This window comes from Anabas testudineus, chromosome 7 (assembly GCF_900324465.2).
Source record: "Anabas testudineus chromosome 7, fAnaTes1.2, whole genome shotgun sequence".
NCBI lineage: Eukaryota > Metazoa > Chordata > Actinopteri > Anabantiformes > Anabantidae > Anabas > Anabas testudineus.
Window position 1 is genome coordinate 8,044,590 of NC_046616.1, and position 125,954 is coordinate 8,170,543.

General features: G+C 39.3%; 4 protein-coding genes across 10 annotated transcripts in view; 3 read left to right on the top strand and 1 right to left on the bottom strand.

The window, feature by feature from the left end:
- The window catches only part of rhoab (ras homolog gene family, member Ab), an 11,995-nt gene extending 5,416 nt beyond the window's left edge, over window positions 1-6,579 (top strand). The window contains exons 2-5 of one of the 2 annotated variants that reach the window (XM_026369004.1): window positions 944-1,101; window positions 2,353-2,473; window positions 3,417-3,547; window positions 3,830-6,579. In XM_026369004.1, the coding sequence (XP_026224789.1) occupies window positions 946-1,101; window positions 2,353-2,473; window positions 3,417-3,547; window positions 3,830-4,003 (582 nt within the window). In that variant the 5' untranslated portion in view covers window positions 944-945 and the 3' untranslated portion in view covers window positions 4,004-6,579. Of the gene's footprint in view, window positions 1-930; window positions 1,102-2,352; window positions 2,474-3,416; window positions 3,548-3,829 lie in introns of those variants that run through there. The other variant, XM_026369003.1, reaches the window with a different exon arrangement.
- A 6,385-nt stretch (window positions 6,580-12,964) lies between these two features.
- sema3h (sema domain, immunoglobulin domain (Ig), short basic domain, secreted, (semaphorin) 3H) lies at window positions 12,965-66,747 on the top strand. 5 transcript variants are annotated; one of them, XM_026367123.1, is made up of 21 exons: window positions 12,965-13,120; window positions 14,118-14,276; window positions 15,098-15,212; window positions 16,253-16,953; window positions 36,673-36,827; window positions 40,472-40,534; window positions 40,824-40,943; window positions 42,032-42,125; window positions 42,775-42,894; window positions 43,390-43,535; window positions 44,404-44,518; window positions 55,326-55,395; window positions 58,200-58,344; window positions 58,688-58,777; window positions 58,978-59,107; window positions 59,236-59,324; window positions 60,383-60,424; window positions 60,874-61,031; window positions 61,613-61,674; window positions 61,943-62,085; window positions 62,309-62,767. In XM_026367123.1, exons 4-21 carry the CDS (start codon window positions 16,854-16,856, stop codon window positions 62,765-62,767), a joined length of 2,301 nt encoding a protein of 766 aa, XP_026222908.1. In that variant the 5' UTR covers window positions 12,965-13,120; window positions 14,118-14,276; window positions 15,098-15,212; window positions 16,253-16,853. The 5 variants fall into 5 exon arrangements, with proteins under 5 accessions (XP_026222908.1, XP_026222907.1, XP_026222910.1 ...); XM_026367122.1 differs by having other exon boundaries at window positions 15,119-15,212; XM_026367125.1 differs by having other exon boundaries at window positions 12,970-13,120; window positions 15,119-15,212; window positions 60,877-61,031; window positions 62,309-66,747.
- A 4,628-nt stretch (window positions 66,748-71,375) lies between these two features.
- borcs6 (BLOC-1 related complex subunit 6) lies at window positions 71,376-80,209 on the top strand. Of its 2 annotated transcripts, XM_026368437.2 has the most exons (7): window positions 71,376-71,435; window positions 72,654-73,264; window positions 73,596-73,782; window positions 73,992-74,165; window positions 76,387-76,550; window positions 76,738-76,821; window positions 77,454-80,209. In XM_026368437.2, the coding sequence occupies exons 2-7, from the start codon at window positions 72,665-72,667 to the stop codon at window positions 77,577-77,579; spliced, it is 1,335 nt and encodes a 444-aa protein (XP_026224222.1). In that variant the 5' UTR covers window positions 71,376-71,435; window positions 72,654-72,664; the 3' UTR covers window positions 77,580-80,209. The 2 variants fall into 2 exon arrangements, with proteins under 2 accessions (XP_026224222.1, XP_026224223.1); XM_026368438.1 differs by lacking the exon at window positions 73,992-74,165 and having other exon boundaries at window positions 77,454-77,585.
- Window positions 80,210-81,058: 849 nt separating this feature from the next.
- On the bottom strand, window positions 81,059-85,628 carry si:dkey-72l14.3 (Glyco_hydro_56 domain-containing protein). The gene is made up of 6 exons (XM_026367581.1): window positions 85,044-85,628; window positions 84,212-84,460; window positions 83,560-83,703; window positions 83,153-83,239; window positions 82,294-82,476; window positions 81,059-81,457 (listed from the first exon to the last, which is right to left on the bottom strand). Exons 1-6 carry the CDS (start codon window positions 85,626-85,628, stop codon window positions 81,059-81,061), a joined length of 1,647 nt encoding a protein of 548 aa, XP_026223366.1.
- Between the last annotated feature and the right edge of the window lie 40,326 nt (window positions 85,629-125,954).

Genomic DNA, 125,954 nt, shown 5'->3' on the forward strand with positions numbered 1-125,954 from the left:
ATGTCATTTCCCAATATGGAGTGATCCAAGCTGTTCTGAGCCAGTCACGCAGGACTACATGCCACTCATTTGCCCCAACTTCCCTCAACTCTGTTTGGCAAGCTCATTCTCTCACACCCACACTGGGACTTTTACTGTCAAGAAGCGCTTATTTTACTTCTTGGTAGCTCACATATTTTTCCACTGATGTCTAATGATGTCTTGATGCTGATGCGCCCAGCTTTGATCATGTTGACATATGGTGTTGTGTAATCAGGGCAGCAACCCACAGTGCAGGGATATGGACAGACATTTTGGGGGTAATCCTAACACTGTACTCTTTCACAGTTTCTTATAAAGCTGATTACTCTTTATTTATTATTGCACAACAGGTTTTTAATGAAGTTTTCACTGAGAATGGTTACCTTGATGTAGGATACAGCTTGCTGGATTTTCATGATTCAGGTTAAGCTTTTTTGCTCCTGTCAGGTCACTTTTACTAAGTAGAATTCAAGGTTTGCATATAGCCTTCCAAATATCAAGGAAAAACCATTACTCACAAATACAGAAACGATTACATATCAATCATGGAAATTCTTTTGGATTCCATTAGTCATCTTGCAGCCCCCGAGACACTGTGAACTTCAGGCTGAGAACTGCTCCTTTCTGCATATGTGGTTAAATGTGACAGGTGTAGTGTTAAATGATGTGCACCTGCACTATGCATCACTGAACACTCGTGCACTCATGCAACAGCTCATCCACATTTCCTTTGCTTAGATATGTCCTGACAAAAACTAATTTTATTTGTCACATATGTTCCCCATCTATCACAAAATATGTACTTTGCAAACTTAAACACTCTGTTACAATAGTGTCACTTTCTACTCTGTCTCGTGCTTTTCTTGTGGCTGCTTGATTACAACCTTTACCATAACCTTTACCTCCTCCATGTCTTCTTTAGGGATGGCAGCCATTCGTAAGAAACTGGTGATAGTTGGAGATGGAGCTTGTGGGAAAACCTGTCTTCTGATTGTCTTCAGCAAGGACCAGTTCCCTGAAGTATACGTCCCCACTGTGTTTGAGAACTATGTTGCAGACATAGAAGTGGACGGAAAACAGGTAAGACATTTCTGGCAACTCTTTGTCACCACTACCCACTTTCCCATGTCACAGAGGTGCATCAAGGTAAATGAACTGATCTAAGCCAGAGTCACCTTCAGAACTGTTGATAAATTACTGTTTTGCTTGGTGACTTAATGCTCTTAACTGAATATGTTAATCACAGAGAGTCTGCACCTTTTTTTGACTCTATTCCCAACCTACTTCTTACTTGTTTCTGCCTCTTTTATTCTCAGTGATGGATTTTGTGCTGGTATAGGAGCTAATTTTGTTCCCTGGTTGCTTAATCATCCTCAACGCTTTAATTCTACCTTCAGGGCCAAGTGAGCAAGTGTTGATAAAACTGTACTGTTTCATTTTCGCATCTCCCCTCACATTGCAGCAGTCAAGTATAATGTGTTCCTGCAGGTGGCATTGGTTGAGCTTAGTCACAGGCCTTCAAATTAATTGTCCAAATCTTTCTAGATCTTCCTTTAGGCATATAGTCTGTGCTCTAAAATTTAAAATGCAATCAGTTGCATCACCAGTACAATGCAAACACATAGTGCAAAGTAATGCAGACTGATGGACACATTGATGTTATTGTTCATGTGTTATTAAATATCTGCACATCGCAGAGTTACGGCTGTCTTTAGTAAGTTAGAAACGAGCATATGTACTCTTCTATAGTTAAACCCCTTGTGTCTTCTGGTTTTGTAATACTTGTGTGTGCATGTGTGTGTGTTGCTCTGGATAACTGCGGCACCGGCCCAACAGATCAGTCACAAACCCACACGTCCTGACCTCATTCTGTGTTAATGGGATTCTGGGATGTTGCGTCTTTATTGGCTCATTGATTTCAAACCCTTGTTGCTGCTGAGGACGACTCTTGCTTCTTCTTGTCAAGTGTCACACTTTTCCAAATGTCTTGATCTGGTTTCTTTTCCATATTTAGCTATGCCGTCTGTTCAGAGACATTTTTATGTCGGTCACATATTATACTGTCGCAGAGCCCACAAGCATTTTTACAAATAGGAATTATTTAAATAATCTTATTAGCAAAGAACAAAGATGTTTACTTGCAGTTAATATTAACATTTTTTTCAAACATGACAGATTATCTTGGCATCTATTTTGTAAAAATCTTATTTAGCTTTTTATTTAAATTAACTTCTTTATGTGGAAGATATTTATTTCCTGGCTTTAACATGACTAAACACTATTTCCCCTTCTGCCCCTTCCCTGCCCCGTCTGCTGTCATTGTGTTTGTAGGTGGAGCTGGCTCTGTGGGACACAGCAGGTCAAGAGGACTATGATAGGCTGAGACCTCTCTCCTATCCAGACACTGACGTCATCCTCATGTGCTTCTCCATAGACAGCCCGGACAGCTTGGGTGAGCACAAACCACAGACCTACACTTTCATGCATGACATAAATGTCTCTGTCCTTCTTATGTGCTGCCCCTGCGTTCTGTTTTTAGAGAACTGATTTCTGGGGCCTGTAGATTATATGTTCATCTTGTTGAGACCACTTGTAGAGGAATTGTTTGCATTTGCCCATGTCCACCAGTACACAAATCATTTGTTGTGTACTGGCTCACAGTTATGCTATAAAACTAGAGCGTGTTCCTTTTTTCCTATAATGATTATAAACAGCTCTGCCCTGATCATATGGAAATGGTTTTACATAACCTCAAAAAAAGCTGCAGACAAAGTGTGCCACAATTAAATAGAATGAAATGAGGGGAAGTTACTCATTTTAATTATAATAAAACAAAGGCTTATTGTGCAAACGCGTTCGTTTTATGCGACCATTCTTCAGACGTTACATTTCTATTTAAGCATTTTTGCTGACCATGTCAGACTTTTTTCTTTTATCACTTGATGCTCAGTGAAGATAGTGTAGACTCTTCTTGTTTTTCTTCTTGTTTTTATCTTTGCCATTCTTGGAGTTAACCAATTTAGATAAGTGTAATTGCTGTGCCATCAATTTCCTTTGATGCAACGGTTCCAGTTTCTGTGGTTTTTCAATCATAGCATGACATTTTGGTATCGTTTCCTTTTTTGTTTCTGGTTTTATTTACTTTTTTCTAAGCAAAATGTACATGGACAGGCAGAAAAACTAAATAAACCTTCCCACTGTCACAGATCAGGAAAAGGGTTTAGTGCGGTACACAAAGCACTGAAAAAATATGTAAATACTGTTTATTTCTTTTATTGCCTGTGAATTTTAATCTGACAAGTGGAAATTTAATCTGACATATGCATAAACGCACAAATTTAGATGTAGGTGTATATGTGACTATTTTTGTTGATTTGTTTTTTTTTTCACCACAGAAAACATCCCAGAGAAGTGGACCCCAGAGGTCAAACATTTCTGTCCCAATGTTCCCATCATCCTGGTAGGAAACAAGAAAGACCTGCGTAATGATGAGCACACACGCAGAGAACTGGCCAAGATGAAGCAGGTGCCTGAATTCTTCTATTGCTAAGATAAAAGTGTCTTTATCTAATAGCACTATTATGTAGTAGTTCTTAAAATATACAATATCTTTGTAAGATAAAACAACTGCATGATTGAGTTTCTCATGCACAGGATTTGTATAAAATACTACCATTACAGTATTACAGTTCAAGTATTGATTACTGCTTACCACTATATTTATAGTAGTGGTCAGTATCAATCAGTTTTGGGAGTTTGAATGATTGTCTTCCTAAATCAATTTCTTGGGTTTGTTTTTACTGAACAGGAGCCAGTGAAGTCAGAGGAAGGTCGGGACATGGCTGGACGGATTGCAGCATTTGGTTACATGGAGTGCTCTGCTAAGACCAAGGAAGGCGTGCGGGAGGTGTTTGAGATGGCCACCAGGGCGGCACTGCAGGCTCGTCGTGGAAAGAAGAGCAATAAATGTGTACTGCTGTAAAATAGTCGACATATTTGGACTGTTTTCGCCAGGGGCTACTGTACCAGGGGCTAGGGCTCGGGAGGGACAGAGGGATTACTAGATGGGAGAGGGAGGGAGGGGACGAAAAGAGTGCAGTAAATGACTACCGCTGTAAAATGGCTGTTTGTTGGACTGAATTTACCCCGGGACTTGGGTTTGGGAAGCATTGGTGGAGAGGGATGGGTGGATGAATGGATAGGGGAGGAGGGAGCACAGTAAATGACTACAGCTGTAAACCATCGGGCTCTTTACCTGTGGGTTTACCATTAAGGTGGGAAATTTACACCAGCCACCAGCCTAACGCTGGTACGTTTTGTCTTGTCAACAAGCCACTTACACTGATAAATATTAGGAGATCCTGGTCCTAAAATTTAGCTGACTGGTAAAACCGATAAGGATTCTGGTGAATTATGGGACGTTCCACTGTTTGGTGTGGACAAACAAAACAAAGTTTAGTTTCATGTCAGATGGGTGGGGGCTTTCAGACAGCACAGTAAATGAGTACCACTGTAAATGGCCACCAGTGGACTGTGTATCCCCGGGTGTTCAAACCTGGAATTAGGTATAGGGCTGTATGGAGTTGGACAGATGAAGGGGTTGGAAGAATGAAGCACAGTACGTGGTGTGACCATGATACTACACACTCCACACAAGAGTTTGGTTTTTTTTTTTTTTTTGCACATTAAGCTTACTTGTTATATGCTGTAGTCACATGGGCAGGTTATTTCAACAGCTCCAACAGTAGACAAATCACCAGTAAACTGTACTACATGCTGTCAGGTGCTCTGCTCTTGTGTGTTATGTTATCAGTGAGGCATGAGCTACATACTCACATGTGAAGCTTGGTGCCATTTAGTCTCTCACTGTGGCTAATCCTGTGCTTACAGACTCCCAGTGACAAATACATTGAGCCCTACTCTCACTGAGATGATCTGTTAGCATCACATAATAGTGAATACAGCCTTCAGTGCTGGAATAAATTTGAAACTACTTGCTGTGCAGCATCACCTGGCTCTAAATACCCACATGTATTCCAGTTACTGCTTTAAATCTCAGACATCTTACCATAACAGTGTTGTAGAGGGCAGGACAAAGTTAACTTACCACCAGAGGAGCAGCAGCGTGATGCCCTCATTGTCAGGGCTGGACGTTAAACTGTCCACATGCTGGGGAATCGTCACTGCATTTGATTTTTCTACTCATTTGTGTTCCTTGAACTGAATCAGTGGAGGTGCCAGGTGAATTACGGTCCCACTGGATGACAAAGATAGTAGCTTCCTGCCCTGCATAGTACAACCCGAGCAAACTGTGTGTGTGGCTCAGCTCCAATCCCTTCCTGTTCCACATAGCTGACTGCTGGTGCTCATCTTCCCCTGGTTTTAGACCAGGACGAAGAACAAGGAGAGGAGAATATTGTTTACATGCACACCACTGATCTCCTTATTTGGGATGAACGACTTTTAATATTATTTTGTCTGTAAGCATGTATGAAGGTCAAATGTACAATAACCAAAACTAGTCAATGTTTAAGAAAAAGTAAGATGACGAGGTTATACCACATTATCCACCATATAAATGTCTTTTACTGGTTTAACTGTTGGTACCTGACATCTGCTGTAACAGTTAAATGTAAAAAGACATGCATAAAATGACCTTTGTGTCCACAATACTGTGCGTGGAAATGCCAGAATAGTCAGGTTGGGCAGCCAGATAGATTTTTGGTGTAACTCTACATCACTGACAAGCAGAGTGAGACTTAACCACCTGCTGTATGTTGGAAAACTGATTGATTTTATGTTTTATTTTGTAAATGTTAAAGGTGGCCAGTCATATTTGGGATTTACCAGCCACCAGCCTTTCCTGAGTTTTCTGCGTGTTTCACTGCCAGTTCAGGCTCTCTCAACAGTGTTGTACCCTCCTGTTCTTCTTCCTGGCCTACAGGAAAGAGCCTGTTCCAGAAACCTAGTCTGGTGGTGTTGTTTTTATACTTTGTTTCCTGCTTTTGAAAAAAAAAACAAAAAAAAAAGTCCTAAATATGTTGTCTCAGTATTTAAAAATAGGAGGTGGAAAACTAGGGGACTGCTTATGTGTCGTCGCTTTAGTTAATTCTTCTTTTGTGCTTTACCTGAGTTTTTATGATGATTTAAAACTGGTTGTAACGACCTGTCAATCATCCCTGCCAAATGCTATTGTTAGGCAGTCAGGAGAAAGGCTGGCCTCTCGGCTGCCTGTCTAGAGCATCGCTAGGACCACATGTGCTGGCTCTTTTTCTGTTTGTTTGTTTTGAGCACAAACTTGGCTGAAAATGGGGAAAAGAAAAACACCAGTCTCATTATGTACAAAAAAAAGTTTTATTTCTAGTTTTATTGTATTTTTAAATCCTAATTTTGGATGCTGAAGCAGTGATGTAAACAAAGGAACAGGAAAATCAAGCTGTATGCAAAGTCTGTAAATATGAAATGTGGGTTTGTTCATACTAGACTATACACATGCACAGGACTGGAAACTGTATTTGTAAACTAGCTTTGGTTTGTGTAATAAATTACTTTCTATAACACCCCGCTTCTATTCATTGTGGTCTCTGGGGGGATGAAGACGCTCTGAAATTCAATCAATACACATGTAATATGAATGGAGTGATGGATGAGTGGCTTTATGAACTGCTGGATTACTATCTCTCCCCTGATGATTGGTCGACCAGGACACAATGTGTGAAGTAACAAAGGAAAGAGAAAGGCTTGAGAAACGGAGGGATTACATGTCAACAGGAACAACACATTTAATGGAATCAATTCTTGATTTGATCACAGGCACGTTATTAATTTGTTTAAATAACAACTGATATCTCTTGCATGTAAGGTGCTTTTTCTCTTCAGATACAAGCATTAGCTAAAAGCTGAGTCACATTCTTAATCAGATTGTTAATAAAAAGACTGAGTCGTGTGTAAGTGCAGTCTTACAGAAACAGTTTTCATCTAACTCATAAAGTTGAAGAAAATTCAGGTACAGTAGAGTTTGAAGAGCAGGACGTAACAACACACCGCTCAGATATGTGCCAGCAGCCTCACTTTAAGTATGTAGGATGTTGAGGTGAGGCCATTCCTGCATGTGTGGGATGATACTGGATGTTGTGGAGTGATATCAAGAAGCTGCAAGTGTGTGTGGAGCTGCTCTGTAACCAACAACAAAAGACAGCGGGTGTGCGAGGCAGCGTGGAGGAGTGAACATCCAAGAATATAAAGGATAGATTTATGAGCAGGAGGGTGCTCACTGGTACTATGCATCTACAGTGACTTTATGAGGGTAAAGATCTGTTCGTGGCACAGCAGGCACTTTAATAAAAAGCGAAGTAATCATTTTGAAGTGCGGCTGGCAATAAATGACCAGAGTTGGCACGAAGGACAAGAGGATGCAGAAATAGGAATGAAGTAAAACAGCATTTGATTAAAATCACAGATGCAAATGATGTTTGTAAAATGTGTATTGAACCACTTGTCAGCACGTTTTCCTGTTTGTCCCATGTTATTCCCTCTGTAGCCGACTGTTCAGATCCCACGTTAAGTTGTAGTTTCCATCCTTAGGAACACCTTTAGCAGCTTCTATAGGAAACCTGTGTGGTAAGGTAGGAAGGTGGAGGGACAAATAGGAAGAGGAGGCCTCCAATTATGGATTACAAGAGGTGTAGTGGGTGGATGTGAGAGGAAACAAGAAGTCAGCTTGTGCCTCTGTGTAAATGAGAAGAGGCCACTATTTAGCCTGACACTTAAAAAGTGGACCACCAGCTAGAACACAGGCCCACCTTTGTTGCATGCGTGTTTCTCTGTGGCTCAATCAATAAAAGCTAAACTGTTCCAGAAATAATCCGCAGAAAGGATCCTCCTGAATCACGGCATCATCTACAGTAAAGACAAAGGAGTGCAGTACTGCTCAGTGTTAACGATTAATGCTACACCGACTGAGAAATGATGAGTACGGCCGTTGGTTCTCACTGGTTTGATTTAGGAACTGCTCAGAAAACAAACAGTCCATCTAATTTTCCAATCAAAAGTACCAAAATATGGTTACACCAGACCATAAGGTCACTCTGCTCCCAAGTGTCTGTCCTCACATGTTGGTTTTTATATTATTATAGTTGTTTCTAGATTTCTTAATGCAAATGAGGCTTTTCAGTGTTTGAATCACTCGCATGTCAATATCCACACTTACACCAAAACTGAGTCAAAAAAAGGTAATAAACAGATGTTATATGGTTTTCTACAGCTAATGGCACAAAACCTGCAACTCAATTCAGTTATGTGAAGGTATTTTGGCCATAAACACATTATGAGAAGGTCATTAGTTTGGTCGTAGCTCTGAACCAGAATGAATATTTAGTGTGTGTGTTCATTTTTACTGGAAGCTTTATTATTCTCCATTTTTGCTGAATTGTTTGTTTCTAGAGACATTTCACATTTTGCATGTGAATAAAAGTCTCAGAGTTGTGCTACATAAGCATTTAATGGAAGTTATTAATAATTACATGTATCGAATGACTTGGTGGTGGTGGAAGGTAACTAAGTACAGTTCAGAGGTAAAACTATCCAGCTGTATGTAAAGTCATCTAAAGTCCTGGGCCCCCACCCATCCTATAAAGAGCCCCCAGACTGTAAGACATACAAAACAACTACCATCACCATTTCTTTTAGTAATGTTGTGGTGGCTTTTGTCTTTTTTTGGTCTGGTTTTGTCTCTCAGGGATCACTTTGCATGTCTTTTGGTCCTTTGCATCTCTTCTTGTTCATTTTTGTGGTCATCCGTTGTCTATTTATGGACGTCACGTCTTTCTGAGGATTCATTTCTGTCTCTTCATGACCATTATGCACTTTTAACTGAGCTCTGTGCCTTTCATACAGGAAATATCAACGCCTTATGTCAGCCTCTGCGCCACAATTCATATGTACAGCGTAGTTAAAAATAAAAATTAATAATCATAATCCAGTAATGTCACAGTTGTGAAATGAACCTTTCTCTAGATACTTTATTCTTTTGGGTCTGTCAACCTATAATAAAACTATTAATACTGTGTTATACTAGCTCATACTGTACTTTTTACATTTGCCTTTTATCTTAGGAGAGGATTATGAATAAATAGGACTTTCACAGCTCTAGAGAATGAGACTGCAGCCAACAGAGCAGGTCTAGTAGCTGCTTCTGAGGGAAATGACTGCAGCTCGCATCGAAACCAAAGAGTCTAAAAGGAAGGAAGGAAGCTCGTCACTGCCTACTCCACCCTAACCGGTGGCCGAGCATGTAAGACACAGCTCTGCCTCTGGTGCAGCACTTGCAGAGGCTGCAGTGGGTGACGAGCCTGCTCCCCGTCTCTCTCCGTCTCTCCCCGTCTCTCTCCCTCCTGCTCCCACCGCCGCACGCTGGAGGACTGGAGCGCGACGCAGCCGAACCGCCCGCTTTATATACCGCTCTATTTTTAGCCCCTAGCGAGCCCAACTATTTTTAACCAATATGAGCTCATCACCCTCCCGACTTGTCCAATGAAATGAGAGGGACAAGAAGGGAGCTGTCCAATCAGAAAGCGGGAGCCGGGCGAGGGGGCGGGTTACACAAGAGCCTATTATCTGCAGGGAAAGCGGCAGCGAGTGGGATGAGCGGGAAGACGTCTCACTCTGTCGCTTTTCCAAACGACCAGAAACTTTTTAGCGAAGAGAGGCGGCATCTCAGGAGTGAGAATCTGATTTTTTCGGCATCGTTAATCAATCAAAACACAGATAATAAAAATAAAATTACAATACAAAAACACTTTTCCATTTGAATAAATACAGTGGCATAAAAAGTATGTGAACCTTTTAGAATTTCATGGGTTTCTGCCTTTATATGTTATAAAACATATACTTTTTATATATAAGTATGTATATATATGTATATATATAAGTAGTATGTGCAATATATAGGCTACAACATATGATATAATGTGCCTAAAATAATAACATAAAAAATTCTGATCTTTCATGTCGTTATTGAGAACAACTATAAAAACCTCATTATCAACCTGAACCTGAAGATCAGATCATGTTTAAGACAAATTAATGCAGAAAACCACAACACTTCTTTATTGAGAACAAAAACCTCACAGTGCTGGAAAAACTATGTGAACCCCTACAATTAATTACTGGTTGACCTTTACCTTATATATGTGTTTGTTGTGCTCTTCGGGTCCTTTTGACTGGCCGCCCACTTCTTGGTAGAGTAGCCACAGTCCCAGAGTGTCTCCATTTGTAGATTATTTGTCTAACTGTAGCCTGATGGATTTGACATCACTTTGTAACCCTTTCCAGCTTTATGTAAATCAACAATTCTTGATTGTAGATCCTCTGAAAATGTCTTTTGGTGAGGTATCGCTCACATAAAAGTGTTCTTCCTGTGCAGAGCCAACTCAAAAAGTTTTAGTCAAAGGTTCACATACTTTTTCTTGCCACTGTAAACAGTAATTTATCAGGATACAAAAATTTCTATATTTTGCCAAAGCCTAGAGAAGCATATAAAGCCTGACTAGCTAAACATTAGTTTAACTGTGAAAAATACAGTATTAAGAAAAGCTGGGTTAGGATCCCAGTACATACACACCAATAATTCAAGCCACTGTTTACACTATAGCTAACTCACACATCCTGTGGGTGATGAGTCTGTTAACTCCAAAGGCTTTAAAAATGCAGAGATGTTTTGGTTTGTTTGACAAAACTGTGTGTGATCATACCAAAGATGAACAGACAGATCCAAAGCCTCAGTTGACTAACCTTTTATGTGAAGTGAGAGCACTGATGCATTCACTTGCTGTCACGTAAAGTTATTAATAATTCCTTTATCTACTTAACTTTCATTTTGCTTAACCTCTGGTCACAGAATAAGATTTGTTTGTGGAATGCACATTTCAGGCAGCATCTTTATTTTTGTGCTTGTAATTTCACACACTATTTCTAGTACTGGCTGTCTAACCACTGTATGGAAGTATGTTTTCTCCGGGTAATTATGGTCTGAAAGGGGAAACAGTCCTCAGTCTTTTTACCCCGTCTTTTTTCAGTCCTTTTACATGTTCAGAATGTCAGTTATTATGTGTGTATGTGTCAGATAAACACATGGTTGAACAATTTGGCTGCACTAGTGTTGGACCGGATCATGACCCAGCACACAACAGTACCTGATTAATGTAGCACATATAAACTGTGTTGTAGTAAATGACATGGCACATATCTGAGCTTGTTTACTAACAAACTAGCTGCGTCTACGTGGGGCAAGACCCTATAGAGTAAAATGTTTCAGTTTTAACATTAAACTGAAGCATGTTTGATAAATAGTTTCTGAGAATCTCAGTGAATCCCTGAACGTAGCAATAGGCTGACGCCTTTAAACTACAGTGCTCTCCATCTTTCCAATAGACGATCTCCGGTGATGTCTTTGGACTGGTAGGACTGGCTGCTCGGTCTCTGTCTGGGGTGTATTTTTTTTTTGTTATGACTGGATGAAGGCTGTGACACGGATTGCCCCATGATAGTGAGTCATCCGCACACCCACCTATTCTGCTCTTTCCCAAAGTTTTATTTTTAGACCGTGAGCACCGAAACACAACGCCCAGTGTCCCATGTGTTGCTGTTTCTCCGGTGGGACAAGAGTTTATCTTCACATTTCTGTTAAGAATAAAAGGAGGAGAAAAACTTGGAGCGTGTGTGTTTTCCACAGTTTAACATAATCCCTTAATATTTCTAAATGTAAATCTTAATGAGATTGCTCCAGCAGATTGGTATTGTTCTTATTTTTACTGTAGACCCTCTACTACTACTAGAACCAAGCGCGCTCCCGCCACCCTCGTCCCCAAACAAAAGGTTCCATCACATCACAACGGGAGCGCGCAAGACGGTCAAACCCAAACCCACTCCACCCTGTCATAAAGTCCAACACATCTGTTAAACACTTCAAACTCAAACGATTCTCTAGGATTAAAATGGACGAGTTAGTTTGAGAAACGTGTGGCTGTTACTGGAAATTACTCTGATTAAATATAACAGCAAATAATCCAGTTATATTTAAATAGCTGATGAAAATGTGACTACATTATATTAAAGGCTAAAATGAAAATAAGTATACCTACCTATATAATAATTTAGGATTAACTACAAAAACTGTCTTCAGTCATTACCGGTTTGGGTGGTTAAATGTTAAATTTCCACTGGATATATTTCTTGCAGTGGGTGTATTCTTCTCTAATATATATATAAAAAGAAATCTGATAATGGAATAACTCATTCTGACTTAGTGTCCTGTCCCTTTGGGGATTATTTGTATGTATAAAATTTGACTAAATATTAGAAATTCTACAGTAGACTTTAATAATTAGTAATTGAATATAACATAATGACAATATACTATACTTCAAATCCACGCTGCATGCTGACATTTAGATTCATATGCTTTAGAATATGTTTTCAGACAAACTGACAGTAAGTGCATATGTATATATTAATATGAAATGTACAGTACATTGAACTGCAGTTCCCTTCCCTATATTTTTGTTTTTAAATTTCCTTTAGTTGTATTTATGGTGCAGTCTGATTCATACTTCTCTTCTGAATATACACAATATAACACTGATCTCTAGTGGTACAAATATGTCATCACATAACTGGCATGTTAAATTCATTTAGAGGAGTGTGGTCATTTGAATTCTTCTTTTCGTTTTTGATGTTGCAACGCTTTTACTTTAGGCGTGGAGACGAATGTCTAATTTAAGTTTAAAGGACAAATGTACGTTACAAATGTGTATGTATTGTTTTGTACGGTCTTCCGTCGTATTCTCGCAGAGTATCGCGTGGTTTCCGAACCGCGAGATTCCAATTGGTGATTGTTGTGGAGAAACGTAAGATGGCAGCAGCGTCCCACCTGTGGGATTCACTGGAGGACCTTTAAATATGGCAAGAGTTTGATTTGTCGTCTCGTTGTGTTAGATTTAGACATTTTTCAGTAACTTAAATATCTGCATTCACATCTCTGTTACTGAAGTAACAGTGAAATGTGCCACAGTTAAACCCCTCTACCAGCTAACGGCTCACGGTAGGTATGCTAACCTAGCTCATAGCCGGACTGGCCAAGATTGACTATTTTATTATTATTGTTATCTTTTAGGGCAAATATGTTAATAAATAAACAGGTATTGTGCCAAGTAGAACTTTATTAAACAGAGCTTTTAAAAAATATTGGAAAATAAAACTTCAGCTGGCTGTTAATTAAGCTAACATTACTGTATTAACAGGATTTTATTTTATTTATTTTTTTATTTTACAGTTGTAAAAAATAATCTTCTGAATTTCCCCCTAATGTCTTGAAAGAATGTGGAGATATTTTTACAACATCTTGCTTAACATTAAACTATGAAGACATACTGCTTATTATAAAAGTAATGCCCCTCCTAAACTACTACTGCTACTATTGCTAATTATTGGGCAAAGTCATGAATTCATTTAATTTAAATAATAGAACAAATTTTGAATTATTACAAAAACACTTTAAATTCAGTTATTTGTGAAATGTTCAAAGGTGTTTATCAGAGAAGCTCATGCCAAATAATGTAAAATTTGCATAGTCGTTTTTTTTTTTTAAGCTGAGATCTGTGATTTATTTATTTTATGTTGGATCTTTTAACATTTTTAACTGGCCCTCATTAGGTGGGGAGGGTCAAGTTAATCACCATTTGTGCAACATCTGTGTTAAAGTAGTTTGTTAATAAAAAATCTGTGGCTTAAATGTCTCCAATCCAGGACCTCTACAGAAACAGCCACCAGTGAACACAACATTTAATGTGTGATGTGAGAAAGACCTTAATCGATGCTTCAGTCTTCATATCACTTACATCAATTTGTAAAGCATTATGATCATATAAACTGGGAATTAGTGACATTAGGGATCTTTTGAGTCTGAAAAGGGGGCCAAAACCTCACGAAACAAAACAAAGAACAACAAGATGACAATTAGTGCTCATTAACTGATGCATTCTCGCTCAACTCATGAGACAGGGAATGAGTTTGTGGATGTGTGTCTGGGTGGTTTGTAGAGAATAGCAGCGGTAGGATCTGAGACCAGTAATGATCCCAGGAGCCGGCGCACACACGCTATTTGAACAATTGGCGTCGCTTGTCAAAGTGATTTCAAAAGCTTTGTGTTCGAGCCAGCTGGAAGGCCATTAGTCGTAACTAATACACAAAATGATCAGGTAAGATTGACGACAAGCTTGTAATTATCCTGTCTTAATGAACTAAAACTTTAGGAGGTCCTAATAGGACAGTTTTATGGTTCAAGCTTAAAGTGGTGGAAGGTGGAATTTGTATTTTGTAAACTGACTACAGGCTGCTTGAACTCTATCTGTTCAGTGTTCCTTTCTTTTCTGTCTGGGGGTACTTTAGATTCAAACTCCCAAAGAACTAACACCAGAAGTAGTACTTCCTGTTTTTGTGTTTTTTATGGGGATTGGCTCAGGGGTTGCAGACTGGTCAGATGAGTCTTACACAACTGAAATTTTTGCTCGCCATATGACTATTTTGATATGAAGGCAACAAGTTGTGACTCATCTACCCACATGTTAAAATGATGACTGCCATGTCCAGTGCTTCCTGAGTTGCTATTCCAGTGGTACTGTTGCAAAATGTCAAACCTAACTTTTAGGCCTTTAACCTTTACTGTTTACAGTCGGTTTTGTGTAATTTGTAGAATGATTTAAGATTTAAACAGAACACTTTTAAAAACATATACATCTTACAACTACTACTACTTTTGATGTGTTTTACCAACAAGTTATAAAACATACAGGTACTTTATCCTCTTTACTCACAATGTGTTGACATCTGCAGTTTTAAACACACAATATAAGGGTTTTGGGAAGTTTCCTTATCTGATTTAAGGAGCTAAGAACAGAGGGTGTTATATGCTGTAGATATTGAGGAAATGTTATGATTTGTTGTATTGGATTATATTAATACATTTGACTTGACTTATCAATATGAGATTTTTTTTTACATTTTGATTCTGATTTTTCAGATGAATTCCTATGTTTCACAGGACTAATGCAGTAAATTCAAATCAACAAAGTGGCAGTACTACCTGCACAGGTAAACCTGGGTTGATCTCAGCAGATATGCCACAGCAGTGATAGGTAAGCATTAAAGTGACCACTGCTAGTAGTATTATTGCTGCTATCTGTCTGTAACCTCTCTGTGACTTCTTGCGTTTAATAATTAGATAACTCAATTAGGCGTGTAGGTTTGACCTGATTTGGCCTCAACCAATTTGAAACTGTGTGAGGTTGTGTAAACAACAGGTTAGAGGACATCAAATAACATAATTAAACTGCTGGGTCATATTAAAATGAAGCACCATTAGCAATGGAATAACAAACAAGTGTGGAGAATAAATGATTTACAAATCAGAAATCCTTGGTGGGAGGACAGTAGATACTTTTCATTTGCTTGCAACCTAAATTCATTATTTATCTCAGAGAATGAATAAATTGTCCCTGCTAGCCTTCAATTGAACTTGAGCTGGTGAAAAATTCAGCCTGTGTTGCTGTACCCCAGTGAGCTGCTATCTACTGAACATAACAGCGACAAAGACGGCGCAGGGTTTAATGATTGCATTTGGGTTGAGAGTGGAAACAGAAAATAATGAGAAGGAGGATAGGGACTAAAGAAGAGTTTGGTACAGAAGGAATGAGAAGGTGGATGTTTGTTTAAGAATCAAGTGTGAAATCTTGCTCGTTAATTTTAATCCATGTCATGGCTTGATCCTAGATTATATCTCTTGAATTACTCTCCCCTTATCAATTTCCACACATGGCAAACATAAGTAAAATGGTTACCAAACATTTGGTGTTCATCTTTATCATATTTCAATCAGCTTCAGGAAATTCATGTTCTTGAAAAAAAGAGTAAATTATCATTTAATTTCTCTGACTAAACCTATGTGTGTGCATGTAAGTCTGCACATACTAAATACAGTTGATATTGTTTTTTTATTTTTTTTGTAATTATTGTTTTTATTTATTTTAGTTTGGCACATTTACTCTTCACTTTACTTGATCAAATTGTGGGAAAAGAAAAAGTAGGGAAGCAGGAGTGTGAGGAAATGACAGTGAGAGAGATCAGAGTAAAAATGAAAGCTTATTTGTCTTCTGCTATAACTATGCTTTCCTTCCAGTGAATAGGCGTGTGTACAGGGTGAATAGGCGTGTGTACTGGGTGACCACAATGATGTGGGATCGCGTTCCCTCCGCCTCCCAGAGAGAGAGAGTGAGAGAGAGAGCAGTCACATGCAGAGAGGAGCTGGGACGAGAGACAGAACAGAAGAGAGCTGTCAAGCTGCGAGGAGGCAGCAGAGAGACGACTTTTTTTTTTACATTTTCCCTGCCATCTCTGAAGCACACATACACACACAGACACAAAGATATAAACTAGCAAACACACAGATGGTGAAGTGTGTGAGTTCTGCTGTTACCTCCTTACAAGGAGTGGTGAATTATTTTAAGGATCTGGACTTACTCAAGCCTGACACACTTGGACTGTAAGACTGTTTGGATTCAGCATCTTTCTGACTTTAGCTTGCACTCTAATTAGATTTGAGTGTTTTAACAGTACAGCACTTTGCACTAAGTGTTTATCCATGGGTGTGTGTGAGTGTGTGCTGGCATTCACTTGAATCAAACGCTGATATTTGCCTGAAACTGCTTTGGAACTTGTTAGTTTCCTGGATTTGTAAGAGTGGACTCACACCTGGACTTTGTGTTTGTCTGAGAAGGAGGATGTGTTGGCCGGCGATAGTGGTTATTCTAGCCCACCTTGGGGCAACGCTAACAGGAGCGTGGAGAGCATCTCAACCAAGACTTCAGTTCACACATTCAGGTAAGAGACAACATTTCTTTTATTTAAGTCTGTCTTTTCTATGTCTAATACATCTGTCACTCTCTTACTCTCAACACACCCACATATGCAGGTAAGGGGTATCACAGCGCCTAATTTTTCATTTTTCTTTCTTTCCTTTTCTATTAATGCCCACACACGGTTACGATATGTGGTGCACAAATTACACCTTTGCCTCTCTGACCCCCCTGCACCAACTCCCACCCTTCCAACCTGTCTTTGTCTGCCTTTTAAATTCTTTCAAACGCTGTCACACTACCTCCACCTCTGTAATCACCTGTATTGTGTTAATCTTCCAGTTGTCTAGTTTGGGTGTGAAAGCCTTGTATTTAGTCTCTGCCCACCTTTATGGTTTCCCCTCTTAATACAGAATTGGCATAATTGAAATGCTCATTTTGACACTCTGAGTTTTATTCCTAAATTAATTTTTATTTTGCATTTAAGCAGCAGGTTGTACATGAGACAAAGGTTTTACCCAGATTCCTGTATCTAAACCAGTTTATTTTTTTTTAACTAATTGCAAAATTTCATTAATAATAATAATCTCTTATTGCACATTTGCCTGTACAGAAAGTACAGTAGGTCAGTTGAACCAGTGAACCACGTGGTCTGTTATTTACAGTATGTTTTTCTCTTCTAAACAATTTTAGCTAGCATGAGATTTTATATAAGAAGTGTCTGGTTGTTTGACCACATGTGTTTTTCCTTGTTGAAGCCAAACGTTTAACATCACCTTTGAAACAATTTGATAATTAAATCTCATACTGTACCCGAAGACAACCTCCCTGTCAGAAACAGGCTTCTTGACAGCAAAAACATGCCCCTCAGCATTTGGAATCAAGTGTCTGTGTTTGTTAGTTTCAGATATGGCTAACAAAGAAATAATTATCTCATGGCAGAAATCCCAGATCCTGAACACCACCAAAATTAATTATTTCTTGGCCACAGACTGATCTGTCCACCACAGTGAAATCCACACAGAGGTTGCTGAAAAGAAAACTGCTGACAGACAAAACAGAAAAAACTCTTTAAAAGGAAAAAGGAAAATAAAAACTAATTTGAACTAAAATCCTAGCTATTTATTTAGCAATTATGTAGTGGTGAATCCTGCATTTGCTGTGCTGGTGTATTTCATCCTTAATGTCTTTTTTTCTGATGCACTTCTGCCAATGCGCAGCACATTTCATAAACACATATTGTTTTATTGAATCAACATGCCAGTGTTAAAGGTTCTGCAGCTGTTAGTAGGTTGATGGATGCTTGAATTGATGGCAGTGGTTCCTCTTGAAGGGTGTGGTGGAGTTGCACAAGCTTCTACCACCAACTCTACACAGAATATGTAGCGTGAGCAACACATTAGCAGGGCATCAGCAGCTCTAGTGTTTCGTGTGTGTCAACATAGAAGGCATTCGGCACAGAAGTGAGTGTGGGTCACTGATGTTTTGAAAGCTCTTAGAGTCCAATACACAGTCACAGTGGTTGCGTGCATAAAATACAGGGTAATAGACCTGAAGTATAAAAAAAATACTTGGGATGCTTATTCAGAAGCGATATGCTCCTGCATGTTGGGTGTTTTGTTGTTTGGATATAATTTTGACAGTCAAAAATAATGAGAAGGCACAGAACTGCATCTTCTAATTAAATAGGATTTCGGATTGATTGGGATTTGATCTTTTGCTCTCTCAGCTCTATTTGTGGTGAAACCCCTTCCAATTTAAAGTCTTTTAAGGAGTCCTGGCCTTTAGTTACGGTGAGATAAACTCAACTCCCTTTAATCATGTTTACCAGAGACACTGTAGAGTAATAAACCAACTGATTACACGTTCTTACATAAGCCGCAGCACAAAGACTCTGTGAAGTAGTTGTGATAAGACTGAAGTCGACCAATCGTGACCTAGAAAGTACAGCGAGAGGGAGAAGGGAAACCTTGTCGGATTCTCCCAGGTGGGAATTTAGGTCTAATGAAATCTGAATGTGAAAATATGAAGAGCTGCTAAAGTAGTTTGTGTCTGTGTGAGCACACATGAACTGTGTACCTGCGTGTCCTTGGCAGTGTGTGTGGTCTCATGTGCAAGAAAATGTGTGTGTTGCTGTTGCTGTTAAAGATATGAGCTTATGTGTGTGCATGTAAATAGAGCTGTTTCAGTTGCAGGATGTCTGCTTACCTCATGCTTTGTTGTCTATTGTGCTCCGACAAATCCTCATGTCTCTGACTAGCAGAGGTTTGTGTGTGTGTATCACTGTGGGTGTTTTATATCTAAAGTAGCCAGTCATGCATTTCTTTGGATGGAGAACAAAAAGAATTTGTGATGGTGCGTGTAGGAATTGTGATGAGCTCCATGTACACCATTATGCCTGTGTGTACGTTTGTATGTGTGTGCTCCTTCTCTCTCTCTGTGGGAGCTCCATGCTGTGGTCACTTCCCTTCTCATCACCACAGAGAGTTTTCTCAGACAAGCAGAAGAGATTTTTGTTGTAAAATTGCTGTAATTACATCAGCCCTGTTTAAACAAACTTTGCCTTTTAGGTTGTTCTTTAAGTAGTTCTGAGACCATACATTTAATTTTCCTACATCTGTGCAACTCATAGCTGTCAACTAATTGAAAAAACAGTAAAGTCTGACATTTAAGAGAAGTATCTCCCTCCATGATTGAAGAAAATCAGCTAGTATAAAAAGCTGTGAAACTGAAATCCAACACATCCCACAGATTTAACCGGTGTGGCAGCAGTAAAATAATGATTAAATAATGAGTAAGGCAAGAAAAATAGATGACTATGAGAGGATGACTAAAGAAAAAGAAAGAACGAAAACAATAATAAAATCTACTAACCTGCATCGAATACATATAGTTTGCGATCAGTAATTCAGTACATCTCTTAATATACCACATTATGTATAACAGTTGATAGATGAAAAGCGTAATATGAAGAAAAACAAAGTGTGAAAGTGCAGATAAATGACCTGTTGATGTTTTAATGAAGTCAACAATTTACCAAACCAGGGGAGTTAATTTGACACAAAACTGTAATAATGCATTTCTAAAGTCTAACAAATATTCTGTAAGCAAATATGAACAAATAATTTAAAAACATTCTGTATTTGTTATTAATTACCACAGAATCCAGAGATGAAAGAACATCATTCAACATGCTTCATTGCTGGAAAAATGTGAAAGAAAAAGAAGTGATGATAAATATAAATTTAGAACGCAAAAGCAAGTATTGAATCTTTAGAAAAGCATTAGCCTTTTCACCACTTTTAAATGTCAGTCAGTTTAAGAGTCAGTGGGAGTTGATTCAGTCCCTGAAAACACTTGTATAATGACTTCTCTGGCTTAAGAGGACCTTTGTCAAGCCTGAGAAAACACTCAAGTGACATAACCAATCTTAGCTTATTCTTCATGACATATGAAACTGTGCTTGGAGCTACTAAACCACTTGAGTACCTCTTTCAGTACACACCCTAAACTGAACCAGCACATTTCAACCAGGTTACTATTAGAAAACACACTGTTAGCAGAGGATGGTTTCACTCCAACGACCTCTGGGTTGAGGCCACTAGGGCTTCACTATGGATATGTGGACTGCTGCTGCTGCATACTGATTTCCACCACACTGTAAAACACTGTACCACAACAATATCCACTGAAGCTCAGAGATTCCCTCTTTAATACTAAAGGGGCAGATATCTTCAGAATCCCACCTACGCCTTTCTGAATTTAGATAAGGAATGTTTGTGTCCAACCATTTATGTAATTTTCTGAAGCAGATGACCTGATTATCCAGCTCTAATAGGATTTTATGACTGTAGGACAGAACCTTTCCATTACCCGAACCCCCAACTCTGCAGGTCCCTGGAACTTTAGTACTAACTTCTGATGAGTGCTGAAATTTAGCTCCCAGAACTTCGCCAGAGCAGATGGAGGGCAGTGGAAACAAAAACAGTACTGCATAGCTGAGGATGGTTTTAGTCCAGGGACGTCTGGGTTATATAACCCTTAGCCCATATCGCATTTACACCAAACATATTGATAATATACCTGTCAATATACAGTGATTTCCACAACAAATAAACACTACCAGAATGACTTTTGACAAAATAGATAATGAAAGACAAAATATAGAACTATGAAATGGGGCTCGACCTCTTCTGTGTTTGTGACCCCCACACTGGTGTTAAAATCAACAATGTGTTAGTCTATAGAGAGTTACATGACTTATTCTGATAATTTAATTGGATAAATTAATTAGTCAAATCTTTTAGCGATTTATTCTTTTTCAGATTTTGATTATTTCTGGTCTTAGAGATTTTTTATCCATCCATCCTGTCTGATTTGTTCTGATTGGTGAAGTCTAATCTTAGTGACCAGACAGCTACAGAAACAGCTTTAAATACTTAAATACATGCCTGGTTACCTCCTAACTCCTCATCTCTCTCCTAATGACTAAATTATCCTAGTTATTCACTTAAACTTTATGTTGCCCATATGCAGAAGTGAGTTTACACGTACACACACACAGACAGAGCAATGTAATGAGTGCATTATTACAGTCATTCAGTGAATGGCAGTGTGATTTACGTGATGATAGATGGCAGTTAGAGATACAATCTCTGTACCACACACACGCTGAGGAGACATTTTCTTCCCAAGTATTAGGTGAAATATGTATAATGTCCCACTGCACGGAGACCTGATGAACTAATCACATTTGATACTGCACACACATAACTATAGAATACCTGGACTTAATTACAGAATGCAGAAATAGTTAAAAGACTGAGCTTAGACACACACATTGGTAACATATGGATATTTTTGCATACAGTTACAACATATTTATGTTATAAACTTATACATAACCATTGTCATTGTCAACACAAAATCCCTGTTACTGCCATCACAGCACTATCAGCACGCAAACTCATCTAACTGTCAAATGAGAATATGAAGATTTATTGTTACAATTACTGAATAAAACTCTATAATCGTCTCAGTGGAGGTTTAGATGGTTTATTAAGTCTGTGCAAATCTGTTTCCTCACATCGACTCTGAGGCATGTTTTATTCATACACCTTTCACTGAATTGGCTTGTCATAGACGTTTAATGGTCATCGTTCACTGGAGAATATTTGAATTTAATCATATGGAGTTTGTTTGGTATAAATAGAGACTTTGGTTTTGACATTTGACTTCTATACTGCTGATTTTAATGCACTCATTCTGCTGTGTATTGCTGGACAAATGCCCAAACTGTAATGTAAATGTAAATGAGACCTTTTCCCATTCATGTTATTAGCATGCAAATTACTTGGTTATATTACACAGGAGATTAGTTAATCAGTGTCCAGATGTATGTTTGCTCGTGTGCATATTTGTAAAAGTCAGTTTATTAAGATAAAAACTGCATTACACTTATTGTAGATGCAGTTATGAAATGTCCTCACATATTTACATTCTTATCTCTTAGTTGTGATTTTTATCATTAGGTCTTGCCAAATGATGTGTAGCAACAAAATATTGAGGAAATTTCACTGTCCAACAACAGCCCCTTCCAAACAAAACCCAGACTAGCTAGCTGTTTTTAATGAAGATGCAATTGCGTAGCTGTGCTGTCTGAGAGACAAACAATCCTACAGATACAGCAACCAGTAGCTATCAGCTGATTTATTGACTGATTTGAGTTAATGGGGATCAATTAAATAGTAATACATAAATGTGGTCTACTTTAAAGATATCTTGTAAATCAGCTGTTAAAAGTCTTCCTTAATCCCACTCTCACTTCCTCGACTCCATGTGAATTTCATTTGAATTTGTACACATACAAAACACATCTTACTCCTTACTATTGAGGAAACTACACACTTTTGAGGGGTAGTGAATAAGCAGTGATTTCAGATACAGCCTTAGTATATTATTACAAATCCAGCTCAGACAAACATGGATGACAAATACAATATACTGTATATACAGTACATTGTACATATAGACAGTAAAGTGAACTGTCTTAACATAGCAAGTTAGTAAGTTTGTATTCCAGCAGGGGCTAAAGCTAAACTTAAATGCAATGAGAAGCTGCATAGGCATGTCAAAGTAAGTGATCCTCTCTGTTGCACACAGGCATTTCACATCTTGTGAAATGAGAAAGTCCAGACCTTGCTCTTCTGCTTCAGGTGAAATATTTATTGTTCACCATACACAAAATCTTCAACCTTTTTGGGTGGAAGAATTCATAACAAGAATTCATAATTTATCCACATATCTAGTAAATAGACACAGCATAACATCATGTGGCGTGCATGGAGATACAGATACATGCTCACAGCTGCTACCTTAGCGAAGGTTTCTGTTTTAATCCCAGCGCAAACGTGACACCCACTGGACCCAACAGTGACTCGCACACAATGAACCCTTATATTATCAAAATTACTTTTACAGTAATGTATTGTTGAAGGTAAACATGTATTTTATTGATTTATTTCCTCCATTATAGGCATAAAGAAGAATTTTTTAGACTGATTTATTAAGTTTATATCTGTAATATTTTCATTGTCTAAGAATGCTGCTCTTAGATGAAACTATAATCTTAGGTTAAATTCTTAACAGATGAACATCCATATATTCCAGGATGTCTGAATTAAGGCCCACTTTGGTCTTTGGTATTTGTTTATGTTTATCCATTTTTTTGCAGTGTTTCAGTTGCAAGTAAAGAAGTAGTTCTTCAGCCTCACCTTTCTCTTCCCTCTGTGTACTAATAAAGGACAAAAGCCTTCAGAGCAGTATTAAAAATCAAGGGATATTTCATTATTCATTTATTCTTTCAGATCCGTTTCTATCTAGGCCAGCGCTTTCCAGGCTCAGGGTTGGGGATGCTGCTGAGATGTGGAATTCACTGGCACAGATCAGGATATTCTTCTCTATTATTAATTTTAATGGAGACCATTCCTAATGGTGCTATGATTGCTTGTCACGATTAACGTCAAACGGCAGCTGTTTGCTCATCCACACTTCATAAAGAACTCATGCAACACAGTTGTTTTTCTTTCAGACCTGTTTTTCAGGGTATTTATGTAGTCATTTGTCATAACATAAAGTAACCCAGTTTCGTGAAAAGACTTCACCTTCCTCTGTTGTTTAAAATTACTTTTCCAGAATAGTTGGGAGACCTGAGCAAATGCTCTTGCAAAGTTTAGGTCCTTATTAAGACATAAAATTACTGATTAAGGGGACTGATGCTTAAGGGTTTTCCCTCTCTCTGGACACAGACAGTGAAAAGAGTCTAATTGCACTCTTGCTTTGGCAACAACAGTGCTTGACAACAGTGGACATGTTGTAAATTTACCCTTGAGAGGTTCTTGGTGTTGATATCACAGACTATCTTTAGTCTGAAATCTGTAATTAAGCAAAATAAAAACAACAACAACAACAAAACACAAGCGTCATATTTCTTCCATTTCCCCTAAGTATACATTTGGTCCAATCTGCCCTGCTGTCAACAATTTAGAGCTTTTCACCTCTTCTGCTATATAACATTTAACAGACACAAGAAAAGTCCTATTAGTTAGGTAACTAGGGCATTCTACTTTAATGTACTGTTCAGTACATTAGTACTGACCAAACTATAATGTGTGATCTAGAACAATTCAATACTTGTGAAATGCTTCAATAAAAATACTAATGCCGAAAAAGTAGCTAAAAGTTGTAAAATGAGCTAAGGCAAAATATATTTATCATATATTTAAAATGTTTTGTTGACATCTTGCACTGTTTTATTTGTATATAACAGTATTTCTTTCACTTCATAGTGATAGTGGATAAAGTATGTGAACCCTTTAAATAATGACTTCAAAAAAGCTAATTGGAGTCAGGTGTTAGCATAAGTTAAGAAAATTAATTTTGGAGACAATTTACAAAGAAGTGGGCAGCCAGTCAAAATGACCCCAAGAGCGCAATAAACACTTATTAATGAGGTAAAGAAACAAGCCAGAGTGACAACCAAAGATATGTAGGCATCATTGGAACTGGTTAACATCTGTGTTCATGAGTCTACAGTAGGTAAAACATTGAACTAGCAGGGTGTGTATGGCAGGACACCACGAAGGAAGTTACTGCTTACTAAAAAGAGCATTGCTGCATGCCCGAAGTTCCAAAGCCAAAAGTACATTGACACTCCACAGTAGTATTGGCAAAATGTTTTGTGGACTGATGACACTATTTTGAACTATTTGGAAAGAACACTACAGCACTACATTTGGCGTGAAAAGGGCACAGCATATCATTATTAGAACATTATCCCAATCATAAAGTATGGTGGAGGAAACATCATGATTTGGGCCTGCATCAGGGCCTGGCCAGCTTGCAGTGATTGGGGCTACAGGACAATGTCCAAAAACACCAAAGCAATTCCACAACAGAATGGATTCAGAAAAACAAAATTCGTTTTGGAGTGGCCAAGTCAGAGCCCAGACCTCAACCCAATAGAGATGCTACGGAACGACTTGAAGAGAGCCACACACGAGACGTCCAAAGAATATGACAGAGCTAAAGCAGTTCTGCCTTGAAGAATGGGCTAAAATCCCTTCTTAACAATGTGCAGGTCTGATTCACAGCTACAGGAAGCGCCTGGTTGAGGGTATTCCAATTCACATACTCTTTCCACTATCACTATGAGGTTTTTATGGTTGTTCTCAATAATTGTTTTTGTAGCACTCATGCAGGTGGAAGTCTGTAGAAAGAAGCAGTATCAGATAGTGAAGCATCTGTCAAGGAGTCAGCATCTTACTCAGAGGCATTTCTGATGTTTTTATTCTTGCTGTTTTGGGGATTTAAATGGCAGTTTTCTAAGCTAAATAACTTTAAATGTCCTTTCAATTTGCAACAAAAGAAATCTGTAAGTATATTATAATACAGGTAGTAGACTACAGTAAAAGCTCATATTAATGTTACATGTACAAGGTCACATAACATCTCATCTTTAACCTTTGGTGTTACAGATCTGACATTCCCAAGGCTGCGTAAACAAGATGAAACCACAAGAATTTGATTCTCCCTGTTTTGTCAGTGATGGGAAAACAGGACAAAGTCCCACAAAAGGCTGGAAGTTGGACTTCCTTTTCCTGTTTAAATACAGCCAGTACTTATCAGAAAATAGAGAGGATGTACAGTGATGCACTGCTGAGGCTTTAAAGTGAAGATCTATGATAACTTGACCCTCACAAGTGATAAATTTAAACCTAAACTCACTGTAGACATTATGACTATCCATAACTTCTGCACTGAGGTTACACAGGACAGCTACTTTTTAATGGTTGCCCATATTTTTAAATTGTAGAGTTAGTTATTACCCATCTGCTAAAGTAAATGTCCACGAAGCATATCTATGTCTAACATGCTTTGAGGCTGAGCCAGCAAGTACAAGCCACAGACTGTTTAAAAGAAAGATTTTTCAGTCTGATGGGTGTGGACACACAAAATGTCTTACAACGTGTTCACTTAACTCATGTGTAGTTAAATTTGTGCTGATTATTTTAATGCAGAAAGTAGTCACTAGTCTGTGACAGCCCACAGCAGTGATTTTCTTCAGCATCTGTCACAATTCCAGGCCACTATGGGTTATTGTTTCATCTTGGGATAAACCCACTTCAGAGTCATAAACCTCACAAGCATGATAGACAAATGTGGTACTGACTCAACTAAACCTCAACCTCTGAAGACAAGTACATCTTTATATAGTTGGATGCAGGATTGAAAAAATGCACCTCAAGTTTTGGCCAGAGATCACATTTTACCTTACAGAAGGGTTTCAGTACAAAATACATTATTCATGGGCTTAAGAGAAACATATGTTTTTAAGAATAGGAACATAATATCAAATTCTAAAAGATTGCTTACAGCCTCAAAAATAATAATTTGAGATTTATTATTGGGGAGGATTTTGCTGTCAGTGCAACCAGTTGCATTGCAAGAGCAACAACACTATGTAATTGTGTGAAATTGAAGAGAAAACAATGAGTGTTACCACTGAACCTTCTATTATATAAATAAAGATGGAAAAATAAATTAGAAAGTAAACAGAGAATGGACTCTAATGTGTGTCTATAGCAGCGCAGTGACCCACACTAAACAGTCTGAAGGTGATGAACAATCATATGTGTTGAGGTTAAAGGTCAAGCTGTCCACGTGGGTCTGGTCTGTCAGTGACACAGTCCAGACATAGTGTGTCTGTGTGTTTGGCTATAATTTTGCTGTGGTCTGTGTGTGTGTATATATGTGTGTGGGACATGTGTTTGAATGTGTGAGAAGATTTGAGTCCATGTGGATAAAAAACAAATGAGCACAGATTAGTTTGTACGTATGTGAGTGTTTCAAGTTGGATTTTAAATGGTCAAGGAAGCGACAGTGAGTTCTTCAGACAGCATGACATGGCCAAGTTGTTTTACGTTATGTACTTCACAGCTGTAGACAACAGATACAGTATATCATAGCAGGAATTAAAAGCACCAAGCACACCTGATGTAACTTAGGCAGATCTTGAAAGACATAAATATGATGTGGTCTTATCATCATCATCATGAGTGAAAAATTTTACCACAGACATGATTTTATATGTGCATTTCTGTACATCTGCCCATCTGTGTGCCCATAGGCTTCGTTCCCAGACTTCTGCAGGCCTCCTGCTGTAATTGCACCAATAATTGGTGAAGTGATAACCCCATTTCCACAGGAAATGTGCCCCGGTTTCCTCGCCCCCGCCACTACCACTCCCCCCCTTAGTGGCGCAGCCAACAAAGTCCTCCCTCTGGGAACGTTATACCAGACAGCTAACGTTCCCTGGGGCTCAGTGAGTAGACGAACAGAAGGACAAAGACAGACACAGCAAGACACAGAAGCAAAAATACACACATGTGTAGCTTACAGACACACTCACATGGACAATGTTGTGGGCTGTAAAAGAATAATTGGATAGATTAATGATAAGTGCTGCTTGTGTGGGTGTATGTAACAAAAACTGGTGTGTCTGGATATAGAAACAATGAGAACTCACTCTAAAACCCCAGGAAAATAACAAAGTTGGACTCCAGTGAGTGAAACAACAATTGGACAAAATACAATGTATGCAAACTGCTGAAGGGCTTACTATGATGTTCTTGTGATGACTGCGAATACCTCACAATTAGCACTTTGTCCAACATAATATTAAACTTTGATTCCTGAAGAAATACACTATATATGTACAAAGAAAGAATCACTAATTTAAAATTGGTTTTGGTTTGTCATCTAAGGGCTTCCTGTGAGAGAATGATTGCACAAAGTTTTCTCCTTTGTACATTTTTATTTACAATATTTACGTTCAACAGTTGCAAATAGCATCCAGTGCATAGCATTTAGTATTTTTCTACTGCATATAGCTAAAAATGTGGAGTAACTGCCTCATGACTAAAAGAGAATTACTCAATGGCTGTTTTGTCCAAAAAGAAAATTCAATCTAAACAACATTTGAAAAACAGCTGGATCAACTCAAAATAGGAAATTCACTTTAATTGGCATCCAGATATGTTTACCTGACCTGTTTTTGCTTGTCTTCAGGTGTTCGATCATGGAAATGGCAACACACATTGCATTAGCATGTTCCTTTTTTTATGTGTATGTGCTGCAAGACACAGGAATGTTCTTAGCTGTATCACACGCCACACATTTGCCCTAATCACATCGAGGTCCATCAGAGCTCCCATGACCAGCAGTCTTTAATCTAATGTTCACCATGGATAAAAATACCTTGCCATCAAACCATCAACACACAGACACACCACACACACATATTATACTTTATACAGTTTATACTATATAAACAAAAACAGACAGTCATAGAGGTAATTATGAACAGGCTGATGCTTGCACTTATATAAAGGAAACATTCACACACAGACATTTTCAATCAGTAGTTTAATGATTGTGGGTAGATGTGTGTGTGTACCAGTAGGATTATGTCTTAGCGTCTCTGTTCTTTTGCATCTTAACCTTTTCCATCTTTGATTCCCAGTGACAGGAGTCAGAGGCCAATTGGCTCAGATCAGAGGTCATGACCCTCGTTGACCCCAGTGTCAACTTGATGCTGATAAGAATGGCTGCACTGTGTGTGTGGAGAAAGATTGGATTATGCTGCTTTCACAGTACAGATTTTTTTTTTGCTGATATAATATCAGCAAAATAAATATTTTATATTATTGTGCTCTATTATACCTTGAAGATCTTTTAAATGGCTCTTCAATGGATTATGTCTGTTAATTGGGATTGGCTTTTATCAATAAAGTTTTAAAAGAATTTGTGAAAGCACTTGTTTAACAGACAGACAGACACGTATGCTATTTAAAGGTGGCAGCAGAAATATTGTTTGTAATATTTTAAACACATAACTACATCATACTTAACCATACTAAGCAGTATTTACCACACTTCCGTCACTGTAAATGAGAACTGTTTATGCAGGTTAATCTGTTTTGTCACATTTTGTAAAAATTACCGAGTAGGGCTATTGGTGGTGTAGAGTATATATAACTTTTTGGTTAAAGGACAGTATTTTATTACTGAGGCAATAGCCTGAACTAAAAAATCTCCGATTTGTACAACTAATTACCTGTTTGCCAAACTAAACACCAGCGTTCTGCAAGGGCAGAATAGAAGTGTAGTTTCATTTGCGGAACCTCAAAACTATGGAAACTATGGATGTTTTTGGCCTGTTAAAAAATTATGTTAAGTAAAAAATTTGAAATGAGAAGTTGGAATAAACAGATACAATTTCAGGATTTCAACTTTTAGACTGGCTTTAGCATCTCTTGTGTTTCTGCACTGCATTGATTAAAAACTTATCACAAAGTGCTTTTTGGAGAAGAGTTTCTACTGTTTGGAAGAGTGACATACATATCGTGGATACTGGCAGGAATATAAAAGTTACAGAATATTATAGAAGTTATTATATGATCTGTGTCAAACCCAATAAAACGACAACTTTGTGATTGTTATAAGATGAAATGATCAGTTCTGAAACAATACTGCACAGCGAAATAACCACGTATTACCCATCCTCTTCACAGACTGTAATTACAGTTCATCTTTAATTATAAATGTGCTTCACACAGTATAGAGCTGTTTTTTTGTTTTTTATTTGTGTTTTTGTGATATTTTTTACTTGTTGTTCTCCTCTCTCTGCTCTCTTGTTCATCCATTTGGGAGCTTAAAGTTATTTTAAAAATCAATTTTAATTCAGTGTTTCGAAAAGGCTGCAGAGTTGGAGAACAGATTGCCTCTAGGTCGATACAATCATCACAAGCCGCCACAGACGAATGCGAAAACTTTGAGTAAAGCTTTCACTACAACTTCTCAAACCGTTCCATTCAGAAATGATCATAGATGGGGGGGAATAGATTGACCTTCCCTGACAGTGTTTTGGTCAAAGATTTAATTTAGTCTTGGCAGATCTGTGTGTTATTGAACGTTGGCAGTGACAAATACAAAGGCTGCAGGTCACAGCTGATGATTTTTATATCCTGAAATATCTGTAAATGTATGTGGTTGATAGCGTGTGTGTGTGTGCGTGTAGGCCCACCCATTAGCTAAATGGCTTTGATGTCTTGGAAAAACACTCCATTATTCTAAACTGCCCTCTGTGTTTTAGCCAAAGTGTTGATGAGAAGTGTGGGCCAAATCATTCGTGTGTGTGTGTGTGTGTGTGTGTGTGTGAGAAAGAGAGAGACTTGGTGGTTATGGGGGCGAGCAGGCACACCACACACACCCCCTCACAAATTATGTCAGCATGGTTGCTGTTGCCAAGGCAACTGTCCCAAGAGTAAGGGTGGGGTGGGTGCAGCTGGTGTTTCACGACCGAGTCAGGATTGTGTATGTGCATGCACGTTATAGAAAAGAATGTTGCTGTGTGTTTTTTTTTAATCGTTGGGAGATCAAGATGTTGGACTGGGATACAGAAAGTGAGACACAGTTGTAGCCAACCCGAGATGTTGCTTTTGTGTGCGCAGATGCTAAATTGAATTTGTATAATATATATAATCTAAATGTGTTTTAATATTAAACACGTGCTGCAGATTCACCACTTGTACTCACTTGAATCGGTGCAAATGTATACGTGTGTGTGTGTGTAATGTGGCTGAAGTGCTGTTTGAGGGTTAAGAGTAGGTTTTAGGGTTATATTAGCATTATCCACTTAGTTGTGATTGTTAGGATACGGGGCTAGGGAATGCATTATGTCAATGTACAATCCTAACAAGGATAGAAATGTAAACTTGTGCCTTGTGTCTCTTAGTTCCCTCTGCAGATCTGAGTATCATCCTCCTTGCTATAATGCTGCTTTAATGCACTCCAAATAGAGGATGTGAACTGGATTTCAGCCTGTCTGACCCAATAGGATCTTGTGATGGTAACACATGCTGGATATTGCTGGTGTTTCCACTGAAGAGGTGGTTTCACATTCAATTAAGCTGAGCTTTTCATTTTATATTGAATTAGGCAAGGTCATATTGCTCTTGCACACTATAGTGCAGATTAAGTGCTGGATGCTTGAGTAGGCAGAGCAACACAAATTTCACTGAGGGTAAGATTTTCTGGCTCTCAGAAACATCATGCCCTCCTATGGAAGTTATGAGTTTGTGCTTTCAACAGAAGGAGAGGATTCAAGTTGTGCTTTATGACTAATAACATAAATGAATTGGTTAGCAATGTGTAAAGAGCAGGTAAAAATGTCTGAATAATGGAGCATTAACATGGAGCATGAAGTTGAAATATCAAGGAACAGACACATGCTGTTTTTCCTTTGTTATAACATTTTGCTGTTAACATTCATTATTTAAATGCATGGATGTAATGAAGCAGATAGCACAGAGCTTTTTATACATTTAAATTCATAGCTAGTTAGTCAAACATAAATGAAGGTGACGTTTTTACCCAAACTTTTCTTTGTAAACTGTCCAGGTTTCAGTAATTTGCCCAGCTGCTGCACAGGAATTATTTGTGCTGCCAAAAACCTTGAACAAAACAGACAGAAAAACAGTTCTATTGAATTTACTGTGCTGCTGATGCTTCCACTGGGATTAATGGAGCCAAGATCAGTGTGAAGCAAAACAATTTACCACTCTGACCGTTTGCCGAATATTAACAGAGTACCCAGTGGGTAATCAGCAGAGATTTCCCACTGAGCTAAAGTGTAAGTTTCTTCCATCCACCTTTAGCACAGAACTTTCTTCTCCTGCTGTGACTATTTGTCTGTTTCACATTATCTCTCATTTCATTGAGTCACGTCTTCTTTTCTTTTTTTCTCTCATTTCCTTTTTGCTCATCCATCTTGTGTTTTTGCCTGACTGTCAGCATGTTGCGGTTCCTCATTTCTGTCTCCAGCATCAGTCTTCCTTTCTTCCCCCTCCTCCTCGTCCTCTTCCTTCTTTCTTCTTAAACCTGATTTGTAAGCCCTTTTTTTTGCTTCTGTGAGTTTCTACCTTTCATTTTTTTCACCCATCATCTACCCAATCATCATTTTTCACCCTGTCATCATATGATTTTCACCCTCTCTCACATTTTGCCTTTTGCCTCTTTTTTCATCTGCCTCCCTCACCCTTTTCCTCCTGTTACACTGCAGATTTCCTGCATGTTTTTAACTACTCTTCTTTCTTCATCCTACTTTCTCAGTTAATTCAGCTTCCTCCTCAATCCACACATACGCCTATCATTTCCCCCCACCCTGTCATAGCAAAACTCTCTCTTCTACTCTCATTGACTTCTCCTGCCTAGCCCCACCTGTGTTTTTCCATTTTTCCTTTTCCCACTTATCATCATCCGTCTGTATTTATTAATTTTTGCTATCCGGATTTCTTTCACTCTGATCTCCTGCTCCATCCACTTCTAATCTGTCTGTCATTGTGTCAAGTTTTGACATTTTTCCTATTCTCATCTCCTAACTGTCTTCTCCCATCAGGCAGTTTTCATCTTGTTGTCACTTTCTCATCTTCTCTCCCTTCTGCTCCTCTTCCATTATCTCTTCATTTTTTACCTGCTCACATTTAATTTGTGGTTTGTGTGGTCCATGAAAAAAGACAATGCAATACAATTATTTGACTTTATTGATTCAATCATAAAGTTTTCTTTGGTCCAAAACAAAATTGGCCACATTTTATAATATTAGCTGCTGTTCAGATCACATAATTACTAACCAGGAACTGTAAACAAAAGTCACCGGAGCTCACAGCATGGAGCTTGTTAATTGGGCAGAGTTGTGGAAGCCTGTCATTCTGCCATGTTAAATATATGAGACTTGTTAAGCATCACAGACTTTTCTTTGTCTGGTGGTCATACATGAAGAAACAGCTGAATATGAGCTTCAGCTGTAAAACATGAGTGTATGACTCGTGACTTTACACTTGAGCCTGGTGTTTATGGCTGTCTGGCGACTTTACATGAATATCCATATTTGTGCATCTATGTGGAGATGAAATGGTGTGAGCAAGCAGCACCTGCCATGACAGAGGATGGCAGCTTAAAATATTCAAACACCAACATTGTCATGACATTTGTAGACTCTTGGCTTTTTGATTATTGTTGTCACAAAGCCACATCACGCAGCTTTTCTCGGGATATGCAGAGCTGTGTCCAGATGAGGTGGAGTATGTAATTATGCAGTCATAATGTTGAGATGCAACTGTGAAACAGAATGTTTTTCCCAGTCACTTCAATATAATACAGTATCCATCTGTCTCCAAATGTTTAAACTAACAAAGATCACCACTCTATCCACACTATCTCAGTAGTGGAGACACACTTTTTTCCAGTTCAGTGTGGTTATTGTGGATTTGCTCTCACTGGAATAATCAAGTATTAATTTGCCCTAACTATAAATATACTCATAGTTAATATGGCCTTTCTCTCACCCCAGAATGTTGCTCACCATATCTTCATCTATCCTTGCTTTTCATGCAAGGATAGATGCATTTCATGCAAGGATATCCTGCCATCATTTCACGCCCTTTCTCGGTGGTCTCGTCTCATTTCTTTCTGCAGTCATTCGGATAAATTTTGGAGCGTTTCAGAAGTGTCCCACTTTATTTCAAGCCTGTCAGTAATTTCTGTTTTCCTTTTCTTCATGTAGTGTTCACTTATCGTCACACACCCTTTTTTCTTCCTTTCTATTAAAACCACATGGCAACTAACATGATATATACTATATATCGGACCACATTTTGTGGTTTTCTGCATTAATTTGTCATAAATGTGATCTGATCTTCATCCAAGTCAAGCGTATTAACAAATATGACGTGCCTAAAATAATAACACAAAAAAAAAAAATCTTTGATGTCTTTATTGACACCTCAGGATCAACCTGAACCTGAAGATCAGATCAGGTTTTATGAAAAATTAATGCAGAACAGCACAAAATTTCAAAAGGGTCACATACTTTTTCTTGCCAGTGTACCTTCATCACAGCAGAATGATGAAGGTATTCTGAGTCACTCGTCACTTTCATAGACGCCACATCTGCAGTTCAGATAATTGCCATGTGTTTGGAGAGGCAAGGCTGTTTGGTCAAAATTTAAAGAATAAGAGGCAGCCAAAGTGATGTGTCAGCAAACGACTAGATGACTAGATTTATCATTGGCTGCGTGGTTTAGGGTGGGCAATGCAGAGGTTCTCTATCTTTGTGTGTTGTAACCTTCTTCAAAATACTGTTTCATAATTACAGATTTCTGTGTCATAGCTATGAAAATGAATCTTCTTCTTAGTCTAGAAGAGGTTTAACAGGTTTCTTACTTTATCACTCATCAAAATGCTCTGAATTCTGATGGAGACAGTTTCACCAACAGCCCTGTCTGTACAAACAAAACAAAAAATAGTTGATTACTGCAGGTTTACATTGGTTGATCTTAAAAGAAAAACTGAATTTTGCAGCAGCTCTACCTCTAATGTAATTCACCTAGGTAAAGCTGTCATGTTTCAGTGATTGATTGCACAGCTTCCATCCAAGCTAGAAATTCACACCCTCGTGAGGCTGTAAGGACTATTAACCAAATTATATTCTGTGTTTTACACTTGAGTTCTTTGTGTCAGTTCAATTCCAGCTGCTTGAAGGAGCATGTGCATGTTTGGGAGATGTTATCCATCACTGCAAAGAAAGAAGCACCAGTGACTACCATTTGCACAGTTGTAAACTATACTGTGCTTATTTTCACTTACTGTAGCTCAGTTTGTTGACACTGTGGCAAATCATTCTTTTATGTCTTTAATCTTCCCTTGAGTGAATCTGTTTTATATACTATACTACATTGGAAAATGTACTCCTCTGCCTCTCACCCGCTTGGTATTATTGTATTGTAGAATGGGCAGGTTGCTAAACAACAGTACACTGTGTGCAGTTTACTAACATTTTGGGCTTTTTCTGGGACTGGGGAAGTTCAGCCTGTTTTTACAAGCCGTTTCTGCCTCTCACTGCTATTTGGAGCTGTTGACGTGTGAAGTTATGCCTGGTACAACTTTAAAACCTATATATATATATATTTATGCTTTAGCTTTCCAATCCACCGAAGAACAGTTGGCAGTTAAAATATGAAAGTTAACACAAGACAGACGGACGTGTGATTCCTGTCCTTGCTCAGCTATCGACCGATCTCCTGCACCATAGTTCCCATAGTTTACATGGTGTGAAGATTGAAATCTGATTAAAAATATAACATTGTGCTCTCTTTATCTGTGCTTTCTGAACGACTCCTTATCATATAATCTGTCTGGAGATGTAGTCTGGTACAATGCATGTGTGTGTTAGGCAAAAGCTACATAACAGACTATTTTGTGCCAAAGTGTCCACTCTTATAGTAGAAATTAAAATACAAGACAAAAAACTAACAAATGTGTGTTTGATAAATAACATGAAGGAGTGAGAGATGTTGTGTCTTTGACAAAATGTCAGTCTTTTTAAATCTGTTTTTCTTACATTTTCTTAATTAACTTCATAGCTTGACTCAGAAACTCTGACCATTTAGCAAAATGTGTTCCTGGATTGCACTGGGAATTATGTATATTTGCCTTTGTGTAAACCAAAACTGCCAAAGCTCAGTGCTATAATCAGTAGTTTCAGTTTCAGTAAAAAGTTACCTGTTAATTTTACATTTCTGATTGTGCATGGATAGAACCAGTGAGGCAATATGTTTTATTAGCGAGCTTTAGAGGTGCTGGAAAGTTTTCAATCTCTTTTTACAAGCTAATCAACTACTGGCTTATGTCCATCGTAAACTCATTTTCTCATTAAACTCTCTCCAAAAAAATATATATTAATACATATTGCTCAAAATGTTGAACTATTCCTTCCCTAAAAATCTGTTAAGCTGGTTCTTGCTTTGTTTGCGAGTTTTGAGAAATTTTAAAAGACAAAACATTATAGTATACAAAGTTATTTGCTGAAATGGTGAGATCTTTACCAGATGTTGAAATATCTCTTCTCTAAGAAAAGTGATTATTGCTCAGTTAAGGGTATCTGAACCCAACATGGCATGTCGTTTTATTTGGCAAACTACTCATTCTGCCTGCAGTAACATGTCACTGTCACATTCATTAATTTTGTATTTCCTCTATATTTCTTTGTACATTTTCAAATGCTAGACAGTCTCCACTGATTTGAATCATTAATGTCATCTTTTGTTCTTCTTCTCTTGTTCAGAACTTATTCAGAATGGCCGCCTGCTGACGCTGCCGCTAGTAGCTGGAGAGCTGCACTCCCTGCTCCCTGATGAAGATGGGAAGCGTCTGTACGTGGCCATGAAAGATAACCTGCTCTCTACCAGTCTGGACGACATAACACAGAACCCACGCAAGGTTAGAAATGGAGGACATATACTGTACACACACACACAGACACACAGACACACACACACTCGCATACCATTCAGAGGAAAGTATCTTCCAAACATGTGGCAGTCATTTGTTTAAATGATCCTCTGTCTCTGTGTCAGTCCTGTGGACGACTGGCAATCCCCACAGAATGCTCAACAGGATAAGTTCTAGCATTAATAATAATGTTATTTTTTGTAACCGTCTGAAACACTTTACGGAGTAATTTCCAGTCAGGCCACAAATAATTCTCTCCACATTTCTCACATTCCTTCTCCCTCCTAACTGAAAACTGTGTTGGCAGTGTTATACAGGTGCTATGCTTTCAGAGAAGAACAGCTGACATTTGGATCACGTTATGAACAAAGACAGAGTCAGGTCACCTGCACTCAGCAAGTGATATAGAGCTCTTTTGCTTTTGTACAATTTCTCCTGGTTTTGCCACGGATGACTCATTGTCCTTTGTAAGTTAAACCCTGAAGCAGGCATCCATGTCATCTCTGCCCTTTCCTGATTCAGTAGGTAAAATTCCCGCACCACATACAGTATGTTACTTATTCTAATGAGCATGAGCTAATAATCATGCTGCAACACATTAAATCTGCAATGTTACACACACGTGCTGTGACAAAATGTGTTTAAACAATTTTGATCTTCAAAGAATTTTGAACCAATCCAAAATTTTCAGCAGGAAACAGAAATGCTTTCTATACAAGAGCCTAAATGTTAGTGAAAATCTATTTAAATCAATCTCATTATTTAAAAAAGCAAAAAACCTTCAATATAAATTACGCTTAAAATACAGATTTGTTATGGTTCCGTCACAACTTTGACATTATATCCAGACATCTAGACACAATGATGGTTTGCCAGTCACTCAGGTTGATTTCAGGGTCACAGTGAGGACAACAACAGTGCTGCATTTCATAACTCTGCCTTGCTGGATCTAATCAATACCCTCATCATGAGGTGTCAGAGAGCCACAGGCTCAGGTAGGCAAACAGAAAGACCACTAGTAAAACAGACAGCAGTCAAGCTGGTTAGCCACCCACTCAGCCAGGCAGTAAGCCAACAAAAGGATAGATAGTCACAGTCAACTCATAACTCATCTCTGTGCGGGCTGTAAAGTTCTGTACTTGTACATACAGTATTTATAGTTTGTTTATATCATTCCAGCTTGTGTGCAGTTTCTCTCCCTGGTGTTAAAATCACTCTCAGTGCTATATTCTCTTCATTTTTGTTTATTTTCACCCAGAGCTTTTTATCAGTGCTAGTACCTCCTTGTATTTATTTTATCATTTGACAACTTAAAATCTAACACACACCTAGGCTGTAGACACAGTATGTACCATCTAACTGGCTCAATACAATGGTGTTGGCAAAGAGAGATGAACACATAACCAGTTCTTCCAGTCCATCCCAGTTCAGGGCAGAGTGCCCAATGTGACTCTGTTGCCCTTAGTTGCATTTTCTTTGATCAAACCAAGAGAAATGCATTCCTTCTGTGTGAGTCTACATCTGGCAACCCACATTACACACAGGGTCACAAGAAGTTTGAGTGTGTGTTTGTGGCTTTTAGTTGCATATTTGGTCTTTATTCTTTCTTGCACACTTAATATCTTTTACAAAAATCTAAAATGTTTATAATTCCCTTTTTACATAAACCCACTTTTCCTTTGTCTTTTCTATAAACTAACACCCCGCATGCTTTCACCGAGGTGTAAATTCCCATTAAGTCTTTACCTGGTGAGAATCCTTTAGTGGTGGTCCATGTTCCTGTCAGTGTGTGGTATTTGGTGATAAGGGGGAATGTGGTCTCTAATCTAATCTGATCGTCTTTGCATAGCACGGGGCTCTGCGGGAATTACTACATCAGAGAACGATTACTGGACATCCAGAAATTGTTTCCTGAAAGCGCCATCATTTGTTATTAATCACATCCAAAGAGCCTGTGTCACTTTTTATAGAGTGAAATAAATTCAGAGTTGTAGTGCAAAACAAAAACATCAGCTTTGGAGTTTTCTGTTGGGTCAACATCCATGCACAGATCATTATTCTTTTCATTATAAACAATTTTCAGTCAGTCAGTGTTTTCACTTGAATGATATTCATTTTGAGTTAATAGTTGAATTTTCTTGAGTAAACTAGAGCAACTTCTGTGGTATGTGGAGATAGGTGAGGATGATCACTTATCATTTTCAATCTCTGCTCACCATTAATGTCTCTGAGGGAATGACTAACCAAGGGAAATATTTTGAATTACCATGTAGCTGCCATCTGACACCAAGCCTCAATTCGCTCTCCCTCTCTGTCTGTCTGTCTCTTTCATTTTCTATGCCTTTCTTTTTGGCTCGACTTGAATCACTGAAATAAGCCTCGTTCTGGAGTGTTTGTATTATACACTGATTAAGTTTACTTGTGCACAAGCACTTTAGTTTCTTGTGATCTGAAGAGAGAAAACGTAAGACACGTGTTGTTTTGATTACATTAGTTCCATTAGACTATTAACTTTTGAGAAATGGAGAAGTCCACTGGTGATGTCATCCCTTTTCTGATTAGAAATTAGTCATTTTAAAAGTGATGATCTTCCCCCGAAACAAGGATGGTTCAGTTGAGTTTGTTTGACCAAAAAACACAACTGAACCTAAACAGTCCTGAAGCAAACAGGAGCTGATTCTTAAACAACCTGTGGATTTTATTCAGACACAGTTATTCTGACCGTTTTCAAAAGTGGATAAACATGTGGTACTTGGTAATGCTCTGCCACTAATCAGTTTCATGCCTCCTCACAATGCTAGCATCTGTTAACTTCTTCATATCTGCTCCTGAATCATAGCTGGAATAAACTCCCTTTTGCTTCTAGCATTTGAAAGGTTCCATTGCATGTCTCATTTTTACATTACAGGGTTGGAAAAATATTTCTAATGCCTGTTAAGTATTTTGGAACAGTGCGATTTACTTTATTTTTGGGCGCTGATGCACATGCAGAAGTTAATGTGAGGGAAAGCCTGGGGTGGCTGAATGTCAGAAAAAGACACGAGGCATGTGTGTAGGCTTCTCTGTGGGCAAACTGTCTAACCAAAATCCTTCTTAGGTCCTGTCTGGTCCAATAAAAACTTGACATACACTAGAAACAGACACAACTAAAACTTTACATGACCTAGAACTGCACGTCTGGAAGCAGGAACCTTTTTTGAGGACGTGTTGCGTCTTTAGATTAATTGCTCTCACATGTTCTCCTGTATCAGCATTAAACCAGCATCATAGTTATAGAATCTTCAGTGCTGCCACATATAAGTTCATTGCTGGAAATATAACTGGAAATCAGTTCCATGTAATCACACTATTGTCAGTATTCATAGATGTTGCATTATAATGCACATGTAACTGGCCAATGACCCTTTATTCATAGTCAAACAGTAGAATAATTATTCATGTTGCTACAATCTCTGCTGCTCTGACATCTTGGCTCATCAACTTGTGGTCCAAACAAGACGTGTTAAAATCCGCTAATTGCTTTGCTGACTCTCCCTGCCTCTCTTTCTCGTAAAGCACCTGCCAGTGCCAAAAGCCTTTTATTGAAATGTAGAGTGAGCAATACAAACTGTTTTATCTCTCACTCTTTGCAGCTGTACTGGCCAGCCAGTCCAGATCGTGTCCAAGAATGTCTCATGGCTGGGAAGGATCCAGAGGTGATTCAAGACATAATCACACACATATACAGGCACACAGATTTACTTGATTGCATAAGAAAGGAATATTAATGAATGAAGTGAATTCTGTTTTAAAAGTCACATAGAATATAATAGAATACATAAATGTATTTCTACTCTCTTCATTGCCTGCCACAGTGTTGTACAACCACACAAGAAACTGTCTAAAGAGTTCAACAATAAAGCAAAACAGTTGCATGATGGAATCTAGTACAGAACTAAAGTATTTTCTGTGTGTTTGTATGTGTGTGTCTGTCTGTCTGTCCAGTTGGAGTGTGCTAACTTCCTGCGAGTTTTGCAGCCTTTTAATCAGACTCACCTGTACGTGTGTGGCACTGGGGCCTTCAACCCCCGCTGTGCTTTCATAGCTACCAGCATCTTCCAACAGGTAATGCTTCACACACTTATGCACGCACACACACACGCACACACACAAACAGAATACAATATGTGATCATCATGTCACAATGACTAAAGGGGAATCACTGGACAAAACCATAGAGTGTGAATCAATTTAACTTTACTATCAGTGAAAAAAGTAGGGTCCCTCCAAAATTATAACTGAGGCAGTGGGATTTCTTAGTGGATCCAGAAGCTGACCTCCTTCCCATGACATCGAAACCGCAGCCCTTAGCTACCCAACATGCAAGTTAATGTCACATTTTTTTAACGCAGAAGTAATGCTTCTACCACCCACTGTCACTTGTGTGTGTTCTGACTCACACTCAAAGCCCCTATACACAGGCCTATCAGCACCTGAAACATCATGTGTGTGATGTCTGCCCCTATGCCCATATAGCTACCAGGTTTGACCCCGTGCCATCTGTCTATAATTTATACAGTGCTCCTTTTGTCATTGAGGCTACATTCTAGGGGCTACTGGACAATTAATTTGACATTTTTTATGTCAAACATAATGTGGTAAAGTGTGACTGTGTTATTTCACGCTGATAAGTTGATAATATCGTCATTTAGTCAGAGATAATTTTTCTGATTGTTCTGACATGTGTCTGTTTGATTTATGTGTTCATTCCTGCATTTTTGAAGTTTCATGGATGCCTTTCAGCAGTATGTGTCAGGCAATAGCTAATCCCATGAAGGCAGTGTGAGATCAGAGCAGAGGTTCAGACATGGTACTTAAAGGAGCTGATGGTGCTGAGTGGTTTAAGACTGGTTTAAGACTGGACTTCACACATTTTAAAATCCCTCCACTTAGCACAGCTACCCTCTATTAGCTGCTCACTTTGTGCAGCTTTGGGTGTGTGTGCATGTATGTGTGTGTGTGTGTGTGAGTGAGGCAGGTTTGTTGATCTGTCTGAAAAAAAAAAGTCTTTATGCTTATTTAACAGAATCATTGGATGATTTTATGAATGAAAGAAAGAATTAAAGAGTCACAGCCAGTTTGCCTACACAGTTTGTCAAGCCAATTTTCTCCCTGTCCATCTGCATGACCTCTGTTTTTGTTTCCATTCCCAGACAGAGCACCAGACACTCTCCTACGGCCAGACAGAGTGTGGGAAGGGGAAATGTCCTTACGACCCTTTCCAGAAAACAGCTTCTGCTGTCGTTGGTTAGTTGTCTGCTCATTTGGCTCAGAATGGCTTCTACATTCACTTTGATGATTGGAATTATTTCTTTTTTATATTTTTTTACCTTATTTATTTGTTTGTTTTAGATTTTCTTTTTGCATTCCGGGTGGATTGCAAGAGTAAAATTAAAAATAATTATTTATATGTTGTGGCAATACAGTGCGCCTGTGGCAACGACTTTTCAGTGGTAGTCATATGAAAAGTTACCATAAACCTGTACCTTATCCTTATTTATATCACTATTTTTTATTATTAATCTGGAAATAGTAGTAAAATATATAAACACTAAAATGTGTTGTATATGTTGTATATAAAATGGAAATATATGGAATGGAATATAATATATGTAGAAGATGATGTACTGAGTTTCTTGGCTCAATTCTCTCTCTCTTCTCATAGTCTAAGATATGCCAATGTATATATCGTATTTAGCTTGTTAATGTAATTTTTCATGTTTCTTTAGTTTCTAATTTTAGTTTAATGTCTGTCTGCTACAGTATCATGGGAATTTTTCCCCAGGGAAATTATGAACCACTCTGGGAATATCTAGGACTTAGAATTTACATAGTCGCAAGCAGTATCCACTCTGTTTAATCCTAAAATATCTTAACCTTTTGTTATTCTTCGTAGATGGAGAGCTGTATGCTGGAATCACTTCAGACTTCATGAGCCGGGACTCTGCCTTCTTCCGTAGTCTTGGCAGTCGTCACGTCATCCGCACTGAACAGTATGACTCCACCTGGCTGCAGGGTAAGTGCAAAAGTCAGTCAAAGACCACAGAAAGAATTTATAGAAAACAGTTGTTGTTATAAACTAATCTCTAACCTGCAGCGGAAGTCTCTATATTCCTGACACATATCAATGCTTTTTCTTTATTTCTTTCTCAAGTGTCAAGTTATTAGATTTAAATGACTTAAAATGACTTTTAACTATCATCTTATTCTTTACTTCTTGTTTTGTAAAATGTATATCATGAACTATACTTTGTAAACTGTATTTCCTGAACTACAATGACCTGTCTTTTGCTCTAATTCACTAAAACAACTTCCACGTTTTATCAGGCCAGTCTGCTGCTGATAAAAGATACTGACTTTGACTGTCTCTGCTGTTTGCTTTACCACCAATTTGTGCTCTTTGTCCTATTACTTTTACTCTCTTACGTGCCTTGCAGCAGAATTCCATTGCGTTACACCTGATTTATAAGTTACCCATCCTTTTCTATGTGCATGTCCCCTCTTCCTCCAGATGCCCAGTTTGTGCAGGTAGCGCCACTGTCTGAAACTGATAACCCAGAAGATGATAAGGTCTATGTGTTCTTTACTGAACGCGCTCAAGAGGCAGAGGGGGCTGCAGGGAAGGTGCTCTACTCCAGAGTGGCACGTGTCTGCAAGGTATGGAGTGTGTTTGTTAGACACAGATGGGGACCAGGTTTGTGTATTTGTGGACTCATATCAGAAGATGTCTGCATGCAGTTTACATAAACATATGTATGCCTGAATAGGTGGAGTACTATATGTACGTGCAGGTTTGCGTGTAAAAAGCAACTATACAGCCTTGACTGTTTCATCAGGGTTGTATAGATATGCTTTTTTAACTCTGTGTATAAGAATTCTTACTGTATCTTATGCTACACTGTGATACACTGTGAATGTTTGGTCTGTCTGATTCTTTATGTGCATATACCATGAGATCCAGAAGTCTGAGATCACATCAAAAGTCAGAATTTTTCATGTAAAGCTGGAAATAAGGAGGATTGATGGGCACAAGAATTTCTGACATGTAATTACACACAAGCCGACTTTGCAGCCATGAGACATTCTTGGACACGATCCGGACTGGCTGGCTGACTTGAACAAGCCTGTGATGGGTGCCATATGAACGCTCGTTTCAATAAAAGAGATAAAAGAGATCTTACCTTTTGTACAAAAGGAGTGCACATGATCAGCGCCACAAGTTTGCTTAAACTTGATTGTTGAGTTAGTAATAGTACAGAGTCATGAATACATGACATTTTGCATGTCATAACTTCCTCAAACTTTCTGATTATTTCCAGTTTTGGTTTTTGATCTTGTCTCCAACTCTCACAGTATATCAGCAGACATGTTTGTGTGTGTGTATCCATATTTTGTATTGTTTTTATATACAAAAAATGTGTTTTTGCATTGTTTACATTTCTGGTTGAGAATATTTTGGTTGATTACAGTATCTGACATAATGTAGACTACTGTTTTTATTAAAAGTGTTGCATATTTATTATAGAATGACATTGGAGGCCAGAGGAGTTTAGTTAACAAGTGGAGTACCTTCCAGAAAGCTCGTTTGGTGTGTTCAGTCCCAGGATCAGACGGCCTACAGACGCACTTCGACCAGCTGCGTGAGTACACACACAAGCATTAACTAACGAATGCATTACATGCATATTTAAACTACTCACACACAACAGGCCTCAACTACTGGTCTGTTCTGCCACAGAATGCTTCATAAAAGAGAGACGGACTTCACTTAAGTAGTGTGTGCCTGTTTGTGTTTATGAGCACGACACACGAGAACTTCTCACTTGAATATTTTGAGGCAACAAAAGGGAGTTTGCAGAATGAATAAACTTAGAGGTGCTCAACCACAGCCTTAGTGTGTGAGTTTGGCTGCATGGCTCCACTGTTACCACGGTGATCAACAGCCCTGTCGGTCACCTTGGGTTCGTCTTCGTGCATCAGCCTTGGTAACCACGGCAACTGGCCTTAGCATTCAGCGGCTGTGGGTTTATTCATTATCAAGGATTTGCGGTAGTGTCTTCCAGTTGGCTCTGAGTGTGTGTGAGTGTGTGTTCAGGAACTGGTCTATGTAGGCGCGAGTCTTTGATGTCTATTCTGAGTGACTCAGGATGTTAGCCTCTGCTCACCCTCTTTATCTGTCAGTCTAAACTCATATCTTCAGATGTACAAGTCTCAATTCTTTTGGCATTCAACTGTGTAACTGTGAACTAGCGTTGCACTCTCAGCACTTGTTATTCTCACACACTTTAGCGGTTCTCATTGCATTACATTTATTTCCCCTTGAAGGTTTTTTGGAGAGGAAAGTTTTTTGGATCTAATTTGAGTGTCTAACATCAGAGGATGTTGGATGTTCACTAATAAGTCATTTGAGGCAAATGTGATTTGTAACTTTGGGCTGTATAAGTAAAACTTGATTTGATGATTTCAATATGCATCAGGAACCCACCTTTTTTTTAAATAACATTTGAAAGGCCTACACAGGTGTCTTCAGTTAGTGGGTGCTAATACAGATGCTTGATATAGCTGGCTCAGGTGTCAGAGTTAGCTGCTAATGTGCCATGTGTGGATCACATGCTCCACAGCATGTGCCACTGCTGAAGCAACTGATGAATGTTGTGTAATGTAACTCTGGGGTTTCTTGGTGCCTTTTGTTATCCCAATGTATATTTTATAAAACAATTGTGTTACTCATCTGTAAGGTGAGACAGGAATCTGACATTGCACTTCAGTCTCTAACTCTAGCTTTTATTTATTACTCAACAGCCAATTACATGTTTTACAGCTCTGGGTCTAACTTCAACATTCACCCCCTGACACATATACTCAGTATATTTAGTCGCCTCCAAAAGTATTGCAACAGCGAGGCAAATTCCTTTATTTTTGCTGTAGGCTAAAAACATTTGGGTTTTTCAAAACATGAATATAAGACAGAATATCAATAATAATAATTCAGCATTCATTTCAAGGTTTATTTTTTAAGTTGTTTATTCGATCCAGACATACATCGTAGCTCTACAGCAAAATTAAAGAAACTACCCTCACTTTCCAATACTTTTTGAGGGGAGTGTATGTGCATAAAGGCTGCCTAATCCATTGTCATGCTGGAATTAATCATCTCTGCAACTTAACCCCACAATAACTAGCATAGTAGACCTGCCTGTTGTACCACTTTAGACAGGCGTTTTGACAGAAAATCACTTGGACACAGAAAAAGGGAGTATTGTTGAGAAAGACTGGTTTCCTTCCTTGCTGTTTTGGCAAACACACAACTGTCAGAGTAAACAACAAGAATCTCCTGTTTGCACATGCAGAATTAGATTTACAGTATATTAACACTTACAGTAAATCAAATAAAAACGTCCCATTTCATTCATATTGTCAAAGGTTTACACAGATACAAGTGTTAATAAGAAATATTGGGATACACACACAGCCTTTAAGATGTAACATACTCTGGCCTCAGTCTGGCTGTGTACACGTGTACACAAGACAGTTGTGACTTGTCAGAGGCATAAACATTTCTTCTCAGCATGCCTGTGGCCACGTTTAAATATCTGATAATATGTTGTGAATTTGTTTATGAATAGACAGCACAGTAAGCAACATAAACACAGAGAGACACACACATAATCAAAACCACAAACCCATCTACAGGAGATTAAGGCATCAGGTTAAGAATGCTGCCCGTATTGTGTTTATGCCACGGTCTGCCACAAAGAAACACTACAAATCCCATAATACCTTGACAATCTGCGGGTCCCTCATGGCAGCCGAGCAAGGACTACCACCTGGTAGTCAGTGTATTTGTGAAAGTTTGTATTAATTACATTTTGGCAGTGAAGGAATTCAATCAACTTCATGAAACACCACACACCAAAAGTGTGGCTGTGTGTTTGTGTAAATCTCACAATTTGTTTCTATCAGGACAGTATTAGCAAAAAACAGAAAAAGGATCCAGTACCACATAGAACAAATCCACCATGAGCTGCATAAATAATACAGTGAATGTCACTTGGCATGAAATAATAGTAAACAATTCTCAAATCCTCCGATAAAATACCATTGTTATATTACAATACTTATATAAGATAAGATTTAAATCCACCTTGTGTTGACCTGTAAAAATTCTTACTTTGGTGCCATCCTGTGGTTCTAAAAAAATGCTAGTTTCCAGTTGGTTCATTCATCGTCCTTAACTAGATTAAGGACCTATTTTAAGTCATTAAATCATTTCTGTGCCTGGAAATACTCACAGCCTAAACCATAGCCTTTTTAAATGGTTTTGCAAGGCACAGATATTTTCTTTCTGTCATTGGGAGCATTAGATCAGAAATGCTTCGTGTTTTCTTTTAAATGGCAGTTACAAACACCAGATTTTGTCGTCTGTTAGCTTGGACGACTTGTTGTAAATAGTTTATTCATCTCTGTTTCTCTCTGTCTGTTTGCAGTTGTTTACTCACTTTTGTTTTGAACAGAGCATCTGGCCTCTGATTGTCACACGGACTGACTCATGAGACAGGATTGTTATTGTTAAAAGAGGTTGCGTTTTTGTTGTTCATGTCACTTGTGTGAAATGACAGTATACTGTAGTCAAGCTTCATTTAACTTAATTATTCAAAAACTAAACAGCTAAAGGGAGTCCATGTTTACTACTTTTCCTTTCGTCAAGAGAAGACTTGCTGCCCATTCAGGCTGAAACAGGTAGGACTTTGCCTCTGGTGAAAGGTTTCAGACTTCAGTTCACAGGAAAGATACTCTGTTGTTTTACTGCTGTTGTCCCTGTTGTGGTTGTTGTTGTGGAGGAGTCTCATGCTATGAGGTTTTGTAGCTGGAGACAGAGGGGCCTCTGTGGCTGGACTCAGTATTATGACACCAGAGCCACTGAGGCATTTTCAGGCATTTTTGCCTATTTAGGCATCTGTGTGTAACTGTAAACTAACAGACAAAGAAACTTACTGACCAGGTGACACAGACAGTAACTGTATTTACACTGGCTTAAAAATACCTGGACACTTGTTTGTAGGTACATATATAAAGATGCCTAAATATTAGTTTAAAATGAAACAAATAAACTAATGCAGAACAAAAACATCCCAACAAGTGATTTGATATATTTTTGTGTTAGTAAATTATATAAAAATAAAAAGTAGGTTGAGAGCACCGCTGCTAAGAGGCTTTTGCACCGTCACGTCGTGTTCTTTGTGCTACTGCAGCAATCCATCTTCATTTTTTGTCATCTTGAGAAACACATGCGTGAAAAGTCAAAGAAACTTGGAATTTTTACATAAATGGTACTGAAAACAGCCACCAAGTTAAGAAATAGTTTACCAACATTCTTGTTGTTTTGTGTCAGTAATTTTTCTTGGAAATAAATGGACTTCCCAGCGCCTCCCCAATGTTCTCAGTACTGACTCTATAATCATGTTGAATGCCAGCTAAATACAAGGGAACTGATGTTATATAGACAGCACATTATACGTGCAAAGCCACTCTTGAAACGTATTGGTCCAAAATAGAAATTTCCTTAAGGGCAATTCTATCTTCTTTGCCTCTACTGCATAACGGAGACTTAAAAGAGGATGGAGAGATAGAAAATTATTTTTCTCTATATGAACTTCAGGTAGAGCAGCTACTTATACAACTGAGCCACCATCCAACTCTGTTAGATTAATCTAACTAATGCATTTCCACTATTTACTGCTTAATCATCATCACCAAGTATACTCAGGGTTGGTTTGAAAACATGTTTTGTGATACTGAAGAACATTAATCATGTTTTGACGTTTCCATTGAGCCTTTCTAATCCATCATAGCTTGTTTGAAAATACTTGAATAGAACAGAGAAGAAGGATAGGTGGGGAGAGGAGGGAGGAGCGGGGCTGCTGTCCAGAGGAGGAGAAGGGCTTGAAAAGATGAGAGAGAAAAGATGAAGTGGGACAAGTAGGAATAGGGCGGAGGTTAAAACATAAAGTGTTGACCAGACGAGACAGAGTAAGATGGAGTAGGAGGTGGGGAAAATACAGGCGGTGTTTAGTAAAAGAGAAAAGGAGAAGAAGAGGAAAGGAGTAAAGGGAACAGACGATTAGGAGGAGCCTTGGGAGTAAATTTGGCTTCATGGTAAAATGTGAAAAACAGGAACAGGAAGAAGTGAATTATAAAGGAATTATGGGGGGCGAAGAGCTCTTGCCAAAAGAAAGAAGAAAAAAATTAAAAGAATTTAGAGAATATACGGCTGAAATTTAAAAGTTATTGAAGACTCCTAAAATGGTAATTTCAGTAGTACAGGCAAAATTCACCATTACTCAGATGTCTGGTGCAAGTTCCCCTCTACCATATGGTGCCCTGAAAGTGACACAGGATGATAGAGTGAGGGAGATGTTTGCTAATTATCTCAGAAATACAAGACAAGGGTCTAGATTTTAAGTAGTAAGATTCTCACCTGCCAGTGTAGACATTTAGTTATCCTGATAGAAAAGGGGAGGAGGAAGAGATGTTATATTTATGAACAAGGAAATATGACAGCTCAGACAAAAGACATTTTCCCTCAAAGGGCAAAGAGGGGATGAGTGAGGTGAAGTGAAGCTAAAAAGCTGTGAGGGGTGATGGGAGGGGGACGAGGAGGGAGGGAAAGAGGGGAATGGGGTTAATTTGGAAGTATGTGGCAGACAGTAAGGTGGCAAATGAGTGGAGGTGAGAGGAGGAAGAAGAACACAACAAGGAGGAGATGCAGAGGAAATTACATGAGGAGACACAGTGGGCAAAAGCTTTTGTTTGTAACACAGTAACACAAGCCGAGGACAAATTAATGTTAATGTGAAGATTGTCTGTGTTTTGAAGTTAGGTCAAATGATAAATTGTATCATGTGTTATATTTCGGTAAAACATGTACTAGTCTGGTACAAAGATGATTTTAATTAAAAAAAAAAAAACTCTTTTGTGAGACAAAAAGATGATCAGACAATGAAATTTACCAAAAGATGTCCTTCATCACCATCTTAGAAAAACAGGCACCTTTTAAATGGATATCTCACTCATAGACCTTAAAATGGACGCCAACATGGGGATAACATCAGTGGCTAAAGGGGAAAATGTGTCACGGTGAGAATAGATGGAGCGGCACAAGGAATAGGGCCAATAGCCAGGGGGTTTGTGGACCAGACAAGATGGAAGCAGGGCTATTATTGACATATTTTCTGCAAGATGGTGAGGAGGAAATACAGTCAAGAAGTGTGGTCAAATAGGTGACCAGGAGGCAGAGGGAAGAGGTGGATGTTGGCATTCTGGGTGACTGGGCAGGGAGGGAAAGAAAAAGGGCGCAGCAGAGAAATGAGAAGGATAGGGGTGCTTGTCTGGAGGCTATGGCCAGACAATTAGACGAAGGAGGAGGAGGAGGAGAGGGAGGGGGAGGAGGAGGAGAAGAAGAAGAAGAAGATAGGGGCTGAGGCTGCAGGTCTGCGGGCTAGACAAGACTATCTTTCCTCAGGGACAAACAGCCTCTTTTTGTTTAGAGAAGACGACACAAGCAACATCCCTCCTGAGAAAATAGGCCAGACAGACAGATGGATGGGAAGATGGTGGGACGGAGAGATAGGGGGAGGGAGTGATGAAGACTGGGAGGCACAGCAAAAGTGAGAAACAAAGAGAGCGAGAGCCGCCCACAGGGATCTCGGGACGTCCAGGTGGATTTTAGCAGAACCTGAAGAAAGAGAGATGTCAAAGAAAGAGACAAAGAAATAAAAAGGGAGGAAAGAAAACAGACATGAGGATGTTTCCTGACATTGCAACATGTTTAATATGCTGTTTTACATATTTAAGATTTTATATCAACACTGCTTCAACTTGAAAAGTTATCACCCACTTTGATTCACCTGTCAGATCATTTTGTAGACAGAAACAGGGTGACCTGACCTGAGCTGAGTCCCTGCACTCAGTGTTTGTGATGAATGTGTGTGTACATTTTGTTTTCCCTCCCTTTAAAGATTAATTGTATTAAATCCACTACAGTTCAATAAATCAAACAGTGGAAATATGTAGAAACAAGGTGCAACAGCACTAAATAAGTCATCATTTAAACTCATCACACAGAGATAAGAGTGAATTTTTTGCCAAGCTGAGCTGTAAATAACTGAGTTGTCTCCTTCAGAGTCGATAAAAAGAAAAATGTTGCTCTGACTGCGTCTTCTAAGATATAACTGTATTTTCATGTGGTGGTGTATGCATAGCGAGGTGCTAAGAAAGAGAGTCTGACTAACTTTGAAGCCAAATGCAAGGACTCAGAGTTTTCCTACTGGGATTACCAAAGTTTGTATTAAGTTTACGCAATACTTTCTCCAATATTAAACTTTTAAACAATATGTGGCCTCGTTTCTGACTAAACACAGCACAATGTTCTGCACAGTCAAATAAGATTTCTCTTTCCCTTGCTAGCAAGTGTGCCTTTATATACTTAACAGGCTGTTATTTGATTTTTTTTGAGTGTTTTTAACCAGGCTATCAGCCTCAGTGTTGGTCTGTTTTCAGTATCTTGCTTCAATTTGTTCAGACTGAAATGTCTCAGCTAACTCATGAATGGCACAGACATTCTTGTCCTCCTTAGAAAGCCACTGAGGCCGGGGATGACGTCCCCTACGGAATATGAAAAATGGAAATTTGACCTCCAGCAAGACAAATGTTTTCCCCTTAATAAGCAGCGTTTAACTGACTCCAAACATGCAGAACTTCTGCTTCATGCTCGTTTACATGTCCTCCAAACAACACTGAGCAACAGCTGTGCCAGTTTTTGGCCGTTAAGTTTGATTTATGACTAAATATCTGCAAAACTATTGATTTTTTCTATTCTTGTTTAGCTGATGAGCTGATGGTGTATATGTCCTAACACACTAAACTAACAGAGTGAACATGGTGAACATTATGCCTTGCATTCACTAGTATTGTGATGCTGAACATGCTGATACGCTGCTGTTTTCAATTAGTCTTGTAGGTGTCTCTGTATTTGCCACTTAGGCTGCACGTCATAGCTTATTAATATCTACTTTAGTTGAACAGCTGTTCTGGAGAATCCTGCTTAACATTATATACAACCTAAACATTTAACCAAACCAACCAGAGCAGATTTTATTATATATGGTTTGACATCTTTGGAAAACAGTAAACTGCAACTCAGTGTTTGTGTTCTTTTGCAGTAAACACCTATATCCTGTGTACCCCTATGGGTGTTTAACCAAGTTTACTATATCGTTCTTATCTGTCTGCTGTTTATTTGTCTGTTTCCTCCTTCTTCAGCTCTGCATGTGGAAGTTTATTTACTATTCTACAGCTCAAACCTGTATTCTTCATGTAAACTGCATCAACACATTAATATGGCTCCGAACACCTGTTCACATCTCGTTTGGCTGATTTAAAGTTGAGTACATATTTGGGTGCACTTGCAAATGCATTATCTGATCACAATCCAGTCACTAGCTAAACATGTTTGTACCAGATTTAAAGTGAGTCTGTGTTTTATCTGCACTTAAATGGCTTTGACTAGGCTGGCTGCATGGCTATTTCACTCAGTTCTGCAGGTTTAGATATAAATCTTCCACTAGCTTCATTCTCTGGCGCATCCCTTCCTTGATAAAACTTTGAGGTTGAGCTTTGGATGAAAATGTTCACCAAACAGCACATATATCACCAAGATTAATAAAGAAAAATTGCCATAAAAATATTAAGACAAGTAGAAGCGGAGAGGAGGAAAGAAAACAGATGATAAACGGTTTGATTAATGAAAGGAGACATACATTAGAGGGTAGGGTGTTCTTTGGAAAATGTGAACACTAACTTAAAAACTATAAAAAAAGGGGAGAGAGGAGTAGTGGAAAAAAGATGGGGGAATGACATATAGGTGCAGCAGTAGAGGGTAGGAACAGAAGTGAAGGGAGATACTTGCACAAACAAGACATCTGCATTGTAATTTAAAAGCAGGAGGAGGGAAAAAAATCTAACTTAATAATGAAGGAGCCATATATTAAATAAGGATGGAAGAAGTGAGCAATGTGTATGCCGCAGGCTGCAGACTACCCATAGTCCTCTCTGCTCTGCCCTAAGGGGCTCGCTGATTATGTGTGTGTCTGCATGTATAGCATAGAGTGCGTGTTCCTGTGTGTGCTTTTGTCCCTGCAGTTTTACATTTTTGCGTGCATGTGTGTGCATGCATGGGGCCCTGCTAGATTTTAGTCATCTCACTTGAATGTGTATGCGCTCTTGAAGCTGCCACTGCGTGTGGCAAGTGTGTGTGTGTTTGTGTGTGTGATGAGATGAGATTAGACTTCCTGCAGGGCTGTAGTTCCATGGAGGCCACCTGAAGCAGCAGGAACGACAGGAATGTGGGAAGTGTGATACGCTTCGCCGTCTCCATCACCACAACAACATCTCTGTCTCAGTGTGGGAGAATTGAGGAGGAATAAGAGGAAAAGAGAATAGAGCAAAATAAAAGTAGACACACGTAGAGCACATTCAAACCTTGTTTGAAATATCTTTCTCTAACCTTTATCACTGCAAAGGTTGCCAGACTCTTTGTAGCTGAGCAACAACCAAAGTACTTATCGGGCTTTTTTAGAGTTTCTAAACTTTTCAAGTTATTTGTAACTAAAGTCTAGGAGACGAAATAAGTCATGTATTTATAGATTATCACTGCATGCCACATAGGAAACAAAGGCTCTGTTCTTTACCATTCTGATGGAATGATAAAAAACATTTCCAACTCTTATCGTAGACAGAAGCGCAAAATGAAAACCTTTGATATACTGTACGGTGATTTAAATAAACAGTGGAAACCGAGGTCAAACAGACGACTGGATTATACAACATGGAGCAACGTTAGAGATATGGAGACAAAAATGCTGAAAATGGGATTAACTGTGTCCAATATGAGATAAAACTTAAACATGTGATCATTGGGAATAAGTGTAGTGTTTTTAGACTCAGTAAAATAGTTCCAAAATGCATAAAACCCACACTGCACCATGGGTCTCTTTAATATCACACTGACTTAAAAATTTTGACCTGTGATGTGATTATAGGGTCCCCGTTTGACCAATTAGTGGGATTAAGTGGGCTGGATTTGTGGGCTAGTTTTACGTCAATTAGACTGGAAGTAAATGAGTTAGACTTTTTCAAAGTTAGAAATACTACACCAGTCCTGTGGAGTTTTCTTTTAAACATAACTACTTACTCATATGCTATAATATGAATTGGTTTTGTTTGAAAATTGTTTATGACTTTTAGATGACATTTTTGCGTTGCTTAGTCGCCATCTGCTAGTTGTTTGTCAGTTCTCCTGTCAATCTGTTCATTAATGTCTTCATTTATTTGTGACTCACTTCATTTCTATTTTAATTTGAGGATTACAGAAATTATCGTGTTTTGCCAGAGGAAAGAAATGATATTATGTTTATGCAACAGTGGTTGAGTTTATATGTTACAGACAATGTCTAAGAAACCACTTTTTGTGTTTATATCCAAGTCTACAAAATTAATTATAGCCTGTTTAAATTGATGGACCCATTGAAGCTCAGGCATTACAAGATATAAACAAAACAGGGAGACTCACTCATCAAACATTACCATTAAATTAAACATCTGTGCTGTGTGACGTATGTTCGTGATAAATTCAGTGTTTAGTTGATTGATTCAGATTTACTCTGTGGCTGTTGTACTAAGTTACTACATAAACTTTAAAACATTTATCAAAGCTTCAGTTCAAAGATGCATCAATGTAAATCATAAAATGTGTCGAGATCAGACAGTTAGTGGCAAATGCTAGATCGCAATTTTTTTTTTAAATCCAATAATTTCCACCAGTGGTATATGTGAGCCAGACAGATGGAAGGAGTGAAAATCCACACTCCACCTGATTCCACTGAGTGAGTAACCACAGTGAGAGCGACACCAAAGTGAGAAAAACGTTATCAAATGTTGTGGTCGGCTGTGTTTGAAATGAAGAGTGAAGGCTTAGGTGTGGTGTTTAGTGTGTGTGTGACAGCAGGTGTTGTTCTCCTGTGGTGGCCTCAGCGCTCAGCTCTCCCACTGTGGCCGGTTATTAATGGCTACAGATTCATTACAAGCAGCCAGTCAGCCATGCTGCCAGCACGCCCGATGCTATTAGTCACACAGTCAACCTGATAGATGCACACACACAGATATGCACACAGGCATAAATATGATGAATACAAAATTCCACCAGCCAAAGACGCAAACGCTGACAGTTAGACGGACTGATAAAAATACAAATACACAATTCAGTGCAACACTAATGAAAACTTTCCCAGTATTTAACATGTTGTTACTGTGCTTTAATAACGTCTTTGTCTTTTCTTATTCTCTATTCTTCCCCTCATCCCTCCATCTTTTTCTATTCTGTCAACCCAGAGGACATCTTTATCCTCCATGGGAAAGACAAGAAGAACCCTCTCATCTATGGACTGTTTACCACATCAAGGTATGTACAGCACCTCTGTGAAACAAAAACCATGAGAGGAACTTTACATTGTAGTTGTTGACAATGACATTGGGTGACAGGGACTGGGATTATCTTAAATTTCTCCTTTAATTGTTGGTGTCAACAACAACAACCCCATCAGAATCTGCAGTTGTATTTAGGCTCGACAGGTTTGTCCTTCACTACAGTACAAGACACCAGTTATTCATATGACATTTATATATGAGTAAAGGAAAGAAACAAAGTAAAGTGCAGTGAGCACAATTTTCTTTTTAAAATGGAGAACAGACACTTCCTAACCAACTGTCCTAAACGCTATACAATACGCCTTCTATTGTATTGCCCAGTATTTTGGTTCATTGGAATGGGAGTGACACGCTGTTAAAAGAGCATCTGTGACATGATGTGAATCTCCAGTGCCACTCCGTAATGTGAGATGAAGTCACATACTGTGAAACACAAGAAGGCCACAGGGTATTCTGCCCCGTGAGTCATGAATGGAACACATTCATCCATGTTAAAAAAAAAAAAGGCAGCTCATGTGAGCCTTCGTCATCATATCATTATCAGTGCTCTGGCTTTGACACAGCAAGGGTTGCAAGTAGGTGTGGTGCGTGTATGTGCGTGTGTTTGTTTGTAACTCATATTTTCCTCCTACACAGAGAAACAGGCACACCTCATGATTTATGGAAATATTAGTGGTGTGTGGGTGTCAGTTCCTGAATTAAAAATGGTGGATAAACATTTTAGTGTTTATCCACTGATGTTACATGTGCAGTTGCTACAGAGGTACAAGCTACTGTAGCTTTTGAAGTGTTGTCATTCATAATCTTTTTACACGACACAAAAGAACAACAGAAAAAGACCTGTGGATTGAATATTATACTGTAGCTGCAATAAAAACTTAAACAGAGCAGATGTCTGTATTAAAACTAAAAGTCCTTTTTTCTTCAGATGACCAGGCTACATGCTATTCCTTCATTATGTGTCTTCCTCTACTGATGTTTATTGGCGTTAACAGCTTTTAGGTGCATTACCCAGAAGTCCGCTCACCAACGAAAACCATACCAGTGTGTGGAAAAACCTTCAAAAAAGCACAAAGGCTAAATGCGAAATAACAGTTTTTTATATTTCAGTGTCAAAACAAAACAACATGTTGTGCAACTACAGCATTTATGAGAACACATAAAAACATTAGCACTGAAATGGGTTCAATTAGGATCCACAGACAATATGATTTCTTACCCCATCTACAGAGGGAGACAAAGAAAAACATTTCTTTTTTCTGCTTCATCTGGGACAGAGCAGTGACAAAGCACATGACAGAAGGCACATTTAAGACATAAAGACAGATGAACAACAAAAAGGCTGATACTCACAAACACAGACTCTCATTTAGACTGACAGGCCAAAGACAGATCACAGGTGCACAGATACACGATACTACATAACCAAAACAAAAAACAATGAATTGTGCACAGTCTTGGTAAAAAAAACAAACTGTAGTTTGTCATTTTCTCCAAAGTTACTGACAGCACCACATGTCCTGAGAATAACTCAGTTTCAGAGGTGGATGCCAGAACGCCACAGTAGCAGCAGAAGTATGACAACATTTGGCACGGTGGAGCAGGGAGTTGGTCTGATTTTTGGTTTTTGGAAAGTGTCTGGAATCTCAGCGGGGAACAGACAGAAATCCACTGCATCACCCAGGGCGGGGTCTTAACCACAGGACTGCAGAGTGCACAAAGGTCATCTTTTCTGAACGGAAACTTCTCTCTGCGGATCACTCTACGTCGACTGCAGTCAAGAAGTCAAGAGTGTAGGCTGGGGATCTCTTCTGAACATGTTTTTATTTGCTAAGTTATTAATTTAATTGTCCATCTATCACGTGCAGTATGTTGGACATTGTCGATTGAGTTTGTTGTCTTGGTACAGTGCATATTTGTTTTAAAGAAATGGGTGTTCATCAATTAATTGCAGGTTATTTCTTTTCATTTGATAGATTGTTTTCTTTTTAAGTTTATGTGATATTCAAGCAAGATTTCAAACTGAACTCATCAACTTTTTAAAATAGAACATCTCTGTTTTTTCAGTACATCACAGACACAGATGACACTTGAAAATACAATAATGGAAATCTGTCATGTAGGTTCGAATTCACCAGGGCTTTATAGTGAGTAGAAAGTAGTGACTTATTGCAGGTTAATGCATGAACTTCTGCTCTTCTTGTCTTCTGTTATTGCAGATGTTCACACGGATACCTCCGCTACTCAGTTAAATCATTTAAATCAGCTGATTTTGCAGTATTTGGATAGATCTACCAGAAATGTTGGTTTATGTCCCTCCACAGAAAATTCAGACTAAATAGAAAGAAACCACCCTGATTCATCACAGCACAGCCTTTCTGTCTGTTTTAAACAGCTCTGCCCAACAAACACTCCTGGAATCTTTAACTCAGATACACTTTGCCTAAGTGTAAGTCTAAACCCTGATCTTAAGTATGGTGAATGGGATGTTGTGGTGCAGTCTGGTGTGCTAAAAGCAGCACATTCATCCAAGCTGGACGTTGGGTTGGAGCACATTCAGTAAATTGGTGCATTCAAGCTGAAAAGCCACAATGACTCATAGCTCTTTATACAGTACATCACTTTCTTATTTAGCTCGCTGCTTAAGTGAAATCATTAAAGACAAGTTCAGCTTATGATTTTATTCATGCAGGCTGGAATAACAACTGTCGGAAAGATTATCTGTGTCTGACTGCTATAAATGACACACCTCTTTCCTTCTTTCTTGTGTGTCCTCAGTGATATTCTGAATGGTTCAGCAGTTTGTGTTTACCGAATGGAAGATGTTGTTCGGGCTTTCAAGGGAAATTTCCTGCATAAAGAAGGGCCTCAGTATAAGTGGGCAGAGTTTACAGGCAAGGTGCCTTACCCACGACCTGGAACAGTAAGTATTTCCTTCAGACAATGTTGAGTCAGTAAATACACTCACACAGGTACTGAAGTCACTTATTGTAGTTATACACTTTGAATCTGATGTTAGGTGGGTTTTCGTCCACCAGTTTTTTTGGGGTTTTTTTTTCATTTACACATTGAAAAAGCTGAGTGGAAATTTAGCCAACTCCTACCATTTGCATAATGAAAGTGGATGGAAACATGCATAACTTATTTTTTTCAATACGTGGAATGGAAAACCACACTTTGTGACAAAATAATGTACCTTATTTACAATAATGTTCAAAATCTAAACCACAATTGTTCTCAAAAGTATGAATTTTTGTCTCTCTCAGTGTCCCAGTAGTACATATGGAAGCTACAGTTCGACCAGAGAGTATCCTGATGATGTCATCTTTTTCAGCAGGACTCACCCACTGCTACAGGTTCAGCTGAAATTTCTCTGTATTAAATGACATGTAATTAAATTATATTATGGCCTGTTTTATCATGGGGTGAAGAACATTTTTGTATTTTTAACAAATTTAATTAGCTCTCTATCAACATTGAGAACCTGACTGCCTGGATAGAATTTTTTACATTTACTGTAGTGCAGTTTCTGATTGTAAAGTTTACCCTGCTTTAGGAAAATGTGCTGCCACTGGGAGAGCGCCCCCTCTTGGTCAGAGTGGGCGTTCACTACAAGTTTAGCAAAATGCTGGTGGATCGAGTGGAGGCCGTGGACAGCACCTACGACGTCCTGTTCATTGGCACAGGTAGAGTGTGTGCAATGATACTTTTCACTAAGTTTCAATAAGCGTTGGTTTATGTGCTTGTCACATTAACTCTGCAGTGGATGTTGTTTTTTCACTAAAACTTTTAAAATGTGCTGTTTCTTCTGCAGACTCTGGTCTGGTGCTGAAGGCCATCCATCTGCCCAGAGAGCACGGTCAGAGTCAGGAGGTCACTCTGGAGCAGCTGCAGGTCTTTCAGGTACAGAAAACAGTTACTCTGGAAAACAATGTTGTACCACAAATATTAACATAACTGCAAGTCATGCGGCTTGTCAGATAGTTTGACTGTGTTTCCTAACATTCAAGGCAGCTGTTTGTCTAATTTATTCCTGCACAAATCAACTTACACTTGACTCTTGGAACTGAGTGGGATTATGTGGATCTAATCAGTGTGCGAGCAGTCTGAATTTAAGGTTTATTTTTAATATTGACATTATTATTCGCAATTTCGTTGTACTGTTGGACCAAGTGTGACTGTACAATGACAATAAAGCTTTATCTTATTATGAAGCAGTAATGCAGTGTAGACTTCAGATAAGTGTGTACTTAAACAACATAATCATGCAACAGAAATTGAACTAATTGAATATTTAATGTGGAATATCTTTAACTGTTGCAACTTGCAAGACCATTTTATATTACATACAGAAATTTAATGAATGAATGTAAATGAAAGAGAGTACATTAGATATTAAAATATCTAAAACACTAAAACATTCAATCTTAAACTGTCTAAACTAACTGAAAGAACACTGTATCATGCTTCATGCTTTCCTAAACTCCAACCAAAGATTTAAAATACTGCATATATATACCTTTACATATGACATGAATTAACACTAGATTATGTTGCATAGCACAAAAATTACAACAGCTGGATACAGTTATCACATCAGATTGTACAGTTCACAGTATTCATAGTTCATAATTCCACTGGAGGCTCAAATTCAAAATGCAAGAAAAGGTCTGTGTTTACTGACGTGGTTGAGATTTCTTTGTCTGTGTGAGTGTGGTCAGGCCATAAGTTTGTTTTTCTGCTCTGTATTGTACTGTGTGCTTGTGTAATGACTTTCAAATGATATGAAAGAAACATGTGATTACCACAATATGAGATCAGTTCTCTAGATTATTTAAAATAATATGCAGAAATCCTTCTGTGTGTCTGAGCGCGACAGCTTCTTGCTTTCTTTGCTTTCATGTTTTGCCTCTTTTTAAACTGGATATGTTCCTCAGATTTCTTTTCTCTCTTCCTTGCAGCACAAATCACCAGTGACAGCCATGACACTCTCAAAGAAAAAGGTAACAGATGAGATGGGGGAGACAGAAACTCACTTTCAAACTTCCTTCACACGCAGACACATACACACACACACGCACACACACACTCATGCACAGCATCACACATATCACTCCAATCTCCACCTTGCATCTCCAAGGACAGCTTCATCACCAGTTGCTATGGTTACCCCACCTCAGTCAGAGCAGTAATAAAGAGATGCCACACACACAAACACGCTCTCTGTCTGTGACATTGTTACACTGTGAGCTGGATGTGTGACTCAGAGACTGAGGATGGTTTAGCTGTTGATTGTTAAAGTGTCTCTGTTTCACAGGAGCAAACTGAATGACCCCTTTCTCTCTTGTCTCTCCCTCGTTTATTATTCTCCTCCTCTTTACTTTCTTTCCTCCTACTTCCTCAACCTCTTTTACTCCACTTCTTCCCTCTCCCTGTTCTCCTCCTCCTCCAGCAGTGGTTGTTTGTGGGCTCCAGGGAGGGTGTCTCCCAGCTGGCGCTGTACCAGTGTGAACTTTACGGCCAGGCCTGCGCTGAGTGTTGCCTGGCCAGAGATCCCTACTGCACCTGGGACGGACACGCCTGCAGCCCCTACATGCCCACTGTGCGGAGGTACGAACAACCAACTACATCAGCTCATGTTTATTCAATGAATACAAACCCAATTATGTTGATTATGCCTAGAAGTTGAATTTTTTGTTGTCTAACACATGGAATACATTTTTCTAAATCAGATTTAAACCACATTTGTTGATAGTTTAAAATGTGGCTCAGATTACATCTGAACTATCTGGTGAAATATTTTTCCAACAACACTTTCCTCCAGTTCGAAGCATAACAAATGGACAGATTGCCATGAAATTTACAAATGACAATGTTTCACCTTTCCTCTAGTGTGACTATCATCAACATCAGTTAAAATATGTACTTTCAGCATAAAATCTAATAATATAAAAGGTATATTGGCATGTAATTTGTTGAAATAACTAATTATCCCCAGTGGATTAGGCCTTTTTATTTCCTTTATTACCTAATGAATTTCTGTAGCACTGCCGTGGGGACAAACATTATATTACTAGCCACGCTTTATTCTGTCAGACTTCCAAATTACAGAATATAATGAACATTGGAGCCACTTGGAGTGACTAGGAAGTTTAAATTCTTTGGTAAACCTAATTATGTTTTTTTTACAGGAGGAATGCTCGTCATTTAGGGGAAGATGAGGATCCACTAACTCAGTGTGTCAGACAGGGAGGTGAGGAGCTAATCCACTGGTTGCACAACAGCACTTTACATACAGTTTGAAAGAATCACATTACAACACTAAACTAAATAATTGCTAATATTAATAACTATAGATTATATTCAAAGTAATACCATTGAAATCTGTTTTAATTTAAAGGCTCAAATTAAAATCTGTACAACATACATAATCCTTTGAAAGTCAGATAAACCAAGTAAATGCTAAATGAAATATATAAATATATATTTAACCTTACTTGTCTTTTCCTGGTCTCTTTCAGCCGGGCTGCAGGTGGAAGCAGAGCAGAGGGTGATGATGGTTGCCGAGGGTAACAGCACCTACCTGGAGTGTCTTCCTCGATCCAGACACGCTGCTGTTACCTGGTACAAACAGGCTGGAGAGAACAGTCCTGAACTAAACCAGGTACACACACATTTCTCTGTGATGATGTGATTTATGTTTATATTTTTACAATGTTACGTACAGAACATGAAATCAAGGGGATTGTCCACCAAGTCTCTAAAACAACAGTGTCTCAAAACACTCAAAACAAGTCTCAAAACAAGGATGCAGGTAGCAGTGCTGCTAATATCTGCAGAGAAAGAAGAAAACTATCCGACTTACCTTCTCTCTACCTCTTTCCCAGGTGGTAACAGGTGACCAGATGGTGGTGATTGAGCGTGGTGTCCTGATTCGTCGGGCTGAGCTGTCTCACGGTGGTGTCTACCATTGCCAGGTGGAGGAGCATGGCTACCACTGGACCGCTGTCACAGTCCGCCTCTCTGTGTGGAGCCCCTCAGCCAATGGCCTGCTTGCCTCCTTGTCCAGCTCGTCCTATCCAAGTGGCGGGGCCCAGCCCTGGTACGAGGACGTGATGGCGCTAATTCACCCGGGAAACCTCGGCCAACACTGCAAGGCTCTGGGATACCGACCCCCACGTACCCACCACCGCCACGGCAACATCATGGTGGAGCTGAACAAGGAGAAAGGGAAGGGGGAAAGGCACAAGCATGGTGGAGGAAAAGGAGGCGGAGGAGGGGGAGGAAGAGCAGCGGGGAGGAAGAGCAGGAGCAAGCCGCAGCAGAGGGCACCTAGGAGTGCTTGAATGTGTCGCAGAGTAAGAGGACAGATTGTCAGTCACCTGAACACACACACAGATATACACACATTTACACAGACACACACATAACTTATAGACTGAGACACTGACATACCGTATGTACAGAGACTATGACATGCGCATGCATCTACAGTATCTACAAACAAAAAAAGCATCATTGACGAACATTCAACACATCGGAGACTGCAAAGACTTTGTAAATAAAAAAAGCATGTTGAATGAAGGATGAACAGCATGTTCAAAGTTTGACAGACTCTGTTTCGTGACGTTTCAGAGATACATCTGTTGTTTTGGGTCTTTACAAAGAAAGAAAGTCAGGTTCCAAAAGTAGAAATTCAGGATTTGAGAACACATCATCCAACCTTTTAAAAAAGATTGCTGCCTTGTAGGATAATTCTGGTGGTTTTGCATGTTTTGGCCATTAATTACAAATCACAAATACGCTGCCAGTTGTTGTCCTAAACAGATGTTTTTAGATTGCTTTCCTAGCTCCTAGGCAGACAGTGGTTTTCATTAAAATCATCATGCAGATATAGAAAAAAATCTTGACATATGTAATCCATCACAGTGCACAGGATGCTGCCTTTTTAACAGTTATATTAGTGAAAACTGCATGTTCCAAACTTTCCTTAGTGTCGTGTTCAAATTACAACAACGCTGCATCGCACGTCTCAGATGTGAGCGACGACTGCTCAGAAAACCTTTGATTGACAAGCTGTGTTGTCAGAAAGTGATAGTAATAAGTGAATAGTGCTAAAGGATTTGGTTGTTGTTTGGCACCCTGCTGTCAAATCTCAGATGTAACAGAAGCAAAAAAGAAACTAAAACGAAAGTGAAATGTATCTAAATATTCTGTGGTGGAGTGCATATCAATCTAAACTCATTGTATGTTTTGGAAAATAATCTGCAGTGATTGATGATTAACGGGCTAAAACATTAAGTAAACAGCAGCAACTGAGGCAGTTTGTGAATAGCTGTAAATAAAGAAGATGAGTTCTACTCATTTTTCGCTAATGAATATAAAACATTTTGAGTGAAATCCTTCAAAGTGCTCACCTACAGTGAGAGTTTCATTGGTTTTTTTGTTTAGGTGGGGTCTGACCACAAGATGACTGACTGCGACCGCTAAGATGAAAGGCTGAGAAAAGCATGATGATGGCTTTGATGAGGTTACACATCTATTTTCCCAGGACGTTGGTGCTGTGTTGCAGCCGCACAGACACACTACAGGAGGGTTTTTTCCATTATGTTCTCCAGGCAAAGCTGGCACTTATTTGATGCCATGCAGCAGATTTGTTTAGTATAGGTGTAGGTTTAGGGGAAAAAGTGAACGTAATGAAGGTGGATCTGGTGTGTCAGACAAAAACTCTGTGCTATTTTGAGTGTTGGTTTAGTTTGTCTGGAATCTCACATGGAGGCAGAAACACGTTTATTTTTACATGGGAAAAAGTAACATCTGCACGTCAGCTCTCATTTTTCTACCTACTGTATGTTTCTGGGAAGAAATGATGTTGCTGCTATCAGATGAGGTGCAATCAAGCCGTCACAGTAAATTAAAAAAGAAGTTCAATTATCTTCTTGACATTGATAATTTAATGTGTTTCGAATGGTTTTAATAAGTGTAAGGGTCGTGACCAGGGTCAGAGCTACCACACATTTTTGGCTAAACACAGAGTGTTTTTTTTAATTGGTACTATTAAAATTGTATTTCTAGCTAGTAAAAACTAAATATTTCGTGGCCATTTGTTTGTGAGAGTTGAGCATACTGAACCATTTCAAATGTTAAAATACATATATAAAGATTTTCAGTAATGTTGATACAACATGGACAAGAAGACACATTTGAAGAGGACCAGACTATGACGTGCAAACAAACTCTGTACAGAACATGCATGTTTCTCAGACTTTGGCTCAGGACCTAAAATGAGCCGTTAATGACTGTGGATGCTATACCAACAAAAATTGGAGTAATATATTGCTGGTCCTGCTGCTCCAGCTGGTAATGGCACCTGGCTGTAAATTACAGTATGAAGCAGGCTCTGCGTATAATAAAGAAGCCTTTATTATACAAAATGGGAACTTGAGAGGGTGCTAAACAGGACTGGCGTCGAGTGGACTCCGGCCTGTTGGATTTGAGCAACTTCAGTGACTTTGCAAAGCAGTAAATTGTGATTTGTTCTCAATGTTAAAATGTTAAACCATCACCACTTGTTCCACTTCTATTTAACTGTTTGCTTGGTGGTACTTATTTGTTTAATCTAGAGTGAAAATTCTTCTTGTTGTTGTTGAAGTCAGACTTTTGGAAAACACTTAAAGCTCTATTCATCAGGAAACTAACTGGACGTTTGATTAATATGTTCGTGTGTTTATCAGTCTTTGTGTTTGTGTGCCCACTGTCTGCACGGTATTCTTCTTTATCTATTTCTGTTTTTGCAGGATTTCTAATTGTCACCATCTGCTTCTGTTGATGCACCTTCCCACTCCTATCTATGAAAAGTTATTTTTTTAGTTGTTATTTTGAGATTCTTACTCATCCTGCGGGGATTTAAAAGTAGAAACCATTAGGGCTCAAGGCTGCTGGAACTAAAAATGTGTCTTTTAGAAACATTTTAAATTTCTCTATTTGTGTGTTTGTTGAAGAGATAAAAGAGAGGAACAGATATAAATCGAATTTTCAGATCAGAGTGCAGTGGGGATAAAAAGACTATCTGTGACTGAATATAGATTAATTTAAGAGAATTTGGCTTAATTTTATCCCACAGTGATGATGCAAAGAGCACAAGCCTTCTTATATTAGAGTGAATACACTGTCCCATGATGGGTCCTGCAGGATCCCTGTTCCTTTGCTGCTCTGGCAGTGTGTAGTTCTGTGTGTATGTGTCTTTGTACAGTATAAATGTGTGTGTTTGACATTAGTGGGAATAGAGGAAGAGGAGCCAAGACAAAGGCTCAGAGGCCAGTCAAGTAAATCTACCAGAAATGGGGAAGTCAGCTGTGGTTCTGAGACACTTCTGATGCCATAAAAAAACAGACCAGAAGCAGAAAGAGCGTGCAGAAAATTAACATGGGCCTAGCTTTTTGGCTTTGGCCACATAAAAGAACTGAGCTGCTTCTGATTGTGTGTGTTGGAGTAAAGAGAATGAAAGGGGGTTTAGAAGGGAGTGTGTAATAGTTGGATGTTGGATGCGTGTGTCAGAAACAGCCACATCTCAAAAAAACAAAAGGGCGTGTTAGTGGGTGAAGCCAACAGTATGAAATCAGGGTTTGCTGTGTTCTGCAACAGCTGGTTAATGTGACATTTAGGGCAAATACAGAGCGACTCCGGCTGTGTTTAATGGTCCTAACACAGTCACTGTGAGGACACTCGTTGACATAATGCATTCCCCAGCCCACTACTGTCCTATAGGCCATGCTACTCTACTTTACCCTAACCCTAACCATCGCAACTAACTGCATCACCCTAAACTTTACCCCAACCTTAAACCTAACCTTAACACCTACTCTTAAACCAGAGGTTACACTTTGTGAGGACCAGCACAATTTGTAGACTACTGTACTGAGGACATTTTAGCCGGTCCTCACAATGATAGCCCTACAAACACAGTGGATGCAGCCTGTAAGTCACTGTATAATCGTACAGCCACTTGGAATAATCTATCACCGACGTACAGTGCCGTGGTTTCACAGTCATTCACATTTTATTTCAGGTGGCCCTAAAGACACACATGAACGACAGATGGAACGACAACACACAGGTGACCATCCCAGTGTTAACAACTTAATGACTCCACAGAGTGTATAAAGCTGCTGCTCCAGCCGCTTGGAAATGATGAGAGGTGAAACGTCTTCAAGAACTTACAACACGCTGCCACTAAACTGTACCTCTGGGAAAACCATGACCCGGATGACTGGGACTTTGTTTTCCTTTTTGTAAATATGTATAAACGTCTGCTTACAAATGAGTAGATCTGTGTTTTGTGGTTTATTCTGCCTACAAGAATCCAGTGCAATCCGGTGTACATTGCAACAACGTCAAGTGACAAACGTGCTAATATATTGTTAAGATTTTTATTTTGGAGCTTTTATGCTCTTTCAGGGTCTTTTCAAACACCTCAGGAAATACCCTCTTTATGTTTTTTCATTCTCTTCTTCTGATTAGATTTGAGTTCAGTCATTATCCTGTTCTCTCCTGAAGGGTAAAAAATGAACCAGACTCCCAGAGCCACAAACGTTTCTTCTCAGTTCGGTTTTGAATGTGCTGCTCTGTTTTGCTTTACAGAGTAAGCAGTTGTTGTTGTTGCGGCGATCCTGAGAGCTTGAAATGATTTACGAAGGCAGAATTGTGACGCTTTGAGCTTTTAAACCGTAAACAGTTTGTCAGGGTCGAGTGGGAATCCAAAGTGATGCAATCCCAAATAACGTAAACCCTCTTTCAGTCTGCTGTTTTTGAGGATGGCCCTCGGTCAAGTGGACCAGCCTACAAATTCAGCATTGATGTTTTAAAGATGCACAAGCACGCAAACGGCTTTGGACGCAAATCAGTGGACCATTACGTGCAGAAAAATTATATACACCTCAGCACTGACAGTACCACACACAGATGCACAGAATTGGTGTGTGGTTTCCTCATTGTCAGTCCACACAGCCATATTTATAAGTACAATAAAGTCAGTCAGTGAAAACAGTAAAAATGTTTCTTTGTGCTCTCTTTTCTCAGATAAATAAAGATGTAAGCAAACTGGTAAATTGCATATTTAAGTATTATTAAAAAAAATAATAAAGCTTCAGCTTTCCTGGAAACAGGGTTTAGTGTATACAGGGATTCTTTCCACTTCAGATGTGTTGTTTTTTTCATGCATGCTGTCCGTCACTGCATTCAGTCCAAAACAGTAACATAGCATTCAATACCCAACCACCATCACTCACTGCCAAACTGACCACATAGTGTATTTTCTCATTAAATGTGAAACAAATGGTGTGTTCTGCTGAGCCATCTGATGAGGGAAAGCTACGTTCCAGCCGTGCCGGATACCCAGCAGCCTTCATTTTTCTTATTTAGTGTTTCCAAACCCTTGAGGTTACAAGGGGGTCAGCAATGCCCTATTGTTTTCTGCTGTTTGTTTATATCGCCATGAATGCATTCTGCTTTTCATAGTTGATGGGCTTTGGTGAAACACGAGCAACTGTGGTGCCACATTTCTTTCTAAGCACAAACGCAGAGGAATATCCTTCTGGAAATAATTGGAAACCATGCATTAAAAGTACATTAGTGCACTGCAGTACTGCATTTTGTTAAGAATGAGACATTTCTTCTCCAGCTTTACCTACAAACCTGTATTGTGTGACAAAGTATAGAAGTGATACTGTGATTATGTTGTATTGACTTTTCTGATTATATTGGTGCCATCGCGCCTCGCAAACTAAAACTTGTTTAGAAAAATACAGTTTTTAACTGATTAGTCTCAGTTCACTCATGCAAAATAAAGTATACTGAATAGATCCTCAAGAGCAGTGTTTAGAAAACACTATTTGTCTTTCTGGCATGTGAGCAGTGGACACTTCTTCTAAATGTCAACCTTTTTTGATTCCTGTGGGTTGAATCACATCCACTGTGACCCTGTACAAAACTAATGACATTTCCAAATGCCTTCAGTGCAACTTTGGGTTTAGTGCTAAGTTCAAATTATCAGCATGCTTTAGATGACTGCAAAAAGTATTTTACCTTGTCAATGTGAGTAATTTAGCATGCTGACATTAGCATTTAGTGCGGTTTCAAACTGAGCACATGCAGTGTGGTGAACCACTTTGAAACAACCAGATGATGAGACGTGGATCATTAAGATATGAAACTGGTAAAATTCACTTCGTAAATTAACTTCTTATAAAAGGTCATTAAACTTGCAGAAATTGTTTTTAAGCACAATAAATTCTGTGCATCTAATTATTAATCTTACCAAAGGCCAATCTTATCTCATGTGGTGAAAGTCTGAGCACAGCAGTGTGTGGGCATAATGGCAGGGAACAGAAAAAACTCGCTCGGAGTGTGTGCACCCATCTCGTACGTCACGAAGATGGTGGGGTTGTGATTGGAACCACAAACTGCAACACATTTAGAACAAGTCCCAGAGGAGCCTGGCAGCGTCGGTAGCCCTGCACAGTCACAGTCTCAAAAGGTTGTTTCCGGACATGTACGAATGTTAGAGATGTCACGTCAGGGTGACCAGCAAAATAAAGGCCAGTCAATGCTAACGTGATGACAAGCTGTCATAACAACTAAATTGAGGACTTGAAATGACTTTAGGTTTTTTTTGTTTTTCTGGCATTTTATGGTTCCTTGTAATGATTCAATAAAAAAACATACAGCAAACATCTCAACACTTCAGCAAAGGAAACGAGCACTGAGAAGGAGACACTTTGCCACACAGAATGACTCATCCACCCTTTAGACTTTTTTTTCCCATAGCTCAGTCAGCCAGAAAGTCTTCTTTTCACCATTTTGCTCATAAAAGTGCTTTTTAGGTGTAATAAGAGGTTTGTGTGCTGCACCCCAGTGTAGCTTTCAGAGAAGTTCTCAGGCTGATTAAAAGTGTCTGCTCATGCTTAAGATTGAATTTTACAGCCAACTGCTTCGGACAGCTTTCCGTGAATCTCAGACTAATTTCTGTGGATGTTTAAGGACATTATGGTTGTTGAGTGTGCACATATTTCCACGGATGCCTCTAATTGATGGCGACCTTTCCTCTGACATGTAACCACTGGATCTCCTAGCAGTTTATGCTTGATGAATTAATTTTCTTCTAAAGAATCCACAAAAACCTCACAAAAAGTCACTGAAGTTTCCATCCAAAGGCCACGATTTATCTCATCACATGTTTGTAATAAAATAGAAATATCTGGATATTTTAAGGGTGAAGATTGTGTTGGTTTTGGAAACACGTGCCATAACTGTCCCAGAGTTTACATACATTTTGCAGATATATTTTTTTTAAGTTGATGCCAGAGTTTTATTTTAATTCAAATGTGCCAGTTTTGGTTTCTCTGAGGATAAATGGCCTTATTGAAGAGGAAGGTTCAGTTTGATCCTCTTAAGGCCCATGAACTGGAAAAAATAATATATTGTGATTTATGGATATTTGATTTATGGGCCATCGCCCATCATTTTGGTTGCCTGTATGAAACATACAGTCTCATGCTTTTATTATGGAAATACCACATCTGTATGGAGGCACATGCTTTGAATTTGCCTTGTGTACCTCATTTCCCTTAATATTGCCTTTATTGTGGCAGATACTCGTCTGTTAAAATAGCTTATATCTCCCTAAAATCAAAAATAAACCTGGCAAGGTTCATAGAGGCTATTGAATGGTCTATGCGGAAACTCTGGAAACTATTGGATTGTTTCAGAAGTCTAATTATATTTAGGTAAATGTCTCAGGCTTTGATGTTTGACTCAAACAAAGAGGAAATAAATAGGATAAAACAGCTGAATCCCCACCATGAGAGGGAGCAGCTGGACTGGATGGATGCGGTAGAATAGACATTTTTACAGGATCTTTAGATGTGGTGACGATGTGGTTTTGAATCCGTTCTCCTCCTCTGCAGCAGCGTTTGTCATTTCTGACCACATTCAAGGATTCCAGGACCACAGATGTTGGCTCCAGCCTCCACTGCAGAGGCAAACAGCCGACACCGAGGCCTTTCAACATCAGTTTAAATAATTTCAAACCCATTCCTCAAATTAATTAATGGTTTATGAGGCATAAAGGAGAAGATTTTTGGAGACAATTATGTGGCTAATACTTTGATTTTCACTTTTGCACAAACAAAATTTACTGGAAACTGGAAGTGATGCGACACCTGTCATAATTAATTAACAATTAAATCTCAAAAACTCTTTAAAAACAACACACACTTACACATGCACTGAGTGCTATTTATCATATCATTAATGAAATGATGCACACAACGTGTGTGCAACAAAACATATCCAATCCATAACTAAAGATGACATAAACACTGTCATTGTCCAGTGTCTTACATAACTTAACTTAACTTAATATGTTCAAGATTAACTGATGCCATAGTTTGTTTGAGGAAATTCTTCTTGCTTGTTTACTTATTTCCACCCTCAAATCAGGAGGTTTGAAGTCAGAGACTCAGCTGCAGCATTAAGTTTCACCTGCCAACACAAGGTGTAAAACCTTGGTTGTTTTTACCTACCTGGACACTCAGGTCTGATGAATTCATCAAAATGCAACTTGTAAACGTGTATTGCCTGACAGCCTGTGGTGTTTGTCTCCATCTGTGGGAGAACTGAGATATGTGCAGTATAAACTGTGAAAGATACAAATGATCCCATTCAGCTCAAATATGAACGAGTCGAACTCCAATACTACAGTAAGCAGCAGCAACCCTGGATCTGCATCTGTTTTAAATGCCAATGAACAACAGCTTGTGAGTCTGGGTAAAGGTCTTTAATTATCTCAGTAAATGTTAGAATCCATTATGTATTGTTAAGTTGTTTTATTGACATTTTCAATAACAACAACGCCTATAGCTTTGTAAGGCGGAACTATTGAATTGGGCTTTGTGGGGAAGCATTTTCAGGTCGGACTCGGTTGTTGATTTTATTTTGCGGGATAGAACTGCTCCGGTAAGTGTTTTCTTAATTAAATTAAGTTTCGTAGTGGTGTTATGCGACCATAACAACAGATAAAGACAACTGCTGACACCAAATATTTGTGGTCATGTATCAATGTGAGACAATATGAAGCGAGCTGTGCAAACAATGTGATTTAAAGGCCTGGGCAGCTAGCATCAGCTAACGCTAGCCGTACTGCGCTAACATCATTCAACAACATTGCTGTTGACAGCAGGTTAGCAAGGCGGCTAATCACAGCAACACCTAAACTTCCTCAACACGAACAGATAAGGTTTTATGTTGTCTTCACGTCTTTGTTCTTGTTATCCTGTTGTCCACGGACGCCTGTTCACCCGTCACACTAATTTGTAAGTGTTGAGAATCTGTCAACACTAAATTAGCCAAGTGTCTAAGCTAGTGCTAAGCTAAGTAACCAAATATTTTACACTTAGCGTTACGTGAAAATATCTGTTGTCTAGTAGGTGTCACAACTGTACCACAAATCATGAGCAAGTAATGTACAGGTCAGGGTTAGTGAAATTGTATAACGACCGAGCTAAATTTTATTATGTTGAAGATAAATTAGGGGAAGTTAAAGGGCGACACAACTTTCTTCCTTTGTAGAGAACCCATATAATCAATGCTATTAAACTAGACCGTGCAAAACTAAAATATATCACTGCTTCTAGCTGGAAAAAATCCTCCAAGGGACATCAATCAGGAGGAGTTGATCTGTTCAGATTATATTGTTTGGAGAAATCGACTACAGCCTATATAATATAAGCAACCAAATGCAGAACTGAGAGAAGGAACCGCAGAGGGAAGTTTAATATCAGTCATATGCACATATGTCCGTGGAAAATCTGTGAAGTCACCCTTTAAAGTCCTTCACTTCCTTCAGAAGACAGAGGGATGGTTTTCATATTTATTGCTGCTTTCAAGAGCAGCCAGCAAGCGAACAAAAATATTTGCAACAGAGCAGGAACACACCTATTGTTACACAACGCAGACTTCTGTAAGCTAACATTACAGCACGGAGTGAACTGTATGTTTGTAAATTACTTAACTTGATGTCAATCTTTTATTTATTTTTTTACTTATATCCATCCCTATTTCTATCACTGGGTATTGACAACCAGCACATGTCCGTAGCACTGAATAATATCTGACATGTCCTGCAGATTTAAATCTTTACCACTAAAGATTTAACATTGTTCGTTTCTTCATCAGCAGGCGGAGGGATGAGTCTCTCCCCTGTGATTGGCACAGAGGTGCCAGAAACGGCTAATGGAGTTGTGACACCTGTCGCTTTAGAGAACGGTCCACATGTTCCAGTCTCTGTGAAATGTGGGGAGAGCAGGTTATCCTGTCCTGGGGAGTCATCAGAGGATGGGTCCCTTGGATACACAGAGAATCATGTGGATGAGGAAAACAGAGTTTACAATGATGAATATCACTTGGATACAGAGATAGACATTAATGAGAGAACGTCTACTTTATCATTACACACGTCTCGGGGGACAAACCCCTCCTTGCCTGACACATGTGCAGAAGACTCAGAGTCAGGACCCTTTAACAGAGACTTTCCTGATGCCTCTAACACTGTTAAGCCTCCGGATGCAGCACTGCTTGGGCACTCAGCTCACACCAAAGACTCATCTAAACAAGGTGGCACTGCCACCACAGATAGAGAGCCGACAGGAACAGAGACTGCAGATGGAGGCGCTGACAGCCGGGAGGAGGTGGAAGATGGAGAGAAGGAGAAGCAGGATGAAGAGGAGGACGAGAAGAATGAAAACAAATGGAAGAGTCAGTACACAGGAGGGAGAAAAGAGTTTGAGGTGAGTGGACTGCAGCATTATTTTTCTGACATTTGTGCTGTGTTAGATTATGAGTATCAGTGCATCATGGGGATAAAGTGAGCAATCCAACAAGCAGGATCTGAGCTACAAGAAAATGTTGGCCTCTCTGCTCAAGCCGTATGGTTCAGCCAAGTTGAAGTTGATTAGTATGTTTTCAGATAGTTATATCTGAAGTAGGGGTCAGACACTGTCTATCAAATGAAGGTTTGGATTATAAAAAGCTAGGGCAACTTGTACTTCTTTGGTTGGTTTCATTGTGATTCAGAAAGCAGTCATTTAACATTTACTTTTACTCCTCCCATATTTTAAGTCTTCCCAGCACTATTCATCGTCAGCCCCTGGACCTAGTACCTCCTCCTATTCCTCTCCCCCACCCACCATGCTTCTCTCAGATGATGCCCCGTGCCCACCCCACGTCATGGCACAGGTGTGGGTTCGTAACGTCAGAGGGATGCAGGACAGCAAAAGCCTGGATGAAATCAGCCAAGCATGTGGAGGTAGGTATCTGATTCTGATTCCTTCACCGGGGTTGCTGGATTGACAAAATATAAAATGTCTTTTAGTAAAACTTTACAGTGAAGGATTAATAGTTAAAATTATAACTACATTAAGAAAGAATGACATAGTTAGGTTCATCTGTGATTACCGGCTGTATTTCTGTAACATGATTTAGCTCATTTTGGCTTATTTTTCACCGGTGGTTCAGGTGCCCGGGGAGGGGGCAGGAGTGGGCAGTCAGAGGGCCGACGGGCTACAATCTCCTCAGCTCTTGAGCTAGAAGGGACAGTCAGCCATGAGGGAGACCTGACTAACTTCATCACCAAAAACCTGGAGCAGAAAATCAAGATGAGCTCCAAGCCCAGTCTAGACTGTAGTGACTGTGAGTAGCAAACATGACGAGATTTTAATCAAGCAAATGAAGCGACTTTTTTTATTATTCAGTCAAAGTTTCACTTAACATTTAAGTAAACGGAAGATAAAAGAGTTTTTATTGTCAGTGGTGCAGCAAACTGCCAGTCAGCCATTATTCATTATTTATTCATAACATTGGTCATGACCAAACCATAGGAAGTGATGGAGAATCGATACACTAGCTTAAGAAAATGAATTGATGTGTCTGTTGTTTTAAGATGAACCGATGGAGGCTTACATGAATCACCTACATCCCTTTAGTGCAGTGTCACTGTGAGGTTTCACTGGTTTGGGCAAGATTTATTTCATTTCAAAAACGTTATGACGTTTGCCTTATTCTGTGTATATATAATTTTCTACCATTGTTTAATATATAATTACTTTCTTTTGGATGGAGTACAGTTATGAAATCTACACTGCATAGTAAACATTTTGTGCTTAGCCATCTTGTATGTAGCGGCTAGTACGACAAGCAAACTCTGGCAAAACTAAAGTAGATCAGCAACCTATTTGATAGCTGTCTTGTTAGAAAGCTTTGTGGCAGGATATATGATACAGTGCTTGTTCTCCCTCTACTGTCTTACTCTGCAAAGTCTGCCTTTTTGTTCAGTATTAGTTTGGTTTTAAACACTTATCTCAGTATAACAGTACTGATAACATGACAGTAATATATCACCAAAGATGCTACTAATGATTATAAGGCAGCAACAACAATACTGCTGACCTTGCCGTCTTCGTATTGTTTTTGCTGGTGGTATCAGTAATGTAGTAGGACTATTGGTAGCAGCTAAAGTACCATTAGCATTACTACATATTGATGTATTTTTCTTTCCCTCTGTTTACCCATCACTCGCTGCCACCTTTTCCCTCCCTCCCCTTCCACATTGTTTAAACTTATTTCCAGACTGAACAACGTGGAATGTATCCACATATAAACACACGTGCACTTGTATAAACCAACACCAAATCAGCGCTTACAACTTGGGAATGTGTAAACGAGGCTTTGTGGTCAGAGAAACCTTCAAATAAGAAAATAGAATCCTCAACAGTTTTCTCATTTCAGAGTGACATCTGAGTGAGATTTATGGCTGAATAATTACATTGTGATGAAAAGTCACACTTTGCCTCTGCACTCTCCATCTTCCTTCACATTCCAGGCAGATTAAATTAGCCTCATATGGTGTTTTAACAGGGCAGCAGAGACTCAATACCAGACATCGAAACAGATGATGATTTCTAAAAGGTCACACATATACAGCTTTTTCATGGAGTTCGACAGGTTGACCAAGCCCTACCTGTCCATTAGCAACCATCCGTCTTGTCAAATTTTCCGGTAGAAAGACACTGAACCGCTGCCCTTCACTTAGTGAAAAACCCCTCCGGATTAGAGCGTCTGCCAAACTGGGCACTCAATTTAAACACAGGAGCACAGTCAATATGCCCTATGTGGCAGCTCATTCCCTCTACCTGCTGATTCAATTAGAATGGATGACTCACAGACTGTGTTTAGACTGGAGAAATTGAGGTCTTACTGCACGCTGACAGGAATCTTTTACAGATGGAAAGTTGTTTCTGTGCTTCAGCGACCACCTGTGTTTTGTGTATTCAAGATTTAACTACTCAGTGCACGTGTGCTTTTGGGTAACCAAATTTGCGCAGGCAGTCTTTTGTTTTATTATAACAGCTGTTTCTTCTAATGGGAATTATTCTTCCGTTGCTTTCGTGTAAAATGTATTTTTCATTTTGCCTGCGTATATTTCAAGAGAATTTCTTCACTTTAGCTTGTGACTGCACACAGCTTGAGTTCATTTCACGTCTGCATCACACTCACTTTGTCATTTGTTATTAATGGGCCAGAAATGCAAACATTACTCGGCCCTAACTCCGCATATGTGACATATTTATCCTTTTATCATTTTCAAATCATTATAAATAATGATAATGTTAAATATGTTATTCAAACAAAATTATCTCTGGTACTTTTTCACATGTTAAAGATTTAAGTGAATTACCCAGAGGAAGAATCACAATCAGAAAACATTTGCAGCTGTGTGCATACATCAGTGATTACAGTCTGTAATTGATATTTGCAGCTGCCTGTCCAATCCCCAAGGGGATTAACAAAGTATCAATGAATCTATTGTCATTTATTATCATAATCTGTTAATTCCATTATTATCTCTTATCAGCGGACTGTTCAGGTCCCATCTACCGAAGCCGAGGGTTGACACGGAGACCAGCGGATATCCCACCCATTGATCCATCTGTACTAGTGGACCTTCAAAAACACACCCAGGAGGTGGCGCACAGTGTGGAGATGATGATGCGGAGTCTCAATGGAACCATCCAAAATGTGAGTCTTCTAATGATCCAGTTCGTTGTACGTTTCAATCGTTGATTTGTTGAAGTTTGTCTATTTCAACTTCTACCTCTTACTGTGTCTCACTCACAATTTATCTTTGCCTTCTTGTTGTCCCTCACACACAAACGTTGATTTTTCTGTCCTGTCTTTGACACTGTCCATCTCTCTGTTCATCCAGATGACAGCTTTGAGTGTGGGCTACATCCAGACCTACAGAGACTCAGTTGACAGCCTGGGAGAGTCTGTGGACATGAGTATAAAGGTGACATACAGTGCTTTTCCTCTGAGGTTTTCTGTAGAAGTGTTTGTTAGGAGTAATTCTGGAAAATGCAGGAAATCAGTAAACATTAAGAGAAAGACGTGTCCATTAGATTACAAATAATAAAGTTAGAGATGATAGTTTTACTTTGATTTTGTTCAGTTTTAAAATGCTGTGTTGGCATATTTTCTAAATCTTCTCAAATATCATATTATAATCAATTTGTCATTTGCTGGCGAACAGAAAGTATTATACGACTTGTAAACCTGATACCAGACTGTTAATGTTATGTAGAAACATTAGCAAAGCAAAAGCATGTGTAGGCCACATTATTATAATTAATAATAAAGTCTTAATCGGGGCACAGTAGGCGTCCTATTCCCGTTTTTATATCTTGTCGTGTTGGAGTTGTCTGTGTATTTTATTGGCAGTTTGCTGATCATTGACGTCGTCAATAATCACTTGTTCTTGATTCACTGTCTGGGCGTCATTGACGTGATTTGATAAAAACATTTTTGTTTATATTTAAAGTTGTTTCTTTCAGGATTTTTGAGGATTCATAAATTATTGTTATATTCTGAATGTATGATTTGAAAACCTTTTTCATGGTCTGCCATGTGTTTTTGCTCCCACAGGGCATGTACACACTTATGGCTCGTTGTGAAGAGTTGGATCGTTCCATGCAGCCCATACACACCCTGGCTGCACAGATCCGTGACATCAAACGCACCTTGGATGCTCTGGAGACGATCTGCAAGTAACCTCACCTGCCCGGTACGAAAACACACCCAAACTGCAAAGATCCAACATTAAGCACATCCTGAACGAAGCTGTTTGCAAATAACTCCACTCCACCTGCAGCTAGCAAACACACACTGCTGTGACAATTACAAGCACTGTGGAGCTCCGGGAACATTGCGACTAGGCATGTTGGATGATTTGCTCTCTTAGGCCCCCTGCTTGTGCACTGTTTGATGATTACCATGTCTGTGCTGTCAGATTTCAAATTAGTTTTGCTTGATTCGACCTCTAGGCTGAGTTTTTTTTTTTTTTTTAATCAGCCCCACTTCAGCAAATTAACCATTTTTGGAGACACTTAGTCAAGTGCCCCGAGCACACACATCCTGGAAGATGTGGGGGTAGACATCCTCTTTTCCCCACTGTCTGGATGATTGTATGTTGTTATCCGTCCATGCCGCTTGGTTCAGATTGCACTAACCTCTCCTCCCCACTTGGGGTCAACGTTTCTCTCTCTGCCCATAGAGAGTCGAGTAGAAACTGTTCAGAAGTGACTTTTGCACAAGAACAAAAAATCTATTTTTAATCATATGCAACAAAGACCGGATTCTTTCTTTGCAAGCTCAATGAAGGGAGTGGAGCATCGTGTCTGTTTATCTGTTTTTTTTAAATGTTTGTTTAATTTTTCCAGCATGCATGCTTTCTGCTCCTCAATGTTGATGCAAAGTGGCCAGCGCAGTAGTTTGGTGTTTCCACTGGTGGTCACAGAAAAGCCACGTGGGAGAATTTTAAGCTCAAATGCTCCTTGGTAATTTATCAGAGTAAAATATTTACTTGTTTCAGCCAAATTCACTCAATCTTTCATATGATGTGAAAAAACTGTCAACCTTTTAATCATGGGCCTAATTTTAACGCTGAAATAACGTGTTATTTGGGCTAAAATCCCATAAATTTTCCAGTTATGTGTCAATGCAATCTACGACACTGATGAGGACATAATGACAAGAATATCATATTTCCTTTACAGTGGCTTTTAATATAATAAAGGCTTGAGTTTTAGATGTCAACAGAAGTGGAAACACTTCATGGAAAGCAGATAAATTTAGCAAACCGAAAGATTGTTTTAAGAAACCATAGGAAAATGTCAAGGCATGTAAGTAGCTAACAAACTGCACAGTGTCAATAATTTGGTTGTGATGGTTCAGTCAGTTTGGAGAAATTATATGTAAATATATGTCAGTTTCCAAACACCTTTTTGAATCCATTAATTTCTTCCTGATTTCTTCCTGACTTAAATTAGCTTCTAGTTTTCAGCCCTGCATGAATTATTTTGCAGTATTGGCTGTAACTATAGGTTGTTAAGTGGTTGATACCTTAATTTGGAACAAAACTCTACATTTAGTCAACACTGACTACATTTTTATCTTTGGGGAAAAAAATCAGATCATGGAACATTTGCTACTGATTGTACTGAATTATACAATATTAAAATCTCTGTGCTGTGTTTCGCATCCTATTGTTTTCTGAAATATGGAAAAGATTGGACTTAAATCGGGAAAACATTGCTTGTCGTGGCTCAACACCCCCTTTGGATGTGAACTAACATGTACTGTATCACTTATAATTGATTTCAGAGTGGCTATTTATTAATTCACTACAGGATAAAAGACATTAAATGACTGCAATGTTACTTGGCTGGTACTTTACCAACTTAAAGCCGTTTGCTCTCATTGAGATTGATGATGAAGAGACTGTGTTATCTCTGTCATTGCACTTGTGGGTAGCCCTGTAGTAGATCATAGTACTTGTACTAGATTCTCATATGTATAATTATTACTGATGGAAGGCAATATGTAATTTGACTTGAGTAGTGTTCATGGGGTTGTTGTGGCTCTCTTATATTGGACACTTCATACTTGTCCATCAAGCTTATTTATGATTTATGAAAACCACCTACGGCAGTGTATCTTGGGATACTTCATCTACAAAATGTTATCAGAGCAATACTACAAGCAAAGTAAGTACACATTTTAATCTTCTCCGTAATATTGATGCTTAAATGTGCTGATATATGAATGGCTTTTCAAATTGTCAGCTGTGGGAGTGAAACTAGGAGCAGCAGCATCACTCTGCGTTGTTTAAACTGTCTCTACATACAACTCTGCACCTGTTATTGTGCTTAAGATCATGATATTGGCTTCACGAAAAGCTCAGATTACATTTGATGTCTGCTTTTTGTCTCCTTGTCACTTTCATCGATCTTGTCGGCAAATGTCTGAGGAGGGAGAGTCATTTAAAATCTGATAGTAAAGTCTATTATCATCCCTTGATAATACTGAAATTAACTTAAATGTGTCCAAGGCTTTAAAGGTGTGAATGATCTTTTGCAGATATAATGTCCAGAGAATGGACATTTGGGAGCCTTGGTATATTTTTGAGGTGTGGAAACGGATCTTCAAGATGGGGAAATTAGAGAGGAAAATGTTTTTTGTTCATAATATATGTAAATGTGTGATTAATTTTCTGTTGTACAATCAGATGCACCAGTGTACATATGACCTCTTTCTGTAACTAAAAAAACTTTGGAGACCCTTCGTCTTGAGTGTATATTTTAATGAAAAATGACAAATAAATTTACATGAGCTGCAAAAAAGTTTGAGTTTGAGTGTGTGTATGTGTGTATGTGTATAAATTACAATAATTTAAAGTTGCCTTTTTTAACAGACATTCTGACTTGTCATTGATTATTAATCTGTTATAAACCAGGACCATCACTTTATCAGTCATTTTCCTACCATGATTTGTCAAAGCCTTTGTTGAATGGTGCATTTTCACCAGGTTGCAGGCAGAGGATGCTAGAGGGCTCTGAAAAAAATGTGCTGCAGCTCAACAGATGGGCCGTTTTAAAGATGGTACTATTTGTGACAGAAGCCACAAAGTGTAAAATGTGGATGGTTTGTTGTTATGTGGTTCTCAAAATTTTAATTGGAATTCAGTGCACAAATCATTTTGTCAGCAATATTGCTTTCAGCTAGATTAAAGGGTCAGTTCACCCAAATTACAAGAGGAAATACATTTCTCACTTATATGTGAGTGAGAAACGGCAATGCAGATGCTCTGCTCTCCCAGTACAACAAAGGTAAATAAAATTTCATTTGTAGAAAATACCTTATATAAAATAGTGTCCTAGTTACTTTGTATAATCTACAAATGTCACTGTCAGAAGTAGTCCCTGTGAAATCTGTTTTCAACCTGTGTTTAGTGGACTGGCCCTTTAAATCGACACACCTATTCAATGAACAGAGAAATTCCTGACTACATTAGGGCAGTACCACTGTGTCTTGGCACATCCTGCGATAGGTCCAGCTTCCTTTATTTTGATGCTCTATTCAGGTTCATCTACAAAGCAGCACACCTGCAACCCGCAGAGACTCAGTGTCTGGCTTTAAGGCACTTTAGAAGGGCCGACACCTTGCAGGTGAAGGTCGCCTTATTTCACTTTTTAATGTTCTAGGCATAGGTTCCCAGCCACCAGAAACAGCAGAACAGTCAGATGTGGGGCAGCCAGCATATTCATACCCCCATCTGTGGGTATGTCAAGTGAAGGCGTTGGACTTCCAGTTCTGGGTGAACTGCTTTCTCTTAACTCTGCCACAGAGGCACCTTTTGTTGTAGGAGCTGTTGTGTAGGCAGTAGTAGTCTTCGCTATTTCTGCAGGATTTTCTTTTACTGTTCCCCCAACAGATGTACCGTCCTTGGGGGACTGCTGGTCTGAGACCTCCCCGTCAACAGTCTTGTACCACTGGCACTGGAAATCGTTCTTCCATATCTCGGCTGGGTCTGGTTCCATTTTAGTGTCTGTGTCTGGCTGATTGGTGGCTTTTGCTGCCTCTGCCTGAGAAGGAAGATAAATAATTCTGAAAATTAAATAATGCAGCGAAAATTCAAAGAACATACAACAGTTTTCACTGTTGTGCAGTTATATCAATATTCATACTTTATATTATGCTGCACTTTATGACAAATGGTTATTACCAGAGCCCCAGATTGACAAAAAGTGATGAGAGAAACATTTTGTTCCTGTGTTCACTGGTGGAGAATCAAACTCCTGTTTTCCTCTATGCTTTCCTACATCGAAGATTTTCTCTGGGAACCGGACTCCCTGCTGTTTATATCTCTTTTTTTCAAATGACTCATGACTCAAAATGAGATGTTCTGCTTCCAACTTTCCACACAGAGAGCAGTAGTTGTGAATTTGTGTCTCCTGACACGTGCCTTTCACTGTGTATACACTGGTTTTTGTGACTCACCTGTTAAGTAGCAGGAAAGGAGAGAAGTCGAAAAGGCAATCAAAGCTTCCATCTTTTCAGCATGTTGTTGCCTCTTATCTCACGAGTCTTATGTATGTTGGTAAACCTTTCTGTGCGCATTCAATCAGTTGAGATTTATCTACATGTTAACGAGCCCAGTGTATCTAAGTTAGTCGTCTTTCATTTGTTATAAGACTCTTAGGGTCGCCACATGGACTGGATTGTGTCATGACTTTGCATAATGACAAAGCTGCTTTGATGATGATGCCAATTCTGACCTATGAGCAGAATGAGTCTGGTTTATATCTGAATAAGCTTAAACAGGCCTCTGGCAACATTTATAGCTTCTTTAAAGAGAGCATAAACAGGGCTTTTAAAATCCATCACAAATCCATCTTCAAATCTACTTCAATTAACATTTTCTCACCTTTTCCGTCACTTTGGATGGGGGCGGGAGGTGAAGATAGGCAGAGCTGTCTGGATTTTGACGGACACATCGGCCCTTTCCCTGGCACAGAGAGGCTGAGCACAGTCGTGATGCAGTGGTTACATTAATAGAGTAGGGTCCCAGGACTTTGCGGACAAACTCTGCCAGATCCTGACACTCTCTCTGTGAAAGAGACAGCCGGCTTGATGTAAACAGTAAGAGGGAGCAGTGTTATGGCCTGACGGATACAGTGAGCACTGTGTACTACAGCCTGACAGAAACCTGGAGGCCGGTACTGTTATTGATATTTTGGAGTTTCAGAAAAGTCCTGTATACTGTTTTGTCTCTGGTGGACAAATGGTAGCACTGTCTGCACTGCAGTGTCATTACTTCTTATCCAACATATACTTTGATACTGATAAACACAATCAGCCACAACATTAACGCCACCTTCTAATCATCTGATCATGACTAGCATTCAAATATTCCCAGTCTGACCATCACATCAGGCTGTATTAATGCTGTGACTGTTCAGGGTGTATGTGTAGTTAGACGATACTGGTTGATTTATCAGTCCAGCGCACACTGTTCACTTTTCCTTTACAAAGTTAGGACCAAGTTTTTCTGAAAATGACTTATGCTGCATTTATATTCATACACAAACAAATAAATCCTAAGAGATTTAAGCAGTGAAGCTGAAGAACAAAAAAAGGAAAACCTATGTCATTATAAACCACATTCCTGGGGGAAACAAGAAAATTATCAGGTGGATAAATGTCATTGGTTGATGTATAAATAAAGCCTGGCTCCAAATGTGCAGACACATTCGAGTGTATACACTTTATGCAAATGTATGTACCTCTGTTTTTGTCTCAGTTCTCTCCCAGATGACAACTCCAGCTGTTCCCATGGCAGCACTTTCTCCTATGGTGCTGACCAGGTCTACCTGCAGAAAGAAAATGAACTAAAAAAACTGTACAAGAGTCCCAGCACAGCAAGCTCTTTTTCAACTTCATGTTTGTAATGATATGCTGCAGTGTATATGTAATTATACTTGTAATGTGAAACCACTATTTATTTTCACCCTAACTCCTGCACATTTTATTAAAATCTAGACCATTGGTAAGAAAAACACGTTCACACTTTTGTAGATGAAAGAAGTTGAGACTTAAGAGCCCAGGAAGGAGTCTGGAGTTGATTTCCAGACATAGGGCCTCTGGATCAGTAGATCTAAACAAGCCTGACATATCAGATGTTATATCTCACCTGTGATAGGAAAGTGTTAGTTGAGGTGTAGACGCTCTTGACCAGTGGAAAAACGGGCAGATCCAGCATCCCAGTCAGAGATGATACTCTTAGGGCTTCTTTTATTTGACTGGATAAATAAAGCCTGGCACCAGAGGTCCCACTCTAGGAAAATAAAATATATTGACATAGAAAGTGCTTAAAATAACTTTTTTTTTTTTGTCTGTTAAAACTCCCTTCTCACCCAAATCCTGTCAGAGATAATTCGTTTATACAACAAGATTTCACATCAGCCTCTCAAGTTAAAACTCTGTGGGTTATTAGGTTTACTCTCCACCACATTTCTGGGCTCACAAAGATGATGGTATGCACTGGATTTGACAACTAGAGGTTTTTTTTTAACTTTTTACAGAATCTCACTGATAAACCCGACTTGGCATTTTTCATTTCTCTCAATTTTTGGTGTTAAACAGGAAGTTGTCTTCTGCAGTTGTGTAGATGTTGTTAACAGCTCAGGAGACATGTTTGAGGTAGACAGTGGTTTTCACTTCTTCTCTCAGCTACATCAGTGTTGTTTTTTTTTTTTTTTACCCTCCCTGAATATGTTCTTCTCAGTATTATTATTAGAAAAAGAAACTCACATGCACAAAGGACAACGAGTAGCGTTACCCACCTGCAGCTTCTCCAGGCTGAGGAGCGGGTAGAGGGCAGAGCATCGTTTCCAGAGCCACAGAAGCTCGTCGTTTAGGGCCATCTCTGCAGCAGGGCACTGGCCGGTGTAGTTAGCTAACATAGTTTGTGCAGGGTTGCCGTTGTAGCAGATGGGGCAAGGGGAGACACCCCATAATGCTTTGGGCCGTAACCTTTGGAGTTCCCGAAGAGTTTCCATCATTACGGCCTGGGCGGCTGCCTCAAAATCAACCTGTGACAAGAAAATCAGATCTTCTTTTGTGAATGGTTCATATGAAATGACCATCACACTTAAATATAGGGTTTATGATACAATAGAATATCACCAGTTTAGGTAGCTCTCGTTGTAATTCATTTAATTTATTTATTGGACAGTTGAGGAAAAGAGACCAGCTCAGTGAGCATGACTGTCTTATGGAAAGATTGGATTTACTTGTATAGCATCTTTGTATCAATGCGCTCAGATGCCTTAATTTGATTTGAATGACTTAATTATAATGATAATGACCAGAAGCAAATTGTACCACAGTGATGCTATTCGTGACTAAGATGTTTCCTATCAAAGATTTTAGCTAAGGAAGAAACACTTTTGAAGGTTTATTCAGCACCTTGCACACTTCAACATCAGAACATTTTTCTGCATCTCCAGCCATGCTCCCTCATTTTCCTTATCTACCTTTCCTGTTTTTGTTTGGACACCTTTTGGCCTTTAGTTCTTACAGACTTGTTTTTCTGCCTTGTTCCTTTCCTCCATAGCGGCCCCTTTCTTCTACCACACACCCTTTATCTCTCCTCTTTCTTTGAATTGTCTTTACCTGTGACCACCTCTCCACTTCCTCTGGGGTCCAGTTAGGAAAGAAAGTCTTCAACAGGGTCCTCGATGCCTCCAGATATAGTGCCTGTTTCTCACTGTTCCTTGACCACTGGGGGGTCCATTCAGCCCACCGCAACACCCCCAACCCAAGGTACCTTGGGGCAGGTAGTGCCTCCTCCAAGTCCTGTTGTGTCTTCTGTAGGTGGGTGTTTAGTTTTGTGTGCTGAGGTAGCCCCCCGTTGACCGGTGTGTCTTTGTCTACAAAATAAGGGTAATTTCCTAACGTGTCCTCATAAAAGATGGCCACTCGGCCCTCCTGTTCTATACCAAAAGATCTGGGATCTGGCCGATTGGAGCAGGAAGAGTTAGGGATGCCCCAGAAGATGATAAAAGGCTGTCCAGATAGGAGAGGGGGGCTAGCTGGCTGTGGGGGCCCGGCCATACAGGCAGTAAGCAGGAGGAGGAGGGGCAGTAGAAATGAAGACTGGACTTGAAGAATGGTGGATGAAAAAGTCCTGAGGTTGTAAGGTGTCAGTGTTAGTTCTGGCTTTGGGTCTGGACGCGACCATGGCTCGGTCCACGCCATTGGAGCGGGCGCCTCTCAGGCTCTCACCCCTTCAGGCCCTCACAGCCAATCATGTTCCTGTAAAACACACAGTGATAGGGTCTCTGAACCAAGTCACGATCAAATGCAGAGCAGATCAGCAGCGCTGAATCATTTGTTACAAGTGTAATTTAACTAAACTAACATTAAGGCAAAAACAACAAACACATTATCTCGCTCTCATTTTCTCGCTTTGTTCACATTGGCTGTCTTTTACCAAACAAACATCCCCCATGTGAACTGTTCAGAGTGAGTTTGATGGATTATTCTGATTAACTGGGACATCGTGTCTCGACAGGCACGTTCTGCTCAAGGAGCTACAAGTTTGTTGTGATTTTCCCAAAACCTCAGCACATAAAAACACGTACCACAAGTGGTAAGGCAGAACAAATGTAAGGTAAACTCACCCACTGCAAAAAAGATATAGCATTAAATATATTGCATCAGTTGCACATTTAGTTACTTACTGTAGGAATCTCGTAAAAGTGCTTACTGATTTCTTTACTTTCCATAGTAGATACAATTTCTGTGTGGCTCCTGTGAAGTTCAGGTTGCCGTCAATCACAGTTTCAACATACTGTCCTTTATAACTGCTGAAAGTTTACCATGCTTTTGTAAAGATCATCTGTATGCCGCAAATACTGTTAAAGCTCTCTGATTTGTTTGCTGCTGCCCTGACGGGGTTGATTAGTAACTTCTGGTATTTGCAAAAATACAGTACATGAATACAAATTAGGAGCATAACAATACAATTCATCATCAAATCCAATCAATCTCACATTTGCCTCAGTAGGCTTTACAATCCATACACAAACCATTCTCTCTGTCCTTAGACCCCCAAATCAGATAAGCAAAAAACATTTTAATGGGAAAAAATGGAAGATGAATTTCTCTTTCAGGACAGACAGATGGGAATAGAAATGTTTAGAACAATTTAAGTCGCTTAACTGAAAAAATGGCTTAAAGTGACTTTAAGGACTTTAATTACATGCAACATCAGAAGCAGGGTTGTCCTCAGAAAACCGCACGGATTCGAAAGCAGTGAGAAGGATGTGTTCAGATTCAACTCTGAGAAGATGAACAGTAAGTTAAAAGTGTCACAGCCACCGATACAACTCCAACTGTGTTGATAAGGCGGCCAAACACTGACATGCACTATCTGTCTCTGCGTGCGTGCACTGCAGTTTTTCTGCACGCGTGACAGATTCAAATCCTCCAGCTTGGACTCTAATGGGGGAATGAACACCACCATTTTTATCAAAGATTTTTCTGCATTCAGTGATCATTAGTGTCCTGTTTGTTACCGTCAGGTGCACATATATAGCAAAGAGTTTCCATCATTTTCTCTCTGTACGCCACCACAGTGTATTTGAAAAGAATAAAACTGGCTGGGATTCCTGCACGGTTTATTTAATGACCAAACCCTCAAATGAAAGATGACAGTCTACACTTTCAGCACATGTCGATTGTTTCATATCAGATCCACTGCGGTGGCGTACAGAGCCAAAGTGCTGGAAATATGCACGAGATTGCATAAATGTGTCATTTATTCAGCGTGTTTCATCTCTTTTGCAGTTTATGTTTGTAGATTAATTACAGACATGTCTAACTTTATTGGATATTCTGTCCTGTTCTCTGGACCCTACTGCGGGAATGTTTTTAGATTAATTATAGACACATTTAACTACTACATCACACCGTGTCTTTTCTCTTTTTTTTATGTTTTCCAGCCGATTTCTCTTCACCAGGAACTTGTCACATTTTGGCAAAGGAGGTCTGGCAATTGCTTGTTAGCTGTGGCAGCTCTTCTCAGCAACACAGATAGCTGCCTGTTCTCTAACAAGCCATTAAAATGAAATTGCAATGTTCTACTGCAGTATGTGACTAGTGTCTGGTGGAGACACAATCCAAAATGCCAAGAGATTCCTTTAACATGAAATATGCTATGTCCAAATAAATCCACAAGGTTTCCGAGGGAAAAGAAGGAAAAACATCAGCACGTCTTTCGCTTTCCGCTTCATGGCCCCGCACACCTTCACAGGTGTTTTCAATTAGCCCGGCCAATCAGACCTCTGCTCCGGTGGGTGTGGGGTGGAGCTGCGCTGGAAATGACACTGTTTCACCAAAGCCCAGTATGTAAACGTGCATCATAACTGACAGGAGAACAAGTGCTGTCTCCACACAGTATGTTACGTATGTTTAGAAGATAGGATAGCTATAATGACTGTAAGAAGGAGAATATACAGCTCCACTGTTTGATTTAGATCATGAGTCGGTGCATTTCCTTTTTGCTATAATAAACATATCATAAGAAATATGTTAAAGTAGCCATGAAGCTTAATTATTATCACTCCAATTATAATGTCTTGATGCCTAATTGACTGATTATAATACAGCATCAGTTAATTAAATAACAACTTAAGCAGTATTGTTCAGCATAATAAAAAAAGACAATTTCTCCTTTATAAAAAGGATTAAACCGTACTGGAAAATGTGCTCCAGTAGATTCCCCGCTAGGAATACTTTTACATGATAAATAAGAACAGTAATCCATCAGATTGCCACCTCAGTACGTTTTAAGCATTGATGTTCACATCCCACAGTGAAAATAAGAACTTCTGAAGAAGCTTCCACAACAACAAAGAGACCTCACTGTGTCTAAACCAACCCTAAAAAAAAATAAAATAAATAAAACTAAAAGAAGGGAATTAAACTGAATGTACTTTATCTAAATCTGTACAATCTAATTATGTGTTCTAACTATATTCCTATTTATCATTTTTGGCATTCAGTATTATTTTTTTACTGAATAATGTAAAATGTGACATTTACCTGTAATTCACATAAAAAAAACAAAGATAAATATCAAATGCTTAACACATACAACATGACATAGCTTTACTGTAGCTTTACTGTATATTACAGCAAGTTACTTTATACTTTTTAGTGCACACATGATACAGTGATAATGTACCATAGCATGATGCCTATATATTTTGTGTACAGGTATCAATATGTAAAAATCTGAAACTACAACATAGTTTATAGTTTTATGGGTTAGGTTTCTGTTTTGTTATTTGTATAGCTGTATTTCCATCATACTGTGTTAGCCGTCTAATCTGTTCAGACTAAACCTCCAGCCTGTGTCGTGTGTCTGTGTACACGCTGATCCTGAGCCCGCCAACTCCACATCTCAAAGAGAAAAGACATTATCAAATCTACATTTAGCTGAGTGTTAATAACAGACATTATGAACACAGACTTTATTTAATGTATCAACAACGCATTCAGAATTAATGAATTTACAAATCCAGCATTTCTAATCTTTTGTAATTTCATTTTATGATGTGCTTTCTCCAGTTCATTTTCACCTCGCAGTTCATTTATCTGCTCGTCTCCCATGAACGCCACCATGCTGTGCCAATTATAGAAAGAAAAGGAAATCTGTTATTTTAACCTGCTGAGACTCTGATTTGATCTCATCGTCATCAAACAGTGTTACAAAATCGGATTTTGCACTTGAGGAGAACAGTGTAGGTTACAACAACAGAAGTAAATAAATTTAAATGTAAAAAACAAAACAAAACTGGAGGTTATGAGCTTAAAGCTGCACATGATGCTTCTGCTGTCTTTAACATTTGTCCACTGCAGTGAAAAAGTAAAACTCTTACACTTCTGTCACATATGTTTTTAAAATATGAAGCTTTGAAGTGAAGGAAATTCAATATGTTCTCATTGTGCTTAAATTAAACTGTTATTCTACCTTCCCATGTTCTCTGGCCGTGCTGTTGTTAGCACTCCTGCTCAATCAGGTGAGAGGAAACTCCGGTAGGATCCAATCAGGATGTGAAATCAGCTGAGATTAAGACGAAACATGCGTCACTCCAGTCTGATGCCCAGAAAAGAAACAGTGCTGCCGAGCTACAGCAAATCACTGTTCAGCTTACCGGTGATGCAGGTTATATATACAATGGCAGGAAAAAGTATGTGAACCTTTCAGACTTTCGTGGTTTTCTGCATTAATTTGTCATAAAATGTGATCTGATCTTTATCTAAGTTGAATACTGATCGTTCATGCCCTTATTGAGAACAATCATAAAAACTACAGAGTTCGAGTGGAGAAAGTATGTGAACCCTTTAAATAGTGGACTAATCACTCTAACTTTTTGAGTTTGCCCTGCACAAGAAGAATACACTTATATGAGCCATACCTCGCCGAAAGAAGCTTTTTAGAGGATCTACGATCAGGAATTGTTGATTTACATAAAGCTGAAAAGGGTTACACAGTGATGTCAAAGACTTTTTATCAGTCTACAGTTTGGCAAACGATCTACAAATGGAGACACTTGGACTGTGCTTCTACCAAGAAGTGGGCGACCAGTCAAAATGACCTCAAGAGCACAACAAACACTCGAGTGACAGCCAAAGGAACTGGCTAACATCTGTGTTCATGAGTCTACAGTAGGTAAAACATTGAACTAGCAGGGTGTCAATGGCAGGACACCATGATGGAAGGCACTGCTTACTAAATTCCAAAAGGTTTACATACCTTTCCTGCCACTGTACTATCTAGGAAACGTATTATTTATCTTATTGTTTCTGCAGCAGTGGACAGACACATCTGATCGTTCAGTGATATACAGTAGTTGCTTCTGTTTCTGTTTTTCTGCTTTTAAAACCATCATATCCTGTTTTTAAACCCCCAACATATGCAGTTCAAGTCCAAAATGTCTGTCTCTATTTTCTTTAATCTCTCCTGTCAATGAATGCTAATAATAACATAACATTTTTGGATGGCAGTGGTATTACACCATCATCAGGTCAGAATTTCCTGTCAGAGTCAGACTCTTCATATCCCTCAGAGATTGAATTCTAATTGTTTTGGTGATCCCCCCTGACCTCCCATATAGTCAGCACCAAGAAAAAACATTTTATCCCATCTTTCTGTAGAATAAAATAATTTTCACATCACACAGTGCATATCCTGTATTAAATAGTCCATGGTCCCACCTTTGACTCCACCTGTGGGCCTGATTTCATTGATACTGTATAAATGGTACCGTACCAGATGCCAGTCAGTATTTTATAATATTGTATGGTCTCACAGAGGTGATATTTACTGTAGGACAATCTGAATTAATCAGACAGATGTTGTTTGTTAGAAAGCTTTTAGCTTTCTAATATACTATAATGTTTTCAGTGTATGTCTGCCAACATACACTGTACGTAGGCTCCCAGTCACTAATGAATTTACGTCAGGCATTTTATGTATGCAACTTGGAAGTTGGAAGTCACTGGGAGAAGAACCAGTTGCAGGTCTACTGGGGTACAGATGTGTTCAATAAGATGTGTTGACATGTTTGTGTTAATGTTGAGATGTGATTTGATGAAGATGTGATGTCACAGTGTTCAGCGGTTTATCCAGCGACAGAGTGCTGGCAGGTGGGAATTACACAGGTACACTTATTTTCAGTAAAACTCGTAGTTCAACAAGTATTTCTGTTAAATCTTAACCACAATTGAATTTATCGCTCAGTATTAATTACTGTTCTAAGACTTAACCTTTCTTCTTATGAAAAGCCCTGTCTCATATAAATAATTATAGTAATTAATTTTGAAGACATTTTCTTTTTTGAGGACCATAGATTTTACTGTAATTATTTTAAAACTTAATAATGCTGCTCTTTATAAGTAGTGGATCTGGCTGTCACAAGTACGATAGCATTAACAGCACAGGCCTCCCGGTAATGTACAGGCGTCTTAAGATTTTCACTTTGGGGTAATAATTTCAAACATCTTTTAGATTTAACTCTTTCTGGCTCTTTAGCCACGAAGACTGTTTCTGAATTTATATGCTAACATTTTAAGATGTCTGCAGCTGCAGTCTCTCAAGCCCCCGTGGAGTTAAATGGGTTTTAATTTTAGACGCTCAAGACTGTGAACAGTGTGTTGACAGCCAACAGTTTTTATTTAGAGCTGCTGAACATACTCAAATGAACCAACATAACTCATTTCTCTACTACTGTAGTTATAGTTTAGGTTTGTTTTAATACTGACTGCCACTGATTTAAAAGTTAACTTTATTATTTTTTCATTGTTACTTAAATCATTGATTGGAGAAAGGTCTGTATATATTTAATTCAGCTGTAAATCCATGTATGCATTTAAATTACGCATTTATTTTATATGTAGTGCATTTAAAGTGTTTTTATAACTGACTTTTGCATTATTTTATTCATTTTTAAATGTGTAAATTAAATCAAACTAGCTTTGACTAACTTAAATTACAAGAAGTCCAAACTAAAAATGCAAAAGCACTAAACCCGGATAAACGCTGTACTGTCTGCCGCCTTACTAAATCAAGACCAGTTGCACTTACCGAGGCCGGGGATGTTCCTGTATTTACTCCTCACAGTCTGGACACAGTCTGACTCTCTGCTCCTGACATTAATGTGATTTATTTGTCTTCCTTTGGTTTTATTCTTAACTCCTCCAGATAGAGAAATCAAGGAATCCCGCTGGATTTGCGAGGGCATGGAAAAGCTGTGCATGTATAACATGCAGCAAAAAGCAGCCTGACATCCGGAAGAGAGAGAGAGAGAAAGAGAAGGAGAGGGAGGGATGGAGACGAAGAGACAGAAATAGATGAGAGAATTAAAACGAGAGATAAAAAGGTGTCAGGAGAGGAATTTTGAATGAAAAGACAGAAAAAGGTAAAGACTGAGAGAGAGAGGTGGAGAAGGAGCTGAAGGTTTGTCCAGGAGATTTAAAGATAGGTGGGCAGGTTTATTTGTGTGTGACCTCACCTTCACAGCCAGGCTAAGCTTCCTTACTGAGAGAGGGTTAGCAGGGTCGAACACGCCAACTCACATGACCAGCGACACTGACCGTAATCCCATAATCCTCTACTGCTGCATCTCTTGGCTAAACAAACACCCGAGCTGTGGAGCATCACACCTGTCCTCCTCCTACGCTCTTCCCTCTTTCTTCCGCTTCTTCATCTTTGGTCAAATCGCCTCTCGGTTTACTCTGTCCTCTCCCGGTTATCTGTACATTTCTTTTCATTTCTTGAACTCCTCTCCTCTTTATCTTCGTCCTGCTCTCCCTCCTGCCTTTTTCATCCCTGCCAAATCCCTCTCTCCCTAATCGCTTTTCTTACACACTTGACTCCCTGTTGTTTTATGTTGACCTTTGCTTCAAGGATTCAGCAGACACAAGAAAAAAAAAAAGAAACACCAGCTTTGTCTGGGTGGCTATGACGCAGCGATAAACCATCGTTCCCTCTTGTATCTAAATGCATTTGTTTAATTTTTAACCAGCTCCCTTGTGTGAACCTTTTCCTTCTCTGTTCACAATTAGTCAGTGTTTCTTACGAGACACTGTGTTTGAACAATTTATTGAGTTTTCAACATAACTCAACAGATAAACTTTTCTCTTTGACTGAAAAATAACAAAGCATTTCTAATTAAATACAATATTTTAAAACAATACGACCTCCACGTCTTCTCAGACGAGTAATTTCCCTCACTTATGAGAAACTATGTTAAATGGAGGGATTTAAATCGAATCCTTACGATTGGATTGTTTGTCCCGTTGTTTCATCTGGAGATGTTTTTTTTTTCTTCGTTCAGGTCTCTCGTAAAAGAAATCTTGATGAAATGGTTTATTTACTGCTTGAAGTGTGGCGTGGCTTAGAGAATACAGTCGACAACAAAAGTGAGCACCCCCCTGGTCAGTATCACTAAAATCTTAATTAAATCACAAAAACAATTTCATTAGTTTTTAAATCAAAGCTCAATAAGAATGAAACAAATAAACTGAAAGAAGAGAAATGTTTCACTAATTAAACTTTATTTACTTGATTTATTTTAAATTTTTTATGACCACCTTTTCTTTTTCGATGACATATTTGATCCACGGATGGATCGTAGCAGATTCTTCAGATGATTCATTTCAGCTTGGGGAACTTTGTTGCACCATTAACTTTAAAATACTCTAAATGATCTGTTGGAGGCAAGTTAGGGGATATTTATGACCTGAGCATAGTCTTCACTTTTTCTTGTCCTTGTTTAATCCTCTTAGATGATGCTCATGCAGATTTCTTCCCACTCTCTGATCTGTCATTTAAACACCAATTGCCACAAAAAAACAAAGCACTTATCCATCTGCTTTAAATACAAGGTTGCATAAACAGTGAATGGCAGGGCGTGTTTTTCACGGGCGGCCGCTGCACCTTCTGTTATTGGTAGTAGTATCTCCTCCTATACCTCCTAACGACTCTTGCAACTCCCGTAAGTGCTATTTGGTGGCAACTGGACTTAGCTGAACAGCCAAACTGCACTTTTGAGATAACCATGAACTGGATGATGGAGAATCTCTGCAGACAGCTGCAACCGTGTTTCACTTTATGTTCTGTAATGTACAGATGCTCTCTCAGTCTCTCAGTCTCATAGTCTGGACTCTTGTTTGGGTGATTGCCTACTATGTGGAGCCATGTTGCATTAGAAATAACTGTCCACAGGTTCTCCTACAACTTTGTTCATTGTCTTAGTTCCTTTAGGAAAGACATCAAAGACATTTGTTGCACTGATGTTGTACTATTTTTAACTCTAGTCTATCGAGCCTGTTCACTATTAAGATCAAATACCCCACACGTCAGCTTGAATAACCGTGAATTGTACTTGTGGTGTGCTCACTTTTGTTGTATACTGTGTATTCTGGTCACTTCTTCCTGTATCAGACACTCATTAGTTTAGATCTTAGATGAATGATCATTTGTGTCATTGTCATTTTGTGTTACGGCCGACAACTCTAGAGTCGCACAATGGTAATTTTCACATTGTGAAAATGTGACACTTTGCATTATGAAACTGTCGACATGCAGTTTTGTTCCACTGTGAGACTTTTTGTAGAAGGAAGCGAGAGATTAGATCTCAATTTCATTCTTTTGCAAATGTGAAAGTTTTTAGCCAGACATCCACAAATACTCTTCTCTCTGTATTATATCTGCAATTCGCCACTACTATAATGTATAAGTGCAGTTTTATATGATGAGATTAGCTGGTCACCTCAAAATGATCTTTTTTATTTCATTGTAGCCATGATCCTGCTCAGTTTTTCTAGTCTTTGTTGTTGGAACATTAGACTGCTGCGTAGCCGTGCAGCCAAAAGGTGAAGTAGTTGCAGTAAACAGTACACCATAGTTTTATATTGACAGCAATATTTTTTTAGTGTTGCATCTGACAAAATATGAACTGGCACAATGTCATTATATGAGTTGTTATTTTCTTTGTTTTCCCATTCTCATAATGCATGGTGCCGTGTCAATGGATGACTGGGCTGATCTCATGTGTTTTACTGTATATGGGCTGTATCGGTAATGGCGGCTGTTTGTGCTCAGACACAGACGAAGCACCACCATTTCTGGCTTTTGTGCAACAAATGACATATTTATATTCCCCTTGTTCTCATTTCTTCCTATATTCTCTACATCATCTTCTTCCTCCTTGTTTTTGTCTTTTTTCATTTTGCCTCTTATATTTTCTACGGTGTTCTTTATTTAGGCTCCATACCTTTGACATTCCATCTCTTACTCTTCTACGTAACCTGTCATATTTTCCATTAGGGCTGTCACCGCACACAATAGCTAATAACCCGGTCAAAGAATCACACCTGTGCTCTCATGCCCTCTCTATAAATTCACCTTTTTTCCCACCCTCTTCTCACCACTGGTGTTTTCTTTGTATTTTTATCTTCTACAGTAACTGTCACAGTTTCTCTTTGTGCTGCATGTTGCGTTTTATTTTTTTTAACATTAACTCTTATTAGTCTTATGATGTGCTGCATCCATTCATAGAATACTTGTGACTTCACGTAACCCTCCCCCGTCCTAGTTTTCTCTGTCTTTGCAGCTAGTTAATCTAATGTGAACATGAAATTGTTCAGTTAGTGGATCAGCAAACAATTCTTTACACACTTCCTTACACCTTACATTACAAAACGTTTATGTTCGTGCATAAATCTGTTTGTGGAGTTCAGTGCCTTCCTCACAGTAGCTAATACTCATGGATGTTACATTTTACAGCCTCTTAGCCCTCATGCAATAAAAAAAAACATATGCATCACCACACCACGGGGAGTTCAGCATAAAAGCATCCACCACATCCCAAGTGGCAGGCTATACATGAAAGCTGCATGTTTCTATCAGCATTTGTGTTGTATCCACGTTCTTATGTGCTTTGTCTCTTCTGTCTGCATTTGTGTTTTTGTAGATGTTCAGATAAATTGCGTTCATCTCCTTGCTTACCTTCACACATCTGCTTTATTTGCAGTTTTGGTTCCATAAATAAAACCGTGCTATAGAGCTCTATCTGATAATGTATTCGTACCTCTTGGCACTGGTGTTGGTTGCATGTGTGTTACAGGTATCTGCGTTATGGCGTCTTGGGGAAGTTTTCTGTCGTCTTTAATGTGGAGTAGATGGAGCACTCAGGGTACACGGATTGTAAAAAGGTCATCAACTACACCTAGCACACCAGTCAGATTATATGTTTTCAATACCATCAGGTCATCTGCTTGCTCTGAGGCCACGTTTCCCTGGAAACAGATCAGCAAGAGGATGATAATGATGATGCTGATCTCAAAAGCTGGTGGATTTGGATAGAAATAGGAGCCACTGGGAGCAGATAAGGAGGCAGGAAGCAGATAACAATGGGGGAGGATAGGCACGGAGATAGGAGGTATAGAGGAGCATTTGTGGAAAGTTTTTTTCTGTCCAAAAACAGTTAAATCAATTCACATTTTACTCGATAACACATCAGCATTTGTTGTATGCTGGTTTTTTTTTTTATTAAATACTGTTAAATGCTGTACAGATGCCTCAGCTGTGCTACAACCTGCTCACCAAGTGGCATTTGGACACCACTGGAAGCCAGACTCAGGCTGCGTTCCCCATCAGTTTCAGACATCTGTTCTATCCACTGCATAAAGCATTGATGTCATTATGTGTGTAGTCATATGACACGCAGGGATGCTGGGTTAATTCTCTTAAAATGTGTGGATTAAAGTGCAGGTGACCAACTGTTGTGTAAGATGTTGTAATTTTGAATCATTTGATGGTGCAAGCGCTGTTTTACACACAGGGGCGAGCTTCTCTGTGCGATTCTTCCTGAGTGTGCTCAATGATTTGCTGCCACTCCAAGTGTAGTAATTGTGCAGGGTGATTGCAGGGCTTGAATCCAGCTGTTTCGACCCTAATTTTTAGTTTGGCCATTATTGGATCTTGGTTTGGTGCTTTCCTACCTACAATTTGTAAAATTAGACACAACAGTGTAGTGGTAGTTTAACACTGATTTCAATTGTAGATATTTTCACCGTCTTAAAACTTCCCTGCTGATGGCACCTCTTTTGCTTTTTGTCTTAGTATCATTTCTAACTCAGCCACACTTAATGGCATGAACTCGACTAAAGGAGCATTTACCTCTGCACTCGGCAAGATTGTTCAATTTTTCCTCATTTTCCCTGCATGCAGCAGATGGAGGCATTTTAACTTTATGTAAATGTGTGATGTTAAAGTTGTCTGATGGTAGTTGATGGTGGTCTTACTTGTGAAAGTTGTAGGCATTGTTCAAGTGTGGAATGCTTATATATATATATATATACATATATATATATATATATATATATATATATATATATATATATATACATATATATATATAATTTTTTTTATTAAGTTCTGGAGACTTTATTATTACACTAAAAATCATCAGTCTCCTTTTCAGCTCTGTTTACAGTTGCACAACTCAACAAATAGCCATTAATGTTTTATTTTTATTATAGATTGTTAGCTAAAAGAACTCTTTATATATTGATGTGACAATTGATCACTCATGCAGTGCTGCAGCAGTGGAAATGATCCCTGCTGCTGATGGTGGTTCATTAATTTCACAATGAATGTTTTCCAGCTCACCGTTGTTTTCCTGCAGCACTGCCGCGCCTTCCTGTGCATCAGGTACCAAACTTATCCTCAACGTTGCAGATGTGACCTGTCAAATGGAGCCGTTGCAGAACATTAACTGTACCGAGATCTGAGTTTGAAAGTCACAAATCCGTCACATTAACCTCTTCATCATTTCGGCCAGTACATTCACACGTGCATAAGACACAGATGTCGTGTTTGGCTGTAATCTGTTGAGCTCTGTCGTCATCTAAAAATAAAATTTAGGGGGATTCAGAATGATCTGGTTGCAGAGAGTGAGCTCCCTCTGATGGTTAGAGACAGAGAGAGAAAGGGACAGACAGGGAGAGAGCAAATGAAAGAACAGGGACACCCACACACGCACACAACTGAGTGGTATTACAGTTTGGCTGACATTGCAGCTCTGAACTAAAAGATTTGCAGTGTGAAAGCACCTCTATTGTGCTTTTTAGTGTGACAGTATCCAGCAGGAATGTGAAGCTAACTGGTCTTTTTTACACACAATACACACCGTCGAGTTCAGCGGGGACACCAGCCACGGAGTTTAGAGCTGATGTGTGAAAAAAGAGAGAGAAACCAGATAAAAAAAAAAAAAGCAAACAAAACAACTGCAGCTAGCGGGTAGATGTTCAAAATAACAGGAAATAAATCAGAAATGTGCAACAGTTTTACTTAGAGTAAGCTGCTGAATATATTCTGCTGTGAGGAAGCTTTAATGTTTTTGTTCACCTCCAACCTTCACTTGTTATCGCAGCAAATGAAGCTTTTCCTTTTAGCTGCAAATCATAATTACATGAGGAAGAATAACACAACTTATCCCAACCTTAAAGATTATAGTTCTAAGACAGATGTGTTCAACTTTTAATCCCTGATGAGTTTAATTTCAGTTGGAGATACTTTAGTAATAGTAAAACCCACGTTCTCCTTTTGGAAACAAACTCCTGAGATGCAATCTGTGTGTGTGTGTGTGTGTGTGTGTGTGTGTGTGTGTGTGTGTGTGTGTGTGTGTGTGTGTGTGTGGTGAAGGGTTTCTTCTGAGGAGTTAGAGAAAAAGCTCTTGACACAGTTTGAACTGGTCCGTTAATCCTCAGCACTCTTCAGGTGACTCATCCCCATGGGAGCCGGCTGTGTGTTTCTGTGTGTGTGTGTGTTTGTGTGTGTCTTTGTCACAGACGTAGGGCCAACGGAGGCGGACGTGGACACAACATGAAACCGGTAGAAAGGTAGCAAAAGTACAGGAGAGGAAAAAAAAAAGAGGAAGGAAGGAGGAAGAGGAGGTGGAAAAAAAAAAAAACGTTGACCAATTTGGAGGAGGGAAAGCAAGATGGAGGGAGGGGATAGAGGAGGAGTCAGTGAAACGGTCTTTGATCTCTGTCTCGTTTGAGGAGAAAAAGGAAAGAAATTACAATGTGTGTGTGTGTGTGTGTGTGTGTGTGTGTGTGTGTGTGTATTTGTGTGTGCTCCCATCCAATAGGCCTCCATTCTGGTTTGTCAAATCCGCAGCAGAAGTGAAGTGAGGACTTGAGTGTTTGAGTGTGTGTTCCTACATGTATTGTATGTGTGTGTACTTCTAGGTGTGTGTGTGTGTGTGTGTGTGTGTGTGTGTGTGTGTTGAGGTCTAGGCGGATGTTTTCTGAGCTCAGCAGCCGTGTCGGGGTAAGGACAGAGAGAGAGAGGTAGGTGTAAAAGAGAAAAAAAAAAGAGGATGGAAAAAAAAAGCGTGTCCCAGGAATTTACAAATGAAAAGAGAAGGTTTCTCTCTTAATGCGATTAAATTTTTCCATTTCACCGCTTCCCCAGCCGACAGTTTCAGCTCTTTAGGAGCACACAGTCGCAACGCAACACTGTGTTCAAGACGGGATGGCAGGGGGCGAGGAGGGAGAGGAGGGGGGGACGTAGCTGGCAGGGGGTAAACAGGAGGGAGAGGAGAAACACTGAGACAAGGGGAGAAAGAAAGGCTGGCAGAAATTATACATTTCGTAAACCACTTTGGCAGTGTTTCGTCTAGTTAACAGTCGTGCCAGTGCAGCGATTCAAGCTGAGAAATTAAATTGAGAAAGTGGCAGACAGAGAAAAATTCAAACGGATTAACAGTAGGCTGAGCATGTTTGGAGCAAACGTGAAGCCGTTTATCTCAGCTTTAGACTGTTTACATCGATTTAATTCATGAAATCAGGCGAGGACAACGCAGTTTGAACTTGAGGAATTTAGTTTGGGTTTAGTTCATTTGATACTGACAGAAAAGTCACAGATACACTTTAGTTTTGATGTCAAGGATAACACAATACAGTGTCTGGCATGTCTCCACTCTAAACCTTAATACTGCAGGTGGGTAGTAAACATGATTATATAGACTGAGGCTATGTTCACATTACAGGCCTTGACGCTCAACTCTGATTATATAATCCAAGACAATCTTTTTTGTGTTAGTGAGTCACATTCATGCTCAGGTGTGTGACAAGTGCCTTTGCAACTGCAAACTGGTCAATGTGCCCATCCAGTACACAGTATATAGTCTGGGTCAAAGCATTAATTAAATAAGTGACAGAGGGATTAGAGCCAGGATGCCACAACAGCACGTTTCATTGGTTCATTCAACAAAAATATCCAAACTTGTTCAAGTAAACACCATCCTCTAAGTTTTGTACCATGTTCATACATGACACATATCGATGTCATGTCAGTGCACGTGTGTTTGCATCATTCACATCGAGAGTTTCAGCCACCAAACATGGACAAAGACTAAACCTTGTTAGATTAAGTCTACAGCTTCAGCAGTGTATATCTGGAGCAAAGGAAACTGCAGTGCTGGTTGTTTATTAGAATAAAATCTATATATCATCAGATATGATACTGTAACGTGTTGATACACCTTGAATTATGTGCGTGTGTGAGACTTCAGTACTTTGAAAGTGAGGGTTAAAATATTTGCCCTAACGGTGTAAAGTGTGCTTCTCGTCTAAGTTCCTGTTGGGAACGCTGCAGTGTTTCCATACATCACTGCTCTGATGGGTTTTCACACAGGATGTATTGGTTTTCACTCCCAACACTCCCACTGAAAGAGAGCAAGCAGGCTGTTTCACAACATGTACCACTGGGAGAAAACACTGCACTGGAATAATATTTTCACCTTGAATACACCTGACTGACTAGTAATTGTGTAACTGGGCCTAAGTACACAAATGCAACAAAGTGCAGTCTGTGGGTGTGATTGCATTCAAGCATAAAGTCAATGAGGCACAAAATGGAAAGGAGAAATCTCCTGGATAATTTAGAAATCCTCAGCTGTTCTGAACTATTGTTAATTGGCTGCTACATGACTTTTCCTGTGTTACCGCCACAGATCTGAGACACCTTGGGTTGAGATGAAGTGTCTGAAATGTACTTTGTCAAATTTATTCACACCAAACATGAAAAAGTTGTTTCGGGAAGGGAGAGAGAAAGAGAGAGGGAGGGAAGAGATGAGTTGAACGGAGACACAGCAGCCGATGCATGAGATTTGTGAGAGGCGGTTCAGCTTTTAGGAAACAAGCACTTGAAGATGGAGGCGAGCGATGCCTCATCTGCGTGTTTCACGGAGATGTTCAGCAGCAGCAGCAGACTGAAACCAGATGTTGCTTGGTAGTTTCACGTTTTGTTCATTTCTTAGATTGATGTATGCTCAGTGGATGACAAGAGGATCATTTCACGATGTGTCTGTCATTCTAATTTAGTGACAATGACAAATAAAAAAGACAAATTTAAAGATCACTATTGTGTTTTTTTTTTGTCAGGAAGTAATATGTAACACAAAGTGTTTTCCTCCACTGTGAAATATACAATCTTAAGCTCCACTCACAGCAAGTAGCATGAAGCCTGAGCAGCGCTCGGCTCCAAAGTGCCTGTTTGGCCAGTTTCCCTTCCTCTGCTGCTATTTGCAGTTTTGGCCACAGAGTCTGACTCTGTTGTCACACAGAAAGCACTTATCTATGAACTCTACAACAGTCTTTTATTTGGTTTAAAGCACTGAAGGGATCACACAAGGAACCTTGATTGAGGCTCTACAGGTCAGACCTGCATCTCTTACGCTGCTAAAGAGATTTTGCCATTTCAAGAAGCCTGTTGTCTCTCACACTCTCTCTGCACGTTCGCTCGTCCATGTTGATCGTGTTATTCCTGCAGTATTCACACAAAATAAATCAAGATTACATTTATTTCTAACATAGTACCACACAAAATTGATACTGTTCCCAGTCTGTGTCCCTTAAAGCAGCTATAAGGAATATAGCAAAGGATCATGACTAACTATACGTAACACTACTAATGAGGAACCTGCAGAGAGTCATCACCTCTGCAGTTCCTCTTGTGTTTGCTTTGCTGAGTCTTGTAGCTCATTGTTTTGGGTTTTGGTTCACTCTCATGACTCTCACTGGTGCTACTTCTATGGCAGGCAGCTGTTTTAAACTTTAAAAACCTTCTGGACTCCTTCTTTTTACTACCTTCCCAGCATCAAGTGGCAGACATTCTATTGCTGAAAATAATAATGAACAAGTTGATTGAAGTATAGTCACATCCTTATATTTTGTGATGCAGCAAAGCCATTTCCTGTTCATGTTTTTCTTACCTGCAATGAAATAGTGAAATTTATTTAATATATATAATCAAAAAAAAAAATATATATATATATGTTTTATCCATCTAGCATGAAATCCAAAGCTGAGCTAAAAATAAATTCTAACACCAGAGGGATTTAGAGAGGTACCGCTGTAGAACATTATTCTTTTGGTTTGTACTTCATGAGCAGTAGCTCAAGTCCAAGTGAAATCATCACTAGTCATCAAATTCATGGCTCAGCAACACTCCTCTCTTAGTGCAGCAATAAGACTCATGAGACTACAAACACTCCTCTTCACAAGAACCAGGAGATGTACAGGTATTAGTGAAAAGGCTTGTTATAGTAGTTTTGTATATGTACTGATTTTACCAAGTACAACGTCTAAACACCTTTTATATATCTTGAGTTAATTAGTTGTATGTGAGGAAGCAGTGTTTCAACAAAGCAGTAAAAGAAGAGTAATGGCTGCCTTAAGGCTGCTGTGGGGGGACATCGGAGCAATACATTATCAGCATCTAATGGGTGCTACTATTTTTCTATGTGGCTGATCTGTTTCCTGCTGTGTCTGCTAGTAATGAAATAAAAACTTCAGTCAACCTATTCCTCATCTTTTTACAATAAAGACAGAAAATAAATCAACTGTGTAAAGGGCCCCTTATGGACAGTTTGGACAGAAATGTGTCAAATTCTTTGAATCCCCTTGTTGGCGAGTAAACAGAAAAGCTGCAGACATGAAGAAGAGTCATTTGCATTCTGGTGTAGAAGCAACACATGCTGCCTCGGACTTGGGCAACATTCAAATGCTTTGTTGCTCTTTTGTGCTCGGGCCCAGGGTCCAGTCTGTGCCACAAACATCTAAATACAAACAGTGCGGTTTGGTGCCAGACTGTGGACTGGCAGTTATCGTGCAAATCAGCATAAGTGCCCACGTTTTAGCCTTTGTAGTATTATGCCATCTTAGTTGTAAAGTCCTGCACTGTGAATATTGCCCAGTAATTTGTGTGTGTGTGTGTGTGTGTGTGTGTGCGCCAGCTGGATGGTTGCAGTCCCTCACATCGGACCATGAAGATGTTATGGAGGAAAACACTGTATGTGCAGCAAGGATGTTGCACCAGACCCCGGCAGTGTGTGTTTTTTGTGAGTGGTACAGGGCAAATTGGTTTCTGTGCTTCTTCTTAAATAGGTTTTTCTCCGTGCAGGAGTTGAAAAATGAGAGTAAGACCACCTGTGCAGTATAGAAAATATGAGAAGTAATTCAGCATCGTGTAACAAAGTGATCAAGAGGAAATACATCGCAAACTCAGGTCAACAACAAAGCACTGCAACATAAGGAAGAAGGGAACACAGAGAGTGAACTCCACCATCACCACCAAGTTACTGCACCGATATGTATTATATATTAAAACTGAGAGTCTTTTTTTTAAGCTTTCCGGCTCATCATCAGAGCCGAGGAGTGTCTGACTTCTCCCTGTTCGCACAGATCCACACAGTTAAAACTATATTTTCTCTTCCTGCTCAAGTCACGCTTGTCTCTGCCTCTCTCCAACACAGCTCCTTGAAATCTTACACTTCGCCCATCAATTGGTTTATAAATCCAATTTATGTGAGTCCATTAATGCGGCCGAGGACAAGTTGTATGCAACAGAAACGAAACAAACAAAATGTCCCGGCAGTATGATGCAATTTTTTATTTCACTGAAGCGTTGATACAAATGATAATGCAGTTTTCAAAGCATAACACCTTTTTCAGAATATCTTTGCATCTGTGATTGATTTATGGATCTCAAATGCATAAAACACAAGTCATTACCTCCTGAGGACAAACATCACTTTGTGTTGTTATTATGTAAAACAGCATATTTCAGACAATACAATAAAATAAAAAAGAAACAACAACTCACAATTGCATTTAAATGACACAGTCCCTTTTTGTATCATTTGTTATTCTCTGCTCCTGTGAGGCTTTTCCATGCCCACTTTTTTGGCATCTCTGTCCACCAGAGTGTAACAGCCAGCCATCCAGCCAGTGAACCAGGAAGCCAGCTATCCTGCCTGCCTGCCAGCTCTCTCCTCTCGGGCCAGCAGACAGTGGAGCAGTGGGCTGGCTTCTGGAAGCTAATGGTTCATGCCCTCCTCCCAGGGCTGAAAATGGACTGGAATGTTGTTTACCTCAAACACAGCATCCCGCCGCACAGAAAGAAAGATCAAAATTCAGAAGCTGCTGTCTGAAATTTATGTAATTTTCTTGAAGGGTGATACATGCTGAGGTAAAACAATCTCATGGATACTCACAAATATCATTTATTTCATTCTGAACCACATTTCTTTACAAAACAAAACAAAAGCACATCAAGTGTGACAGCAACAGTGTTGTTGGTGTTGTTATCTGCAACTTATCCAAACAGTGTGGGAATGAAAAGATCAGCCCCGTAAAATTAACAGTGGAGTTTTGGTGGCACAGCATTCTTATTAATCTGCAATGGTGTGAATTTATTTCTTTTTGGTACTGTGTGTACTCCTGAAAATATGACCCCTGAATTATAAGCAAGCCAGAATCAATGTCAAACATTAGACTGACTGTGAATAATTATCTTTGATGTATTTTTTGGTTATCCAATCTTTCATTCAGGACAGACGAAGGCCGTGTGGCGTTACCTTGGTGCCGGCAGTGACATTTGACTGAAATTCATGACTGTGGACATCGATCTTGACACGTTTAACACTTTACAATATCTGTCGCTGAAGACAGGCGGACAGGGGGTGTGGCCCTGCAAACACAAAAAAGCTTGGGCCATCTTGGCGCCACAAGAGACATTAGATATGAGTTCCTTGTCCAGAATTAAACTGAAGGAGCCTCATGACTGCTGAGCCTGTTGATGTCTGTGTTGATGTACTTAATGCTTTTCAGGGCCTATCATGCAATGTGGCAACGTATTCACAGATGGGGCCCGACTTACCATCGAGAGCGCAGATCAGGACTGAATGGGCTGACAATAAAAGTGAAGCAGGGGGTCCGTTCTGATCCTTTCAGAGGCCTCACAACACACTCGAAGGCCTGAGTTTGATGATGAATGATGTTGCACAGGTCAAAGGTCATGCATAGGGCCACAGAGTCGCGTGTCAGTGTGCGGTCAAGGTCAAGATCATGAGAGTTCAGGTTTATTTGTGACTTTATTGTCTAAAGATTAGAACACAGAAACACTAGCGAGTCAAATCACAAACTAGTTATAAGTAACAGAACTAATACCAGAAGAGGCTAAATGTAGTTTTTTCTTTTACATTATATCCATTTACCGTGTAACAGGGTTAGAGATAGTTGTGTTGGGTGGGTGTTGTATAATGAGCAAGATCTGAGTTTAGGTTTAGCTAACAAAAGGTTTTTGGTTAAGGTTAGTGAAAGATGATGGTTTTGTTTAAAGTTTATTAAACATCTAGTGTTAAGCCAAATCTCAATCTCTCTCTAACTCTAACCAAGTGATGTGAATGGCCAAAAACAACCATAAAAATTATTGAATGGATGTGAAGTTGAAAAACTAACCCACTGCCTGGGTACATTTCATTAATATATTCAGTATCAATATTGGCAACTTGTTGTTAATGTTAATTGTCAAAATATTTTCATTATGTTAAAGGAAACTTAATTGAGTCATTAAATTTTCTACTTATTTGTAATTTAAATTTATTTGAATAGAAACAGAATTTTGAAGAAACAGATTGTTTGAATGAAAGTTGCAAACAAAATATAATTTTCTTCACCAGTTTGTTTCTGGTGCACAGATGAAAAAATAAATGATGTTCAAGATTTCATTGTTTTATTGAAACTGCCTTTCTATATTCTCATGCTAGACATTGTATGGGGATAGTGCAGTGGTAACATCACCGCCCTCAATGCGGCAGACAGGCTTTAGATCCCAGCTGTGGCCTCCATCCAGTATGGGTCTTTAGGTAAGACCTCCTCATGCTTAACTTGCCTTTTTTTTTTTGTTTTAAGCAATAGTAATTTCGAGACTCAACTAATTTTTCATCATTTATTTTCAGGAATTCAGAGAGAAAAAGTAATAATAGTTTTAATTAGAATAGACAACAGGTAAATAATTCATTAACATGTTTTCCTGTCCTTTGAGTACTTTCTCTCTTTCTCTCACTGCATTTCATTAATTCTCAGGGTCTAATGTGTAAAAAGTAAATGAAACTTAGTAAAGAATGCAACACGTTCACTAGGACCTGTAAAGGGCAGCAGGTTGAGTGCTCGTACTTCTGTGGCTGGTTCAACCAGGCATTCTGTGTATTGTCAGTGACCTTCAAAACACCTCAGACCTAAATACTGTAAGACTGCAGAGTGGAAAAAACTGCTCCATTCCCCTGTTGATGTCTCTGAATTTACAGTATAACCTTTTGCAAAGCCTGTGAAGGTCTGCGTCGCCCCCAGGTCATGAAACCTGTTAGTGTAGATGAACACATTTTTCAGAGAATGGACAGAATCCAGGAAGATGATTTATTAAATTATTTATTTACTATTACGCTTTAGAGGAGAGGATGTCTGTGTAACAAAGCTTTATCATACTGTAGGTCCTTAGACTGTCAGCCTCACTGTATCCTGCTGCTCGTCTCTACTTCACTTCAACTTTTATTCAGCTTCAATAACACTGGCTAACTCAGTTTGTGACAAACGTCCGTACTTTCCTTCAGATTCCTGCAGGAATGATAATTAATATTGGACAGTTTTACTGTGCACACTTTACATCCAGAGTGGTGGAGTGATGTTAATATATTAGAGTGAACAGTATCATTGCAGAGTGATGTCTAATGTGTTTGTCCTTGACACCAGAGGCTCTGGTTTGTATCCTGTCCTGAAATATTTAACCATAACAATAAAAACACAAAACAGTACAACACAAGGTGCAGGTTGAGCTATACAAGGTACTATGCATACTCTGTGTATAATAGCAGTATTTGTTGGTGGTGGTAATATACAATAATGCTACCATGGTGACATTCACTATTAACAAGCTAAAACTGACATTAGCAAGTTAACATGCCTATAATTAGTCTACTGTAGGGTACTTTTTTTGGCATGCTGATAAAATGGCTCCTACTAGGCTAGAAAGCCAATTAGGCGTGAGCACATTCATCATACATGTATGCTGCTGTTACTCAAGTGTGAAAATTGCCCATATTACAGTTTTTAATAGACCAAAGTCTTTCTGGTCGTTAAACACTGTGCCATCCAGTCTGGGCTGTGTTTTTAGACGGCTGTACAGCCCAGTGGATCCAGGGCTTTTAGAGCAGGTGGGGTCAGAATAAGTAGTGCTGGTGGCACGCTGGTTCAAATGGGAGGCACGCATCAATAACACACACATGAATTCAAACACATTAGAGCATGTTGGTGTGGCATGTTTGTGGCGTGTCATGGTAACCATGTGAATCGCAGCTGAAACCTAAATGTAGTGGAAAGACGCTGGCAAAATAGAGAGTGAATTTCTTGCTTGAACTTCTGATTTTGTGCTCGGGTGAGCATGTCTGGAGGCGGAGACGTGCGTGTGTTTGACTGTGTGTGCCGAAACCACCGTACTCAAGAAGATTTGGATGTTTTTCCATACAGAAATGGCAGCACAGCAGTACATGTTGGTTAACCTGCACTTCTTGCTGTGTTAAACACACACACACACACTCACACACACACACACACACTCACACAAACAGCCAGTCGCCTGCACGTGGCAGCTTCAGTTGAGTCACAGTTGTCTTGTCACCCCTCCTCTCTATGAACCTATCCGACCCGGCCACACACACACACACACACACACACACACAATGCAACATACACCAGATGCAAACGTGTGTTTGTTGTATCCCCAAAAGAAAAGTAAAAAAAACATGAGACAACACACACTCAATGACTCCCTCTAAGCTTGCCACACACTGAAAACACACACCTCTTTGCTTACCTCCTGAAGTGTAGACATTCACACCCTTCGGTGACTCTGACAACAGGTCTCATCTGTCATCGCGCACACACGCACGCAACAGAGGGGGAGAAAATAATGACTAACGTGTGTGTGTGTGTGTGTGTGTGTGTGTGCGCAAACAGCATGCACATTCCTGGAGCCGCTGACCCGGGCTCCGTGGGTAACCATGACGACCACAGCTTCACCATGGAGACGACCGTTACTCCCTTCTCTCGCCCTCCGCTCCTTCTCCTCTCTGCCTCCATTCACCCCCTCCACCCCCACTCCACCCTGTTCTCCTCCCTCAGCGTCTCTCTCTCTCTCTCTGTTCACCAGCGATATCAGTCGAACCTCAAAACACCAGCCAGGTGTACGCTCGCTCCATCACTCGGTTGCTCTTTCACTGTCCATCGCTCCTTGTTGTCCTTTCTTAACCCCCCTCGCGATTCTGTTTTCTCTCATGTTAGTTTCTCCACCTTTTATCTCCATTTAATTCAACGTGCACATGCACACATGTGACAACATGCACACAGGATTACAAGAGGGTGATCAAAAGACGAGACTCGAGGTAGCCCATTGTGTTCTCATTGTCAACATAAATAAAGCCAAACTAACAAATATAAATTATTTACAGCATTTTCCCAAAGAGCTTCACTGAAGCTTCACAAACACACCACTGTTGCACTGAGGAACATGTTCCTCTACAAGAATTAACACCTGACCCACAGTGTAATTTATTTTGTCTTAATTCCACGTGCACCGTCCTGCTGCAGTAAATCCTCTTTATTAATCCAGCATTAGAAAATAGTCCCTAATAAATGTATTGTATTTGTTCCAGTTTGAGTGGTGTTTGCCAAAACAGCAGGAAATGAGTGTTATTTCAAACTAAAACTTCATATTTATAACTTGTTTTTAAAGCATTATGTCTCATGGCCTTAGAGCAAGTAGAGAAGAGAGTAGAGAAGTAAAAGTATTGAAAGGTAAGGTAAGGTATTGTTGATATTGGTCTTTTAATTGGATTTGTTGACAATAAGAGGACTACAGTAGATTAGCACAAGCTCTATTCTTAATTGTTTTACAAGCTAGCCAGACTGTTTAGTCAAAGACTAATTTATTGATTGGACAAGCTCCTTTACTTTTTTTTTACTTTCCCCAACAACTGTTCTCGGTTTTTCAGTAAAACACTGGGGTTTAGTGAGAGAATGAAAACAGTAGTTTGTTCACATTTTAAGGCACCGCGGAGCGTCGGCAGCACCAGGTCTCAAAACCACAAACAACACCTTCATGTTTATTAGTGGAGCTACTGAGTGATTCTTTATTCTAAAGAAAACCACAGAGACTCAGTTAAGATAGAAATATCTGACACTGATCTATCTCATCAGCTTTCTATTTTGTTAAGATGACACTTTCTCTGATCCCATCGGTGACCACAGCCGACATCTAGGGTGAATTTCCAGTTTCCTAATCTGTGAGAACAGGCTGTTCTCCTCTATGTAGCCACAGTTTTTTATTTAGGTAGCGAGATTAGTGCTAAGTCATTTGTTAGACTAGTATTAAATAACTAATGTTTATACAATTCTTAAGAGATTGAGTAAAAATGGGACAAAAGGTGTTGTCTCTCAGCTGTTCTCGTCCTTGTTACATGCTGTCCTTCTTCTGTTGTTTGGCTCGTGAGACTTTGTGTGTTGCTGTGTTGTATGAAAAGAGCAGAACCAAGAGCAAGTTCACATCTCATTCTCACAGTTCGGCTTAAACGACAGAACATATTTCAACCGCAGCACTTCTTCCCTATTTGTGCACAGGATCTAGGGGATTGGATTTGTCTACTGGGTTGTTTGTTTAGAGCACAACCACTAAGTTGCACAAAAGACTCGAGCGATGACAGCAAGTCGTAATTAGCTCGGATGTTTAGCTGTGTAACTGTGAGCAGAAATGGGTCAATTTTAACTGTTAAACAGTCAGATGACACTGAAATAATAATATTCTTAAATTTTTTCAATGCACATATAGACAGGTGACACTTTAAACCAGAATACATGAGTAGAAACATTAAATATAGATGATCCCATTTAGGCATGAAAGGTCACTGAATGGTTTGATGTGTGTAGATCACACTATGCGTGATGGAAGAATGATGGGACTTATGTCAACCAGCACATATAGATGACTTATTTAGTTTGTTAGTCAGCCTTGACGAAGGCTAACTAATCTTCTATGTATGGTATTTTACATTATTTAATGTAGACTCAGGATTAAAATACACATAGTAGCCGTCTGACTTGCAGACAGTGCTTTTGCAGCCTGGTTGTTGCTGCTGTTACACTATTAATGAAAATATTCAAAAATCGATTCCCCTGAGTAAAACTAATTGCATTTCTGTGGCTAAAGTTTCCTGTGGTAATATATGAACAGGCTTTTCAGATGTACTGAAAACTGATGGCACCATAAATATTGCCTTCATGACAGTAGTGAATATCAGGCACACAGCTAAAGGGCATTCTGCGGATTTCTTATGTTACTATTTTGCCTGTGCACGTACACACCACAGCTGTCCACCCACACAGCTGTCACTACTACTTGAATCACTACTTCCAGGCCTCCACACATTAATGTGACTGATCTGAGTTTTTGTGGGTGGTAATGTCTGACCTTCACTCGGTGGTTTCAGACAGGATATCCTGCAGGGCTGTTGCAGCACAGACAGGTCGGACAGGCCATAATCACACAGTTATCAGCAGAATTCATCCTTAGCAAATGTTAAATAAATGGGAAGTAGGAGAAGTATTTCCTCCGCTGTCCTCTCAATTGAATTTGTAAGGAGAGTGATGAGGTGTTCCTTTGTGTGTCTGCGGAGGTGAACACCTTCTCTCTTCACCTGCTGTTTGCTGTGCTTTCAAAAAGTCAATTTTTCTGAAACTTACAGGTTGGCTCATTTTAAGATTGATGACCATGGATCTTAGAAATCTTATTAAAGATACTGAATGGATTTTGCGAGCCTCAGGGTTTGAAAACTTACACTACCTATAAAACACCACATAAAAAACTCTCCAGATCGAAGAAAAGCCAGAAATACGAAGTTTTTCTCAGCAACCTTTTTGTCACCTACTGAGGAATTGTACAACAACACCTCTCTGTCAAACCTGGTCTTAGCTTTTTTTTTTAAAGGTTGTTTCACCAATTAATGCTGCTGATGTTAAAATATGTCAGTAGCAATGAGCTGAGACTTAAGGAGGAGGATTATTGTACCTAATTAAAATGTAGATGTGTTGGAAATGCATTTTGGTAATGTACTGTTTGGCTTTTACCGACTGAGTACATGTTGATATCTGCTGACATTGACGCACCCTTCACACCTTAATGTGTGATGCGGAAATTACAGCACAGTGTGAGTCAGTTATTCAGGACCACAGGTCTGTGTTCAACCCACTTACTTTGTCTCATCTATTTTTTTCTGCTCAAGATTGTTGCTAATAATAAGTGTTTGGCTTGTGTCTTTTCTTTGCATCCATGTTTTGCACAGTATATGCAGCTATATGTTAAACTGTAAAGAAAATAAATATAAGTAAAGAGTACAGGATGGGCTAGACAGGATATGCAGCGGTGCTCAATAAATAAATGAGACGAAATAAGTTAAACCTGTTTCTTTATTGTGGAAAATGATCCAATTTTTAATATTTGATTTTGGCAAAAGTATGTGAACCTGTAGGATTAACAGTTAATTTGAATGGGGAAATTAGAGTGAGGTGTTTCAGTCAGTGGGATGACCATCAGGTGACCATCAGCTATAGAGAGAGCTATTTATCAGACATGTTCTTGATTCAAAGTAGCTGTAAACAGTGGTAGGTGAGAGTGATGTTAAACTAGTAAGTAAACATTGCCTTCTTTCTTCTTCTGCTTTCCTTTTTTAAATGACAAATACAGACTACCGGTGTATCATGTTATTTCCTAGTGCCACTTTTTGGCCCAGATAAAGGCGACACAACAGTCACTCTTAGGTCACCTCTAGTTTTCTTGATGTCGGCTTGGTGTGTCACGGCCCTTATTTAAAGAAGAGAAATGTGGGTTTTGTCTGTCAAAGTCTGATCCTAACAACAAAGATTTGTGGAAGTTTGTCATGCCCTCGAACAAAGGACATTTCTCAAAACCTTAGAAGAAGAGTTGTTGGTGCTCACCAGACTGGAAAAGGCTACAAAAGAATTCCTTGAGAGTCTGGACTCCACCAATTGACTGTCAGGCAGATGGTGCACAAACGGAGAACACTCAACACCATTGTTACCCTCCCCGGGAGTGGTTGACCAACAAAGATCACAGTAGCAAGGTGTGTAATAGTTCTGGAGGCCACAAAGAACCCCATGGTAATGTCTAGGAAACTCAAACCCTCTCTTGCAGTGGTTAATATCAGTGTTCATGAGTCTCACCATCAGGAGAACTATGAACAATGACAATGTGCATGGCAGAGTTGCAAGGAGGAAGCCAGTACTGTCCAAGAAGGACACTAAACATGGGAAACTACACTACTTATTGCATGTCATGTTTACAACATACAGTACACAGTGTGGTGGAGGAGGAGAACTGGTCAATCCAGGAAAAAGTGAGAATTTAATTTTTGTTGCTTTTATTTAGGAGAAATAATATAAATATTCATCTTCTTCCCGGACAGTAGCTTTCGTCCTCCTCCTGCCTCCCTTTGTCTCCTTCCCGCTCTAAAACTGCGATTTGGGCTTTCGAAGCAGCCCACGCCGTCTTCATTCATATTATTGCAGAGCGGTGGCGTCATGCGCTCACATAGGTGACACCACAGGTACTTAAGTCTTCCACCTCTGTGTTTTTTTTTTCTTCCTTCTGTCTCTCTTTTATCTTATCACCTCCACTCCTCATTTGCATTCATCTTTCTTGTCTGCTCATCTGCACCGTTTCGCTCCTCATCACCTGCTTTTTTCATCTACTGTCAAATGATCTCTGAGACCGGTTTGATCCCCAGACCAACTCCCTCCTCTTTCCCTCGCGTTGATGTGTCAGTCTCGATCTGTTTCTGATTGTCTGCCATTTTTTTTCACTAGTCTCTCATTCCTGTGCTCATCTGGCTGTCTTTTCTCACTATCTCTTTCTCTTTTGTTCCTGTTCTTCTGTCACCTACATGTCTTTTCTCCTCTCTCGATCATTCTCCTCTTTTTTGTCTATTCCCATTTTTCTTTAATCCAACATTCCCCCAGCTTCTCATTTTATTGTCATCTTCACCATTACCAATTTCTCTTTCTTTCCCCCTTTGACGCTTCCACTCTTCTGTCTCTCATGGTCTTCATCTTTTACATTTCCATCTGAACTCTCCATCTCTATTACGCCACGTTGGATTTCACTCTTTAGAGATGACAGAAATTTGGCCCCTGAACATCGCTGGCGAACATCACACGACAATCACATGTTGTTTGACAGAAAACTTCCCCAAATCTCAGGGTTTTTTTTTTTTCTGCCCAAACCTTCAGCAATATTAACACCATTTTTTTGAGTTTTTGAGAGAAATGACATAGTTGAACATGTTGTTATCTGTTTTATTGTGAAAATGGTGTTCAAGTCTCCATCGTCTGACTTCTCTTCTGTGACCTTCCCACCATTTCTGTCTCAAACCTTGTTATTCTCTCCCTCACTGTCTCCTTTCCTTTTAAAGCCAGCACTATTTCTTTACTTCTTATCTATCATTTCCTTTTGTCTCGCTCTTATTGTCTTCTGCCATTAGCTTACCAGTCCATCTCTCCCGCCTTCTGTCAGTTTTTCTTTCAGACTCTTTGACCCTCCTTCCCCTCTCCTCTCCCCATATTTTTTTTGTTTCCACTCTGTTCCTCTACTCCTCACTCCCTCTCTCATCGGTATTTCTCTCTGTTTCAGCGTCTCTTCCTTTCACTCTCTGGGTCTCTCTAACAACGCTTGCTCCCCCATCACACCACCCCTCACACACACACTCACTCGTTCCTCATTCATATTCCACCTGTGTCAGTCTCCTTGAGGTTGTCTGAGGGAATCAAATCCACCTTCAAATTCATCTTTTTATTCTTCTTATTCCCTCTCTGACTCAAGGTCTTATTCTTCTCTCTATTCTTCTTCTCTCTGTACTGTGTGTTTGGGTAAGTAAATAAGTGTAATGGTCTGTGTGCTGTAGATATACTTCAGTTTTTCTTGTTTACACTGGTGCCAACATATGAAAAATACATAAATAGCTCACACAAATCAGTCTGTAGATATACATTCTGCCTTTACACATTGACTCTGAATTTCTCCTGAAGACATCCCATTAAAAGCAGAAGATGTAAGAGACAAGGACAAGGTGAAAGGATGAATAACAGAGGAAAATCCTGTGTAGTCTCTGTAGAGGACAGCCAAGGATGCACGCAGCTTTAGAGGGTATCACCGGTGTTATTTAATTATTTTCTTTTTGTAAATGAGGAAGCAGTGTTACATACTTCTGTCAGCTTGTTGGTATATATAGACGTTCTTTTAAAAGGGGCCATTGAAGGCTCACTTACGAGCTTTCAACAGGGCGCATGTTGACGTGATAACAGGAGATAACTGTGATGTTTAAGGATCGGTCTTTGATGCTGTATGCGATTAGCCACTTTGACTTTAGCTGTTCACACTCAGGTTATAGTGATGGTACCTGTGTCAGTTTTATTCACCAAATTAAGACCAAAAGATGCAGTTGAAAGTAATAAAATCATTGAGCACAGAAATCAAGAATTAGTGATGGGAATTTATATGAGTATATGTATTTCAGAATTTGAATACATGTACTACTCCTGTTACATGAACCGTATTCACCAGCTATTCTCTGTCTGTCTTCTGTTTGGTGCTGTGCAGGAGCTTTAACCTGGCTTTTAGACATTTAACTTGAAAACAACTGCCTGCTGGGGCCAAAAACAACAAAGTGAGTTTAGTGAGAATGAAAACAGTAAAGCAGTGGACTGAATGTGCTAAACAATAAACTCATTGCAAAGCCCAAGAGGAGCTCCGGGGTCAGGGGACAATGCATTCATCGATACAAGCAACCATTGTCACATTGTCATTTTATAAATTGTTCTGATACTACTGCTATTTTCAAGCTATAGTGTTGGTTCTCTTCACTTCACTAGTTTTGCATAAAGGAAATAACTAAACTTTATATCTATCCTTAAAATATAATTTTATGAATTGGTCTAAATTACAGAGCAGCTGGCAAAAAGTCATGTACGGTATGAGTCACCAGTAAGATGAGTGGGTTTCAGCGGACATATAGTTTACATCAAACCTTTACGACTGGTAATTACAACAGCTGTGTGTTAAAGACATGTTGGATAAAATGTCCATTGTTCATTTTTTGTGAAATTAGCACCACTGACTGAAATTTCATCTGCACAGAATCCAGGAAAAAAAAACCATCATAGTTCTTCTGTGTGCAATGGAAAAATAGTTTCCTGAAGTAGAACCAATACAGATGGCAACAGAGATGCCATGAATAAACCGCTGTGACAAACCTCAATGACTTTAAGTTGAGGCACAAAAACGACTTGGTTAGGGTTAGGAAAAGACGTGATTTGGGTTAAAATTACTAACTTTGTTAAGGAAGAGGAAGGTTTAAACAGTCTCAGTACAAAAACAATATTACTATTGGTTTAATAGTGGCTATAGAAGCACTTGCTGTAACCAGAACATTACAGTTGGTGGTTTCTCTTGTTTTCTCTGCAGACACAGAATTGTGTGAGAGCTGCTCTGCTTCTTCTTCACCTCTTGTCCTGATATTTCACTCTGTGACTAATACACCATACCAGCTAAATTTGGCCTTTTTTTTTTCATAGTAATCCGGCAAGTTTTACACTCCACAACTAAAGCCTTTTAAAAAGTATCCAGAAGGTTTCTGCAATAACTGTCTCGACCATTTTCAGTATATTCTTACTGAAAGTGAGTTCAATATGTAAGAGAGACAAGCTCTTACCCATTAACTGTGTGATCACCCACCATGAAACATGTTTTGAACCAGTAATCAGTGGTCTGACAATAGAAATGGACAAATCTGTAAACGTGAACTTTATTGCAACTTGAACTCTATTAAAAGAGGTGGTCACAGAGTGCAGGATATACAACAGAGGTTTATCTGTCCTACTCTTTACTACTGTGATCCTCAGTTTTGATGTTTGCCAATCGAAGGAGGAAAGTAAAACGTAGATTTCCTGTTGTGCAGTGGTTTGAGTAGTTTGAGACGTGAAATCACACATAATCTTTACACATAAACGGTGCTGAGCATAGACTGTCTTCCATCATTCCTCCCCCTCTTCTGTGACAGGCCTGTGGGTCTCCTGGTGAGTGCTGACCTTTCTCCTGAACGAGAGAGATAGAGGCAGCAAGTGAAGCGCGAGAGGGAACGATGTGTGTAAGTGAGCAAACGATAATTTAGTGAGATAGATAATTGTTTGTGTGCATACCTACAGAGTATGTTGATGTGGGTGGTGAAGTGAATGATGTGTGTGTGTGTGTGTGTGTGTGTGTGTGTGTGTGTGAGCTTGTCTGCTTCTGTTTTTGAATGTATGTGTGAAAGTGATTGTGTGTTTATGTGTTTATGTGTGATGGGCGTCACTTGGTGAAATGTGTGAGTGAGAGAGAGAAACTGGGGAGTGTGACTGTACGTGAGCATGCATACCATATGTCCACAGTGTGTGTGTGTGTGTGTGTGTGTGTGTGTGATGCACTAAATCAAGATATTTACAGCATTGTGTCTTCATGGTAACCATGGTAACGTAACCGTGAGGGAGGCTGTCTGTCTCAATGCATTATGACATCAATGTGTAACCCCCAAAATACACACACTAATATACATAGATACACACAGTTGGCTATACATGGCAAACACACACACAAACACACACACACACAGCGGCTGCTTGGCTGCACACACAAAGCGCGCATTTGCATAAAAATACACACGTGATGCCAAGCTGCAGGTGTGTGGTACTTCATCCTGAAGTGGAGAAACATGCAGAGCTATTACCCCGCCCCAGACAAAAATACACAAACACACACACACATACACTGAAGCGGAGCAGGAAGAAAATCTGTTAACACTCTCAGAGGGAAGCGTGCTGGTCTCTGAAGTACTCTGAGGACACACTGTAGAGCGTAGACTGGTAATACTTTAAGTGTGTGTGTGTGTGTGTGTGTGTGTGTGTGTGTGTGTGTGTGTGTGTGTGTGTGTGTGTGTGTGTGTGTGTTTAACATCTACAGAACAGTTTTCATTAAACACAAATTGCTCAGCAAGGTCATACACCAATTCTCAAAATAGAAAATGTTTAGACTTTTTAATCTGTGCATGGGTTTGCATCAGAATATGTGAACTGAAAAACGACCGTGGAATACACAAGACATTCCTTACATTCAAATTAGGCCACCAGAGAAAACCGTCTCACAAGACAGTACTTAACTTCTTTTCTAATACGCTCCTAAACGTCATCTTTATGTGGAGAGTGGCTGTTAAAGGCTTCTGTGACACAGACTCATTGAACAGCCTGGCTGCAGTGTAAGGTAGAGGGGCCCTGAGAGGAAAAACACATGCAAATAGTCGAAACCTAAGCAAATTAAGAAACAACTTCACAGACATTTAGAAAAAAACAAAGCAAATACAGTTTAATGAGACTGTTTGATTCCCAAAAGTTGAATATTTTAGTTGTACCATGTGTGTTTAAGGTTAGCGTGTTAGCATGCTAATATTAAATTAACAAACTTTTAATATTAAATTAAACTTTGGGGTTCAACAAAGTCAGGATTAATCTTCCAAGTATAATGATCTGTACATCTGCATTTTATTTTGGATTTAAAAAGCCATGCACTGTAAGTCAGCCATTTAAAATATAAAAGGTTTGATGTAAACTACACTTTATTACAACTTCTTTGTAATGTATCATTTCTATCAGTTAATCTGCCTTCAATGGTAACTGTTGATATGTGATGATGAAAGCAACATCCAGCAGGCAAGATACTGTACGAGACATATCTGAGACCCTTAATTCGATAGAAAAACTCAAAGTGAGTGCACCTGAAACATTGGTAATAATTGTTTATTGCAAAGAGAAGCTATGCATAACTACACAAAGAGTGGAAGGACTGGAAGTTGATTTGTAAGGACATGTTTGCATAAAAATTTTATGATTTTCCTCTAAAAAGGTTTGTTTGCAACCTGCCTGATTGTGTTTCTTTCACCATCAAAGTGCTTTTACTGAAGCTTCAGCATTCACAGACCCCAACAACTGCATATGAACATGCACCAAATCTACTATGAAAATAAATGTAAATAAAATATGGCTTTAGTTTAATTTTTACAGACAGACTGGGGTTTCTTTATTGATCAGCAACAGAAATCCGCTCTTGAAATCTGAGAAAAACCCATCAGATATAAGAATGGATACACACTGTGCACATGAGAGGAGGTGCAACTCTCACCTTTATAAAAAAAGAAAAAACAAACTCCTTGCTGTTATTATAGAGTAACTTCATCCATCTGTTGTTAAAGCGGTTGGATTTGGAAACCACAAACTGAAGTATAGGTAGACAAAACAGGTTTAGGAGAAAACTAAATAAATCACAACATCTCATTTGAAAATATCTCCTGGCGAGCTGTGAACATCTCAGACTGATGATATCTAACGGTGTAAAAGAATCTTAAGGAGGGGTTTTCCTCTGATGATATTGAGGTGAAGTCGTGTTTCCAAATACTATCCATCACCTCAGTGTGTGTGTGTGTGTGTGTGTGTAGCAGAATGTGTGAAGAAGGTGTGTGGGTGGTGGAGAAAAGAATTGGATGGAGAGACAGAGAGAAAGAGGGAGAGTGAATCATTCCCTGAACAGACCACCTCGACAGCGTGATATCAGATGCATTATTTGATGATTGGATCACTGACTACAAAAGCTGATAGATCTCCGCCTGAAATTGATTTCTGTCTGGATGTGACACACACACACAGACACACACACACACACACACACACACATACACACACACACACACACACAGAGAGAGGCTATGAGACAGAAAGCCAGGAGAAACTAATTACCAGTTCACTGAGTGTCTGAGAAACCTGAACCTCAGTGAAAACACCTGAAGGACTGGCAGGCTGGCAACTAGAGACAAAATAAATTGGAAAATGAATGTTCTATTATTGGACCAAGAGTGTGTGTGGGTTGGTATTTTCACAGGGTCTGATGATTTGATTGCCTTTAGGGTCACTTTTGGTCCTTTCTAGCTTTATTGAACTATGAAAAATAATACAGTTGCACTGCATATTGGCAAATAAACACCAAGTTTTGGGAGCTAAGATTACTTACATTTTAAATAGCCATGTACCAAACTGTAAACACCAGTGAGCAAATGATTTTTCTGCGCCTCCCGGCTGTGCAGCTTTATTTTTGCCCCATATTTTTAAATTTATTTAGGATTTTATCAGTGCCAAAATGCATTATGCCCAGATTCGTTTTTTGGACCAACTGGTAGTAAGTCATTAGTGTTCCTTAGACTCACTGGTGTATGTGTCTATACAGCTATATGACTAATAGTACATGAGAATAAATGTGAAGCAGTAGTGGATATACACTGTTTGAAACAGAGTGTGACTGCAATAAAGTGAAATATAGTCACTCTAAGGCAAAACATCCATAAGGATAGAGTAGATTTTACAATCTGAACAAACAACATGCAGAAAGCTGTTACATTAATATGTTCATGTATTTATGGGTGTAATGGTCATGTGTCTATACACATGTCGCATAGTTTCTTGTGTGTCACAGAGACACTGTCCTTCCATAAAAAATGACCCCATCAAAGAATTTACATCAGCAGGTCATTATGACCCGTAGTTATGTTTTATTAAGTGACGTCTAGCGTTCGTGTGAGACCGTATCAGTCCTTTCAGCAAATGACCCAAAACAACATGTTAACATTCAAGTGACAAAGCTCTCTAGTGGCTTTTGTCATAATGAAGGTGCTGTTTTCATCCAACTCTGCATACAGAGGACGGACGGTTCAACAAAATGTGATTTAATACAGGAGGCCACTGTTCATTTCTTTTTTCGAACTGAACATTCTTACTTCTAACTTACTTGTGACCACGTTTATAAATGTAAGCACAACAATGAAGGTATATCCTTAGAGTTATTTTAAAGCTAACCATTATATTTCCCTAAACCCAGTTGTTCCTATAGATAGCAAATAAAACATAAATACTACAAAAATAAAAAATAGCACCCCCATCTCTGCTCCAAGTGCATAAGCTGCAGAAGCCTTACGAAGTCTTCTATAGCTTCGATGTGTTTTATGGGGTGTTTTACAGCCTATTTAACATGTGCAGTGGACAGTTCCTTGATGAATTGGTGATCTTGAAATAGCAAATTCGACCAACCCCTGTGAATTCTGCATGACCTGCATGCAATTCTGTCCAATTACCGCAACTTTTTCGCTTCACCCCAGTTGCAGATGGGCGCTTGCAGATGCTAAATGGTAAAGTAAAACACGCATAGCAAGGAAAACGACAGGTTCATTTATGACGTATCTTATGGAACTTCAGGGACACATGGATGGACACCTGACGTTCTGCCTGATAAAATATCTGGAATGGCTGAAACAGAGATACAGCCACTTTACCCAAGGCTGCTGCATCCAAAATTAATGCAAGCTGTGAGAATTAAAGTAAGTTTGATTAAACAAGTGCTAGTTTCTGTAATTTCATGGCCGCAAAAAATGTTTGATCCACAACATCTCATAAAAAAGGCGTCACAGGGCCCTTGCATGTTGCACACTTCTTCTGACTGAGCTAACTTCGTGTTGTCTCTCTGCATGAATGGCATGGAATAATTTAATGATAATAGCTTTTGTGAGCTTTCCAGATTTTGCCAAAGTGAATGGAGCGAATTCTTATGATACAGTGAAGTGATTTTTGTAATGATGGTGTATGAGAAAAAGTCATTTAGGCCAGTGTGTGTGTCGTGTGATCCTGCACTACCGAGCGTGGCAGCGGTAATCACCTCACAGCCCAGCATTGCTCCTGAGGGTTCGAGGATATCATCAGATCAGCAAATGACATCCCTGAGCCTGTTCAGCAACATGTGCCTGACACAGAGCTTCTGTAACAATAAAAATGCAGTTTGAAAGCAAATACACTGATTTTTGTTATCGTGGTGCTTATTTAATAGATAAGATGTAGGCAATGATAGATTTACAGTTCTGCACTAGACATACAATGCACCAGATAAAGCTAGAAGCACATTTACAAACTGATAATACAAAAATAAGTTACCATAAACCTCTTCTTTACAGTTCACAGTTTGTAAATCATATTGTCTGTTTAGTGTCAAGTCTTGTTGTGGATTTTCATATGTGAAAATTAAGATTGTCAATAGAAAGGCCTTTAGGTTTTTAACAGTTCAGACTAATCTGACTGAATATTAATTTAAGTGAAGACGGACATTGATCATGGTTTAAACAGTGGTAACAATTGTCATTCTGACTTCTTCAAGTCAGATGGAGGCAAAATGGAGCAAATATTGTCACATTTAAGAAGATGATAAACTGACTTTATGTTCACCCTCTGCTTCATCTCTGCCTCTGCTCATGTATAGGAGTAACATTAGTGGCCATGGTGATGTTACTGGTACGTGTGTATGTGTGTTGGGTTGGGGAGGGGGGGGGTTTACCTCTCTGTCAGAACTCTTCTGTCACACTCTGTAATGATCAAAGCTCTCCCTGGGACCCCCTACCGTACACACTCACAAGCAGCCAACTGGACAGGAATTGCTCAGCCATGCAGCCCACGCTCCACACAGCGCACACAGGATCTCTCACACGGACATATACATACGTAGTTTGTAGTTGCTTATTCTTCTATTTTTTCTTTAGATCTCACAGTCAATTCTTCTGCTGCTGCACCTCCTTCAGTAGTTGAAAGTTGCCTGTTTATCGTCACTTGACTTTTCTTCTCCTGCAGACTCATCTTGCTGTTGCACTGTTCTTGTTGCTTCACTCGTGCTGTTTCACTGTTTCTTTCTCTGCACAATTCAGTTTTTCTCTGCACACTTTGTTGTCAGACTTGCTGTTTGATGCTTTTAGTTCAGAGAGTTTGATTTTCTGTTTATAGGATGTAACTGTTCAAGTCTTTCTTGGTTTCTTATTAATTATTATAATGAATTCGGTTTTAGAAGAACATTTCATTTTCTATTTTGTACGTTTACTTTTTTCATTTTCACTTTTATCTTTTTTTCATATTGTTGCTTTATTAAAACACTTTCTTTTTGCAGTTAAATTATGTAATATACAATGTGGATGTTTATACTGTATCTAAAGATAAAAATAAAGTAGTCAGATTTTCAAGTTAAAGACATAAACATGGATCATGCTTTGTATTGGTAGTAGTCATCATAAAACTTTTATACAGTTTTGCTCCCCTCTTCTCCTTAACTTTTATTTCTCTCCTCTTTTTATTAAAGACAGATTTAATTTGATGTAATTTGTCATTTTCACTGCTGAAATTGTCAACAGGTTATGACCCCAGTAAAAAACTGTCCGCTGCTGGGCCATGTAGTTGCAGTCACTGCAATTACTGAAGTGATTCAGCCGCCTCCCCGGAATTCATCATGAACCACTGATTCATGTTACATCTTTTTCGTTTTAAAGGAGAGCGGGCGTCCCACCTCCCTCCACATCTAGATCCCCTCCTGCAGGCCCTGTGACAGCCCAGAGAGCAGAGAGACAGGAAATGGAGCAGAGAGACGCGACAGCCCAGCACGAGACTGGAACCAAACCCTCACACACACAGACACATCTGTACTGATAGACCAAAACCACCAGGAAGCCCCAGTTGTTTTCTAACTTGTCGCCCCCAGAGATGTTTTTCTGTTTCGCCCACAACAGTTTACTCCCCACATGCTGGGATATAGTTTTTAAAAAAGCTATAAATGGTTTGAATCCCACATTGGGAAACATTTGGACCTCTAACTCTGTGGTGGTATAGTGAACAGTTAAAACACAGTACAAATAGTGAGCTCAGCTGCAGTACAAGTTACTTTTCAATAGGATAAAGTTCTTTAATTGTGTCAGCACCTACCAATCAAACTAGCATCTAAAAGCTTGGAAAGGTAGAACTATACCCACTGAAGCTATTGAAGGTGCTCAAACTGATGCTCAGACTTGAAGGATTAAAAGTAAGTGGTTCCTCCGTAAATTATTCAAACAATAGCAGGCAATCAGGAAACCGGAGCACCTGAATGGATTTTGATGTTAATTTTGAAATGTATTCCTATAAAAGTAGTCAACATGTGAAATTAGCACATGAAAGTCTGTTCACAGCTCTAAAGAAGCTCACTGCAAATGTTTTAGAAAGTTTCATAAAGTCTGTTTTGGATGGAGACTATTTTTTTTAACTCTATCAAACCAGATTTGAGTCTTGACAATTTGTCAGAAGACTGCAAGTGTTTGTAAATCTTAGACCTGTCCAGCCAAGCTTCTTGAGACAGGAAGACACTTGTCCAGGGGGTTTGCAAACTTGCATTAATTGTGTCGTTTATAAATGTGATCACCCCAGCCACTTTCTACCCAAATGCAGCCCCATATCAGCACACTCCCACCTCCATTTCTCACAGTCAGCACCTTTCAGTTGCTGTTGCCGTTCTGGATTGAGGTTGTACTGTGGGGTCCTTTTTTTTTTTAATATACTGACTCTATTTCACCGGTTTGTGTTTAATAATTCATATGATTAAACACTCTACACTTCAACTTAATAAAACAATTATTGTTACATGACTGGTTTTGCAGTTTGCTGACTGTGTTAACTCAAGACTCAAAATAGCAATTTCCTCTGATGTGAAAGTGGGATTTATTTAATGTTTTGTGTTCTGCATAAAACTATGTTTTCCCCATAAAACAAATGTCAGCTGTGGAATTTTTCATTTCATTTCACAAGGGAGCAGATTTTAATCTGATTGTGTGAATGTCATATTAAATATATTTGTACAGCAGTTTTCTCTGCCACTGGCACCGGTGAGTCACTTCGCCTTGAGACACTGCCAACCCACCTGAAAGAATCTCATTACTACTGGTTTCAACTGAGACTTGTCTGATGTCTGCTCGTTTCGGAGGCTTTTCCACGCTGACAATTTGTGGAGAAACAGTGCTGTGCAGGTAATAACAGGATAAGCATGGATTTTGGCTCAACAAAAATAGCCTGGTCTAAATGAATGCAAGCTTTTACTGCCTTGCCAAAACAAAATATAAATTGTAAACTGCCTGCATTAACTATCATAAGCTGCGGCACGTGCTCCACAACACACACAGGTGTTGCCCTTAAGACCCAAATCAGACTGCAGAAATGGATCACTAACCTCGGTCACTCACAGATTACTATACTATAGCTGGCTGGGGCTGACTGAGCACTGCATGCACAACAAAGCAGAGAGACAGCGAGAAAAGACAGAGGATAAAACAGCAAGAGAGACCCAGAGAGGATGATTAAAAAAAAAAACCCTGCTAGTCATCGGCTCTGTGGAGCTGAAATCCCCTCTCTCAGCTCTCTGGCTGGTGAACATGCAGAGAGCCACAATGGCCAGCAGATTCCCCCGGATTTGGAACACAAAGGGTGGGCAGTCATCCACCCAATAACCCTCAAAACCCTCACCACCCTCCAAAATGCATCCATCCTCTCATCGCTCCACACTCTATCCCACCGTACACATGGCCTTCCATCCGATCTGACTGTCAATAGCTGCAGCAGCCTCCTGAATCGGTTGGCAAACTGAAACAATACATTTGTGACTGTGTGTGTGTGTTTGTTTGTGTGCAAACACTTAACCAACAAATCCTGGAGAATTTAGCCAACTGTCACTGTCCAGCCAAACAAGAATGTCATAGCTGTGGTAATTGGAGTTTTGCTCCACACATACACACACACACCATTACTATAGCTGTGAAGACAATTACAGTGCCTGTTTCTATTCATGTATGTCAATTCGAATTCTAATTTTAACCGTGAAATCATCATGAGACAGCCTTAAATTACCTCACTTTGCCGAGGGTTCTGTGTTAACTATATGCACACACCCACACATGTTACTTTCTGTTAGCTCAGAACATGTGTGTTTAAAGTTTTAAACCCAGGACTCAGCCTTGTCCTGGGCTCATTAAAAGTTACCTGCTCTCATCACACCTGGACCCAGCAGAGGAGAACCCATGACCCGTTTCCAGTCCTCACCCTTATCTTAAGAAACTTCGAGTAGCTCCGGGTTTATTGCAACCAGGTGTTTAGTGCACTTGAGTTTGGCATAATCATTAGGTTGGTCTCAGACAATTAAACAATGAGGCGATTAAAGCTCAATTAATGACTAATGTCTAACGTCTCCGGCACTGTTATGTTCCTGCCTGAAGCGACGGTACGGAGACGGCAGCAGGTGGCTGAGTGTAACACAGCAATGGAGCATCCACTTAGCCAAGTTACAACCAACTCTGTGTGTGTCTGTATCTGCACTTCCATGAGTGAGTCAGAGCCTCACTCTAATCACCAGGATTGTGCCACTTGTGTCTGTCGTGACAGTGATAGTAATTGCAGCAGTTTTTGGCTCCTGTGCTAATAGAGCAGCCAGACCAATCACCTCTTTGGAAATGGACATCAGAGGGTCTTTAATATGACTCGTCGGAGTGCTTAAAGAGAAACATGTAAGTGCAGTTTGGGTGTTTTATTTCTCTTATGTGAAATGAAAGTTCCTCAGTGAAAAAAAGGTGGAGTAGGGCAAACAGT

Bases quoted from the DNA above. Each gene is read 5' to 3' on its own strand.
- sema3h (XM_026367123.1), top strand. From the start codon at position 16,854: ATGTGTTGGCCGGCGATAGTGGTTATTCTAGCCCACCTTGGGGCAACG. The intron at 40,535-40,823 runs GTGATTCAAGAC...CTGTCTGTCCAG, and splicing joins TGGCTGGGAAGGATCCAGAG to TTGGAGTGTGCTAACTTCCT. The intron at 61,032-61,612 runs GTACGAACAACC...TTTTTTTTACAG, and splicing joins TACATGCCCACTGTGCGGAG to GAGGAATGCTCGTCATTTAG.
- borcs6 (XM_026368437.2), top strand. From the start codon at position 72,665: ATGAGTCTCTCCCCTGTGATTGGCACAGAGGTGCCAGAAACGGCTAAT. The intron at 73,783-73,991 runs GTAGGTATCTGA...CCGGTGGTTCAG, and splicing joins AATCAGCCAAGCATGTGGAG to GTGCCCGGGGAGGGGGCAGG. The intron at 76,551-76,737 runs GTGAGTCTTCTA...CTGTTCATCCAG, and splicing joins TCAATGGAACCATCCAAAAT to ATGACAGCTTTGAGTGTGGG.
- si:dkey-72l14.3 (XM_026367581.1), bottom strand. From the start codon at position 85,628: ATGGCGTGGACCGAGCCATGGTCGCGTCCAGACCCAAAGCCAGAACTA. The intron at 83,704-84,211 runs GTGGGTAACGCT...TTATTTTCCTAG, and splicing joins TCAGCCTGGAGAAGCTGCAG to AGTGGGACCTCTGGTGCCAG. The intron at 82,477-83,152 runs GTACATACATTT...TCTCTTTCACAG, and splicing joins GAACTGAGACAAAAACAGAG to AGAGAGTGTCAGGATCTGGC.